The 144,179-nt window shown below is 37.7% G+C and overlaps 1 protein-coding gene across 4 annotated transcripts; it reads right to left on the bottom strand.

The window, feature by feature from the left end:
* Positions 1-29,288: 29,288 nt before the first annotated feature.
* Pik3ca (phosphatidylinositol-4,5-bisphosphate 3-kinase catalytic subunit alpha) lies at positions 29,289-124,606 on the bottom strand. 4 transcript variants are annotated; one of them, XM_090342442.1, is made up of 22 exons: positions 124,518-124,606; positions 116,901-116,970; positions 71,107-71,529; positions 70,345-70,554; positions 67,799-68,049; positions 65,423-65,668; positions 64,602-64,687; positions 59,011-59,116; positions 57,767-57,919; positions 57,544-57,678; positions 53,516-53,640; positions 51,815-51,896; positions 51,345-51,509; positions 48,437-48,540; positions 47,159-47,330; positions 45,015-45,121; positions 44,439-44,560; positions 42,383-42,461; positions 38,624-38,794; positions 37,983-38,100; positions 37,722-37,873; positions 29,289-36,036 (listed from the first exon to the last, which is right to left on the bottom strand). In XM_090342442.1, the coding sequence occupies exons 3-22, from the start codon at positions 71,456-71,458 to the stop codon at positions 35,766-35,768; spliced, it is 3,207 nt and encodes a 1,068-aa protein (XP_090198568.1). In that variant the 5' UTR covers positions 71,459-71,529; positions 116,901-116,970; positions 124,518-124,606; the 3' UTR covers positions 29,289-35,765. The 4 variants fall into 4 exon arrangements, with proteins under 4 accessions (XP_090198568.1, XP_090198572.1, XP_090198569.1 ...); XM_090342450.1 differs by lacking the exon at positions 29,289-36,036 and adding an exon at positions 36,077-36,206; XM_090342446.1 differs by lacking the exon at positions 57,544-57,678.
* Between the last annotated feature and the right edge of the window lie 19,573 nt (positions 124,607-144,179).

Genomic DNA, 144,179 nt, shown 5'->3' with positions numbered 1-144,179 from the left:
GTTTCACCTTGGTCCTTGCTTGGTCTGGATTGGTTATACCCTTTGGTCAGTGGTGCCCAGAGATATGCTGGTTGCTTGCTTTATTTTGCCCAGGTGTCTGGGCTCCTATGATGCTTCATCTTGTAAGCCAGGCTCCTGACCATTTCTATGGTTACAGTCATATGTGTCCTTACATCATTTTTATCTCTCATGTCCACAAGCCTTTAGGTACAAGTTTGTATCGGCAATATATTTTTTAGTTTCATTACTGTATTTCATTTAATTGCTCTGTTCTCATTATTGTAACACTTTTATATCATGTTCATTTAGCATTACACAATATATTCATCATATATAATTCATTATATTTACCAGGCTAATATTTTCTCCCTATAAAGTGCTCACAACAGGAGCCCTTAGAAGCATTTTGTGGGCAATTAGTCTCTCCTCCACACTGGCTGCAAGTACCTGAATGATGTTGCATGAGTTAGGACCAGCAGCAGTATTTGACTCATAAGTCAGCCAGAAGCCTTTGGCAACAGAATCAGCAAGGATCTGGTGCTGGGATTACCAAGCCCCACACCAAAAAACCACACAGCTCTGGAATACTGTACTCAGAGAAACACTTGAGATACTGAGTAGTATTAGGTCTTAGTCTGTGTCTTTGGCACAAGTCATCTTTACGAAATGAACATGACGTTATAGAACCTGATTTTATGATTTAAATCCTCCTTCAAATTTAAGGTTTGATTAAATTAAATTATAAATACATTTGAGAGTAGTTTGAGACTGAAAAACTGCAATGCTTAGCTTGTGTCCTTTGTCTCTATGGTCCAGAAGAATGAGTTCTTAGACAGAGTGGAAGTAAAATGGCAAAGATTTGTGGAAGAAAAACTCAAGTAGAGCTACCTCTAAATGGGAAATATCCCAAAGAAAGGCATCTCCTGGTGTGTATTAATAAGGTGTCATTAGGAAAGAGCTATGTGAGAGCCTGTGGCCCATATCTGTCCCCAGGCCCAATCAGACATTCTGTGCAATCTACATGATCTCTCCATCCCTTTACTTCCTCTGACTAGGCGCTTGTTATGGCACACATCTATGGGATCCAGTCAGCTTTAGTGTATGTATAACTCTTCCATAGGCAATGGGCTATGACTTGATGCCCAGGGGCCTGAATATGCAGCTGCTCAAGACCATGGTGATGTGGTGTCTAGAAACCTGCATATGGGACTGTTCAAGCCAATAGCAATGGATGCAGAATCTCTATGAGAGCAACCTTTGCCTTCGTTTCTTGCCAGGTTGTATTTCTGTGCTTAACTAAAAAAATAATTTATTATCTGGGGTTAGATTATACCTTACAAAGGGAGTGTGTGCTTTCTATGTGTGAAGGGTTTATCCCAGGAATTGCATATAGTAATGTAAACCATGGTTATATATTGAATTCTCCTCTCTGTGAAGGTGTTGAACATAGTACATTACCACTGAGTTACCTTTCCCAGCCCTGTTTCCACACTTAAATCTCAGGACAAGAGGTTAAAGTTGTTAGTCTTTATGTGCATATTAGAAAAATTATTTAGTGAGATGCTGAGATGACTGTCAATTCTGTAAAAGAAATACTCAGATTTAAATAATTGTTTAGGTAGTGGAGCTTTTGTGTCTGTCCCCGATCATTGGGATAGTGGAGAACAGCCCTGAGCTTCAATGGGGCTGAGTTTTTTTAAGGTAAAAACCTGAGGTAGGTGGTCATCACCATATGCAGCCCTAAGTCAGTAATCATGTGCAGGTGGTTAAGTGAGTTAAGCAATTTCACAAAAGCAGAATTTATTACAATTAGTAAACTTATGATTTAAACACCATAAAATCAACATTTCATTATGTCTATCCATAAAAGTAATTGTGAACGAGTAAGTTTGTCAAGTTTTTAATGACAAAACTGACTAGTAACTAAGCCAAAATTCAATTAAGTGTTTGTTTATGTCAAGGTCCTTCAGGTAAACATTTTTTACCTAAAATGCTAAATTTTTACTTTAAAACTAAATTTGGTAAGTCCTTTACCACATAGCTCCTGAAGGGCTACCCCAGCCAAGCCTCTCAGAAACCACAGCAGGGTTTTAATATGTGCTTATTATGTCTTCACTGTATTTCCATATATTTAAGTTGCCTTAAATACAGAACTTCTGTAGCAGTTATAGCCAGTCCCCTGAGGGACAGAAAGGAAGATAGTGGTCTAAATAGCTCTTGACCATCAACCCTCACAGGCTCAAGAGGAGCTGCAACTGCATTCAAATATTCACTATCAAAAACGTAAGGCCTTTTTTAGTTCTAAAATACACAATGGATTTTAAAAAATGGTTAAAAGGGCCAGGAGTTTGGCCTAGCGGTAAAATGCTTGCCTAGCATGCACAAACACCTGGGTTCAATTCTCCAGTACCAGTCAAGTGGTAGAACTCTAGCCTTGAGAAAACCCAAGGACAGCACTCAGGCCCAGAGTTCAGGTAACAGGACTGACCAAAAAAAAAAAAAAATTGGTTAAAAGCTACCTATACCTATTTCAAATGCACCTCCTCATTTTACTGGTGGGAGCATAAAGGGGAAGGTATATTGTTCCAATAATAATTAACTCCCTTCAACAGTCTGCACAGCAGAAAAAAACCTTTTTTTTTTTGTCATGTGGCTTCAACTCTGGGCCTGGGGTGTTGTCCCTAAGCTCTTCAGCTCAAGGCTACTGCTCTATCCCTTGAGCCACAGCCCCACTTCCTGTTTTCTAGTGATTAATTGGAGATAAGAGTCTCATAATGACAAGGGGGAAAAAATAAGATGATTGGGAGGGGGTGGAGGGAGGGAAACAGACAAAAATATGAGAAGGGGTATTAATGTGTGAGGAGTAATGCACCTACTACTTGACGAATGTAACTGTAACATCTATACATTATCCTGACAATTAAAAAAAATCTTAAAAACAAAAAGTCTCTAGTGCTCAGGCTGGCTTTGAACCACTATCTTCATTTCTCATCCAGGATCTCCTGAGTGGCTAGGATTACAGGTGTGAGCCACTTCTTTTAATCTCATTAGCGCTCATTCCCAATTGCCTTGTTCTTTTGATTGCAAGTGTTCCCTCTACAATTAAAATAGACAATGCTGTTGCACATGCTAATACTAAATTGCAAACTTTCCTAAATAAGTGGTAAATTAAACATAGTACAGGAGTTCCTTATAATCCACATGGACAAGCCATTGTGGAGTGCAGCAACCTTACACTCAAGTCCCAATTAAATTAACCAAGAGTGGATAGGTATAGGTCATTGGACCTGAAAAGAACAAATAGCAATGACATTATATACCCTTAATTTTAAAAAATCAAAAATTTCCATCCAATACTTCAGCAGCAGATAAACATTGGAAGGACTGTAAAAATTGTAGCCTTCACATTACCTTATATGGCGAAAGGATGACGCTGATAATAATGGAAACACAGCACTGTCTAGGTACAGGCTTGTGCGCCCACAGGTTCTGCAGATGTCTGGCTACCAGTCCAGAAACTAAAATCCAGAATTGAAGCGAAGATCACCTAACACTGAGGAACCCTTGGAGGAATCCTTCAAGAGAATGAGGATAGCGTAAATCCCAAACCAGTTTAACAACCATTTCCACCGAGGAACAAATGAAAAAGCTTTCTCAAGAAGCTGAGAAATCCTTAAAGGACAATGGACAGGAAATTATCTGATTTGGTATAATTAAACTTATGGCCTCCCCTGAGAAAGAAGGAATATACAATTGTTCCAAAATACAAAAGGGCTACCCACAAGAAAGTGTTCTTATAGGAAAAAAAGTCACCATACCTTTGGCCCTTGAATAAGAACTTACCAGTTTTTTAAGCTTGTGGCTTCAACTGGTTTTTAATACCATGAATAAAAATTCCTTTTGTATCAAGGAAGGCACTTCTGTGCAAAATCTCCTAGCACAAAATTTAGTAGGACTTGCTCTCAGTTTAAAAGGGTAAAAAAATATATAACTCAGAGAAAGGGTATCAATGTATGTGAAGTAATGCATCTTCTATTTGGCGAATATAATGTAACCCTTCTATTAATTACAATAAAAATATATGAAAAAAATAAAAACATATATATAACTCAGGATGAAATTAATCAGGAAGATGAGATCTTAGAGAATGAATTAACTTTGGACCTGGAGTTTATAGTCTCATGAGAGCTTATATTTCATCTGTGTAGATGATCTTAGTAACTGCTCACCTGTAAGGAGATGCTTTTTGTTTAAAGGAAAATGACTTGGCATTGGCTGGTCTTTCTTTTGTGTAGAAAATGCATACTGTATGCTCAAGAAAAATTATTCAGGACTCTGTTATGTTGGGAGAATGGTGTCTCTCTTTAATTAGTTTTACCCACTAGAATAAAGGATGTATAAAATGCGATCTCCCCTAAAATTGTAATGATAACTTAATGCTGTTAAATACTGCTGCTGATGTGCTTGTAGCTGCAGCTTTTATTCTGTCCATGTTTGGACTTGTAGTAGGTGTCCAGAAAGAACTTATCAGGCTGGTGTGTGTGTGTGTGTGTGTGTGTGTGTGTGTGTGTGTGTGTGTGTGTGTGTGTGTGTCTGTGTGTCTGTGTGAGACACAGCTCCAGGCTACTGCCCTAAACCAGCTCAAGGCTACGGCCCTACTCTTGAGCCAAGCCACACTTCCCATTTTCTAGAGGTTAATTGGTGGTAAGAGTCTTGGGTCCTTTTGTGCCTAGGCTGGCTTTGAACCTTGATCCTCAGATTTCAGCCTCTTGAGTAGCTAGGATTATAGACATGAACCCCGTTCCCGCACTTGGACACTTTGCTCAAGGCTAGCACTTTGCCACTTGAGCCAAAGGACCACTTCCAGCTTTTTCTGAGTATATGGTAGTGAGGAATTGAACCCATGGCTTTGTGCATGCTAGGCGAGTACTCTACCACTATGCTATGCTACCAGCCCTGGCTTGTATTTTTAACAAGGTCACAAATGTCACAGCTATAATTTTGGAAGAAAAAGAATCAGAAAATAAAGGAGTTAAGAATAGAAATTCATTGTCAGGAGAATATAGCCAAGTGGTAAAGTGCTTGCTTAGCATGCACAAAGCACTGGGTTTGATTCCTCGGTATCACATACATACTAAATGCCAGAAGTGGTGCTGTGGCTCAAGTAGCAGAGTGCTAACTTTGAGCAAAAAGTGTCTAAGGACAGTGAAAAGGCCCTGCGTTCAAGTTCCAGGACTGGCAAAAAAGAAAAAAAAAAAGAACAAGAATTCTACAAAATCAAGCTGCCATTGATTACTTGCTGTTAAAGAAATCATTTAGGATATGAACAGTTGGAAGCATTGTGCTGCTTTAATATAACTGATAATTCTCAAAAGATTCAGAACCAGATAGAGCATCTCAAAAAGGAGTTGAGCAAGTTAAAATTCAGTGATAACAGGGCTCTTAGAATAGTTTTCCAGATTTTTGCATTTTCTAGGATCAGTAGTTTCCAGTCTAGGGATTGTTCTGCTAGCTCCCTGCCTATTTCAGTGTTTATCTTCTAGCCTACAGTGAATGCTGGCTCAACCAAAAATGAAAATTATACTTTTTTTTTGTCAGTTGTGGGGCTTGAACTCTAGGCCTGAGTGCTGTCCCTCAGTTCTTCAGCTAAAAGCTATCGCTCTACCACGTTAAGCTACAGCCCAACTTCCAGTTTTCTGGTGGTTAATTGGAGGTAAGAATCTCACGGATTTTCCTGCCTGTACTGACTTTGAACCACAATCCTCAGATCTCAGCTTCCTAGGATTCAGGTGTGAGCCACTAGCACCTGGCATATGCTTTCTAAAATATTATTAAAGAGGGAGTTGTGAGAGCCCCAAAAGCCAAATTGTGAGACAGGAAAAGATAGATAGTTTGGAATGCCCCTCCACATGAGCTCTCAGAATGATGTGAGTTTTCTGAAATGGTCAATCAGTCCTGGTTTGACAGAAATTCAGATTTCTGTCCTGTGTGAAGGTTAATTTGACCTGGGTGCTTGGAGATAGACAGAAACCTATGCAAATTGTAAGTAATTTATTGCTTACTTCTACTTCCTAAGATAAGGAAGTCATTTATCACTTAAATAAGATTGTATTACATGATTAGTGCTGGTGACTTCAAGGATATTAAGATTACATCCATGATGGTGCTTGTGATTTCTTTCTTTTCCTTCCTTCCTTCCTTCCTTCCTTCCTTCCTTCCTGTCCTGGGGTTTGAACTCAGCCTGGGCATTGTTGTTGCACTCTTCAGCTCAAGGCTACTGTGCTACCCTTGAGCCAATCCCCACTTCCCATTTTCTAGAAGTTAATTGGAGATAAGAATCTTAGGTCCTTTTGTGCCCAGGCTAGCTTTGAATCTTGATCCTCAGATCTCAGCCTCCTGAGTAGCTAGAATTATTGGCGTGAGCTATTGTGCCTGGCTAGTGCTTGTGATTTCAAGAATATTGATACCTTACTTTCTGCACATATGCCCTGGTACCTTACTCAATAAATAACTTGTAATAAGAACCTTGGTCACCTGAAGCTGGTGGAAGGCCACAGGTTCCTCTGGTATCCCTAACCTCAATTCCATGGTCTGGTCTCTGTTACTGTCTTTTCCCTGATTGTAGTGGATTGTGACATATGTGAAATAACCAACAAAATTACACAGAAGGCAAATATCTCCACTTGCTATTATCCCCAATCTATATGCACCATAAAATTGGGCTAAAATTTGAATTGGTAAAACAATTAGAATAGGCACTCTTTAACTGATTCCAATTATGCAGAAAACAGCAGTAGGCAGTCTACTACTAGGCCAAAGTCTTGTCCAATAAAGATGTTTTAGAACAATGAAGGGACTAGATCAAAATAGAATCTCTCCATACCACTATAATGAAAACTTGAAAGATGTGAGGAAATGCTGAAAGTTATATATGAAACAAACCAGTCACTAACAGAAAGGCGATTAGAATACTAATAGATTTCTCAATAGAAGAGGGCTGGGAATTTTGATATAGTCCAAGCACTGAAAATGAACAAATGGAACCTTTGATACACAGTGTAGCTTTCATGTACATAGCTGGAGGACAAATGAAAACATTCCATGATTAAAAAAAAAGTCAAAACTTTATCTAGCACAGAAGAGACTCAAGCAAATCCAGCTCATAGAAGAGGAAGATTAAGACAAACCTGAAAGAGGTAAGAAAATGATTTTCTCAAAAGGAAGAAATAACAATAGAAAAAGTAGGCTATGAAACAACACTAAAAGGGATCACAGATAGTATACTAGACACAGACCAACATAAGAAATTTGCTGGGTTATTCATAATTACAAACCTAATCAAGAAATGTAGCTCAAGGGTCGGGAGCATGGCCTAGTAGTAGAGTGCTTGCCTAGCATTCATGAAGCCCTGGATTAAATTCCTTGGTACCACATAAACAGAAAAAGCCAGAAATGATTTTGTGGCTCCAGTGGTAGAGAATGCTTAAGGACTGCCCCAGCCCTGAGTTTTGCCCCATGACTGGCAAACAAACAAACAAAAATGTAGCTTGAGTATATAGCAGGCAAAGGGAACCAGTCAAAGCCAAACAACAATCAATGAACATCAAAACTTATATCTTAAAAAGGTAAGGAAAAGCAGTTAAGCCCTCCCCCCCCCAAGCCTATGGAACAAGGTTCTCAGCAGCAGGGACATCCCCAGATCAGCATAGAAGTCAGGCTTGGTGTGGGGCACCACTTGCTGCAGCCTGCTGCTGGGCATGGATTTCCACTTGGTACAAATCTCTGGTGCAGCTTGCTGCTCAGCACAGATCACTTGGCATACACATACACACATAGAGGATAGGATAAAGTAAGGAAGGAGACTATTCCAACATCAAGCACTATGACTCATATGCTCATGACCTCCAGATTACCAGTGAGAAGGGCAGGGGTAGAACAGAACCCCAAACTCAGAATCAGACAAAAGACATAGGAAAGCAGATGAGTGAGAAGAAACAAGGCACAACATTCTGAAACCAGAACTCAAAAACTCATTAGTCTCAGCCCATACACTCAAGAGATAATTCAGCCTTTAACTAACTGGGTTAGAAATTGAGGCTTGGGCAGATCGGTGGAAGATGGTGACTGTTCAGGGTAAGTCTTTCTGAGCTCTCGCCAAGATACCAGTTCTAGCATTGGAATGGAAAGTTCATACCCAGGGATCGATTCTAAGTAAGCTTTAACACCACAGAGATCTCAGTCAGAGAGGAAAAAATCAGGCAGCCAGCTCAAGAAGAAAGTGTGGAGTGGCGCCAGCCGCTCCCCAAACAAGTGGCTGTGGAGACAGGCCTCCCTCTGGAACCTGAGTGGACAGTGCTTCTCGGCAGTGCAGACCTACTGGCTACAGGTAGAGCCTGACTGAGCCGAGAGCCATCACCCAGCTGTGGCATGGACCTGCCAGCTTCACGGAACCAGAAAACCCAGCAATTTGAGTACCTCTTTGGAGACGTTTCCACTTCTGCTCCCAGAACAGAACTGGGAAGGAATCCCCTCCCTCACCAGCCGACAGCAGCGCTATATTGACTGTTGGCAAAGATCCTGCCATACCAATGGAAGCCTGAGAAGTGGTGCTGGCAGTGCCATCCTTCAAAAGGGCAAAGGTTTTTCCCAGAATCAGCTTAGGCGGATGTCCTGCTTCCCTGTGTGCTAGTGGAAGTTCCTCCTCCTGGGCAGGGCCGTTCTCCTGGTAAACAAAGCTGGTGACCAGTCTACCAGCTTTTTCTGCCCAATCAAATAGACAAATCGGAAAAACTGCAAAGCCAAATCACAGGAGGAAATGACTTCTTTTTTTTCACATATTTTTTATTGTAATTAATAGAAGGGTTACATTATATTCACCAGATAGAAGGTGCATTACTTCACATACATTAATACCTTTTCTCATGTCTTGGTCCCCATTTCCCTCCCCCGACAACCCCGCCACTCATGTTGTTTTTCCCCCTTCCCTATCCAATTTCAAATAACCAATCAAGCATATATACAATTTGTCAGATAACAAGGTGAAATACTGCAACAATATTAGATAACCAAGGGACAACAAAAGAGATGAGAGATAACATAGTACATTAAGGACAACAATCACTCAACATATGGCTTTTGTTTTTATATCCTGGAGGTCCTTTCATTTAGCATCAAACTATTTGGCCTTGTGTATCTAGGTTTTGTTCTACTGTAAATCTCTGCTAGGAGAGCCCAAGGTTTCTACTGATTATGACAAATGAGGGAAACCATTGAGCCTATGTTCCTTTGAGTCTGGCTTACTTCACTTAATATATTTTCTAAGTCTTTCCATCTCCTTACAAATGGGGCAATGTTGTTCTGACAGCAGCATAGAATTCCATTGTGTATAAATACATCTTGTTGATCCACTCATCAACTGAGGGACCATCTGGGTTGGTTCCATATCTTTGCTATGGTAAATAGTGCTGCAGCGAACATCATTGTGCTAGTAGATTTCATATGTCCTTGTTTCTGGACGATTGGGTAAATGCCAAGTAGTGGAATTGTTGGGTCATAGGGGAGTTCTATGTTTAGACTTTTGAGGAACTGCCATACTGCTTTCCATAGTGATTGAATGAGTTTTCACTCCCCCGACAATGTAATAGTAATGATCCCTCCTGGCCACATCCCCTCCAGTATCTGTTGTTATTAGATTTCTTGATCCTGGCCATTCTAACTGGAGTAAGATCGAATCTTAGAGTTGTTTTGATTTGCATTTCTTTTATGGCCACCATTTCTTCATGTGTCTATAGGCCATTTTTATTTCTTCTTCAGAGAAGACTCTCTTTTAAGTTTTGGCCCATCTTTTAATGGGATGGTTGTTTCTTTGGAGATTAGTTTTGGAGTGATTCAATTTTTTGAGCTGTTGATATATTTTAGATAGGAGGCCTTTGTCTGTTGTCTGGTTACTGAAGATCTTCTCCTACTCTGTAGGCTTTCTAGTTAATTTTCTAGCTATGTCCTTTGCCATACAGAAGCTCTGCAGTTTAATGCAGTCCCACTTATCCAGACTTTCTCTGATTTGTTTTATTTTTTGGTCCTTATTAAGAAAGTTCTGACCTGTGCCAAGGAGACCTAGTGTATCTCCTATTCCTTGTAAAGTTTTCAGTGTATCAGCTTTTACTTCGAGGTCTTTTATCCATTTGGAGTTAATTCTAGTACAGGGTGACAAAGAAGGATCCAAATTTAGTGAGAAAAAGACTTCTTAAAGTGTTTGGATCCCGAATTTAGTGGAGACACGGCTCCCCCCCCCCAAAAAAAAAGCAAACTGAAGAAAACCTTTTTTTTTCTTTTTCTAACCATAAATTTTTCAAATTTTACCACTTCTTTTCATTTCCATTTTTACTTGTTCTTATTTTTTGTGCCATTTTACCTCCATCCTCTATTTTCCCCTCTTTTTCTTTTTCTAATACTATTTTTTCTTTCCTTTTTTTCTCTTTCCTTCTGTCATTGTCATTCCTAGAAACATAGTGACAGCATTGTGTACAGACTGGTTACAAATTATGTTTTTTATTGATATAGTCCCCTGCATTTTAATCTGTTGGTTCTTAACCTTAGTATTTCTTGTTTAAGAACTCACAATTGTGTGGGTTCCCCCCCCTTTTAAAAATTTCTATCATTGATCTCTCCTATATGTACTTTCCTCTTTTCTTTATATATTCTTCTTATTCCTCTTATTTTTTAAAAGTTTTATCTTATATTTTCTGAATTTTGTATTCTATTATTTTACCTTTCTATCACCTTAGGTCAGTTATCCTCACTCTATCCCTTTCCTTCATTACTATATTATTCTTACACTCCTACAATACTATTTTCTTACCTCCCCTCTTGTCTTTCATACTATTTTTCTATCTCTGGTCCTTTGTTCATTCTTCAATTTTTATAATGCATAAATGCATAGATCTACAATTGTTGTTGATCAAAACTGTATATATATATATATATATATATATATGCATGTGTGTGTGTATTCAATTATACTGTAGGTCCAGAGTGACTTGAATATCATAGAGATTGGTGGGTTTTTTGGTCCAAAAACTGTGTTCAATGGTGGTGTTAGATTTGTCTGTAAGTGCATGAAAGGAGAGAGAGTGATAATATCAGTCTAAAATTCTGAATTTCTATTACCTGGCTAGCTAAAGAGCTCTAGGTTCGTTATATCTTAAAATTGTGATCTTGGGCATTATTAGTCTTGCTCCCATTTTCAAATGGGCAGAAAACGGAACTCAAGAAAAATGGCAAATCAAGGAACAGCATCTCACACCCAATATAAACAGGAAATAGAGTAGTCAATGTCAAACCTAGAAGAAAGCTCTCTAAGTGCTATACAAATGCAGTTGGTAAACATGATTAATGAAAAGTTTGAAAACATACAGAAAGAGATATGTGAACAAGAGGAAGTCATATGTAAATGTGAGGAAGCCATAATTACGTCAACATGAGAAAAACCGTAAAGAAGGATACATGAGAATGTGAGGAAGCCAAAAAGGAAGCCATAAAGAAGAATGGATATACTTGAATGTAAGGAAGCCATAAAGGAGACCATAAAGAAGGATATAGGTGAACATGAGGAAGCCAGCCAAAGAAAAATGGATGAATTCATAGAATCCACAAACAAAAAGCTGACTGAACTCGAATAAATGTCTAATGATAGTAAAGTTGCTCAGCTAAAGGACTTCAAAGAAACCACTCAAATCGAAATCAGAGAGGTTAAGAAGTCCATACATGATCTAAAACAAGAGACGCAAGGCATCAAAAATGACCAACTGGAAGGAAAGGAGATGAAGAACAAAGTAGAAAGAATTGATAGCAGGCTAGACAATGCAGAAGAGAATCTCCAGGGTCCAAGATAATCTAGATATTATATAGAAAGACCAGAAAAATGAGTCAAATCAAATTTAGGAAATATAAGAGATCACTTCAGGAGCTCCAAGATACAATTGGGAAGCCTGATTTAAGGCTAATGGTTATCGAGTAGGGCCTGGAGAAAGAGGTCAATGGAATTAGAAATACACTTCAGGGAATCACCTCTAAGAACTTCCCAAATATCCAGAAGGGCAGGCCCATCCAGATACAAGAAGCTTTGAGAACCCCAAACAGACCTGAACAGAAAAGGACATCCCACTGCCACATAATAATCCATACAGGATCAATAGAAACCAAGGAAAGGATCCTAAAAGCAGCCAGGGAGAAGGGAACAATCCCCTACAAAGGAAAAACCAATCAGAATAACCACAGATTTCTCAGCAGGGACCATGCAAGCAAGAAAAGCTACGAAGGAGGTATGTCATAGCCTAAAGACAAATACCTACCAATCAAGAATACCCAGCTAAGCTCTCATTCATAACCGAGGGAACAATAAAAAACTTCCATTCTAAGGAAAAGTTGCGACATTACATAGTGACTAAATCAGCATTACAGAAAATTGTTAAAGATGTTTTCTACATATTGAAAACCAATACAAACGTGGTACAGATAAAGAAATGGCACTTAAAAATCATATCAGCTAATTACCGCAAGAACTGACAAGCCACAGGCCCAAACAAAATTAAAAAAATATGTCAGGAAGTAGTAAATATTTTTCAATCCTAACTCTCAATATCAATGGACTCGACTCTCCAATTAAACTGCATAGATTATCTAGTTGGATCAAAAAGCAGAATCTATTGTTCTGCTGTCTTTAAGAGACACATCTTGGGGCCGGGAGTTTGGCTTAGTGGTTAAGGTGCTTGCCTAGCATGCATGAGGACCCGGGTTCGATTCCTTGGTACCACATATATAGAAAAAAGCCGGAAGTGGTGCTGAGGCTCAAGTGGTAGAGCTCTAGCCTTGAGAAAGTCCAAGGACAGTGCTCAGGCCCTGAGCTCAAGCCCAGGACTGGCAAAAAAAAAAAAAAAAAAAAAAAAGAGAAAGATCTTGCCCCCCCAAAACAAACATTTTGAAAGTGAGAGTTTGAAATAAAATCTATCAAGCTAACGGCCCCGATAAACAGGCTGGAGTTGCCATCCTCATATCAGGTAAAATAAACTTCAAGCTAAAATTAGTGAGAAGAGACAAAGAAGGTTATTTCAAACTAATAAAGGGATCTCTCCTCCAGGAGGATATAACCTTCCTAAATATCTACACACCTAATCCTGGAGCACTGAACTTCATTAAGCAATCTTTACTTTCACGTAAAACCACACATAGATCCAAACACAGTGATTGCTGGTGACTTTAATACATCACTCTTACCTATGGACAGATCAACCACGCAAAAACCCAACAGAGAAACCTAAGAATTGAACACTTGTATAGACCAACTAGATCTAACAGACATCTACAGATTATTCCACCCAGCCACATCAGAATATACGTTTTTTTAGCAGCACATGGAACATTTTCCAAACTAGACCACATTTTAGGGCATAAAACAAACCTGTGCAGAAACACTACAGTTATTTCCTGCATTTTCTCAGACCACAAGGGCATCAAATTGGAACTGAACACCAATCTCCAGCAACGAAAACCCTGTAACTCGTGGAGATTGAACAACACATTGTTGAATCACCAATGGGTCATTGAGGAGATCAGAACAGAAATTCAACAGTTTATGAAATTTAACAAAAAGGAGCACACAAAATACCAGCTCTTTGGGACATAGCAAAGGCAATACTCAGGGGAAAATTTATAGCTCTGAGTGCTTACATTAACAAATTGGAAAAATTGCAAACCAACAATTTAATAGTACACCTTAAACTCTTGGAAAAAGAGCAACAAACCACCCCCAATCCCAGTAGAAGAAAGCAAATTATTAAAATCAAAGCAGAATTAAATGAATTGTAGTCCAAAAAACCTATAGAAAGAATCAACAAAACAAGGATTTGGTTCTTTGAAAAAATTAACAAAATTGACAGACTCTTAGCAAATCTTACCATAAAAGAAGGGAATACCCCCAAGTAAACAAAATCACGGATAAGAATGGAAATATCATGACAGAAATTACCAAGATCCAGAGCATCATAAAGGAATACTTTTCATACCTTTATTCTAACAAATTTGAGAATCTAGAAGAGATGGATGAATTTCTAGCCAATATTAACATACCCACACTGAACCAAGAAGACCTAATCCAACTAAACAGACCTATTTCAAGAACTGAAATAGAAATGGCAATAAGAGACCTCCCATCCAAGAAAAGCCCAGGGCCATATGGATTCACAGCTGAATTCTATAAGGTCTTCGAAGCAGAGCTCACACCAATACTCCTGATGATCTTCAATGATATTGAAGGCTAAGGCTCTTTGTCAAACTCATTCTATGAAGCCAGCACAACCCTCATCCCAAAACCAGACATAAACTCCTCAAAGAAAGAGAACTATAGACCCATTTCTTTGATGAATATTGATGTAAAATTTCTCAACAAAATACTGGCCAACCGTCTTCAACAACTCATCAAAAAAATCATACACTATGATCAAACAGGATTCATCACAGGGATGCAAAGCTGGTTCAACATATGCAAATCAATTAATATAATTCAACACATCAACAGGAGCAAGGACAAAAATCACATGATTGTCTCAATAGATGCAGAAAAGGCATTTGACAAGATCCAACACCGCTTTATGCTAAAAGCTCTGGAGAAACTAGGAATCCATGGAACATTCCTCAGTATAATAAAGGCTGTGTATGACAAACCCACAGCTAGCATTATACTTAATGGTGAAAATCTAAACCCATTTCCTCTAAAATTAGGAATGAGACAATGATGCCCACTCTCTCCACTCCTCTTTAACATAGTAATAGAATTCCTAGCCAGAGCAATAAGGCAAGAAGCAAGCATAAAGAGGATCCAAACAGGAAAAGAGGAAGTGAAACTTTCCCTCTTTGCAGATGCCATGATTCTGTATTTAAAGAACCTTTTAGACTCTACTCCCAAGTTGTTTGAGCTGATTTGAAACTTTGGGAAGGTAGCAGGGTATAAAATTAACCCTCAAAAATCAAGTGCCTTCCTATATGCCAACAATGAGATGATCGAGGCAGCAGTCAGGAAAGTTACTCCTTTTGCTACAGCCTCTAAGAAAATAAAGTACGTAGGAATTAACTAAGAATGTAAAGGACAAAGTAACTCCTTTTGCTACAGACTCAAAGAAAATAAAGTACCTTGGAATTAACTAAGAATGTAAAGGACATTTTTGATGAAAACTTTAAAAACCTGAAAAAAGAAATTAAAGCAGAACTGAGGAAATGGAAAACCTCCCATACTCCTGGATTGGAAGAATTAACATCATGAAAATGGCCAATCTTGCCAAGGGCTCTCTACAAATTCAATGCAATACCCACCAATATCCCAATATCATTCTTTAAAGAAATAGAAGAGGCAATTCAAATTTTCATATGGAATAGTAAAAGACTCTGTATAGTGAAAATAATTCTTTGCAGAAAGAACAGTGCAGGAGGAATTTTAATACCAAACTTTAGACTCTAAGAGGAATAGTAACCAAACCAGCTTGGTTACTAAACCCTCTAACACAACGATGTTTATTGCAGCACTATTTACCATAGCAAAAATATGGAATCAACCTAGATGCCCCTCAGTAGATGATTGGATCAACATGATATGGTATTTATACACAATGGAATTCTATGCTGCCATCAGAAAGAACGACATCGCCCCATTTGTAAGGAAATGGACAGACTTGGAAAAAATCATATTCAGTGAAGTAAGCCAGACCCAATGGAACATAGGCTCAATGGTTTCCCTCATTTGTCATATTTAGTATAAACCTTGTACTCTCCTAGCAGAGGTTTACAATAGGCAAAACCTAGATACATAAGGCCATAAAGGATGAGGCTAAATGAAAGGACCTCCAGGATATGGAAAGAAGAACCATATAATGTGTGATTGTTGTTCTTAATGTACTATGTTATTTCTCATCTCTTTTGTTGTCCCTTGATTATCTCATATTGTTACAGTATTTTACCTTGTTATCTGGCATATTGTATATATGTTTGTTTGTTTATTTTTAACAGGATAGGGAAGGATGGAAATCACGATTAGGGGAGAGGGTGGGAGGAGGAAAAAAGGGACAAAAACATGAAAAAGGGTTTGTGAAGTAATGCACCTTCTGTCTGGCGAGTATGATGTAACCCTTCTATTAATTACAATAAAAATATATTTTTTAAAAAATTGGTGCTTGGGGGAGCCTGGGATAAGGGCAAAATATTGTGGAGATCATAATAACAATAATTCAGAAGCTACACCATTTTCAAGTTGCACTGGCAACTGAGCATTTAGCCTCCTTGATGGCCCAGAACACTGAGTGAGGATAAAGCTTCCAGCTGAGCTCCATACGAGTATGGACAGGAACTGAAATCATCAAGAGCCTATATCGGCAGGGACTAAATGGTATTTGCCAATCCAAGGCTATATGCCCATCTTTGAGCTCAGCCCTCAATGTTGTCTGAGGGGCCATGTTCCAGCAGGGCTCCAGCCAGGGACAGGGACCATATGGTGCTCTAAACTGGAGAACAGCCCCCAACTCAGCTGACAGTGTGGAGTGAAAGGCCCTCCCTCAGTGTAGCTTCTTACAAACAGTGACAGGAAAGGAAAGGCTCTATTTTCAGATTTTTTTTCAGTTTTACTCATTTATTATTTTATTCTTTTGTAGTGATGGGACTCAAACCTTAGGCTGTATACAAGCTAAGCAAGTGCTCTACCACTGAACTATACCCCAGACTCAATACTCTGCTTTTAAAATGCTTATAGTTGATTTAAATATTTAAAAACAGATTGAATTGCATTCTGCTCCTTGAATGTCAGCTTGAAAAATCTATGCTATTTTCAGGTTTTAAACACTGACCTAAGCACATGGAGAGCTAAGAGAAGCACAAGCCTTCAATCTTCAGCTTACACTAACACATTTAGGGACAGAAGCAAAAGGGTAGCACCTAAATGTAAAGACATGCTCAACTTAGAACAGGGAACCAAAGGTCTACCTCTAACAGCCCTAACCCTAACCCTAACAGCTCTAAAGCTCTAACAGACCTAAGGGCCCTACTTCTAAATACACTTGATGCTAATTACCAAAACCCTAACCCTAACAACCCTATTAAAAGGCCTAACAACCCTTTTCCTAACAAGTCAAACAGCCCTGCCATAACAATCCTAAACATACTAATACCTGAAGCTAATATAGCAAACCCTGACCTTAATGACACTAAAATACCTAACAATCTAACCCTAACCCTCACAACTCTAACAATTCTAACAGCCCTAACTGACATAACCTTAATGAAACCTGACTCTTAATACCAAATGACTGACCATAACAACCCTAACAGGCCTAACAAACCTAATCCTAACAACTCTAAGAATCCTAACTGCCTTCACAACCATAATGCAAACCATCACAACCTTAACAGTGTTAACAGTTCAAATCATATTAGCACTAATAACACCTGACACTAATAAAAGAAATCCTAATCCTATCAACCCTAACAGTCCCAACAAATCTAACCCTAATCCCAGCACCCCTAACAACACCAGCAATCATAACAAACCTAATTCTAACAACCCTAAATGTCCTAATTGCCCCAACCCTAATAACAATTGACACAAATAAACCAACCATAACCCTAACAACCACAACAGTCTAACCACCCTAATTCAACTAAGTGCCCTAAAAATCCTAACCCTAACAACCCTAAGCCATAACTCCCCTAACTCCTCTAACCCTAATAACACCTGAAACAAAGTAAATCCTAATCTTATCAACCCTAACAACCCAAACAAATTTAATGCCTAACGCTCAGAACTCTAACAGTCCAAATAGTCCTAACTCTAACATCTGATAGTAATAAACCAAACCCTAATCCTTACAACCTTAACAGTCCTAACAACCCTAACACAAATCCTAAAAACCCTAATAGTTTTAATTGCCAAAACAATCCCAACTTAATACTAAAAACCCTAATAACCTTAATTGCCCTAACAAATCTAACCTTAACCCTAACAAACCAAACAGCCTTAAGAGTCCTAACAGCCCTATCACTAATAACACCTGAGGCTAATAAATCTACAACACTGACAACCATAACAGGTCTAACAACCTTAATTCAAACAACCCTAACTGCCTTAACAAACCCAATCCTAATAACACTTGAAGATAATACAGCAAACCTTGACTCTAACAACACTGAAATCCCTTACAACCTAAACCCTCACAACCTTAACAGTCCTAAGAGCCTTCACAGCCCTAACCTAAATAAAATCTTAGCGCAATAAACCGAACAGTAACCCTAACAACCTTAATAGTCCTAACAAACCTAACCTTAATCTTAACAATCCTAAAAGCCTTAATTGCCATAAAAACTCTTAACAGCAAAACAACCTTAATAACAAAATACCCTATAACAAAATGAAGTTAATAACAGAACCCCTAACCCTAACAACTGTAAGAGGTATAACAATCCTAATCCTAACAATCCTAACAGCTCTAATTGCCCTAACGACCGTAAGCCTAATAATACTTAAAGCCAATAAAGCAAACACTAACCTTAATAAATCTAAAACCCCAACAATCTAACCCTAATCCTGACAACCTTAACAGTCCTAAAAGCCCTAACCATAAAAACACGACACTAATAAACCAAACTAACTCTAACAATGCTAACAGTGCTAACAACCCTAACCCTAATCCTAACAACCTCAATTGCATTAACTGATTAACAACTCTAAACATAACAATAACAAGTCTAACAATTCTAATCATAAACACCCTAATAGCCCTAAATGCCCTAACAACTGTAAACCTAATAACACCTGAAGCTAATGAAGTAAACCCTAACCTAAATAACCCCAATAGCCCTAACAACCCTAACCCTCAAAATCCTATCATTCCTAGTAGCTCTTACTATTCTAACTCTACAAACACCTGACACTAATAAATAAAACCCTAACAACCTTATCAGTCCTAAAAACTTTAATCCTAATCTTAACAATGCTAATAGCCTTAATTATCATAACAACCCCAACTCTAATCCTAACAACTCTAACAGCCCTAATATTCCTAACTCTAATAACACCTGATGCTAATTACTAAAACCCTAACCCTAACAACACTAACAGGTCTAACAACCCTAATCCTAATAATAACTGATGTTAATGAAGCAAACCCTGATCCTAATAACCCCCAAAGTCCTAACAATCCTAACCCTATCCCTAACAACTGTAGGAGTCCTGACATCCCCGTCTTAACCATAAATAAACCTGAAACTAATAAACCAGTCCTTAACCCTAATAACCCTAAAGACCTAACTAACAACACTAACTGAAATCCTAACAACCCTAGTAGCCTTAATTGCTGTAACAACTCTAACCCTAACTACCCTCCTAACTCTAACAGTCCTAATAGTCCTAACTGCCCTAACTCTAATAACACTTGACACTCATAAACCAAACCCTAACCTAACAATCCTAATTCTAATCCTTAACCTAACAATCCTAATTCTAATCCTAACAGCCATAACAGTCCTAACAGTTCAAACAGCCCTAACCCTGTTATCAAAACCCTAACAGTCACAACCCTAACAGTTCTAACAAACCTAACCCTAACCCAAACCCAACCAAAACCCTAGTCTGAACTTGAACCCTAATCTGAATCAAAACCTATCTGAACCCGTACCCACACCCTAACCATAACCTGAAACCAACCCTGAACCACAACCTGAACCATAGCCCTAAACTTAACCCTAAACTGAACCCTAACCTGAACCTAAGCATAATCCGAACCCCAACCTAACACCCTAACCTGAACCCTAAAACTAACCCGAACCCAAAACCTAACACAAAACCGAAACTGAACAGGAACCTAAACCATAGCCTTAAACCTAAATCTAACTCAAACTCTAACCCTAACCCTAATTCGAACCCTAATCCTAACACTATCGGTAATGCTAACTCTAACCTGATACCAAATCCCAACCACAACCCTAGCCCCAAACCTAACCCTAACAGAAAACCTTCCCCTAACTCTGACCCGAACCCAACCTGAAAACCACCAGAACAATAACCCTAAACCAACCCTAACCAGAACCCAAACACTAATCCTAAACCTAACTCTAAACAGAACCCGAACATTAAACCTAAACATAACCCAAAACCCAACCCCAACCCAAACCTGAATCATAGCCCTAATCCTAAGCCTATGTCTAACCGGAATCCGTACCTAAACCCTAACCCTAAACCAAACATGAACCCTATCCAGAAACCAAACCTGCACCCTAACCCCAACTGGAATCCTAACCTGAACACAAAGCCTAAGCCTAAACTGAACCCTAACCGAACCTGAACCCTAACCAAAATCCTTACCAAAAACCTAACACTCTAATTCAAACCAGAACCCCAACCCTAACTCTAAACTGGATCCTAAAACTTACCCAAACCCAAACCCACACCCCAGCCCCAATCCTAACCCAAACCCTAACCCAAACCCTAACCTGAACAGAAATGAACACGAATTATAACCTTAAACCTATCCCTAATCCTAAACAGAACCCTAACTGTAAGCCTAATCTGAACTGTAACCCTAACTTTAACCCGAAACCGAACCTGAAACCAAGCCATAACCCTAACTCCAAACTAATGCTAAACGGATCCTTAGCCCTAACTCTAACCAGAACCTGAAACCTAACCCTAACTGTAAACCGAACCCGAACCCAAACTGAACCCTATCCCTAATTAGAACCCGAACCCTACCCATGGTGGTAAATCCAACAATAAACCTAAAGGGAACACAAACCTAACATGAACCTGAACCTACACCCTAACTCGACCCTAACACTAACCCCAACCCAAATCTCAACCTGAACCTGAACAATAAACTTATACCTAACCCTAACTCTTAACACTGAATCTGCCACTAACACTAACCCGAACCCTAACCTTAACCCAAACCTGAACCCTAACACTAACCCTAACTGAAATCCGAACCGTACCCAAACAATAACCCTAAACCTAATCCTAGCCCTAACCCAAACAATAACCTTAACTGAATCCAAACCCTGAAACTAACCCCAATCCTAGCTCTAACCTAAACCCGAATCCAAAACCTAACTCTAACCTGAACCCAAATCCACACCCACATCCAAACCCTAACACTAACACTAACCTAACACTAAACAGAACCTGTACCCAAACCCTAACCTGAAACCAAAACTGAACCCAAACCCTAATCCTAAACTGAACCCAAACCTAAACCCTAACCCTACCATGAAACTGAACCCTAAACCTAACACTATACCTAACCCGAACCCTAAACTGAAATCGAATCAGAACTGCAACCTTAACCATAGCCCTAACCCAAACCAAACCTGAACCCTAACCCTAAAACAAACCCTTACCCGAAACCAAGCCCTAACACCAACCAGAACCCAAGCTGCACCCGAACTGGACCCTAACCTGAAACTAACACTAACAATAACCCTAACTTTAATCTGAAACTGAACCTGAACCCCAAACCTAACCTTAACCGGAAACTGAACCCTAGCTCTAAACCTAAACATAACCTGAACCCAAACGCAAACCCTAACCCTATCCTGAACCGGAACCCTAACCCTAAACCAAACCTTACCCTAACCATAACACTAACCCTAATCCAAACCCTAAATCCATCCAGAACATGAACACTATCCCTACCCTGAACCCTAATTGGAAACCGAACCTGAACCTGAACCTAACCCTAACCCTAATGCTAAACTGAACCCTACCCGAAACCTGAAACAAAAATCTAACCCTAACCCTACCCCAACCCAAATCCGAACCCCAAACCTAACCATGACTCTAACCTGAACCCAAATCTGAACCCTAACCCTAATCCTCAAACTAACACTAACCTGAACCCATACCAGAACCCTAAACCGATTCTCTGATACCTAACCTAACCCTAACCTGAACCCAAAACCTAACCCAAATCGGAACCAGAAATCTAACACTAACCCTAAATCTAACACAAACCCTAACCTGAATCCGAAAGCGAACCCTATCCCGAACACAAACCCTAACCCTAACTTGAACCCTAACCCAAACTCCAAACCTAACACTAAACTGAACCCTTGCCCAAACAGTAAAGCTAATCCTAACCCTATTCCGAAACCAAACATGTAACTGCAACATGATCCATAGCCCGAAACACAACCCTAACTACAACCCGACCTCCAACCCTAACACTAGCACTAATCCTAACCCCAACCCTAACCCTAAACCAAGCCCTAACCCTAACAATAATGCTAACCTGAACCAGACCTGAACCCTAAACGTAACCTTAACCAGAACCGGAATCCGAAACCAAAGACTAACTGGAACCCAAACCCAAAGCCAACCTCTAACCCTCAACCTAACCCTAACCCTAATCCTAACGAGAAACCAAACCCGAACCCTACACCTAACTCAAAATCGAACCCAAACCTGACCCCTAACCCTAACCCTAATCGAACCCAAATCCTAACCCTAATCGTAACCACAATCATATACTGAACCCTAACCCTACCTGGCCCCCAAACATAACCTTAACCCGAACCCAAAACTGAAACCAAACCGGAACCTGAAACGTAGCCCTAAACTTATCTGTAACCCAAACTTGAACCCTAACCTAGCCAGAACCTGAACCCAAGACCTAATGCTAACCAACACAATATCTCGAACCTGAACCCTAAATCAAAACCTAACCCTAACACAAATTCGAGCCTTAAACCTAACCTGCACCTGAACCCAAGACCCAACGTGAACCTTCATATATTTCGAATCCGAATCCTAACCCTAACACTCCTAACCCTCACCCTAACCTGAATCTGAACCCTAACCCTAAATTGAACCCTACCCCAAACCCAACCCGAACCGAACCCTAACCCTAAATCGAACACTAACCACAACCTGAACCCTAAGTAGACTTCTAACTGTAACCGTAACCGTAATCCTAACCCTAACCCAAACTTGAACCTGAACCCAAATCCCAAACCTAACCTGAAAACTAACACTAGCCCCAACCCTAATGCCAGCCCTAACCCAACCCTAACCTGAACCCAAAACTTAACCCTTACTCTAACCTGAACCCAAACCCTAACTCTAAATCTAACCCTAACCCTAATCCTAAACCTAATCCTAGCCCTAAACCTAACCTTAATGCTGAACCTAAACCTAACCTGAACACAAACCCGAATCCTAAACCTAACTCAAACTATACCCGTAACCTTTACCCTAACCTGAACCCTAAACTTAAACCTAACCAAACCTAATTCTAATCGGATCCCTAAACCTAACCTGAACCCTAACCCAAACCTAACCTGAACCCGAACCCTAACACTAACCCTATCCCACACTATATTCCAAACCCTAACTATAACTCAAACCCTAACCCTAACCAGAACCTAACCTGAACACCAGCCCTAAACCCAAACCTAACTCTACCCTAAACCTAATCAGAACTCTAACAAGAACCATAACCCCAACCCGAACTCATACCCGAACCTGAACCTAACCCTGAAGCGAACCCAAACCCCTACACTAACCCTAAAACTAAACTTAATCTGAACCCAAACCTGAACCCTAACCCTATCCTTAAATCTATCACGAACATAAACACCAACCCTATCCTGAATCCTAGCTGGAACCCAAACTCGAGCCCTAATCTTAACATTAAACCTAACTCTAATCCGAACCCTAAACCTATCCTGAACCCGAAACCTAACCTAATCCTAAACCGACACGAACCCAAACCCTAACCCAAACCTGAACCTTAAACCTAACCCAAATACCCCAACGTGAACCAGATCCGAACCATAACCCTTAACTGAACCCTAACCTGAAACCAAACCCGCATCCTAAACCGAACTCAAATCTGAACCCTAACCCGAAGACAAACCCTGACTAACTTGAACGCTAACCCGAAGCATAATTCTACCCCAAACCCTAACCCTAACAGTAAACCGGAAACTGAATTTGAACCGCAAATTGAACTATATCCCTAACTCTAACCCTAAACTGAACCCTTACCCTAACCCTAACTAGAAGCCACTCCTGAACCCTAATCCTAAACCGAACTTGATCCCTAACCCAAAACCAAACCCGAACCGTATGGCTAACCCAACCCTAACCCAAATCTGAACACTAACTCTAACGTAAACTCAAACACTAAAACAAAAACCAAATCTAACCTGTACCCAAACCCAAACCCTAACCATACCACTAAACATAACCATAATCTGAACCCAAAACCTAACTCAGGCTCTAGCCCTAACTCTAACCCTAAACCTAACCTTAATCTGAAACCAACCCCAAGCCCTAACGCTAACCTGGACTGGTACTTGACCCCTAACTCTTACCCAAGCTAAACCCTAAAGAGAAAGACAAGCAAGGCCTTCTGAAGGCAAGGCAAGGCGGGGCGGGGCGGGGCAGGGCGAGGGCGAGGGCGAGGGCGAGGCGAGGCAAGGCACCCAATAGTGCCAAGGAAAGGCCCCCTGGAAGGCAAGGCAAGGCAAGCCCCCTAAAGGGTAGGAAAGGCAAGGCAAGGCAAGAAAAGGTCCTCTAAAGCCAAGGTAATGCAAGGCAAGTCCTGGCAAGTCAAGTCAAGTCAAGGCAAGGCAATGCTCCCCCTAGAGGCAAGGCAAATCAAGGCAACGCAAGGCGCCCCCTAGCTGCAAGGCAACGAAAGGCTAAGCACCCGTAGGGGCAAGGCGATGCAATGCAAGGCCGGCGCCCACTAGCAAGGCCTGGCAAGTCAAGTCAAGGCAGGGCAGGGCAAGGCAAGGCCCCATAAAGGCAAGGCAAGGAAAGGAATGGCGAGGCAAGGCAAAGACAGGGCTTGTAAGGCAAGACAAGGCAAGGCAAGGCAAGGCAAGGCCAGGCCCCGTAAGGTAAGGCAAGGCAAGACAAGGCCCCTAAAAGGCAAGGCGAGGCAAGACCAGTCGCCCCCTAGTGGCAAGGCAAGGCAAGTCAGGGCTAGCCAAGGCCAGGCAAGGCGCCCCCTAGCTGCAAGGCTACTCAAGGCTATGGAAACCCTAGCGGCAAGGCAATGCAAGGCCTGTGCCCCTAGTGCAAGGCAAGGCAAGAGAAGGGAAGGCCCTGTAAGGCAAGGCCCCATAAGGTAAGGCAAGGCAAGGCAAGGGGCCCTAAAGGAAGGCAGTGCAAGGCAAGTCAAGTCAAAGTAGACTCCCTAATAGACAAGGCAAGGCATTCAAGGCAAGGCAAGTCATGGCAGGACAAGGCCCCCTAAAGCCAAGTTAAGGCAAGGCAAAGCAAAGCATAGCAAGGCAAGGAAGGCCCCCCAAAGACAATGCCAAGCAAGTCACGGCAAGGAAAGGCAAGGCAAGGCCTCCTAAAGACAAGGGATGACAAGGCAAGCAAGGGCCCTAAATGAAAGGCAAGGCAAGACAAGGCAAGGAGTCCTAAAGGCAAGGCAAGGCAAGGCAAGACAAGGTCCCTTAAAGCCAAAGTAATGCAAGGCAAGGCTTGGCAAGTCAAGTCAAGGCCAGGCAAGGCAAGGCCAGGCGTTGTAAGGCAAGGCAAGGCAAGGCAATAACACAGCCCCCTAACAGCAAGAAAAGGCGAGGCAAGTAAAGTCAAGGCAAGGCAAGGAATGGCAAGACAAGGAAGGCAAGGCAAAGCAAAGTAAGGACAGGCTCCGTAAAGCGAGGCAAGGGAAGGCCCCCTAAAGGCAAGGCAAGGCAAGGCAATGCAAGGCTCCCCCTAGCGGCAAGGCAAGGCAAGGCAAAGCAATGCAAGGCAAGGAAAGACAAGGCAAGCAAGGCCTCCTAAAGGCAATGCAACTCAAGGCAAGGCAAGGCAAGGTAATCAATACAAGGCAAGGCAAGTGAAGGCAAGGCCACCTAAAGGCAAGGCAAGGCAATGTAAGCAAGGCAAGGCAAGGCAAGGCAAGACAATGCCCTCTAAGCCAAGGTACGGCCTGGCAAGTCAAGTCAAGTCAAGGCAAGGAATGGCAAGGCAAGGCCCTCTAAAGGCAAGGCAAGGCAATGCAAGCAAGGCCCCCTATAGTAAGGCAAGGCAAATAACGGCAAGGCCCTCTAAAGGCAAAGCAAGGCATGGTGCCCCCTAGCGGCATGGCAAGGGATGACAAGGGAAAGCAAGTGACCCCCTAGCGGCAAGGCAAGGCAATGAAAGGCTCCCCCCAGCGGCAAGGCAAGGCAATGCAAGGCAAGGGAAGGCAAGGGGTCCTCTAGCGTCAAGGCAAGGGAAGGCAAGGCAAGGCAGGGTCCCCTAACTGCTAGGGGTCGGCTTGCCTTGCCTTGCTTGCCTTACTGCAAGGGGGCGCCTTACCTTGCCTACGCTTACCTTGCTGGCCTTGCATACACTTGACTTGCATTGTCTAGCCTACACTTGCATTGCCTTGCCTATCCTTGTCTACCCTTGCCTTGCCTATCCTTGCCTACGTATGCCTTTCCTTTCCTTGCATGGCCTTTACTTGCCTTGGCTTGCTTTACCTTGACTTGCCTACCCTTAACTTGCCTACCCTTGTCTACCTTGCCTTGCTTACCCTTGTCTACCCTTGCCTTGTGAATCAGGGCCTTTCCTACCTGTGCCTACCCTTGCCTTGCCTATTCTTGCTTACCGTTGCCTTGGCTACCATTGCCCTGCCTACCCTTGCCCTGCATTGTCTACCCTTGCCTTGCCTTCCCTTGCCACTAGGGGGGTGTTGCCTTGCCTTGCCTACCCTTGCCTTGCCTTGCCATGCTTTGACTACCCTTACCTTGCCTTGCCTTGCTGGCCTTGTCTACCCTTGCTTTGCCTTGCCTACACTTGCCTACCCTTGCCTTGTCTTGCATATCCTTCATCCCGAAAGATCTGGAAAGAGAGAAACACTACACATCTCATTAAAAGGTGAAATTAATACTCTGAGAACTGATGTCAACAAAATACTTGGAAGCTTAAAAGGCTCAATTTCTCTGTTGCAAACCACAGTTAAACACATGGGCAATAGAATAGGTGAAATATAAAATAGAGTATCAAGAGTTGAGAATAAAGCACACGAATTAGCAAAAAAAAATCAAAGCACATGAATTAGTAAAAAAAACAAAAACAAAAATCAAATGTAAGGAAGAAACAGAATATAACAAAGCAAAGTTCAAGAACTGGCAGATTCAGCCAAAACATCAAATCCACACATGGCCAGGACAGACAAGGGACAACAATTTGAAACTAAAGGCACTGAAGACCTATTTAAGAAAATACTAAAAGAAAAAACTTCCCCAATCATAAGAGAGGCTCTTAACTCATCTGACAGAGGCATGCAGAGCTCCTAGTAGGCAGGATCCAAGAAGAAATATTTGTAGACACTCATAGAGAAAACTATTGAATTAGAAAACAAGGAATTCACCTTAAATGCAGTGAAATCAAAGAAGGAACTATAGTACAATGGAAAGATCAGAATTAACACAATCATTGCAGATCTCTTCAAACAAACTCTTAATGAAAGGAGAATCTGGAATGGTATAATTCAAGTCCTGGAGGTCAACAACTGTCAACCCAAACTGGTGTACCCAGTGAACTATCATACACAAAGGCAAAACTGAAATCTTCAATGACAAAAAATTAAAGGAATTCATGAACCTAAAGTTTCATTGCAAAAAATAATAAAGGGAAACATAAAATCTGAAGAAAACAAAGTCAAGGAAACACATTAGAGAAGAATTTCTAGAACACTAGTTAAAACAAGAGGAGGAAACAAGAAAACTACAGGGAAACAAGAAAATGGCAGGAAATGTGACTTGTCTCTCCACAATAACCTTAAACATTAATGGACTCAATAGAGCAGCAGATGGATCAAAAATAAAAATCAACCACTTGTTTTCTCCAAGAAATCCATCTCACAGTCACTCCTAGACATCTATCTAGATTATGAGACAGGATATTATAATGACACAATGTTCACTGCCACAGTATTTATAATAGCCAAGATATGGTAACATTAGAGGTACCATGATGAGTGGATGCAAATAATGTACTTATATACAATGGAATTTTACAAGCCATGAGAAAGAATAAAATTACATTAACTAGTTAGAAATGAAGGGAACTAGAATAAATCATGTTGAGACAAGCAATGCATTTTTTTCTCTACAAAAAGGCTCTCTTTATATTTACATTATATATTGAAATGAACTCCAAGATATGAAAACAAGATCTTTTTAGAAATTTTTTGATTGTCTTCTTTATGTATGGGTTGTGTGTGTGTGTGTGTGTGTGTGTGTGTATATATTTATATTTATATTTGGAAGGTAAGGGAAGGACACAGAACTCGAGGGGAAAAAGGTGAAAAAGGGCAGCAGAGGAGCTCATTGTGTGCATGGCCGGAGATGGGAGGGAGGGACTGGGAGAAAGGGAGGAAGATACTACAAAGAAATGTACTCATTGCATGACTAATGTAATTGTAATCCCTCTGTACATCACCTTTATAGCAATAAATAATACAGAAAGTAGAGGGTATTGAAAAAGCAGGCCCTCAACCCCCTCTATGTTGGCTAAACGTGATACGTTTTAGACACAGAACATACTGTTTAAAGGCTGTGGGAGAAAAGTTGGGACAAAGGGTGAACAAATGCAGCAGTAATACTAGACACTATGATGGAAATGAACTAAACAACTTGGGAATGAAGGAGATCGGGAAGGGAAAAACTGGGAGAAAATGAGAGGGTGACAATGTTAGAAAGAATTCATTATCTGACTCATATAACTGTAACCCCTCTGTATATCACCTTTATAATTTAAAAAAGGTTGTAGAAACTTTGTGTACCAACATTTTCCCTGTCATGAATACATGTATGTAACTTTACATCCTTCTGCAAATGGAGATTTTTTGTAATCTTAAGGGCATGTCTATTCTTACTAAATTTTTGACTTTCACATAATACACAATTCTCGTTTTTTTCCCCCTCTTAACAAATACTGTTAACTTGAAATGCTAAGGTATCTTGTTTTAATTTCTGCAGTTTTTTATTCAGAATGGTGACCTGGATTATATTGATGGTCCTAACATTGTTAGATTCTGGTCTTCAACTAAATAGGGGGAAAAAAAGCTTGTATATCTATACAAATACCAACATACATCCTTGTATGTACATGTCTATTTAAAAGATAATTATAGAATTGTTTTAAAGTCAACATATTTAATGTTCATTACTTTATGAGGGCAGAAAAGCTGGCTTTTAATGTAGTTTTGGGGTTTCCATCAAGTATTTGTAGTCACTATTGAAAAGCATTCAAATCAAAATTAAGTTTTTATTATTAACAACACTCATTGGCTTTCCAAAGCTAATGGCCAAATATTGTCATAATCCTGTTTACATACTATAAGGATTGTTTGTACACAAGTCCACGTTACTTGCTGTTTAATCAGCAGTGTGATATTACAGACTGCAAAGGTATAAAAAAGCAGACAAAGACATTTCTGATACAAACAGTAAGTGCAGTCACAGGCCAATTTTTTGCTAGGAAGAGCAAGACTGGGAAGGTCATTCAGTGATATTTTATTATCCTATATGCTTAGTATAATAACACATGCATATTGCTGTGCTGAGTACTTTTTGGACCATCATAAAAGAATATTCAAATTATTTTTTTCTCTTAACTAGTGCATTTTAACTCAGGATTTCAAGTCATTGCATGAACTTAAGTAGCCTTGCTACAACTAACGGGGCTAAAAAGAATTGGTTACTCCTCCTTGCAGAAGTCTCCAATGTGAAGTTGAAACTTCCATATTTTGTGTCTGTAGTCTTCTTTTGGGAATGCTGCATTCTCCTAAATATCAAAGTGCCATTATGTTAAAAATGGATACATCTATGACATACAAACCCTTAGCCTAATTGTGATTAAGTTCTAAATACTAAGTCCCAGAGATTGTAAATAGATTCCCTCCTTGAAAAAAAATGGATACATTATTTTAGTTCTCATTTAACCAAATCAAGTGTAAAGAATGAATCACACTGAAATCACTACAATTAAAACTTGGGTTCTTGGAACTGCGGATGGTACATACCTGGAAATGCAGCACTTGAGTGGTGCAGGCAAGGGGATCTTGAGTTTGAGGTCACAATGGGCTGGCTACAAAGACTTTATTTTTTGTGCTAGTACTTGGGCTTGAAGTCAGAGCTCAGCCTCCTTTCTTGCTAGGGTTACAAGCATGATCCACTGGTGCTTGGCAAAAATTGTTTTTCCACTGGCTTATAATGTATACAAGCAGATTTTATTTTCATGCCTTTTGTTTTAATGATGCAAGACTTTAAAGAAAATACTGGACTAGAGTTTAAATTGTTTCTCAGCCATTTGGACATTATACTGCAAAGAGGTTCAGGGTACTAGGTTCTTTAGTTGGCATTACAAAACCATTCTGTTCCTTTACCTTCACTTGGTAGTGCATTTGTTGTGTTTTGTAGATATTTCTATTTGCACACACACAGCTAGTCCTGGTCAAGGCATCTTTTATAGAAGGTGTAATCAAATATCAAAGTAAAATTCAGAATAGATTAGAATTTATTAAGTACCCCCTCCCAAGTTAAACTTACGAAATCAAGTGTTTCACTGGGTTAATGTTAATACTCCCTTTTAATAAATGCAGTGCTTCTGCTTGATTTTAGACATGTTTATATTTAAATCATGCTAATTAACAAAGTTTCAAGTGTGAGCCATAGTATATATTCTAACTTAATTTTTATACAACTATATGGAAGAGTTTTACTGGAGGAAGTAGTAACATTAACCACTGAATACTTAAGATACTAGTTTTTACCACTAGTGGTAAACTTTGTCTATTCTTCTTACTGGCAAGTAAAGTTTCAAATCATTTTGTAAGCTATGTATACTTATCTGCAATCTCATTTAATCTATCTCTAATATACTTTTGTGGTATACTATATATGTATATATATGTTAGGTAGTCTTATTTTTATTTGCCTTCTAGAAGGCATACAAAGGAATGATATCTTCGGGCTTTCCTATTAAAAGTATCTTTAATAAATTTCCTAGATATAACACAAACTTCTAAATGTGATCATTACCTTTGGATTTCATAAAGAAAAGTTCCTTATCATGTTTATGTTTGTAAGAGCAGTTCAGAGAACTCAGTGTTTATCAGAATTTGAGAAATGTTTTTGGCTCAGAAATCCTGGTTCTGTTTTGTTTACTGGTGCCTCATGAGTGTAATCCTAGTTACTCAGGAGGCTAAGATCCAAGGCCCACAGTTCTAAGCTAGCCTAGGAAGTAAAGTTCATGAGACCCTTATCTCCAATTAACCACTAAAAAGTTGGAAGTGGAGTTGTAGCTTTTGTGGCACACAAAAGCTCAGTAAAAGTGCCCAAGTCCCAAGTTCAAGCCCCAGGACCAGCAATAACTAAACTAAACTAAAAATAAAAATAAAGACATGTTATCTTTAACTTTACATATCCATATTTCTGTAACACGAGAGACTGAAGTACAGTATTGTGACAATATTTTTCTTCCCCTATTTACCCTCTGAGGTAGAGTTACCAATGCTATTTTATTAGGATCACAGCTTTGTTAAGATAAATCTCGTAATTTTGCAGAGAATGAAAATAACTTTCAGGAAAAAAGAAAAGAAACTTCCCAGGCCATAGCATAACTGTGTGTGTGTGTGTGTGTGTGTGTGTGTGTGTGTGTGTGTGTGTACATACAATATATATATATACACACATACACATACATATATGTGTATATATACACACGCACATATGTATATATATATACATATATAAATAATTTGAATGCAATACTTAAAAGGGTTTTGTGTTGCACTTTAAAAACAGCCCAGATGTAGCACTGTAATCACACAATATTTGAGGATACTGTTAAGGCTGAATGTTATGGTTTAACCTTCACAATCCTATCCTTGATTAAGACCTAATTCCTTCAATGTATGTGTACTTTCACAATCTGCAGTTTTCTGAAAGATGATTTGTCCCATCTGAGCAGGTTGGATATAGTGAAGTTCATTCACACTATTCCACTTCATTCTAACCCCTCCCTTCACATTCCTCTCTTTTCAAAAACATTGGAAGCATAAATGTTTTTTTCAATGGTGGAAGCACCACAATTTATGATACCTCATGCTATCTTTGAATATTTTAGTGATGTCTTTGCTATCAAAATGTTTCTTAAGGTGGCCTCTGAATATTTGGATACAGCCCAGTATGTAGTTTGTGCAGGTACAGAAAAGAAGAACTTAACAATATTCAGAAAAAGTTAACATATTGTTGAAAATTAAATTACTTCAAAAAAGTTGGCAAGCATGGGCTTACTGATCAAATTAAACAGATATTTGGAAATATACAGATATTCACAATCGTTATCTAAAGAACAAATCCAAGTTTATGCTCTGTGAGATTTCCATGGAACCTTTAAATAGGCATTTAACAACTTTTTTTTTCCAATAATGTCAAGTCACTTTGTTTTTTTATGGGAAAAGAACACAAATGGACTGGTTTATCTGTGTAAAAAGCACCAATCCATTTAAAATAAAATCCAAGAGGGTATACAGAGTCTAATCAAATCATCATTTTCCTCATTGATAAGAACTACACTTTACACAAAATACTTTATCAGCAGCTGTTTTCATCAAAAAAAAACCAAGTCATAATTTCACAGTTGAAAAAGTTACACATTAAAATATTTTACAGTTCATTATATATTCACTAGGTTCCCATTTCCTAATAGACTTATAAAGCAGACTAGAAAGGAACACCTCAAAGTTGATTATTCATACACTAACTTTTACAGAGAACACTAAGAACCACAAAAGCTTAGGTTCTATCAGAAAATAGCAACCAAATTCCATTCTTTTAAAAAATCCAATTAGAAACATTTAAAAAAGATTCAAAAATGAGATTAACATGCTTCAAATTAAGAGCAGTCTAAAAATCTTCAAAAGAAATGTTTGTATAGCTGAGAATATCATAAAAAGTTAAAGCATGAATTTCAGTTGATTATCTTTTGCTAATATATTTAGGGTTTTTTTTTTCTTTAGACTTTGTTCCCCTCTTCCAAATAATCATTGAATAAATTATTTCTCAAGTTATTTAATGAAACTATGTAGTCTAAGTCAGTTACACTGGATTTAATGACAATAATGGTTAGCTACAGGAACTGACCAATCCTTGGGTACTAATTTCTGGTATTTAAGTACCTAGAAGCAGCTATATTATTGCTCACTTCAAACAGATGTTAGTCACCCCATGTAGATTTCAATTCAATTTTTGGTCTTTGCCTTTATGAACACTAGCTGTCCTTCCTTTCTTAGACTAGCCTAGATTCTTTGTACAATTTATCTACAGTGCTCCAAATACAGTTAACTTGGTGATAATATTGTGAAAATAAATGTAAATCATGAAGTAAGCTACACAGCTTGTATGTTTTAAATTGGGAGTTCAGGAAAGGAGACAATCATCTGAGCTAATGTGGAAAAACATGCAAAAGAGGTGTAATTTTGTGTAAGGAGTCTCAAGGCTTATTTTTAGTTTTTATTTTTTGGCACTTAGGCAAAACAGTTCTCCGTTAATTCTTCACTTTTCACCCTCAAAGTTGCAAATTTGTACCTTTCACTGAATTTTCCTATAATCAGTCCTTGATATAGAAAAGACTGGGATATTCATATGAACAAGTTGCATGTATATTAACATAAAATGTTAATTGAAAAGCTTAAATAAGTTATGAAATCTACATCTGCAGAAGAATCTAATCTACTGGGTTTCCCGCTTAAAACAGAGTTAAAATTCTGCTTTACTATTCCAAGACAGTTTACAGAAATAAGTTCACCTAATATTCAATTTATATATTTTGGCAATATTATATACATGCTTTAGTGAAGTACCTACATTTTCAGTAATTATGCCCTTTGAGGGTTCTAAAGTAGCTTGCTATTGTTTGTATTAGAGTCCCTTGTTCACTATTCAAGACTTCTACTGTAGTTATCTGATTTCATAGATGAGTACTTTAAAAAAGTGATGACTTTTTTAAACTAGTGTATATAATGTACACTCTTTATAAAGTTGTTCTCCAATAATATGTCTAATCTAGAAAACTGTTAGTAAATTATTGCACTTTTATTTCTTGGTGTGGCAACTGTACATTTGCTAAAGCTATTTTTTTAGGACATGAATCATTTCACATAGTGAGTAAAATTTCATTCTACGATGAAGACTAGAATCAACTACTATATTTTGGGTGAAATGTTTTTCAAAATGTTTGAGAATGTATCCTGTGCTCAAATGGAATTTTAATGAAGCTGGACTGAGACCTGACCACTTGGAAATGGAAAAGGATCTTAAAAGAGTTGGATGTTCTACTTTTATTATTGGGATACAGATAACTAGCTTTAAAAGGTAAAAAAAAAAGTTCATGATTTCTATTCACCCATATTGTGAAGTATTCATGGGCATCATATCTCACCTGAGGGTGAGTAAGTAAGCAGAATGGTAGTCTAAATTATGTTAATTTTAGTAACTAATTTCATACAATTACCATTCTCAACTATAAAAGAATAAGGGACACATGTAAAAACAAAGAAAAAAAGTAAGGAGGGGAAGTTCAATCTGCTTCCTCAAGTAATTATATAGTAGATACTGGCACAAATAAGATAGTGAGCCTCATCTATAGACAAAGAAAAAAGCTAACAATGCTCCAACCAACAATAAAAATTTGGGGTGCAAAACAATGCGGGACTATGGGACAGATTATGTAAATAAAGAATATATATTAATAAGTTTCTATAATATAAATAGCCTTTAATAAAAAAAATAATCTTTTTAATAACATTAATACTTCTATTTTCTGGAAAACATGCATGAAAAATGTATTCAGTTTAATTGGAGAAGAAAAATCAACTTAAGATGAATACTGTACAATTCTAGAGCAAAAACTATTCTTTTCTATGATTACTTTAGTTTGTGGGAGCCCAGAATTTTCTAAGAAAGGAAGAGTCATATCCTTGTAAATACTATTCAGAAAAAAAAAAAGAAAAATCCAACAAAAACCAACTTATGTCAGGTCTCATTTGTTACGGCTTCCAAACCCTGTAGATAAAGACCACAAATCTTCAAAATTGACTGGTTAAAAAGTCTCTGGTGAAATCTCAAAATTCCCTTCCACCCCAAGCATTGTTTCTTCATTTATCAAGGAGACCAAGAAAAGAAAAAAACAAACAAAAACCTACTTCAAATTGTAAATTTGAGAAGCAATGGGAAAATATGAAATTTTCATTATTTTCTAATCTCATGTAATTTCATGTAATTTAACATGAACTTCAGTTTTCTTTGAACTAACATAGTAACAGCATTTGCTGGGTCTACATTTTAAAATACAGAACATTTACAAGACAAACAGAATGTCATTCTTTTCCCTCTCCATCATTTGTACATATTTTGGGAATTTTTGTTTCATTTTTTAAAAAAAGATACAATCTTCAAAGTTTACCTTTTTTGGACTTAAGGCATAATATGAAATTGCGCATTTTTCTAAAGCTTAATTTTGAAATGAACTAGTTTAGTGCTATCAAACCCTGTTTGCATTTACATTATTTAAATTATGTAGTATTTTCTGTTCTTTCTGTGAATTCTAATGTTCTTCAAGGATTGTGCAATTCTTATACAGTCAGTCTTTGCCTGCTGACTGCTATTTACAGTGCAGTGTAGAATCCAGACATTGGGCTTTCAGTTTCTCAGTTACCATTTCAGTTCAATGCATGTTGTTTAATTGTGTGAAAGATCCAATCCATTTTTGTTGTCCAGCCACCATGATGTGCATCATTCATTTGTTTCATGAAATATTCCAAAGCCTCTTGCTCAGTTTTATCTAAGGCTAAGGTCTTTCGAATATATGCAATGTCATCAAAAGATTGTAGTTCTGGCATTCCAGAGCCAAGCATCATTGAGAAAAGATTTATGAAGAGATTAGCATGCTGCCGAATAGCTAGATAAGCCTTGTAGCACATCTCCTGAAACCTGCAAGTTATAAAAACATTTGGTCAGTACAGAGCAAATGGTATTAATATCTTCAAGTCTCTACACAAATATCCCATAATTAAAGGAGCTTATTTGGAAAGAAGTATAAAAAGTAATATACCTCCCTCTCCTTGCTCTTCTTGCCAGCATTTTCTATTTCCTTTACCCTACTAAAATGTAAGCTCCATAAGAATAAAAAATTTGCTTATTGCTTTATTACAAACACACAGAGCAATGTAAGACACCCAAAATTTAGAATTTATTATGTGTATGAATTAGTCTATAGTAAAATATGGAGTTATGCTAGGTCAGTACACTTTCGGATAAATCAATTTTATAAAACTGCTTTAGGTTTAAGACAGACTAATGACAAAAAATTATGAATAAACATAGAAATATATTTGACTTTCATCAAGTTATAACATTAAACATGGCTTTTGTTTGGTTTGTGCCAGTACTTAGGCTTAATCTCAGGGTGGAGAACTGTGTGTGCCTTACCTTTTTTTGTTCAAAGTTTGGTTTGGCTGGCTTTTAATCTAGATCCTTGGATTACAGCATCCTGAGCAGCTAGGACTGCAGGAGTGAGCCACTGCTGCCTGGCTCCTTAGTACAAGTTTCAACCATTTTACATTACTCGCAGTTTGGAGGACAAGGAATTTAATTACTTAAACAGCAGCAAATAAAACTTTTCTGTGATAAATTGTGGGGCATGTCACATTAGGAAAACGGGCTCACTTCCTGGTCTTAATGTCCTACCCGCCTGTCACCTCGTTGGGAGGTTTGGCTGTGGTTTGTGATGTCAAATAAGACTACCTCGAACCCTGGGATTGGCTCTGCCGCCCACTCGGACAGCATCTACCTCCCCCTGCCCTGCCCACCTCTATGCTGATAGACTCCTGCATCCTATTTTAGCCCTTTGTACTTTCCCAATAAACGAGTGTCTGCTATGACAGTCTCCCTGGCGTGTCTGTCTGTCCTCCGGTAAGGGAGGGCTGGGTGTGGGCTGCCAGTGGGACCTAACCTTTCTCAGCCTAGTCTTAGTCGGGGCTTGTTCTCCTAAGAAGGACTAAAAACCCCGACAATAAATTTTAAGAATTTCTTTATTTTTAGATTATAATTGTCTCAATAAATGAAATCAATCTTCATTCCTATTCTTTTTTTGTTTGTGGGTTTGTTTCATAGGCTGTAGGGTTTGAATTCTGGGTCTGTGTGCTCTTCAGCTCAAGGTTAATGCTCTACTAGTTCAGCTATAATGCCACAGTCTGGTTTTCTGGTGGTTAGTTGGAGGTAAGAATCTCATGGACTTTCTTGCCTGGGCTGGCTTTGAACCATTATCCTCAGATCTCATCCTCCTGAGTAGCTAGGATTACAGGAGTAAGCCACCAGTACCCATTAAGAATTTGTTTTTAATTTTATGTTCTTGATTTCTTTTTGTCAGTGTTAGGGCTTGAACTCTGGACCTGGGTGCTGTTTCTAAGCTTCTTTTGCTCAAGAGGAGCACTCTACCACTTGAGCCACAGCACCATTTCTGGCTTTTTTTGAGTAGTTCATTAGAGAAAAGAGTCTTAAGGAGTTTCCTGCCTGGGCTGACCTTGAACCCTGATCCTCAGATCTCAGTCTCCTGAGTAGGATTGCAGGTGTGAGCCCTGGTGTCCAGCTTTATGTTCTTGATTTCTTAAGCTTACCTCTCAAATTCTCTGGTCTTTGTGCATTCTTGGGCTCCTTTACTAATCACTATCAAGAAATCTTGTGTCAAAACAAATGGTACACGCTCTCGCTTATAACCAAATTTTTTCTTCTTGTGATCCAAAAAGTGTCCAAAATCTATATGAAATAGCTTTCAAAAATAAGAAATCATGTTATATATTTTGACATATGGAAACACAGAATATCTAAAATCCATACATTTAAAGCACTATAAAACTTTTAAGAGGAAGAGGCATTACTTGTCCATCATCTTTCACCATAATGTTACTATTGTGGCGATCACCAATTCCCAGGATGAAAGTAGCAACACAATATCCAGCACATGAACGTGTAAACAAGTCAATGGCTGCATCATATCTAAAAATAAATAAATAAATAATTAAATAAACACCTCATAAAGAGTGTAGAAATACAAAGTGATCTAGGCCAGAATATGGCTGAAGTTCCTCAGTGACATGAGGATAAGTAATTATACTTGAAGAATTTTGAAATTCTGAAGTTTTTGAGGGTTTCTAAGAAAATTCTATAAATTCTTTGACCAAAAACAATTCTGATAATAATGAAAATACATATAGAAAAATACATAGAATTAAAGTCTGCTTTTTCTCCTAATCATTTTTTGTTAACATAGACTTCTAAAGTAAATATTGAATGTACAATTGTCTTTAAAGTCATGAGAACACTTGCTATATATACAAGGTGAATGCACAAGATTTATCAAAATATAAGCAATTCTGACCTCAAAACATCTTAAAAGTTGAGCATATTTTTTCTGAAATAAATTTAGTTGTTGTGTGTGTTCTAGCTCAGAGGAATATATACATACTCAACCACTAACAGACTCACATAACAAAAACTTGGATATAAGAAGCAAACTCACATTTCTCCTTTGTTTTTATCTTTGAGCCACTGATGTAGTGTGTGGCTGTTGAACTGCAGGGCACCTTTAAGGCCACCTTTGCACTGAATTTGCATGATGGTATGAGAATTTCTCACCACTTCAATAAGGCCCACACAGTCACCAATTGACAGACAACCATATGGTAACATTCTGAAAAAGGAGCAATACAATTTACAATTAAAACCTTGAATTTTAAAGGTGAAAATATTTTCTTTTCTTTTCTTTTATTGTTGGGGTAATATATACTGGGGGGTAGAAAATATTTTCATAGGCCAAAATATAAGTTTTCTATTTATCAATTCAATTTGTCAGTTGTGGGGTTTGAATTCAGGGCCCAAGCTATTTTACTCAAGGTTAGCATTCGACCACCACTTTGAGCCACAGTGCCACTTCCCATTTTCTGGTTATTAATTGGAGATAAAAATCTGACGAACCTTTCCCTCCACCTCCCCCCTCACTCTTCCTTCCCAGCTAGCTTTGAACCTGGATCCTCAGATCTTAGCCACTAGCTAGTTGGATTTGCATAAATGTTCCTGAAAGCAATCTATCCATAATGTTAAATGAAATACATGAAGAAAATCTCACCTCATACGGCTAGGTGTTTAAAAAAATGTGTATCATAATGGCCTTTCCAGATAATTATAAACATTTTTCTTTAATAATATTACTTGACAGGAGATAATTATTCAAGTTGCCATATGAAATGTGAAAGCATGTCAATAAACTTTTCACACTGTTAAATTCAAACTGAATTCCTCGTTTTGCCTTTGAGAAGTTTACCTGCACAGGCTTTTATGAGATATTGCCTTGATTACTTAAAAGAGTAACTGAGTTGCTTAAATCTTCTAAATGTTGACACTTAAAAAGATTATCTACATTAAAAAACCCCTCCAACTCTTAATATTACTATTAATCTCATCAGAAAAGTCCTTAAGCTTGAGAACACAATTAAGTTCAGTGATGGATATAAGGTTTTCAGAATTTTAATTTTACTTATTAGAAGCATGGCTCAAAAGGCAGAGCTGTTGCCTAGCAAGTACGAGGCCTCCAGTTTATAGCCCAGTAATTGCCAAAATTTGTACTAATTTTTCCTCAGAATCTCAAATTTTATTGTTGATAACAAACTGTCACTGTTTGATTTTAAAGACAACCATATATTATTCATTTTTAAGAAAATCTGGCAAATACTCATGTCTGAAAAATCACAGCTTGCCTATTAGGTTTTTGCTTTGAGTAGGCAGGCCTTAACCTACTGGGCATTGGAGTTAGAAATGTTCACTATTCCCTGTGGTTGATTATAGACTTTGGATGTGCTTGTGTTTTAATAAAAATGGTACTTCATGCAAAAAGAAGCTATTTCTGCCTACAAGTAAACCATACGTTTTTCTCTTGAAATAACCATTATTTGAGGGGCATTAAGTACTTCAGCTAACTTCCTGTTTAATCAGAGTGATGAATGGGGGGGGTTAAGCATTAGGGGCTCACATCATTACCTAACTATTGAGATCTGAGGTTCACCCTTTCTAGCCAGCCCAGGCAGGAATGTTTGTGAGACTCTTATCTACAATTAATTATCAAAAGTGGAGCAGTGGCTAAAGTGGTAAAGTGCCCAGGTACTGAGTTCAAGTTCAAGGACTGGTACTTAAAAAAAAATTTACAAAAAAAGACTATTATTATATAAGAGGCCAGGGTGAGCCATGATTATTTAAATTGGCACATTAAATGCTCAAAGTATAGTTTTCCTTCAACTAGTTTTCATAATCAACTTTCCAGTCCTTCTATTTTTCCTTTTCTCCTTAAGTTCCTTTTATATTTTCCCACATTAATTCTCTGTGGCCTATTTTTAACTTTTTATTAAGTTTATAGATGTTTTCAGTCCTTGTTTTCTAAAATTATTGAAGTACTTATCAAATTGTGCGTGGATATTTCCTTTCTTTGACTATTAATGCTATAAAATCCCTCTCGGCCCTGATAAATACACCAATTTCTTAGGGTTGTACTCTAGCTCATTCTGTCTTTTAAAATTTATTTATTTTTATTTTATTGTCATTGAGCAGGCAGGAAGGATGAATACTTCATTTGAATATTTATAACATCATTTAAGGGCCTAGATTTACAGAATTTTGCTATGGAAAAAGTTCCTGGATTTTTAAATTTTGTGCTTCATGGGCTGTTGTCTTCACAGAATAAGACCCAATGACTGTGTCTGATATAGAGTGGGCAGGCTGAACATGACCTACTCCTGAAAAGTTAAATTGTCTTATAATTCTTGGTATACAAAAATGAGAATTATAATAAACCTAACTCTAATTCTATTTTTCCAAGTATAAAAATGTCATTATTTTTATGTTAATATAATTTTATTTAAAATCAAACTTAAAAAGTTTAAACTTACACAAAAATTATTTAGAAACATCTCTTAATATTTCCAATGAACTGAATTTAACCTTAGATGCCTTCTGTAGAGCTACTAATTTACAATTAAGTATTGTAAGAAACGGGGTTATTTAAATCATTGTTTCTAGTTCTGAAATCTCCTTTATACTCTATTTCTCCGGGAATGAGAGTGGCTATCTCATGACAAAAAGTAAACATAATTCAAAGGCCATTAATTAATATCTTTGGAAAGTATCAGAGAATAACAAGTGGTAATAATTTGAAGTGGATCACTTAATTTTTTATCTTAGCAGATGTGTCTATTTTATCACAAAAGAATACTCACTAATAGTAACTGTATGTGTATATATATATGCATGTTACATATGTAATATATGCATTTGTGTATGTATATATACAACTCAATTTATAAGAGGCATATAAATAAGTCTTTGTCTTGTATAATTTGTTATTTCTACATAAACTACCTTGTTGCTATAAACTGACTTGAGTCATGCCCACCTACAGTCAAACGTACATTATAAAAGTGGCTTTTACTGAGATATGTTTTGAATTTGCAAAGATAGAAGTCAGTGGGAAAAAACCTATTAGAAGCAATAACAATTAGAACATGAGGCATTTTACAAAACTTGGTGATACTTCTGATAACTAAAAAAATGGACAAGACTGGAGGAATAAAGCTAGTTGATTCCATAAATTTTGCTTACCAAAAAAAGCTTTAACCTAGAAAAGTGCTATCATAAAACTTCCTTTTTTATTTTTTAAGATTAACACTGATTTTTACATCATATTTCAAAATGTCATGTTTAACAAACAAGTATTCAAGAAGGGAATTTCTATATACAATCACTGGCACATAGATTTTAGAACATAATTAAAATTAAGCTGAGGGATTTGTATGTCATAGATACATATTAATCGATGTAATAAAACATTATGTCTATAGAGTATAAAACTTACTTTTAAACTTTGTCTATTTTTTTTTTTTGAGACAGGATCTTTCTGTATAGCCTCAATTCATGGTGTCCCTTGCTTTAGCCTTCTGAATATAGAGACTGTAATGATGGAATAAAAAAAATGGGCCTTCTCTATCTTCTAAGTCCTATTCCTAATGAAATTTTGGGGTACTTAGCAGAGGTAGCTCTTCTTATTTAGTTAAAATCATACTAACTAGTCTAAGACAAGTAAGTAGGCAATTCCAAGTATCACAGTGTAATCAACTCCTGCTTATTTACTTCTCCATATAATTCTTTACATATCTCAAAATGCTCTGTAATTGATATTTAATAGTAATTTATTTATGAAAATATCTTTCAAAGTACAGGTTATTTTATTACTTACCTAAGATCAAGACCCTGATTTTGCCAAATATTTTCCATAATGCGAATAATCTGAAGTGTTAGCATATCTTGTCGTAAATCTAAAATTCAATAATGTGTACAAAATAAATGATTACTTTTACAACCAGTTGTTTAAACTCTGTCCAGTTAGAGTATAAGCTGCAAGAAGGGTAGAGAATATATTTCTTAACTGCTAGAATCCCAGGGCTAAACAGTATTTATGGAATGAATGAATGCTGATATTACCCACAGAAATCATAATTAAGTAAATAATAGAAAGTACTTTGAGTACTTCTTATTCTAAATAGGTTGAACAAATTCCCCTCAACCAGAGAATTAATGCAGGTTGATCCTAAGCTCAGACAAACACCAACATTTTTATTTATTTAGCTTTTTAATTTTTTAAAAATAACTATTGTATTTTATTGTTGGGGTGATGTACACAGGAGTTACGTTCATCAGGTAGTAGGTATATTACTTCCTGAACATTAATACTTCTTCCAGGCTTTTCTCTCAATTCTCATCCCCTCCACCCTGTCACAATCATCTTGTTTTTCCCTTTTTTTCCATATTTCAAATAAACAAATAGATGTATAGATAAAACACCAGGTACCAAAGTCATACACAGTAACAACATGAGATAAACCACAAGGAGAAAAAGAAAAAAACAAACAGAAAAGAAGTAACCTTCACATAGTACATTAAGAACAACAATCACAAAGTTAAACCTCTTGTTTCCATATTTTAGAATTCATTTCACTTAGCCTAATCCTATATGGCCATATGAGGACTGCTTTCAGATAACATTTATTATATAAGAGAATTGTTACTGAAATGAGTATCAAGATAATTTTCATGATCTTTGAACTCTTCATCCCCCTTTAACTGTGCCACCATATCTGTCATCCAAAGCTTCTACATTTTTCTGTGATTTAATCATCAATTGCATTTCAAGTTTCACATTTTTTTTCTTTTCTTTTCTTTTTTTTTTTGCCAGTCCTGGGCTTGAGCTCAGGGCCTGAGCACTGTCCTTGGACTTTCTCAAGGCTAGAGCTCTACCACTTGAGCCTCAGCACCACTTCCGGCTTTTTTCTATGTATGTGGTACCGAGGAATCGAACCCGGGTCTTCATGCATGCTAGGCAAGCACTTTAACCACTAGGCCAAACTCCCGGCCCCAAGTTTCACATTTTCTTTTTCTTTTATTATTTTTTGCCAGTCCTGGGACTTGAACTCAGGGCCTGAGCACTATCCTTGGGCTTTCTCAAGGCTAGAGCTCTACCAAGTGAGCCACAGCACCATTTTTTCTATGTATGTGGTACCAAGGAATTGAACTTTGTGCATGCAGGCAGGCACTCTACCACTAGGACAAACTCCAGCTCCCAGTTTCACATTTTTGAGACTCTCATGCACATATACACATATATATATGCATATATATTTAAATGCTTGTTTTTTTTTTCTTTGCCAATTTATCATAAGTCAACTTTAATTTGCAGACATCTAAGTAACAAGGGTAAAGTTTTACTATCCTACAATGGCTAGTTACCGAAAAGAAGTACTGGGTTTAGGACTGTAGGGATCAATCTCCAGGTGATCTCAGTAGTTCTTAAGATTCCTGACAAGGAAAACCCACCTTTAAGAGGATAAGAAAAACTGAGGAAAAGCCTCAGTATGTATTTTCTATTTTCCTAGTAGCCTCAGTTAAGAAATTATAATTGCACACACAAAGTAGTGTATTTCAAAGTTGTGAATTTCTTGACTTCCTTCATATGTACATTGCAAAGTTGAAGACACCCCCTTAGGGGTGAGGATGAGGGAAACTGATGGAGGAGATGAGTAAAATCAGGCACATTGTATACATACATGAGTATGTCAAAATGAAACAGCTAACTGGAACTAATAAAATACAGGAAAAACAGTACTTGTTTAATAGTCTAGATTTTGTCACATGTGCAATCCTCAAATAGTTTTCAATTGTTTTCAGGGTACTTGAATATCTTGTTTATAAAAATAAAGCAAAATTCATGCATCATAAGCTTAAAATATTTTCCTTACCATCTCCATTTTTAAAGATGATCTCATTGTTTTGAAAGAGTAACTCTGACATGATATCTGGATTCTCCCAGTTCAACCACAGTGGCCTTTTTGCAGAGGACATAATTCGACACTCTTCAAGCCTTTAAAACCGTTAAAAACCTTTACTAAACATTTTACCCTAGTTATACTTTTTAGTCTCAAATTTATTTTAAAATATGTATAAGTTTTTGCAAGTTTTACAAAAATACTTAACTTCCTCATTTTTATGTATATTACTTTCTAAAAATATTAATGCTAGAAATGCATATGTAACTATGAATTTCAACACATCATTAGTTTTACAGACATATTCCCTTTCTTACATAGAATACCAGATATTTTGTCCATAGGTTTCAAACTGTATTACTTAAGTAGTAAAAGCCAATTGTAGATCAGACTGACAACTTTACTATTTCTGTTTTGCAAGGTAGAAGAATGGAAGAAGGAAGCATGTATAATTAAGCATTCTAATTACATATGGTACATTTTGACTTTATCAAGACTCTGCCCAGAAAATGTACTTATATTACTAAAATTACTAAGTAAGAACTTTACCTGAGGTTTCCTAGTTGATGAGCAGGATTTAGTGGAGATAGAAAGCCCTGCAGAGCATCCATGAAATCTGGTTGCCTCATTTGTTCAACTAAAAACTTCATCTGTACCTGATTTTTTAAAAAATAAAATCATGATCAAAATTCCTTAAATTTCATGAATACACACATTAAGAATTCAGATTTGAATTCATACCCTCAACTGGTTGCATTCTAGTGAAGTGAATAGGGTTTCTATGACACAAAATAGTATGTTTAGGAGAGAGGCAAGCACTTACTACCCTCCTGTGGAAAGATGAGTTCTGCTGGTGACAGAGGTAAAGGCAATTGGTTAAGCATGACCTGTAGCTTAATTACTAGTTTCTGTAAATCAAGTTACAGTAGAATTTAGCCATGCCTATTTTTCACCTATTGACTGCTTTCATATTGGAATAGCAGAATAATGAATTTCATGTATTACTAATTTAACCATTGTTAAATTAGTTTCAACAACTGTGAGAGGAAAACATAAGTACAAAATAAATGTCTTTATTACATATGCATACCTAATACTTTTTAAATATTTCACAATAATTGTGAAATTATAATTTGTTTCTGCTTGGTACTAATTCTACAATAAAAAACAACTTGCTTTTTCCACTCTCTCTACTAATCGAGAGCTTTCCTACTATAATTTTATAAACCCAATTCAATCACATAGTACATACCATTTAACTAAGAGAATGACTTTCCCTAAGTTAACACAGAAATTTTTAAGTTATTTTTTTCCTTTCGGTAATATTAATAAAGATGTCTCAGGAAATCCATTCAGCCACACTAATTTGTATTTTCTGCCATTTGATAATTCCCCATTTCATTAGAAATGAGGATCCTATTTTTCACTGTAGGAAAGAACTGGTAGTAATAACAGGTCATAAAAACCTTTGTGGGGCTAGTAGCTGGTGGCTCATGCTTGTAGTCCCAGCAATGCAGGAGGCTGAGATCTGAGGATACTGTTCAAAACCTGACCAGGCAGCGAAGTCTTGAGACTCTGATCTCCAATTAACCACCAGAAACAGGAAGTGAGTGGCACTGTGACTCAAAGTGGCACAGCACCAGCTCTTAAGCAAAAAGAGCTCACGGAGAGTACCCAGGCCTTGAGTTCAAGCCGCATGACTAACAAAAAAACCAGAACAACAAAAAAATACTTCCCATTTCATATAAATTAATTACACTAAGCTACACTGAAAATTAATGTAGAATATCTTATTGAATGACTATGAATTTATTTAAACTTAAAAATGTAAAAACTCACTTCATTCCACACACTTTCAGAGATACCCCTTAATAATAAATTTACTTACCACTGTATAAACAAAGGAAAGTAAGTACATATAAATATTAAGCATTTCTCTTAATTTAATTATAGACTACGGTAGGCATTTTATATGGTTTGTATAATTTAGTTTTTACAACCTCATGATGAAAACATCAATCACATTTTGCAGTGAGGAACGTTAACCTTAAGGGCCTAAACAATGCTTCTAACATAAATCCACATTATTTACATAAGTGTTTTTTTGGCACTGGAACTTGGATCCAAATCTTAAGCTGCTGAATTGGAAGGATCAGGATGTATATATCCACTAGACTTCTATTCAACTCTTGTCACACTATAGGAAGTGTTTTAGATACAGACCATATTCTTTTAGTGTTTGCATAATCCTAAGAACCTTAAGGCTTGAATACATAATCTACAAATTAAATAGTATTGAAAATGTTAATGTGGTATCTACATGTAGATAAATATATATTGGCCTTTCAGAACTGTCACAGAAATACTTTTCACAGAGCTAATGTTTGTCCTAAATTTCAGGACCCTAGAAGAGAGCTTGATATAATTACTGATGTGAATCTTTCCTAAGTGCATATTTTTTGTTTCCAGTTATATTATTTTAAAAACTGTATTATTTTAAAAATTGTACATAAAGTATTGTACAATTTACACTGTGTTCATCTTGTGTATGGTTATTCCATAATGCTTTTTAAACCTGTAACATTCACTATGGCTAAATAAGATCTTTAAAATGTAAATATTCTGCTAATAAAATATTTTAATGAAATTTTCTTTAAAATAAAAGTTTCAAAAACAACTAAAGAATTACATACCTTTTGTGTTTCATCCTTCTTCTCCTGTTTGAGAATGTCAGTTAAGTTAATGAGTTTTTCCATAGCTTCGACCTGCCTATTCAGGTGCTTCAAATACATCCCACAGGCACGACAATAGGATTCCAAAAGTAAGCCAAACCTCTGACTAACTGTTTTGTTGTGCATTTCAGATCTAAAACAATAGAGTAAGGTTAAGAGTTTCAAGTAGTTTATGAATATTAAAATGTATTAAATAACTAGGGTTTGTTTTCTTATTTTCTCAACACAAAACAGAAAATGAGTGAACAAAGAACTCAGCAAATATATGATTTCTCTGCCTCATATATTCACATTTCTCTATACAGTTTCTAAATTTATTTTAAACCTGCTAGGTCCTATTTCTTATTTGTGTGTGTGTGTGTGGGGGGAGGCCATGGAGCTTGAACTTGGCCTGGGCACTGTCCCTGAGCTCTTCAGCTCAAGGCTACCACCCTACTTCTGTACCTGGGCATTGTCCCTGAGCTCTTCAGCTCAAGACTACCACTCTACCCTTAAGTCAAGCCCCACTTCCTGTTTTCTAGAGGTTGACTGGAGGTAAGAGTTTCAAGTCCTTTTGTGCTGGGGCTGGCTTTGAACCTTGATCCTCAGATCTCAGGTTCCTGAGTAGCTAGGATTACAGACATGAACCGCCACACCTGGCTATTTCTTAATTTTTAGCATTAAGAAAATGTTACACATAAATGCTTTTCTAAATTTATTAACAAGTATATGGTTTAGGATCTCTTACATAAAATGCCAGAAGACATATCAAATTCTGAAGCATCTTAATTAGCTGGTCTAGTAAGAAGATTTTGCTAGTATTATCCAAAGGGAAGATTTTTCATTTATTCTGGGCTATTATGTACGCACAGTGGCTCATGCCTATAATCCTAGTTACTCAGGAGGCTGAGCCAGCTTAGGCGCTAAAGTCCATAGACTCTTACCTTCAATCAACCACTAGAAAACCAGAAGTGGTACTCTGGCTCGAGAGTACGGCTGTAGCCTTGAGCTGAAGAGCTCAGGGATAATGCCTAGAGCCACATGGGCCGGAGCGGGGTGGGGGTGGAGGGGATGCAGCTTTCTTCATGTATAAAATGAGGCTCTGACTTTCACTGTTTACTTAATTTTAAAGAAAGAAAGTTTAAGAGCTCATCAGTAGCACAGTATGGAAAATCATTTCAGTCAAACAAAAACAGAGTACATAAATAACTCAGCTTTATGCGTATATTAAGAATTTGGTGGGGAAATAATTTGACTTACTTTAAATGCCAAAAGAAGAAGTGTCCAATCCTTTGATTTGTCAATGCTTTCTTGAGCAAAAATCTTACAAGCAGATTGTCCAAATATTGTTCATATTTTAGAACCTAGATAATTAAAAGGAATAAAAACAAATGAAAATAAACAGATGAAACAAAAAGATACCTACACTCAAAAAGTTTACAAATGAGAAAAAGACAAAGAAGCACGAGATTACAAAATAATAGGAAACATAAAAGAAGTCTAAGAGGAGAGCTATACTGTAAAAATAAGCCCATTTAAACCAAGGTATATTGTCTTTCTGTGGTTAGTAAAACTTTAAAAATGTAGTCATCAGCTGACTTCCTGTTGTGAGAGGTGTGGGGGTAGGGGGCAGGCTACTGGACTGGCGATTGTCTGGGCGGCCTGGGACAGCCCTGCAGCAGTTGACCCTTTGCCTGTGGGGATGGGAGTTATTGAGGAGGCCATCATGGCCGTGTCAGAGAGCCAGCTCAAAGAAAATGGTGTCCAAGTACAAATACAGAGACCTAACTGTACAAGAGACTGTCAATGTTATTACTCTATACAAAGATCTCAAACCTGTGTTGGATTCATATGTTTTTTTTAATATATTTTTTATTGTAATTAATAGAAGGGTTACATGATATTTGCCAGATAAATGGTGCCTTAATTCCCACACATTGATACCCTTTCACATGTCATGGTCCCCATTTCCCTTCCCCCCTCCCCCACCCCTCATCTTGTTTTCCCCTGTTCCCTATCCAATTTCAGATAACCAAATACAAATATATCCGATATATCAGGTAACAAAGTGAGATAGTGTAACAATATGAGATAACCAAGGGACAATTCATATGTTTTTAATGATGGCAGTTCCAGAGAACTAATGAACCTCACTGGAACAATTCCTGAGTCTTACAGAGGTAATACATATAATATCCCAATATGCCTATGGCTGCTGGACACATATCCATATAATCCCCCTATCTGTTTCGTTAAGCCTACTAGTTCAATGACTATTAAAACAGGAAAACATGTTGATGCAAATGGAAAAAATATATCTTCCTTATCTACATGAATGGAAACATCCACAGTCAGATTGTTGGGGCTTATTCAGGTCATGATTGTGGTATTGGAGAGGAACCTCCAGTCTTCTCTCGTCCTATTTCAGCATCCTATCCACCATACCAGGCTACAGAGCCACCAAATACCCAGGCTGGCCTTGAACTCATCATGTAGCTGAGCCCAGCCTCAACACTTGTAATCCTTCTGTCTCTGTGTGTACTGGGTATTAGAGGCATTATTTAAGTTTTAAGATAAATTGTGTGAGCTTTCATTTTCTTCTGATAAATCATCCTATCCATCCCTTTTTAATCTTTCTTGAAGAGCATCTTGATAAAAGCAGAATGGGACTCTAACATAACACTTCAAACCTACTTCTTTCCTTCTCTACCTTCCCCCCCAAAAAATATAGTCATCAAATCAAAACAAAAATGTAATATACTCTAAAATTTTAATAAGACTTTCCTTACAATTAATTAGCTTAACTGATTACAAAGATTCTTTTCAAAATTTTATTTCAAAATTCTAGTCAAGGAATGTTTTGTAAACAAGGCATGATTATATGTCAGAATTTATGACAAGCCAGGCATGGTGGTATGTGCTGGTATTCCCTGCTAATCTGGAGGCTGAGGCAGAAGGATCACTTGAGTCCATAAGTGATCCAGACTAGCCTGGGCAGCATACTCAAAAATCTCAAAAAATTATAATGTCGAAGCCAGGAGTTTGGTCTAGTGGTAGAGTGCTTGCCTAGCATGCAAAAAGACCAGGGTTCCATTCCTCAGTACCACAGACACAGAACATGCTGGAAGTGATGCTTGGCTCAAGTGGTAGAGCTCTAGTCTTGAGAAAGCCCAAGGACAGTGTTCAGGCCCTGAGTTTAAGCCCCAGGACTGGCAAAAAAATATATATATATATTTGCATATATATACATATTTGCATATATATACACACAAAAACAATTATCTATCTTTAGGATAGGGATAAGAGGGGGATAATGAGAAAGAATGAGGGGGTAATATTGACCAAGAAGCACTGTACTCTTAACATGGCACTTAGAATTGTAACCCTTTTAGAGAGGAAAAACCCCTTAAGAAGAAAAACCTAGGGGCGGGGAGTCTGGCCTAGTGGTTAAAGTGCTTGCCTAGCATGCACGAAGACCCAGGTTCGATTCCTCGGTACCACATACACAGAAAAAAGCTGGAAGTGGTGCTGAAGCTCAAGTGGTAGAGCTCTAGCCTTGAGAAAGTCCAAGGACAGTGCTCAGGCCCTGAGCTCAAGCCCAGGACTGGCAAAAAAAAAAAAAAGAAAAACCCAGGCCAGGTGCTGTGGCTCACATCTGTAATCCTACCTATTTAGGAGGGTGGCTCACACCTGTAATCCTAGCTATTCAGGAGGCTGAGATTTGAGGATCTCGATTCAAAGCCAGCCTGGGCACTAAAGAACATGAGACTCTTATCTTCAATTAATCACTAGAAAATAGCAAGTGGGGTTGTGGCTCCATGGGTTAGGACAGGAGCCTTGAGCTGAAGACCCCAGGGACAATGCCCAGGCCCAGAGTTCAAGAAGAAGATGAAACACCTATTTCCTGGTACTTATTTGTGGGGCTTGAACCTAGTCTTTCTGAAGAATTATACTACTTGAGTTCTCTATAAGGGAAAAAGAACAACAACAACAAAATCCCTCAAATGAATCAGGGTTCATTTCTGCATTTCAAGAATTCAAGAAAAAAATCTTGAGAAGTTAAGAAAAAGATGACAAAATTTACAATATAAAAGTAGTTATAACTAGTTAGTTTATTAAGCTTTGAAAGTTGCATGGACTTGGGATAAAGCATTACTTATTATCTTACCTGCACTAGCTGAATTAAGTACTGAGAAAGTTTATCATCTGTTAAATATTTTTCTAAGCACCGAACAGCAAAAGCTCGAACCATAGGATCTGGATAATTACAGTCCAAAAGCTCCATAGCCTGTTCTGGTTTGATTGGAGGCCAATCTTTTACTAAGCAGTACATCTGTGTTTGGAGAAAAATAATAAATTATAATTAAAATTAAGGATAGTTGTAAATAAACTTTAAAACATTGTCTTAGCTGCCAATTTTAAAATTGCCTTAAAAAACAAACTTAAATTTTGCTGAAAGTGTCAATTCCTATTAGTTTTAACTGTGAAGATGATTTGGATGATATTTTTCTCCATGTATTACCATAATTAATAATCTATTTCATCTCTTAAAATTATGCACATTTTCTGAGAGAAAATAATTTAGATGCCGTATCAATGTATAAAACAGTTGTTTCATAAACACAAACATGAACTTACCTGGGCTACTTCATCTCTAGAATTCCATTTAACTGACAGAAGCAATTTGGGTAGAATTTCAGGAATGGTTACACAATAGTGTCTGTTAGAAAAGACAAACCACAATTTTAAAGAAGTTTTTCTATGCTATGTGTAAGGTTCAGGTGTCTAATTCTTTACTCAATCTTAAAAAAGTTCTAAACATTTTGTTACTATTAACCTCTCTTCAAATTCAAGGAAATTACTGCCTATACCAGTATATATAATCTGCATATTTACTTAGTCAAAAATGGCAAGAAAAAAAATCAAAATTGAGGTTAAGTATTTAATAAGTTTAATTTTCACATATGTTTAAGAAAAATTGTGAATACATATTACACAACTTTTTAGACTAACCATTTTGTACCATCTTACAGAGTTTGGAACAGAGTCACCATTTTTAACTGCTAAGGTTCCTGGACAAAAATGTTTTTTTAATTGACTATCTGCAGAAATGCATAGCAACTGTTTTAAGTGTACCAGTAACATTAGTAAGAGCCAGGATCATCTCTGCCTAATCTGAAAATAAATTATGGTATTATTTTAAGTAATTGTAAGAAAAGACTAAAATAAAAAATAGATGCTCAAAATTTGTTATTTGGACCAATTATAACACAACGGGTCTAGAATTTTAAATTTTTTCCTTGAATGTAAAGTTAAACTCTTAGAGAGTTAAAAAAGCAAACCACCACCACCAACCACAACAACAAAAAACAGCCAGCTGGGCATGTTGGTAAATTTCTGTAATCAGAGGTATTTAGTATCTCAAAGAGAATTTAGCATCACCAGAACTGTTTTTTGAGGCCAGTTCAGGCAAAAATTAGCAGAACTCTTATCTCAAAAACAAGCTAGACAAGACCTTTCATCTTTTAGTTCTAGCTATCTGGAAGGTAAAAATTGGACAACAGAGTTTGCAAGACAGTCCCAGGCAAACTTAGGGCAAGATACTATCTGAAAAACAAACTAAAAGTAAAAGGACTTGGGAGCTGCTCAAGTTTTTGCCTATCAAGTGTGAGTTTTACTGCTTGTACCAAAAGAAGATCACAGGGACTACAGAACACAATTCAGTAGAAAAATAAGTACTGAGCACACCTAAAACTTAAGTTTGATTTCTAAAAGCTTTCAATGTGCAATGGATAAATATAGCATGTTTGTCTGGAAATGTAACTATATTTATCTATTTATCCATCTATAATTTATACCCAGATAGACAGATATAGATATGTGTATGTGTGTGTGTGTGTGTGTGTAGAGACAGAGAAAACCAAACATGTGTGTACATGTGTGTGTGTGTGCGCATGCGCATGTGTGCTGGTACTAGGACTTGAGCTCAAGGGCTGGGACTCTACCCCTGAGCTTTTTTGCTCAAAGCAAACATTTCATTCCTTGAGACACAGCATCTCACTTCTTGCTTTTTAGTGGTTAATTGGAGATGAGTCTCATAGAATTTCGGCTTTAAACCCAGATCTTCCAATCTACTAGCTACTAAGCATCCTGGAAAGCTAGAATTGTAGGTAGGTATGAACCACCAGTGCCTGACAATATCTGCATTCTATAAAAGTCAAGGTTAGTAAGGGAAAACATAAAAATTACACTTAATTCCTAGGAATGGTAAAGATATGGTAACATTAACTACAGTCATTCTCTTCTGTAATAAAGGAGAATCACCATTTTAACACTCACCTATGGCTCCAAAGGAAATCTTTCTCTTGCTCAGTGATTTCAGATAATGGATCCCGTGTACAAATTGCTCGGAGTTGTTCTTTATCATTCTCTCTTAATTCATTATCTCTAGCTAATCTGTTACTCTACAAAACAAAGTATTATTTTTCTACGGTTTTCTTTTGCCCCTTAAAATCTTAAGTGATCTACTAAGCACAGAAAATTAATTTCTATAAATGTTACATTTAAAGTTCACAGAAGAATTGGTCTAAGATATGGTAGTTGTGGAACAAATTTAGTCACTTTCTTGGTTAGAAGAACAATTACCAGAGTTAAGTAGGTAGATTATCAGATTAGAACTCTGGAGTCAGTGGTGAATTACTACTACTTACTCCTTTCTCTTATGTGGTCTCTTCCTAGTATATTATTAAATAATCTGTTAGTTTCTGCATAAACAAACTCTTATATTCCTTTCTAAACACATCCTTGTAATTGGTGCAAAGCTCTTAAAATTAAAAAGCAAAGAGAAGAGAAAACAAGAGACAAAACATTGTATATTAAATGTTGGGGAACTAAAAAGAAAACAAAATAACTTTTTAGGTAATTCCATGTAATGTGCTTGTTCCCTGAAAATGTCCATGTACTAACTGGACAACGAGCAGTCATGATATAAATACCAACATATTATGAAATGTATATTGTTTTGCCATTTCTAATGATACAAATGAAAAAGAGACCTTCATGATAGATGGTTTTCATATACTCACATATCTTTAATTTATTTAATGTGAAGAAATATGGTCTCCACATTTTCAGTGTACATTGTACTTATAGTGCATTTGTAAAATGTGCACTTTGTGTGTTGTCTTGTATTTCTCTTTTTTGGGGGGTGGGGTGGGGACTATAATAGTAATGACCCTATATTCACCAAACTTCAATTCTAGTGGAAATCAAATGAAAAGCCAAGATAAATAAATTTTCTTTGGGCAGAAAGAAGTCTGTAAACCCCAATCCTTTATAAAGAAGGGAAAAGGGACATGAGAAGTAGAGTTCACAAATATAAAATTGGCAGGTTAGGTTGAAATTATTTTTAAAGAGAAACATTTAAAGAGAAATATTATCCTTTAAGATAAATGTCATGATTCAATTTATGTTTTATAAAGATCATTCTGCTCTATGGGAAGAGAGAGATCAGTCAAGAATAGTCCAAGCATGAAATAATAAATACCTAACACTTGCATTACCAGGAAAAGAAGTCATCTAGGTCCAAGGAACTTGAACTACTTCTATATTATTTATTTTTCTGTCTACTTTAATATAAAATAATTCACGAAAGACTAGTAATAAACATGGTAACAATTTTAGATATTTTCATGAAAAATTAAAAATAACATTTTTCCCTATTTTCCTCATTATACATCTTTTTTTTTTTTTTTTTTTGGCCAGTACTGGGCTTGAACTCAGGACCTTGGCACTCTCCTTGGGCTTTCTGAAGGCTAGTGTTCACTTGAGCCACAGTACCACTTCCAGCTTTTTTCTGTGTATGTGGTACCAAGGACTTGAACCTAGGTCTTCGGGCACGCTAGGCAAGTACTCTACCACTAGACCAAACTCCCAGCCCTGAAATACATTTTTTGATAAATTGTAAATTATACTGTCAAAATGCAACACATTTCAAAACTGATGGATTTCATTTGGTGATTAGTTTTCCTAAATAATTGTAAAACATTTCCATCTTTTTTTTTTTTTTTTGGTAATGAGGTTTGCACTCTTGGCCTGGTGCTGTCCCTGAGAATTTCAGCTCAAGGCTGGCACTGTGCCACTTGAACCACAGCACCATTTCCAGCTTTATCTATATATGTGGTACCAAAGAATCAAACCCAGGGCTTTGTGCATGCTAGGCAGGCACTCTACCACTAGGCCTAACTCCTGTCCCAACATTTCCACCTTTATGTTTGTAAATATGTCACAATGACCAAGAAGTTTATAGATTTCTGCATCACTCATCCTTTCGATAACCTTTGAATAAATACTATCAAAAATTTCCACTTTTATTCATGATGTAAGACTGAATGAGGTGTATTTTAAAGTAATGAAACAACTAATTTGGTAGTGCAAATTTCAAAGCAGAACATTATTTAGATTGTGGCATAGTTCTTATTGTTTTTAGCCAAGCTTAAAATGAAAACTGGAAAGATCTTAAAAGTTTACATTCAGAATAGCTAGTGTAAAACCAAAGTTGGGGTTAAGAAAGGAATAGTCGCTGAAGAGAATAAAAGCCATTGAAGAAGTCAAGATCTTTCCACTGGGACAACGTGAAAGATACCTTGCTCATACACATCTCAGTAATCAGTAGAATGCCGCAATCACATGCTGATGAAAGAAGTTTGTGTTTTGAGAAAAGAGGACGGCTAGCATGGTACTACCTTCTTTCCCTATGCTCAGTCATACATACTCAGAGGCTGATGCTACTACAATTGTTCAGAGGTGTCTAGCTACTGTTCCAGCTAGCCGCAGACCTTAGCATTGTCTGCACTGTGCTATTTTTGCAGGCATGAAGAATATTTAGAAGTTTTTGTCTCAAGGAGGCTTCCACAGAAATATCAAAGGAAAGCCTGAAAAGACAATCATCATTGGAAGTGCAGCAATTGTTCATAATATAAGTGATTTTGCCCCCCTCTATCTCCAAGGAATCTTAAGAAATAACTAAAAGTATCTTTACTTGACACACTGGTATAATAGTGGTTGTGTAGCCCAAATATGTTTCTAAACATCCCTCAATCTATAGGACAGAACCTACAACAAAAATTTATTTCATCTAGAATACAGTGCAAATGTTAAGAAATACTGTCTAGACTTCAATTACCTGTCTGACTACAATGATTTATCCAGTAGCTGAAAAATATCTGCTCTTCAACTTATAGGTAGAAAACAAAAAAAATCTGTACAATGAAAGCCTCATAAACCACAAACAAAGGAACTCTACAAAGAGTGTGTTTACAGACTTTTTATTCTGCTAGAGAGATGTCTCACGATACAAGATGATGAAATAAGAAAACTGAAGGATTATGGGTTAGTGATGTTTTACTTCACAATCATATTATCCCAAGCCATCTTCTAAACATCTGTATTATATTAGTCTTCTTTAGTATGTTTAGAGTAATGAATAAGGAAGGGTGAAAATATATGATACATGTATTTTTTTCATGGGCATATGTATGTATATATGATTCCAATACATATTTCAGATTTATAAAAGTTTCCAATGAATACTAATGGTAACTAGAAATGAACAGTAACTCTTATTCTATTATAAAAATAATTTTTCTTACTTTCATTTCATAAAGTGAAATTTTAATACAAAATTCAAATAATAAAGTACCAATTATTATATTTATAACTGATCAAAAAGGAAACATCATGTACACTATATGTATACAGGAAAGACATTATTTACTTTATGAAACCAACTGGTACACGTCTTAACTGTGAATAGAACTAGGAAGTAATTAAAGCTCCTAACTGTCGTATTCCAGGCTGCTATTACTGTGGCTGGGAACTGAAATATTTTGGGACTTCTTGGTCCTACTTCCAGGCTAAAGCAAAAGTGATACATTTTGAAAGTGAGAGAGATACTAATTTAACAACAATAAAAAAATCCTCTTACCAACTGATAATTTTGTCATGATTTATAATCTTACATTTTTACATCAATTTTATATCTGTCATTATTAATAATGATATTAACAATGAAATTCAATGTCTGTATTTAATCAAAATTTAATCAAGTGACCTCTGTAGTTGATTACTTAATGCTTATCCAGGAGTTCTCTATATATTTGACATTCAATAAAGAGATGTTGATGAAGACAATTGAAGGGATTTTCATAAATGAAGAAGAAATGGAACTGTAAGAAAAATACTGGTATACTGAAAATCTCATTATACTGCAGTAGTGTCTAGGCTATTGTAAGTACATGAAATCTTTTCTATACAGGGTTATGTGCCCATGTCTACAGATACTTAAGAGGCTAAGTGATTTGCCTTACCAGGCCTGCATGGGAGTAACTAAACCCTGCTTCTCGAGACACAGACCAATTGGCATGCTCTTCAATCACTGACATATCTGGAAACTTCACCACACTGCTGAACCAATCAAACTCCAACTCCAAGCATGGAGTTTCCTAAGAGATGGAAGAAAGGTTATTATACATATATTATGCTTCACTACCATAAAATAGACTTTATATAATTTATAATAAAAAAACTTACTTTATTTGGATTTGACCCAGTAACACCAATAGGGTTCAGTAAATCTTCTAATCCATGAGGCACTGGCCAAAGATTCAAAGCCATTTTTCCAGATACAAGGGTGTCAGTGTAATCAAACAAATTTATATTTCCCCAGGCCAATGGACAGTGCTCCTTAAAAAACAAAGAAAAATTTCATTATTCTACAGATTAAATTATAGAATGTATTTCAAAGCATTTTCCTATGCCAGACACCAAAGGCTTACTTCAATAATTTAGAGGTTGAGATTTGAGAATCAAAGTTCAAAGCTAGCTCAGGAAGACAAATCCTCAAAGGTTTTATCTTGACTTAGCCAACAGAACATTAGAACTGGAGATATGGCTCAAATGCCAGGAATGAAAAAGTCTGAGACTCTCAAATAAATAGCAAGAAGAGTAAGAATCATAGTTTTCCCCTAGAATTTTTACAACTGTTCCCATGATCATAAAAATATAAAACTCTACCAAAAATCATGTCTGCTTTCAAAATTTAAGTACTTTTTATTTCTCTTTTTGGGAAATTACATGCCGCTTTAATGATAAATAAGAAGTGGTAATCAAGAGGAACAACACATATTGGAGAAAGTCAGTTATGCAGTCACTTCTTTCTATGTAATAAATTATGCAAATATGAACCATGAACATATTCATCAAAAAGTAATTTCAGAAGCTTTATTAAAGTATTCTCCCATAACCTATCTATTTTTTTAAAAAAATATTAGGTTGGTGCCAACAGGGCAAAAAAGTCCTCAGGACTCCATCTTTAATAACCAGCATAAAGTGAGAAAATAAGCATAACTGAAGTGGTAGAGAGCAACCAACCAGGCAGGCAGGCAACAAAGGAAAGAAAAAGCCAATACCACATTTCTCGATTGTGAAATCCTACTACTCAGGAGGTTGAGATCTGAGGATGGTGGCTCAAAACTAGCCCAGACAAGAAAGTCCATGGGACTTATCTCCAACTAATCACTAAGAAGTCAGATATGGAGCTGTGACAGGAGTGGTAAAGCATTAAACTTGAGCAAAAAAGATAAGGGGCAGTGCCCAGGTCCTGAGTGCTCAGTGCCCAAGCCCCCAAAACACCACAAAACAAACAAAGGTTTAAAATAGATTTGATCTGTTTTTAAATAAAGAAAAAATAACACTGCCTTTGTGAGACGATTCTAGTCAGAGATATAATTAGAAGATCTTAGAAGAAAAGATAAATTCCTCCTGAAATACTTTACCTCTTTAGCACCCTTTCGGCCTTTAACAGAGCAAATAGAAAGGCAAAGTCGAGCAGCACGAGGAAGATCAGGAATGTATATATCATAATTCAGCCATTCATTCCACCTATGCAAAATTTTAGCAAAAAACAAAAGCTTTATCCAAAGCTTATAACTGATCTTACAAATGACAGCCCACCAAGTGATACATCAAAACAGGCACATTACAAGACCGTCTCAAAGTGGCCAAGAATGTGCAAAGTTAATTTAGAATTATTTTGAAAACAGAAAATGGCATTAAAATCTCATGAGAAAGCACTATATGTGAATATGGTTGGAAATATAAAAAAGGCAAAGTGATGATACATACAGGAAATCTCATATGCTAAGATTGGGACATAATTTATTGCAACAAATCTGGAAAGCATAATCCACTAAAAGAGAACATATATACACTCTATGATTCAGCTCTACAAAGAATAGAAAATCATATAAATGTCTATAAAAATGTTAAGAGAAGAATTATTTAATATATCAAAAGGGCAAAGACTCCAAAAACAGTCTAAATCATGATATGATGAAGGACAATTGTAAAGCAATGAAAACAAACGTTACTAAGCTGAACAAAATCCTATAAACATGATATGAGCAAAAGAAGCTAGGCACAAAAGAATGCCTACTCTTTTGACACCTTACATAAAATCCAAAAGTAAGAAAAAAAATCCAAAAATAAGAAAAAACCTTGTATAAATCAGGATAATGGTTAAGTTTAAGGGGGAGATTGGGAATGGGCATGAGGAAGGACTTTGAATACTGGTAAACGGTCTTTTTTTTTTTTTTTTTTTTTTTTTTTTTTTTAACAGTATAGTGATTCCATGGATTCCATGGTTGCACTTTGTAATAAGTCAATGAACTATTAATGAGGTTTATATGAATGTGTTATATTTTACTAAAAATACTTTTCTTTTAAAAACTCAAATAGAAAAGGAGATAACTGAGAAATTTGTAAAATTCTAATTACATTTAGTAGCATTTTATACTGATGCAGCATTACTGAAAATATCTAAGTCACTATGCAGATAAAATGCAGGATAAAAAAGAATCAGACTTTGAAAATAATAGCCACTACCTAAGAGATAACAAGAATAAGAAATTATGACAGAATGTAGCAAAATAAAAATCCTACAAAATTTTGTAACAAATATCCTTTTACTGGATGTTACATATAAAATTCTGTTTATATCTGACAGGTAAACATGTAAAGAAAAGAAACTATGTACAAAATCTTTTTAAAAAAATGATGGACTCATTTTGTAGTTCAGGCTTGCCTCAAGCTCACAGTTTGGTCTCCTGTACCTAGGGCTACAAGTATATAAGCCATCATTCCCAACTAGATTGTTTAAAAATAAGTAAACAGGGCTGGGAGTTTGGCCTTGTGGTTAAAGTGCTTGCCTAGCATGCATGAAGACCCGGGTTCAATTCCTCGGTACCACATTTATAGAAAAAAGCCGGAAGTGGTGCTGAGGCTCAAGTGGTAGAGCTCTAGCCTTGAGAAAGTCCAAGGACGGTGCTCAGGCCCTGAGCTCAAGCCCAGGACTGGCAAAAAAAAAAAAAAAAAAAAGTAAATAAAACTAAATAAACCACTCCTAACAAATCATAAGAAAAAAGACAAATGGATTTACCCATTTATGGATAAAGAACATGAACCATTAGGCCTGGAATTTTGCTTCCATAATTTCACTAAATATACGAACCTTTTTTGCCCCATCTGTCAAGTGCTACTAATTTTACTGCTATTGTAAAAAAAGTTAATTCTATTTTTAAGGTTAAATAACACTGGTCATTATTATCTCAAAATATTATTTTCCTGTTCCTCCTAAAATCACTATTTTCCAACCTGTGACAGACATGGAAGTATGAGTTTGGGAAAGAAACTTGTATTCACAAAAGATTTCCCAGCATAATTTCTAATTTAAATGATGTATTTTTGTTCTTAATTTTTGGTCAGTCAGAAAACTTCCAGTTTTCTAGTGGTTAATTAGAGATAAGAGTCTCAAGATCTTTAGTGCCTGGTCTGGCTTTGAACTGCAATCCTCAGATCTCGGCCTCCTGAGCAGCTAGGATTGCAGGCATGAGCCATTGCGCCTGGGTAAATGATATACTTTTTGACTAGTAGTGGCTCATGCACAGAGATGAACTACCTTTCTTTATTCTGGTAGACAAGGATACCATCTCCTTTAATTTTTCCTAGAGGTTAGAAAAATGGCTAACTGAAGCATCTTAATTAAATCAGAATTTATACTTGAACCTCCATTCTAAATTCAGCATGAAATCAACTTCCTGCAGTATTTACTAAGCTGCATTGTCATTCTATTAAAACAACACCCAATATTAGTATCAATTTAAATTCTCTTAAAATATCACACCTATGTTATGTAGGAGCAGATTCTTTCTTCTTTTCTTTTTTTTGGTGGGACATAGGGCTTGAACTCAGCCTGCAGTGCTGTCCCTGAGCTCTTCAGCTCAAGGCTACCACTGTATCCCTGGGCCTGGGCCTGGACATTGTACCTGTGCTCTTCAGCTCAAGGCTACTGCCCTACCCTGAGACAAGCCCCACTTCATGTTTTCTTAGGGTTAACTGGAGATAAGAGTCTTAAGTCCTTTTGCGCCTGGGCTGGTTTTGAACCTTAATCCTCAGATATCAGCCTCCTGAGTAGCTAGGATTACAGGCGCAAGCCAGGAGCCCAGCCTGGCTCAGGAGTAGATTCTTATTTCCAAGTAATTCCATAGAAATAGAAGGGCTGTAAGCTTTTGAATTATCCTTCATTACATCTGAGCAATAATAATTTTTACAGATTAATAAAATGCCTTCTTTCCCTACAGAATTGCCTATTCACAAAGAATGGTCACCTGAATCCTATAAATATCCACTCCTGGGAATAATTTCAACAAATCTGCATTAGAGAAGGTTGGCTATGGAATCATTTACTAACTCTTATTGTTTCACATATATAAGAACAAAGATAAGAAAATAACATGTTGGATTTTTATTTTTTTTTATTTTTTATTTATTTTTTTTTACATGTTGGATTTTTAAAATCTAATGTGGGACATCATAACAACAAAATCATCTATTGTCTTGTTTGAAACAATGGACAGAAATAATAAAAAGGATACTTTGGTTAAGATTTTAGACAAAATCAAAAAGTGATTTTTGTGACCGATGTCATTTGTTCTATATGTAAGTGTGTAGTAAATGCACTGCATTTTTAGAAGTGGTGGTAAACATTGGTGTTCACCGCAGCATTATTTACCATACCGAAGATATGGAACCAACCCAGATGCCCCTCAGTAGATGACTGGATCAAGAAGATGTGGCACTTATAAACAATAGAATTCTATGCTGCTATCAGAAAGAATGACATTGCCCCATTTATAAGGAAATGGAAAGACTTAGAAAAAATCATACTAAGTGAAGTAAGCCAGACCCAAAGGAACATAGGCTCAATGGTTTTCCTCATTTGTAACAATTAGTACACATCTAGGACTCTCCTAGCAGAGGATTACAATAGCTCAAAACCTAGGTACATAAGGTCTAGGATGAGATTAAATGAAAGGAACTCTAGGATTTGGAAACTAGAGCTTTATCTTGTGTGATTGTTGTTCTTAATGTCCTATGATATTTCTCTTCTCTTTTGGTGCCTTTTGGTTAATCTCATATTGTTACTGTATCTGACTTCGTTACACAGTATATTGTATATATGTTTGTTTATTCAAAATAGGAAAGGGAAGGGGCAAAACAAGATGACTGGGAAGGGATGGGTGAGGGAAATGGGGACAAAAATATGAGAAGGGGTATCAATATGTGAGAAGTAATGCAACCTACTACCTGATGAATCCAACTGCAACCCCTTTATACATTATCCCATCCAAAAAAAAAAAGACAGGTCTGGAACATTGGTCTTTCTCAGTTTCAAACAAAGAGGAAGTTGAACCAGGTGCAATGGTCAAGCCTGTAATCTTAGCTATTCAACAGACTGAGTTCTGAGGATCATGGTTCAAAGAAGGAGCAAGCATTAAAGTTTGTGGGACTCTCATCCCCTACTGACCACTAAAAAGCCAGAAGCAAAATTGTGGCTCAAAGGGTAGAGCACCAATTTTGAGCAAAAAACCTCAGGGACAGTGCTAAGACCAGAGTTCAAGCCCCAGGACTAGCACAAAAACAACAAACAAATAAGGATATTACAAGGTCCATGGATGTCCCTTGGTACACGGAGAAGAGAGACAGGAGTAGATTGCACACTTAGCTGTGTGATTCTGAGTGAGGCACTTAACTGTCCTGTGCTTCAGCCAGCTCACTCGGGCAATCAGAACTAGAGCCAAATTATCTTCCCACCTAAGAATTCTTTGATTAAAATTTTAAGTGATCTGGGTATACTTATGAATAAATATGAGCATCAACATGAAAGTAGAACATATTGTGTATCTGTGTTATAATTCCCTGAAGCAATTTGTAAATTGTATGTCTTGCATGATGCAATGATGAATGTTTGATTTTTCACCTTGTATGCTTTTCAGTTCTTCTGCAAGAAGTGTAATTAATTTTATACATGGAAAGGCCTTTTTCTTAAAAAAAAATTGTTGTGCTGTGCAAGGTTAAAATGTGATAACTTACCCTAAGATACTCCCTTACCCCAATAAGAATGGCCAAGATTTTGAACTCAGACAATGACAGATGCTGGTGGGATTGTGCAGAAAAAGGAACCCCACTACACTGCTGGTGGGATTGCAAGCAAGTTCAGCCACTCTGGAAAGCAGTGTGGAGGTTTCTTAAAGAATTGAAAATAGATCTTCCCTTACGATCCCGCCATACCACTTCTGGGCATCTATCCTGAACATCATAACCCAGGATATGAAAAGGACACCTGCTCAGCTATGTTCATCTCTGCACTATTCACAATAGCCAGGTGATGGAAACAATCCAGATGCCCTACTGCAGATTAATCGATACAGAAAATGTGGTGTACAATGGAATTCTACATAGCCAACAGACAAGATAAAATAATGGCATTTGCAGGGAAGTGGATGAATCTAGAGAGAATCATGTTGAGTGAGACAAGTCAAGACCAAAGGAACAAAAGGCACATGGTATCCTTAACATGTGGCTATTAGATCCAAACAGTATAAGAGTGATGACTCAATACTTGTGCACCCATGCTATGGACATGGTACTAGAAATATAAACACAACTACATAGACATAAAAATTTATGACTCTATAGACATAATGTTTTATTACATAGATTAATATATATCTATCATATACAAACCCTTAGCCTAATTTTAATTATGTTCTAAAATCTAAATGCCAGTGATTGTATATAGAGATACCCTTCTTGAATATTTGTTTGTTAAATACGTCACTTGAAATATGATGTAAAATCAATGTTAATAAATTCTTTAATAAAAAACAATGCGATAACTTGTGGTAAACACAAATTAAGTCTATGAATACAGATGATGGCACTTGCAAGAACAAAAATAACAAAAAAAACCCCAGTGTCGATAAATACTAACAAGACCTTTAGATACATGTACCACATACTGCCTTACCTGGGATTGGAACAAGGTACTCTTTGAGTGTTCACATTGTCACACAAGGGTTCTCCTCCATGGTAGATACCTGTCCGAACATAGATCTAAAATAAGATAAGACAAGGGGAAGGAAGAAGGGAAAAGGGAAAGAAGGAGAGAGGGAAGGAAAGGAAGAAAATAGAAGGGAAGGGAAAGAGAAAGGGATGTGGATAAAAGAAAAAAGCATGTGTATAAAAATAACAATACATTTTTTTCATATTCACACACACATAAAATACAAACACACATACAATAACAGAACTCAGTATGAAACATAGAGAACCAATAAATTTCTTTTTATTCTTTACACATGTACATGTAAATTTAAAACTGATACAGATACCTCAGGAAAATTTGCTACTGCCTTTGGAATAATGATGGAGATATCTGACTACTAAAAAATTTAAACAGGCTCACAATCCCTAAGCCAGGTATGTAATTCAGAATTACCCTACCAGTAAAACATTAAGAAGCTAACAGTACAGTAATACCATAACAATATTAATAGTCCTGTAAAAAGTCATGTAAATTTAAATTAAGCAGGATTCAAAAATTACAAAAAGGCTCAAATTAAGTCAGATCAGCCTTTTGTTACCAGAAGTTTTATAAAACTTTTGATTTTCAGAGCCCAGAAGCATCAATATTAAAATTGCAGAACAAAAGCGTAAGGTAATGTGTACCACAAGTAACATAGCTGTACTTCATTAAAATCTTTTCAAGTCAACTGAAAAGATACAAGTCAACATATTATAACAGCTCATTACGTTTCATAAAAAATAAGCACAAGTATTTTACCTTACCTTATCAATGTCTCGAATATTTACATTTACATAAGTTGCACAAAGAATTTTTATTCTGAGTGCACTGTTTATAACCCAGAGAGATTTTGTAGATGTTTCTCCATTCATATATGGTGTAGCTGTGGAGATGCGTCTAGAATAAGACGGCATTGTAAAACAGTCCATTGGCAGCTGAGAGTAAAGGCTTTCTTTAGCCATCAGCATCAAATTAGGCATCCTCCCAAGCATTATACAACTTCTTATGTACTGTAAAATATTAAGAAAGGTAGCAAGAAACCATTTCTTGTAAGTTTGTGTTTTTTCTTTAAGGGCAATATATAGAAGTGTCATGAGAATTTACCTATTAACCAAATTAATATTAAATTACTAAAATTATTACAAATTAATCACATATAACTTTGAAAGTCATACCTTTTAGATCATTTTTCTGTACTTACTTGTAAATATTTAACTAATACTTGAGAACGAGATTACAGTATACAACAAGAATTATTGATGAACTGGGCGTGGTGGCTTATGTCTGCAATCCTAACTACTCAGGAGGCTGAGATCTGAGGACTGTTGTTCACAGCCAACCTGGGCACTAAAGTCCATGAGACTCTTAACCCCAATTAACTACTAGAAAACTCGAAGTGACTCTGTGGCTCAAGGAGTAGATAGCCTTGAGCTAAAGAGCTCAGGAACACTGCCCAGGCCCAGAGTTCTAGCCCCATGATGGACAAATAAAAGAAAGGAAAAGAAATATTGATGAATATAAGTTATAATAAGGCAAACTTTTGGCCTTATCTAAAAATACGAATGGTAAGAATCAGAGGATCCTCATGGCAGGAAAGCAATACATTTTAATACCGCCCCCCTGTTTTTTTTTTTTTTTTGCCAGTCCTGGGGCTTGAACTCAGGCCCTGATCACTGTCCTTGGGCTTTATTCAAGGCTAGCACTCTACCACTTGAGCCATAGCACCACTTCCAGCTTCTCTATGTATGGGGTACCAAGGAACTGAACCCAATTTTCATGCATATTAGCTAGGCAAGTACATTACATAGACTAGGCCAAACTCCTGGCTCCAACCTGTTTCATCAGAATGATGCTTCATTTTAAGGTTTCTGCCCAAACAATTTCTAGAAACATTTTAAAATTAAGAATAAAATAAAATCTCTTAATGAGAATCACAAAATTATAAACATTTTTAAATACTAAAATGTATTGATCCAAATTTTGAAATGATAGTTCAAATAGAGGGTTTAAAAAATATAAATCTTATGGTATACATATTATAATGGTTTATTTTCTTACCTGTAAACTCTACTACATTATAATCAATCTGAGAGCCAGGACCACATCTAACCTGGTACTACAAATTGCAATTTGGTATGTGTTTGTTGTAGTTGCTTCACATGCATATTTACTTATTGAGTGGAAAAAGTGTGTGAGAGTATTAATAATAGTATATGTTTAAAAAAACAAATATTCTTTTTGACAGGGATAGATGGGGAGGTGTGGTTGACAATATAATATAGTCAAAACTGACACTGATCCATCAAGACACACTGTACTCATAAACTGCTTTGTTGAACCTTTGTACAACTAATGACAATAAAAATATTTTTGAAAAATAAAAAACATACACTTTGAAATACCTATATTAATTCTATTCCTATGTCTTTTATTTGTTTATGGTGCCGTTACTAGAGCCTGGACCCATTTTAGCCCCTCCAGGATGGTGCTCTACCACTTGAGCCACACTTCTATTTCATTTTTTGGCTGATTAGAGATAAGTATCTCATGGACTTTCCTGCCATGACAGGCCTTGAAGGAAACCTTAGATCTCAGTCTCCTGAACAGCTAGTATCCTAGAATAATCCACCAGCACCTAGCCTCATATCATGTCTTGAGAGGATATAAAAATCACAAAATACTCTATATTTACATCAATATAACTGTGCAATATATGGAACCTCCATAGTAAGATTGTTGAAACTGGCAAAATTTATACAACATGAAATTATTACAGCATGAAAATAAACTTAAAAATATTTTTCCAGCATAAATTACTTAATGTTTTTTAAAGTTGTCTTAAAAATACAGGTAACAGTTCATGTTTAGTATTTTGGGGGAGGGGAAAAGGATAATGAGAAGACACACACACACACACACACACACACACACACACACACACAGAGGCAGACAGGATAACGAAATCCACCAAACCCTATAAAAAGGCCACAGGGTGGAGAAATAAGAACATGGGGAAAAAAGGGTATTTATTCAAAGTTCTTTGTTTACTTGTTTGGAAATACCACAATGAAACTCTTTCATACTACAAATATATGCTAATTCAAAAAATAAAATAAATGTACTTGAAATATATTACTCACCTTATACTGACTCAGTGGGTATTTTTCTAGGAAGTATTCATCACATCCACACACTTTTAAAATATACTTGCCCTGATATTCTAAAACACAGAGTTTTAGTTGTTCTGAGGACAGCAACATACTTCGAGTTTTTTTCCTGATTGCTTCAGCAATCACTTGTTCTGGTACACAGTCATGATTAATTTTCAGAGTATACTTCTGCTTGTCATTATTTGGAGAAACTATTACCCAAATCACTACTATTATTTGTCCTGCAACAGAAAAATATTAGATGTAATCATGTGTATTGCATTCCTCAAAAGACAATTTTCAGGATGTATGTACTACCCACTACTCTAACCATAATTATAAATGACTTATAATCAAGCTAAATAAATATAAGTATTTAATGGCTGGTAGAGTAAGAAAAATTTCATAAATGATAGGATTAAGATCAAGTAAGCCAGACCTCTCCTGAACACAATGTAAAATGACAAGATTCCCCTGAAACGAATAGTTTACAGTCTAATTTTTTCTTTCTTTCTTTCTTTCTTTTTTTTTTTTTTTTTTGACCAGTCCTGGTAACTCAGGGCCTGGGCATTATCCTTGGGCTTTCTCAAGGCTAGAACTATTCTTCTTGAGCCACAGCACCACTTCTGGCTTTTTCTGTATATGTGGTATTGAGGAATCGATATATATGGTAGGAAAGTACTCTACCAGTAGGCCATGCTCCCAGGCCCTGCAGTCTAATTTTTTTTTAATTTTTTTATATGTTATAAATTTTTCATACCAAGTAAAGTGAAAAGAATATTCCATTTAAAAATATTTCCTAAAATTATCTTTAAATCTTATATTACATTAAACTTTTAAATAAGATAAGTGAACAATGTTTTAGATGATTATAACAGAATTATGGATTTAATAATTTGAGATATAATTTCCAATTGAAAGCTTCCCTATGTCATATTGAAAAAATATAAGCTATCTGCTAGTAATTCTTTTTTTTTTTTTTGTCAGTCCTGGGGCTTGAATTCAGGGGCTGCACACAGCCCTTGGACACGTTTTTTTTTTTGTGCTCAAGTGCTCTGCTACTTGCACCACAGTGCCACTTCTGGCTTTTTCTGTGTATGTGGTACCAAGGAATCAAACCCAGGGCTTCGTGCATGCTAGGCGAGTACTATAGCACTAGGCCAAACTCCTGGCCCAGTAGTCCACATTTATAATCATACCTACTTTGGATGCTGAGATCAGTAGGATTTCAGTTTGATGTCAGTATCATCTTAACAAAGTTCATCTCTTAGGAAAGTCTTAAAGACTCCATCTCAAATGATTGGTATAAACCTCTCCTCCTCCCAATATGGGACACTGAGCAGGAAAGGGATTATATGGTTCTAGGCCAATCTACGCAAGAAAGTCTTCTAGACTCCACATCAGAAAAAGTTACATGTGATGTGGTGGTATATGACTGTTATCCAGTTATGATATGACATCAAAATAGGAAGGGTGCAGTCAGAGATGTACCCCAGGCTACAAGACTTTATCACAAATACAAACAGTAGAAAAAGTATTTGGAGGTTACTCAGCAGTAAGGCACTTCAGTTCAAACCCCATATAATACAAATCCCAATACTTCAAAACAATAAGCAAACTAGAAAAGTATAGATAGGTTCTGATGTAATGAGACTTATTTACAGGTCAAAAGTTTCATACTTTTCATCTTATTCTAGATATATTGGTACAGTAAAAGTCACATATTCTTCTAATGTCACTCAGTATGATAAGACTTACATATTGCATTTAAGAAAGTTTATGCAGGGGGCTGGGAGTTTGGCCTAGTGGGAGAGTGCTTGCCTAGCATGCATGAAGACCCGGATTTGATTCCTCGGTATCCCCACATACATAGCAAAAAGCTGGAAGTGGTGCTGAGGCTCAAGTGGTAGAGTGCTAGCCTTGAGAAAGTCCAAGGACAGTGCTCAAGCCCTGAGCTCAAGCCCAGAACTGGCAAAAAAAAAAAAAAAAAAGTTTATGCAGGACCAGGAGTGAGGCCTAGTGGTAGAGTATTTGTCTAACATTCATGAAACAGATTCAATTACTTGATACCATAGAAACAGCAAAAGCTGGAAGTGGTGCTATGGCCAAATTGGTAGAGTGCTAGTGTTGAGAAAGCTCAAGGACAGTACCCATACTCTGAGTTGAGTTCAAGCCCTAGGGCTGTCAAAAAAAAAAAAGAAAGAAAGAAAAGAAGGAAAGTTTATGTGTAAATAACAAGAATGCATAACGCTCTTCCAAAATTTTATAAAATGTTTCTAATCATACTTTACATACTTAAATCTTTGTCGTTTTGGGGAATCAAACCTTGGGCCTGGCACATGACAGTTGATCACTGAGCTCCACTCGAAAGACCTCAGTTTTATTCACAAAAAAGACAATGAGTTCTAGTTCTGTTAGAATCCAAAGACAAATTTCAAACTTAAAAATCTTGGTTTCTTTAGACAAAATTTCAGTCAGGGATCAGCATTATATGCAGACAATTCACCCACTCATAATAAGAATAAGAATTTTCTTACCTTTATCTAATTTATTATATATGTGCTTTGGCAATTCTGGAGAAGATTCCACATTTGGAGGATAAACGTACATTGCTCTACTGTGAGGTGAATTCAGATCTCTGAGATCCACAGCTTCTTTACAAACATTTAGAATGTTTCTTCGAAAGTCCTGTACTTCTGGATCTTTAACCATATCAAATTCACATACTGGCATGCCGATAACAAAACCTTAAAAAGTATTGCATGAAGAACAGAACATGTTATTAAGACCATGGTACTGATATGTTTCTTTACAACCACAAAAGTATACAGATTTGCGAGGCTGGGAGTTTGGTCTAGTGGTAGAGTGCTTGACTAGTATGCACAAAGATCTGGGTTTGATTCCTTGGTACCACATATATAGAAAAAGCTGGAAGTGGTACTGTGGCTCAAGTGGTAAAGTTCTAGCCTTGAGAAAGCCCAAGGACAGTGCTCAGGCCCTGAGCTCAGGCCCAGGACTGGCCAAAAAAAAAACCCCCACAAAAAACAAAAAAAAACCTGTGATGTAACAAATCAAATCCCTACAAATCATATTTTCCCAATAATATTTATAGAATATCAAAATGTGAAACAGTCATGCACAGTTCAGTCAAAATACTTTAAATTTATTTTTTTGTTGAGAAAGTTACTTAAAGTATGGGTCCAAACAAACTGTTTTAGTAAACAACAGGCAAGACTTCAAATTATTTGCATTTTAGAATGGAATGAGATCATTTAATTTAGCTGAAAATTATATCATACCAATTTCTCGATTGAGGATCTTTTCTTCACGATTGCCTACTGGTTCGATTACTTTTAAAAAGGGTTGAAAAAGCCGAAGGTCACAAAGTCTTCTTGTTTCATCAAAAAATTCTTCCCTTTCTGCTTCTTGAGTAACACTTACAAAAATGTAAGAAGATTCATCTTGAAGAAGTTGATGAAGAGGGTATTTTCTTGCTTCCTTAAATAGTTCATGCTTTATAGTTACTAATGTAGCCTCACGGAGGCATTCTAAAGTCACTATCATTCCATTTGGTAGTAAACATTCTACTAGAATTCTTGGGGGCATCAAATGGATGCCCCACAGTTCACCTGATGATGGTCGGGGCGGCATTGTTCTGATTTTTTACAAGGTTTACATATGAACTACTTTAATGAACTGTATGGCTATTCCAAAGCCGTAACCTAAAAGCAAATAAAAACATCTGTTAAGAGAGAAGCAAATACAAAAAAAAAAATCACTCTGCTAAATGCAAAAGATCATTTGATGAACTGAATTTATGCAACTTTTAAGTAATGATAATTCCTCTTCAATACTTTGATATAAATTAGGGTATAAAGAATCAATCTCAGCTCACAATTTCAGTGGCTCATGTCTGTAATCCTAGCTGAGATCTGTGAGGCAGAAAACTTCACTAGACTTCCATTCCAAAAACACACTGAAGGCTTGAATCAAGTTATAAAGTGCTAACTTAGCAAGCATGAAGCTTGGAGTTCAAACTCCAGTATCACGAAAACAAAAACTTCAGCACAGGTTGTAAATAATACATATATATAATCGATGTTAATATATCATTTAATAAACATCTGAATAGACATGAAGATACAAGAAAAATAAAAAGGTTAACCCCAAAACTCAACACCTATCACATTCATCTTGTCTACTATTTTACAGAACAACAGAATTTAGGCTAGAAAAAACTCTCTAAGGCATAGGGCAACTAATCTTAATTTAAAGCTACCTAAGTCAGATCGGGAAAACATATCTTTTTCCTGTTTCACCTTTTAACATCAAACTGCAATCATCAGATTAAATGACTTAGTCTTCCTTTTAAGACTGATCTTTTTTTAAAATAGCTATAAGCAAGTAAAATTGATTCTTATACAGATTTAGAATAATGCATATATTTGCTCAAATAGCATTTTCAAACAATATTGGGGGATTTTTTTGCTAGTCATGGGGCTTGAACTCAGGGCCTGGGTACTGTCCTTGGACACTTTTTGCTCAAGGCTAGCACTTTGCCACTTGAACCACAGGTCCACATCTTGCTTTTTCTGAGTATGTGGTACCGAGGAATCAAATCCAAGGCTTCATGCATACCAGATAAGAACTCTACCACCAGGCTATGCTCCTGGACCCAATATGGGGGGATTTTTAAAGGACACTGTTAAAATCTACAAAATACAAGTTTATCTCTTACTGATTATATTTTCTTTTTTTCAGTAAGCTAAACTGCAAAGTAATGTGAAACTCACCAAAAGATAACAAACTAGAAAAGAAAGTTAAGCTAAAAAACTGAACAAAAAGGCCACATAAGTTACTGTTTGTTTATTCTATCACACATAACTTACTATGTTTGTTTATTCTATCATGTATTATAGATAACTATACTTGTTTATCATGTATTATAAATAATAACACACACTATAAAAGTACAAGGGCACTGTCTCTAGACCTTTGTTGGGCACTGGGTATATAGTGAATGATATGATGGACAGGGATTGGTTTTAAGATAGACAAGAAGTGAAATCCCCTACAAATACTTCCAATAAAGTAGGGAAATGTAGAAGAGTGAATTTTTAGGTTCATTTGACACCAAAACTGAACTGAAAGCATGTAAGCCATTTAACAAGATATAAAAAGAGCGAAGACTCTGAATCAGTAATAGTTAACCAACAAAGCTCAGAACCTAATAGATTCACTATCAAATGTCATCAGACCCTCAAAGATGGACTAACATACCCAAATATTTTTATGAATTAGAAAAGGAAAGAATGCAACTGAACTAATTTTATTTTTATTAAGATAAAACTAGTATTTATACTCATAGCTAGATATGGAAAGAGAATTACAGAACAAGCCCTTTGACAAACACGTAAAATTTGTAAATGAAGTATCTGTAAATCAGTATACATTAAGAAAACAGCCGGTCTGGCTTGGTGGCTCACTCCTGTAATTCTAGCTACTCGGGAGGCTGATATGTGAGGCACAAAAGGACCTGAGACTCTTATCTCCAATTAACCTCTAGAAAATGGGAAGTGGGGCTTAGCTCAAAGGTAGGGCAGTAGCCTTGAGCTGAAGAGCAGGGACAGTGCCCAGGCCCAGAGGTAAGGGAGTAGCCTTGAGCTGAAGAGCTCAAGGACAGTGCCCAGGGTGAGTTCAAGCCCCATGACCCGCCCCCCCCGCCCCAAAAAAGAAAAAAGCAGCCAAGCACAGTGGCTCACACCTGTATACTAACTACTCAGTAGGCTGAGATCTAAGAATTGTGGTTCAGAGCCAGCCAGGGCACTAAAGACTTTGAGGCCAGACTCTTATCTCCAGTTAACCACTAGAAACCGAGAAGTGGTGTAGTGGCTCAAGGAGTTGTGTGGTAGTCTTGAGCTGAAGAGCTCAGGGACAAGCCCAGGACCAGAGTCCAAGACCCATCACCAAAAACAAACAAGCAAACAAAAAAGCCTACAAAATTCAACATCTTTATATTATCATTGGTCTAAAGAAAGTAAAAAGAAATATACCTTAACACAATCAAGGCTACACATGGCAAATATATAGTGAACGTTATCCTAAATTGGCAAAATTATTTTCTTTGAAGTCTGTAGTGACACAAAGGTGACCAGTCTTCCCTTGAATCCTTAAATAAGGACAAGAGAGTACTGAGATTCCTAGCTAGATAAATAAGCAAGAGAAAGGAATCAAAGAGAATCAAATAAGAAAGGGGTTAAATTACCCTGTTGGAAGATGATTTTATATTTTAAAGACCCTAACAATTATACCCCAAACCTTCAAGATCCAATAAACCTTAAGGAACATATGAGGATATAAAATTCAACATGTAAAATTCAGTATTTTTTCAGAAACCAACAATGAGCATGCAGTAGTCTCAGAAATGGAAATACCAAGGTATAAACTTAATTAGGGAGGGAAAGAAAGAACTCTACAATGAAAACTATGAGACAGTGGAGAAAGAAACTGAAAGAGAACCAGAAGATACAGAATTTAATTCTCAATTCTCATGCAGAATTGAAATAAAATGATATGACAATGGCTATACTATAAAATCAATCTATAGTTTCAATGCAATGGCGATTAAAGAACTAATGTCATTCTTTGCGTAAAAAGAAAAAAAACCAATCCAAAATTCCATGTGAAAACATAAAAGATGGGGCTGGGAGTGTAACCTAGGGACAGAGTGCTTGCCTAGCATGCATGAAGCCTTGGGTTGGATTCCTCAGTACCACATACATATAAAAAGCCAGAAGTGGCACCGTGTCTCAATAGGCATAGCCTTAGCCTTGAGCAAAATGTGTGCAAGGACATTGCCCAGGCCCTGAGTTGAAGCCCCAGGACTGGGGAAAAAACAAACCAACAGACCACTTATAGAGGGATCAGTGGAAGATGGCACCTGTTCAGAGTGAGTCTTTCTGAGATCTCGGCAAAATACCAGTTCTAGCATCGAAGTGGAAAGTTTATGCCTAAAGATCAATTCTAAGTAAGCGTTAGCACCAGAGAGATCTCAGTCAGAGAGGAAAAAGGCAGCTAGCCAGCTCAAGAAAACTTGTAGCCCCACACTACTGGCAGGCACGGCAAAACCTAGATATTTAAGGCCATGTAGGATGAGGCTAAATGAAAGGACCTCCAGGATATGGAAACAAGAGCTACATAATGTGTGATTGTTGTTCTTCATGTACTATGCTATTTCTCATCTCTTTTGTTGTCCCTTGGTTATTCTCATATTGTTATAATATCTTACCTTGTTACCTGGTATATTGCATATGTTTGTTTATTTGAAATAGGATAGGGAAGGGGGGAAAACTAGATGAGAGGAGGGGGTTGGGGGTGGGGAATGGGGCCAAAAAACATGAGAAAGGGTATCAATGTTTGTGAAGTAATGCGAATATAATGTAGCCTTTCTATTAATTACATTTAAAAAAATGAAAATAAAAGACCACTAATAGCTAATATAATTCTAACTAAAAAGAGAAATGCTGGAGGACTGCAAATAAGAAAAGGATCATGATAGTCGCATATAAACACAAAGACCAATGTAACAAAATAGAAGACTTAAAAATAATACCCCACAACTATAAGCCATTTAACCTGTGCCACATGGTGCAAAAATATACAAAAAAGAAAAATTAACTTCTTCAACACATAGTATGGGGCAAAACTGACCATCTACATGTATAAAACTGAAAGTTAATCTCTATATTTCACCCTATAGAAAAATCAACTCCAAATGGTTCAACCTTCTTTTTCTGTTGTTCTTCTGTCAGTCATGGAACTTGAACTCTGGGCCTGGGTGCTGTCCTAGGATCCTCAGATCTCAGGCTCCTTGTGTAGCTAGGATTGCAGGAGTGTGCCACCACCCAGTTCAAATCGATCAACATTCTTAATGCAAGATAAAAAACAAATGGAAACTCAGAGATAAATATATTTAAAAAAAAACAACTCTGGAAGATACATGAATACATCTCTCCACATTATCTCTCAATATATCTCCGGGAAATAGAAGACAAAAAAGCTTCGTGAAATTAAGCTCAAAAACATCAGAGAGGATGGCGGCAGGCTCACAGGTAAATGCCCAACCTCTGTCAGACCAAATAGACATTTAAGGTCTAAGGACACACGTTTGAACAAGAATCTTACTCCATCAGAACTCTAAACGGATTAACTCTTATTCTGACAAAGAACTAACTCCCTGGACAGACAAAAGAAAAGAAAAAGACCAAAAGCGTGTGGACGCCGGCTCTGCAGTTAACAGCCCCGTAGTCAGGAACTCGCTACAGGCCCTTGCTACCCCAAGAAAAATGGTGAGGCCCAACAAGCTGCTCCTGCCACCTTCGGGTCCCACACAGCCCTGGTTGGTGTGTGGTTGTGCCCACTGAGACCACAGAATCCCCACAGCAGCGGCCACCCCCTCGCTTCCCAAGCCCTTCCCATACCTGCCAACACCACAAGCAACCCGGTCCCACACCAACCTACCAGACAGACAGATATTCTGGGACTCAAGGTGACCCAGTGGAGTCGGAGACACCCCCCCTCCTCCCCGACACCTCCAGCTCTCCACACCGCTGTGGCGCAGACATCATCCTCAGCACCTCCCCTCACCAGCCTCCACCAAAGGGCACTGAACACCCCACCGCCTTTGGAAGGTGGACTCTACCAAGCAAACAGAACCCCAACTGAGTGCTTCTATGCACATACCAGCCAAGAAGATGCCTGCCCTGGGACTCAGGAATCTAGAAGAGCACCAGCTTCAGATCTCCCGAGTAATCCATTCGAGATACATTCCCCGGACAGCAAGAGCTCTAAGAGTGCAACCCAAATTCCATGGTCCAGAGCTCCCACCAAGTGGGAAAAGAGCATCCCTAAGGGGAACACAGGTTCAAACTCCTAGACCTTCCATAGCCTGGAAAATTCCAGGGTCCCAACTCCACCCCTGGGCAAGGAAACTACAAATCCCAACTCTCCAAATCTCCCACCACCAGGCCTAAGGGCACTGTGCTGTCCTAACAGGGTTACAGCAGCCCAGGATCAGGAGTGTGCCTCACCTGCCGGCCCATCCCTAGGCCATGAAGATTTCTACCTGCTAGCTCTGCACCAGCACACCACTCATACCACAAGGAAACAGAGGCTCCATCAAGAGACTGGATACTAGACACGGCGAGATCCAACAAGCCCCAAGTAACCTGAAGAATTTCTTTTTTCTAATTATATTGGTATAAATTTTTGCTACTTTTTTCATTATTTCCATTTTGATTCTTCCTGATTTTATTTCCACTTTACTACTTCATCATGGTTCCGTTCAATTCTAGAAACATAGCTGAAAGTGACAAGCAGGCATTCTTCACCATCATGTACATAATTAACTCAGACAATTCTTTTGATTCCCCAGTCCCACATATTTTAATATTTGTGTTTTCAATTTTAGTATTACTTCTTTAGATTTGCATAATTTTAAGGTTTTTTTATTGATATATTTTTCCATTTTTTGGTTATTATTCATTTTTTTCTCTTAATGAGTTTAGGCCTTAGTCACCATCCCTCTTCTCCTTTCCTTCCCTACATTCCTCTTTTCTCTTATTTTCTAGTCTTACCTTTCATTCCTACCTATTTCTGGGATCCCTGCTCCTTACTGGAGTTCCTTAGTTGTTGACTTAAAATTGTTTGATGTTGAACCAGATTGTATCTGTATTCCCCGAGGTATCCTATCGGTCTAGACTGATTTAGTCTCAAAGGGATCAGGTTATTTTTGCTTTAAAACTGTGTTCAGGGGCCAGGAGTTTGGCCTAGTGGTAGAGTGCTTGCCTAGCATGCACGAAGACCCGGGTTTGATTCCTCAGTACCACATACATAGAAAAAAGCTGGAAGCTGTGCTAAGGCTCAAGTGGCAGAGCTCTGGCCTTGGGAAAGCGCAAGGACAGTGCCCAGGCCCTGAGCTCAAGCCTGGGACTGGCAAAAACAAAAAATAAAACTAAAAGCCCTGTATTCGCTGGTGGTATTGGATCCGTTTTTTTTCCCCAATTTTTAAAATTTTATTCTATTAAAGAATTATTAGTATACTAATTAATAGTTCACAATCTACCTCCAAGCCTAATTTTCACCTGTGTATTTCTTTTTGTTTCTGTTTTTCAATCCACCAAAGGAATCAGACTATGAAAGTACCTATCATGATTGTGAATCTGTGATGTTTGTGGGTAGTTCTTATCTTTTTTTTTTTTTTTTTGCCAGTCCTGGGCTTGAGCTCAGGGCCTGAGCACTGTCCTTGGACTTTCTCAAGGCTAGAGCTCTACCACTTGAGCCTCAGCACCACTTCTGGCTTTTTTCTATGTATGTGGTACTGAGGAATTGAACCCAGGTCTTCATGCATGCTAGACAAGCACTTTAACCACTAGGCCAAACTTCCGGCCCCAGGTAGTTCTTATTTTAAAATTGTTATCTGGCATGGTATTAGCCTTGTTCTCACTTCCAAATGGGAGGAACAAGCCATAGAAGCTCAAGAAAAATGTCAAGTCAAAGAATCGCATCTCCCATTCAAAATAAACAGGCAACAGAACAGTAAATGACAAACCTAGATGAGAGTCCTCAAAATGCTCTACAAATGCTACTGGTAAACATGATCAATGAAAAAAATGGAAAACATGAGTAAGGCTATACATAAGGCTAATCAAAGATTAATAGAAGAATTCAATAGAAGTATAGCCACTCATCTGAAGGATTTGAGAGTACTCAAAACCAAATCTCAAGGAAGTTATAAAACAAGAGATGCAAGCCATTAAATATAACCAAGTAGGAGGAAAGGAAATTAAAAAAAAAAACAAAGTAAAAGTATTGAGAGCAAGGTAGATGATGCAGATTTTATCTCCAGAATTGAAGATAGTCTAGATTATGAAGATCAGAAAATTATTCAAAACAAATACTGGCCATTCGATTTCAACAACTCTTCAAAAAATTATACATGATGATCAAACACAATTCATCTCAGGCATGCAAAGCTGGTTCAATCTATGCAAGTCAATTAATTTAATTCACATCACCTGGAGTAAGGAGAAGAACCACATGATCATGCCAATAGATGCAGAAAACAAAAGCATTGGATAAAATCCAACTTCCTTTATTATGCAAGTTCTGGAGAACCTAGGAATCCATGGAACATTCCTCAATATAATAAAGGCTATGTATGAGAAACCTTCAGCTAGCACTGTACTTCATGGGGAAAGGTGAAAGCCATTTCCTCTAAGTCAGGAATTAGACAAGGATGTCCATTCTCTCTACTTTTCAATATAGTATTAGAATTCCTAACTAGAGCAATAAGACGAGAAGCAAACATAAAGGGGATCCAAAACAAAAAGGGAAAGAGGAAGTGTAACTTTCCCTCTCTGCAGAGATGATTCTGTATTTAAAGAACCCTATAGACTCCACTCCCAAGTTGCTTGAACTGATATGAAACTTTGGCAAAGTAGCAGGGTATAAAATTAACCCTCAAAAAATCAAGAGGTTCAAAGCAGAAGATGGCACTGAGACAATAGGGACACTGCCTAGCTCTCTCTCACAAAAAGAGAGAACCACAAGTCAATTACCTTAAGAAATCCATAACAACAAACTCAAGAAGCAACGGAGAAGAACTCAAACCGGAAAATAAATCCAGATAAAGCTTACATCCAACTTTCTCAAAGAATTCGGGATGCGAGGACCCCTCCCCCACCCCTCACCACCGGCTGTATTATAATGGGAAGAAAATTCGAATTACAGCAGATCTCTCCATGCAAACCCCAAATTCAAGAAAAGCTTGGAAAAACATCATTGATGTCCTGAAGACCAACAACTGCCAACCCAGACTGATATATCCAGCAAAACTAGCATTTACATTTGAGGGAGAAACAAGAATATTTCACTCCAAAGAGAAGCTTTATCAATATGTGCACACTAAACCAGCATTACAAAGAAAACTAATTAATCGAGAACAAATTGTAGAACATCAAGAACCCCCATCAAGAAGCAAACATCTATAACTCACTAAACACAAAAGGGGAAAAGAGAGAAGTAAAAATAAATAACGACAATGGACACTGACCACTTCTCCATAATCTCCCTAAATGTGAACGGGCTGAACAATCCAATCAAAAGACACAGAGCAGCAGACTGGATTAAGAAATACCACCCATCCGTATGTTGCCTCCAAGAGACCCACCTCACTGCTAAAGACAGAAACAAATTCCAAGTGAAAGGATGGAAACGAATTTTCCACTCTAATGCCCCATGCAAAAAAGCAGGAGTAGCAATCTTAATCTGACAAAATAAACTTCTCAGTAAAATCAGTACATAAAGATAGAGTCGGCCATTACATATTAGTAAAGGGTACAATCCATGCCCATAATATTACAGTTATAAACATCTACTCCCCCAACATGGGAGCACCCAAATTCATCAAACAAACTCTTTTAGAACTACAGAACAAGATAGACTCCAACACAATCATTGTTGGTGACCTCAATACTCCACTCTCAACAAATGACAGGTCAACTCAACAAAAGTTAAGCAAAGACACCATCGACTTAAATGACACCATAGCCCAGCTGGGCTTAACAGATATACACAGAGTCTTCCACCCAACAGCGAAACGTTTTACATTTTTCTCAGCAGCACATGGAACACACTCCAAAACAGATCATATAATAGTTCATACAGAAAACTTAAGCAGATACAAGGGGTCTGATATAAACCCATGCATCCTATCAGACCACAGTGGAGTCAGACTAATTCTGAACAATGTGGTCAAAGTCAAGAAACATTCAATCACATGGAAACTGAACAACATACTTCTGAATAACTCCTGGGTAACAGATCAGATCAGAAATGAAATTAAAAACTTCCTTGAATGTAATGACAATCAAGAAACATCACAAAGGAACTTATGGGACACAGTAAAGGCAGTTCTAAGAGGCAAATTTATTGCACTAGGAGCGCATCTTAAAAAGACAGAAGAAGAGCAGGTAAATAACCTTAAAAAAAACCTGAAACACCTAGAGGAGCAAGAAAAAGTTAATTCTAAAACAGCTAGAAGGACAGAAATAACAAAAATAAAATCAGAAATTTCAGAGATTGAAATAAGATCTACTATACACAAAACTGATAAATCAAAAAGTTGGTTCTTTGAAAGAGTCAACAAAATAGACAGACCCTTGGCAAGATTAATCAAAAAAAGGAAAGGGGAGACTCAAAGAAACAAGATTAGAGACCCCACAGGAACAATCACAACTGATTCTCAAGAAATCCAGTCCATAATGAATAGGTACTACCAGGGCCTATATTCAAAGAAACAAGAAAATCTAGTGGAAATGGATGATTTCTTAAATAAATATAGGCTACCCACACTGAACAACGATGAGGTAAACAAATTGAACAGACCAATTTCTTACAATGAAACTGTGGAAGCAATCAGGGAAATGCCAACCAAAAAAAGCCCAGGTCCAGATGGATTCACTGTGGAATTCTACAAGACGTTTAAAGATGAAATAACACCTATACTCTTGAAACTCTTCTGAGAAATAGAAAAAGAAGGAGCAATACCAAACTCATTTTATGAAGCTAATATTACTCTCATCCCCAAACCAGGGAAAGACCCAACAAAAAAAGAAAACTACAGACCTATCTCTCTAATGAACACAGACGCAAAACTCCTCAATACAATATTAGCCAACAGAATCCAGAAATAAATTTCAAAAATCATACACTATGATCAAGTGGGCTTCATCCCACAAATGCAAGGCTGGTTTAACAATTGCAAATCAATCAATGTAATACATCATATCAATAGAGTTAAGGATAAGAATCATATGATAATTTCTCTGGACACAGAGAAGGCATTTGAGAAAATACAACATCCATTCATGTTGAAAGCACTAGAAAAAAATAGGAATAAGAGGTACATTCCTCAAAATAGTGAAAGCCATATATGAAAAACCTACAGCCAGTATTACACTAAATGGTGAAAGACTGGAACCACTCACCTTAAAATCAGGAACTAGACAGGGATGCCCACTCTCTCCACTTCTCTTCAATATAGTACTGGAACCCTTAGCCAGAGCAATAAGGCAGGAAAAGGACATTAAAGGGATCCACATAGGGAAAGAAGAAATTAAACTATCCTTATTCGCAGACGACATGATCCTCTACATGAGTGACCCAACAAACTCCACTCCCAAACTTCTAGAATTAATAAACCACTTTAGCAAAGTGGCAGGATACAAAATCAATCTTCAGAAGTCAGTAGCCTTCTTGTACACCAACAATACACAAACAGAAGGCCAAATCAAGAAAATGATCCCATTCACAATAGCCCCCAAAAGAATAAAATACTTAGGAATATACTTAACCAAAGATGTACAGGAATTATTCAATGAAAACTATAAAAGCCTAATGAAAGAAATTAAAGAGGACACTAGGAAATGGAAAGATATCCCATGCTCATCGATAGGAAGAACCAACATAGTGAAAATGACAATACTGCCAAAATTGATATACAAATTCAATGCAATCCCCATCAAAATCCCAAAGACATTCTTTACGGAAACTGAAGATATAATCCAAAGATTCATATGGAACAAGAAAAGACCTAAAATAGCCAAAACAATTCTAGGCAAAAAGAGCAATGCTGGTGGTATCACAATACCAGACTTCAAACTCTACTATAGAGCCATAACAACAAAAACTGCTTGGTACTGGCACAAAAACAGACCAGAAGACCAGTGGAACAGAATAGAAGACCCAGAAATAGAACCACATACCTATAGGCAACTTGTATTTGACAAAGGAGCCAAAGATATACAGTGAAACAAACACAGCCTATTCAATTATTGGTGCTGGCAAAACTGGGCAGCCACATGCAGAAAACTAAAAATTGACCCTAGCCTTTCGCCGTGCACAAGCCTTAACTCAAAGTGGATCAAAGGCCTCGTCAGACCGGATACCGTGAAACTGCTACATGATAAAATAGGAGAGACACTGGAACTCATAGGCACAGGCAACAGATTCCTGAACAGAATCCCAGGGTCACAACAGATTGGAGAGAGACTTGATAAATGGGACTACCTAAAAATAAAAAGTTTCTGTACGGATAAAAACATAGTTGCAAAAGTAGAGAGACAGTCAACCAACAGGGAAAAGATATTCACCAACAATACATCTGACAAATGCTTAATAGCTAGTATCTACAGGGAACTCAAGAAACTAATCCCCCGAAAACCCAATAAACCATTCACTAAATGGGCAAGAGAAACCTATTAGAAGAAGAGATTAAAATGGCAGAAAAACATATGAGAAAATGTTCATCATCTATGGTCATAAAGGAAATGCAAATAAAAACAACCCTAAGATACCACCTTACCCCAACAAGAATGGCCAAGATTTTGAACTCAGACAATGACAGTTGCTGGCGGGGTTGTGGAAAAAAAGGAACCCTACTACACTGCTGTGGGAATGTAGACTAGTTCAGCCACTCTGGAAAGCAGTGTGGAGTTTCCTTAAAGAACTGAAAATAGACCTTCCTATGATCCCGCCATACCACTTCTGGGCATCTATCCTGAATCGCATGACCCAGGATATTATTCACCTGCTCAGCTATGTTCATCTCTGCACTATTCACAATAGGCAGGTGATGGAAACAATCCAGATGCCCTACTGCAGATGAATGGGTACAGAAAATGTGGTATATATACACAATGGAATTCTACATAGCCAACAGACAAGATAAAATAATGGCATTTGCAGGGAAAGTGGATGAATCTAGAGTGAACCATGTTGAGTGAGACAAGTCAAGACCTAAGGAACAAAAGGCGCATGGTATCCTTAATATGTGGCTATTAAATTCAAAGAGTACAAAAGAGCGAGGACTCAATAACCAACTTACACTTTTTTATGCGATGCACCTGTACAACTACTGTGCTACATTCAAACATGCAATATACAAAGCTTTTTGTGATAATGAGCAGTGAAAAAGATGGTTCTTCTAATAAAGACAAGCAACCCCAGGTTAGACGTACTTAAAAATTTTTTTCCTACTGCCTTATTTCCTAGACGTCAATCTTGATGGAGGCCAAAGGCCAGAGGCCAGACTACAAGATCTCTGTAGTATTTCTTTAGTAAAAGGCGAAAGATTTATAAGATCTGAAGAGAAACCGGAGTATTCTCTGTAGCATTTCTTTACATTACTTATGTCTAATCAATATCAACATGTATACAACATTTTATAATACTCTATAACTAAAGGCCAACAGACCACATAATAGTGTAAGAGGTTCTGCCATATGACTGTAAGAGCATGAGATATGACAGTAACCTTGATAACTAGTTTGTTTACTCATTCTTGTCATAAAATTACTCATCAAGATAAATTGTACTTAAAAATGCTTCATTAAATAACACCTTCTTTGTACAATTACATATCTATATATTTATATATATATATATTGTCCCTGAACTTCTTTTGCTCAAGGCTACCATTCTACCACTTGAGCCACAGTGCCATTTCCGGATTTTTCTGTTTATGTGGTACTGAGGAATCAAATCCAGGGATTCATGCATGCTGGGTGAGTACTCTACTGCTAAGCCACATTCTCACCCCCACATAAAGATAATTTTTTTTTTGCCAGTCCGGGGACTTGAACTCAGGGCTTGGACACTTCCTTGAACATTTTCTGCTCAAGGGTAGCACTCTGCCACTTGAGCCACAGTGCTACTTCTGGCTTTTTCTGGCTTTTGTATGTGGTTCCGGGGAATGGAACCCAGGGCTTTGTGCATGCTAGGCGAGCATACTACCTCCAGGCCACGCTCCCAGCCCCTGATTTTTTAAATTTACTTACTAGAGGCTCATGCCTGTAATCCTAGGTACTCAGAAGGCTGAGATCTGAAGATCACAGTTCAAAGTCAACACAGGCAGGGAGACTATAATCTCCAATTAACCATGAGAAAACCAAAAGTGGCTCAAAGTGGTAGAGTGCTAGCCTTGAGCAAAAGAGCTCAGGAACAGTGCTCAGGCCTGAGTTCAAGCCCCACAACCACCACCAACAAAAATTATTAGTATAAGCTACTATGTTTAAGCACAGTACTAAAAATTTTCTTGAAAAGGAAGAACTGGAATTTATTTATCTGTAAGAGTTGGATCTTTATTAGCAGTTCAAGTAGATAGTGCTACTTAAAATGAGCAACCATTTTTATGGACAAAATAAATATCAGCGATAAAGAGTAGGAAAAAAGAGTCTAAAACTCTCTATTGTCTCTTGGATTTTATAGAAGGTCTGTTAATTCATTAGGCAATCTAATTATTTTGAACATCAAATGTTTATTCTTTCACTCCATGACATCTTGAAACCTTATTTTTTAATCCCTGAATTGAAAGTGTTGCTCTATTTCTGTATTTCATAATTTAAGGAATCTGTGTCCAAAATATATTACCCACAGGTCAAATGCATCTTGCCATTGTTTTTGTAAATAAAATTATGTTATCATATATAAACAGTATATTTTCATACATAAACATTGTATTTCCAATACAATAGTAGAGTTGAGCTGATGTTACAAAGACCATATAGACCTTCATCTTTGCTAGCCTCAGAAAAGGTATGAGAATTATTTGATATCAACTGGAAAACTTAATTTGCCTCCTTGTCTCCATCTCTCCTATTCCATCCTTCCTCTCTTAAAAGAGCTGAATATTGAACCCAGGTCCATGGAGATGCAGACAAAAAGTCTAACACTGAGTTAAATCCCTAGCGTTTTTCTTTTTCTTCTTTTGGACAATGTCTCACTATGTAATCTAGGCTCATTTTAATTTTTTTGTTGTTACCACCCCAGTCCTGGAGCGTGAACTCTGTGCCGGGGCACTGTCCCTGAGTTTGTTTGCACAAGACTTAAGGCACAGCTCCATTTCTGCTTTTGATGCTTACGTGGAGGTAAGAGTCTCACAGTGTTTCTTGTCAAGTCTGAGTTTGAGTGGCAATGCACAGATTTCAGCCTCCAAATTATCTAGGAATACAGGCATGAGCCACTGGTACCTGAACTTTTGATCCTACTACCTCTGATGCTTGACTTCCTGGATTACTTATCTGTGTTATTCATACCTAGTGCCAGTTGAAGAATTTTCTAAATATACAAGGGTTATGGTATCATATTCAACTCTATCCCTATAACCACATTCTACACTTTAAACTTAAAGTGGAACAAGAAAATGAAACAAAGAAAACAGACATTAATTTTAAGCCAGCAAATGAAAATTTTCAATGAAGTATCTCAAAAACTCATTCATTAGATAATTTCAAATACCATATCTGATTTGGAACATTTTTAAATACTTCTAAAGCTACTCCTAGAATTAATCACTCTTCGTCACTTCTCCTTCCTTCTATCATTCTGCTTTTTCTATGCCCTCTTCTACCTTGACAGCCATTAGAATTTTTCCTACATCTCTATACCTTCAATTACTTCAACTATAACTTAAGCAAGATATCCTACTTCTCTCCTTTACCATCACCTGATGTGCTCTTTTGGTAATATTGATATCAAAAATTACAATCACAATCTAGTATAATATTACCAACACACAGAAAACTATCATTTGGATGCAGACTAGAAATCTACATGAGCACAGAGTAAAATAGCATTAGTCAGGGCCGGGAGTCTGGCCTACTGGTAAGAATGCTAGCCTTGAGAAAGCCCAAGGACAGTGTGCAGGCCATGAGTTCAAGCCCCAGAAGTGGGGAAAAAAAATAAACACCATCAGTCTTTCTGTCCTTAGAAGTATATTATACTCAAATATATCAATATCAGATTTGTATAAAAATGAGAGCTATTTTGAAACCATGTATCTGAAACTTTAGGAATACATGGACACTAACTCAACTGGTAGCTTAATCCCCTCAAATAACTTACTAAAAGAAGCAGCTTGTGTTTTCTAGAACCCAGGCTTCACACATAAAAAAGCTTCTTAAATAATTCTGAATAATTTTAATAGATTTTTACAAATACTTGTTTCAGATTTTTAAAGAATGTTTTCCACATTATCAACAGGAAAACGCTAGTATTCATTCAGCTTTACAACTTGGCTACCTCTTTACATACTTAATAAAATACTAAAAACTTTCCTATTATTACTTTTCTTTTTTTGTCAATCATGGGGCTTGGACTCTGGGCCTGGGCGCTGTCCCTGAGCTCTTCAGCCTTACCCCTGGAGCCACAGCACCACTTCCCAGTGCCCAGCTAGCTTTGAATCGTAATCCTCAGATCTCAGCCTTCTGAGTAGCTACAATTACAGGCATGAGCCACTGCGCCAGGCTCCTATTCTTTTTATTAGAAAACATCTTTCGTTTGGCTTAGAACAGAAGAACAAAAAAAACCATAACTTTTTCTTACGAAAGTGATTAAAATCTGGGTTTAATGAAGAAATGGGCTGATTAAATATTTCTAGCTAGTAATTCCTTTTTATTAATGTTACCATAGCCTCTTACAGATACTCCATGTAGCTAAACATACATACTTTATTAAAATTATCTGCACCCATGTTTGACATTTCCAGATGAAATAGGGTAGGAGCCATAAACTTACAGAGTGGAAAACTAAAACTACATCATTGATTTTATTCCACAAAAAAATGTATCAAGGACAAAGAAAGAGACAACTTGACAATAAAAGGAAAAGAAAGAAATGGGTGAAGACACCTTACAAAGGAAAATCAAAAGGACTCAGAGAACAAAACAGATTTGCAGAATCAGAAGCAAAATTTTTAAACAAATTTCACAGTAGAGATTTGTGGGAAGCAAGTGTCCCTCAGAACAATTTTCTGAGTACCAGCCAGGGCCTCTAAAGTTGACTAGTATTGTTGGAAAAAGTCCAAAGGAACAGCTGCAACATATATGAGCTCTGGAAAGATGCACTTTATCCATTCCTTCCAAAGTCTTGTCCTGCACTGACCTTTACAAGCTAACCATGAAAAAACAGCCTTAACTTATACATTTCTCTAATATGAAGTTCATAGGTAGGCTTAGAGAGGGTCTGTGATAATTATTTTAATTACAAGACTTAGGTTAGTTGAATAGTATTTATAGCAATATAGACCTTTCCTTATTAATTAAGTTGGGTTAAAAATTTGAGGGTGAACAGGAGAGTCAAATAAAGAGAAACTGCTGAATTACGGTTTAATAAATACTTAATTGTAAATTATTAGGGAGATCATAAACTAAAGTCATAACAAATCTTGAAAATGCTGTCATTAATTTTCTCAATTTGCTCTTTAAAATTTCAAGATTTATAAGCTGAGTGTATAGGCCAATAGCCCAATGGCAGAACACTTGGCTAACATTCATAAAAGTATTTGAATCAATCTCACACAGGAAAAAAAAACAACTTTAAAAATCAAATTTCCTAGACATGAGAATATACTTTAATAAAAGGCAAAAGATTTATATGATCTGAAGAGAAATCAGAGTATAAGAGAATACCTTTTAAAAAGATTAGTCTCAAAAGCTTAGAGATAAGACTACAAAAAGGCAAATATTATACAATATAATAAATATGAGGTATTTCATAGCATCATATAATTTAATTAAACACAAATAGCTTCAAAATAATAAGACTTTCCTAGTAAATACCTTTTTTCTCATTTGCCTACGATACTCAAGACAGATTATTATAATTTAAAATAAAACAAAGAGCAGATGAACAGAAACAAATGACAAGTCAGCCAAGTCTAGTAATTTCACTTACGGTTTCAGAACAGGGTAACAATATTTGGTAAATTATGATTTCAAAATGCAAAAATAAAAAAATAAACTTCAAATATAAAAAATTGATTTTCTAGCAAAATATTTTTATTTGATTTGATTCTATTTTATTAACTGGCCAATCTTTTGAGTAATAGTGTATGCTATAAGGTCAATGTGTAGGAGCAGAATGCATTCTCTCACTCAAGAAAAAGCAAAAATCTAACCACTGATTTTGCATGGATATATTGTGGAGAGTTTTCAGTGCCTGCATGCATTAAAAGAGTCTAAATCTAGTCTGCTCCAATAACTAAAAAGCAAACCTGATTTGGGGGTACTAAAAATGTAACAATCATCTACTGGCATCCAGATATGTTTCATAGAAAGTCTCTTTGTTTGGGGCTATTATTTCCATTTTTAACTAATTAAACATTCCAAAGTTAACACTTATCTGTATTATAATCAAGAAAGTCAAAGTGACCTGGGAGAGAATCAAGAACTAGTCACAGTCACAAAGCTCTATCACAGGCTACTGTTTCTATTTCTGGGGCTAAATATCATAGAATTGTAGCTGTGGTTTCTGTATATTATGACTATATAACACCCAGGCACAAATAATGAATGCACATTCATATCACATTAACTGATGGCTACAAAGACAATATTTTCAAAATTTAACAGCAAGGTCTCATCTGTACTGCTTAGATCACAGTTGTTATTTCTGCTAATACTGACAGAATAAGAAGCAAGTATAAATAAACTCCATCAATTTGTCTTGTGGAGGAAAAGAACCTGCTAGCAAGTGAAACAAAATAATTAGCCTGGCTGGATACAAGTGGTTCACGCCCATAATTCTAGCTATTTAGAAGGTAAAGATCTGAAGATTGCAGTTCAAAGCCAGCCTCAGCACAAAAGTCCATGAGACTCCTATCTCCAATTAAACACCAGAAAACGGGAAGTGGTGTTGTGGCCCGAAGTGATGAGTCCTAGACTTGAGGCTAAAGAGCTCAGGGACAGTACCCAGACCAGAGTTCAAGCCCCAGGATCAACAATAACAACAACATCCATAAAATGATTATATAAAGCACTTTTTAACTCTATCAATTTTATATAGTGCTACTTTCTTTGATACTGAAGGGACTGTTTGAAGCCAACCCAGAAAAAAAAATGGGTGATTCTATATCTCAATAGTGGTACATACTTATGGTCCCACTTATGCAGGGAGCCATTGGTAGGATAATTGTGATATGAAGAGGCCACAGAAAAACTACTTAACACCACACTTGAAAAATAACTAGAATAAAGAAAGGGCAGCATGTGTGGCTCAAGCAATACCACACCTATCAAGGATGCTCAAGATCCTGGGTTCAAAGTAGCACACAAAAAGAATACTATTTACAAAGCAGAAAATAGAGTATATGAAATGTCATAGATGGGTTTTGAAATTTTAGATAGCATGACCCTGGGCAAGGTCACAAGACACCATTCAAGAAAATAACTAATTCAAAAAAAGGCTGGAAGAATGACTCAAGTGGGAGCATGCTTGCTAAGCAAGCACCAGGTCCTGAGTTCCAAATCGGAGCATCACAAAAAAAAAAAAGGAAGGAAGGATGGACACCAAGTGATCAGAAAGTATACTTCATTTTTATGTGATCAACTGACCACCCAAAGCCACAGTTAAACAAGAATTATTTCTAATAATTTAGTATGTTAAAGTACTTCCTTATAAAATTTAGTAACTTTAATTGAGGTGATAAAGCGATTATCTCAACAACTGTTTCATATATTATGATTCATTAGTTAACCTTTTTGACTTATATTACTTTAGGGAAAACTGGCTTCTTTTACTTTTTTCCAATCAAGAATGTTCAGCATTCCTTAGTAATTTTTCTATTACCTAAAAACATTCCCTCTAGAATTCCTATCTTTTTACCTGCATTCAGTTTACAACTGTTTCTAAAGTTGGCATGAAACTGGTGTTTGGAAACCTCAGTCTTATATACTGGCTTATAATGGCTCATTCCACTGAACTTATATGGTTCATTCTGCCTCAACTATACATAAGAAATATATGGTTTCATTCTAGGAATCTGGAATTTAAGTTTATGTAAGGTAGTGTTGTGATTAGCCCATAGTACAATATATGGAAACTAAATCTCTAGTGAACTTCGCCTGTTTAAATGGCTCTACTTGAGAAGAACACTAAAACGCTTGTACCTACTCCCTCTTTCAGTTTGATAACTGCGTTGTATCCTGCTGTAACAAGTCATTAAGCCATAATTATGCTGTATCTGAGCTGTATGAATAATTCTAGCAAGCTATCAAATCTGTGGTGTTGGAAATACCCCAACATATACAGTACATCTTATGTTTAACTACATAAAAAATAGTTCTCAGGTCAGGAGTTTGGCCTAGTGGTAAGACTGCTTGCAATTCCTCAGTACCACATACATACAAAAAGCCAGAAGTGGTGCTGTGGCTGAAGTGGTAGAGCTCTAGCCTTGAGAAAGGACAGTGTTCAGGCCCTGAGCTCAAGCCCCAGGATTGGCGGACACACGCACACATGCGCACACACGCATGTGCACACGCACGCATGCACGCACACACGCACACACGCACACACACATACACATTCTCCAAAGGCCTTATAATTTTGCATTTTTACCAGTAGATCAGAGTTCCAGTTGAGCTATATGTTCACACCTGTTAAGTGGTATCAGTGTTTTTTTACTTTAGCTTTCCTACTGGATATTTCATTGTCATAGTTTACTACGTTTTTGTTTTATCGGTGTTGATGCTGTGAATTAAAGGGCCTTACACAAGAGCATACTTTTCTATTCAGGTACATTTCTAGGACTTACTTTGCATTTATTAATGACTAATGATGTGATAAATCTTTTCTTGTGCTTATTATTGATTTGCATTTCTCCTGTGAAAAATCTGAGCTGTCTTCATAGCTTTACATTATATAATCCACATTTTTCTTTTACTGTTGTAGTGATGAGGATGGGCAAAACATGCTAGATAAATGCTTTATATTGAGTTACTGCCCTATTTCTTGTAGTTCATTTCTAATTGATTTCAAAAATTCTGAAAATATTCTGTACATTTGTTACTTATAAGTACTGACAATCACTCTTCCCAATCTATGGCATTTCATTTTCTTGGTGTCTTTTAATGAACAAAAACTATTAATTTCGATTAAATGTCATTTACCAAATTTTCTTTCATGATTTCACATGAAGATATTCTCAGAATATCTTCCTTCTGTCTTATAGTGTGAGTGGTTAGAGTCCTGTTTCATTTCTCGATTCCAATTGTAATTTTCTGTCTTTTACCATCTATTGGGTTTATTTATAGGTTCAGAAGCACATTCTAATTATTACAAATGAATCTATGCAACCTATCTTTCTTTAATATCTTTCTTTAATACAACTTTTCCAAATCTTTCCATGAAGTTTATCAAAACGAACTCTAAGAAATGGAGACAAGAGGTTTAATTTTTTTGTTGTTGCAGGTCCTTTTTTTTCTGTATTTTTCCCCCTTTTGTTGCTGTTTTTTATTTCTACACCTTTTGTCTTTTGTCTGTAAGTTTATCTAACTTGGGGGGGGAGGGAAGCATGGAAATAGTGGACAAAATTCAGCAGTAATATTCACTAGATACTAGGTTGGAAATGAACTATATAACTTGTTTGGGGGAGGATTGTAGGGAGAGAAAAAGGTGGGAGAAAATGAGGGAGGGGGCGACACTGTTTAGAAAGAAACATATTCAATGCCTGATTTATGTAACTGAAACCTCTCTGTACATAGCCTTTGCAATAATTTTTTAATTGCCTTCTCATTAATTTAAAAGTATCAGCCACAAGTTCTGTAATCCCATCATTGGAAACTAAACAAGAGAACTGTAAACTCAAGGTCAGTCTGAACTACACAATGAGTTCCAGTCCCAGGATGGTGCGCACACATGCGCGCGCGCGCGCGCGCGCGCGACGCACACACACACACACACACACACACACACACACACACACACACACCATGAAAACACCAATGGTACAGCCATTTTATTCTGAAACATGTACATAAAAACAATGGCACAGCCCCATTTCTATCTAATGTACTAAGCAAAGTAAAATAAACCTGTAGAAACCCATCATTGAAAAGATAACTCTTTTAGTCTGTTGATGGGTAGATAACTTGACAATATAATTCAAATTTAAACACATATATTCTTAGACTAGGCAGTCCCAGTATTAGAAATTTATTCTATAGTCATATTTGTAAAAATATACTAAAATGTAGGCTACAGAACAGTCACTGAAGCAGTATTTTACAAATAAAAATCAGAAACATCCAACATATTAAACAAGGGAATGTCTCATAAATCATAAAAAGGCATTTAATGGCACACTATATTGCTATGAAATGATACAGAACTGTACCATGTACTGATGTAACACTATTTCCAAAATAAAGAAACAGAAGAAGTGCATGGCAAATGGATTTGTAAAGACTTCTGTGCCAACAGTCACTCCTAAAAAGAGAATTAGAAAACACCTCCCTTAATGAAGCCGGAAAACTATCTGAAATATATGGAAATTGAGAGGGGAAGTAGAGAATGAAAAATGACTTGGTAGAAATTAGTAAAACTAAATTTAAAGGCCTACAAATAACAAACATCTCAGTTTTCATGGACCTTCAACATGCTCAGGACTGTGTGATTCCTGAAACTATTACAATTCCAAGTCAAGTCTATTTAGTATGTTCAAGGACTTCTCAATTCTACCAAAACCATAAGGCATGATTTCTTCACAAACTAAACTCTAGAAGCTTTGGTCTTCAAAAGGTACAGAATTAAATACATATTGCCAATTGTGGTGGTGCTTGATTGTTATCTGGCATGTCAGTCTAAGCTACATGGGGAGACCCTGTTAAAGCAGGTATGTTAAAGCAGGTACAAGTTGTTGCTAAAATCAGATGATGTAAAAGTCAATGGGATCCCAAAGTCCCTTACTTCAGGATAACTTTTTTTTTTAATTTTTTATTGTAATTAATAAAAGGGTTACATGATATTTGCCTGATAGAAGGTGCATTAATTCACATACATTGATACCCTTTCACATGTCTTGGAACCCATTACCCTCTCCCCCCAGGATAACTCTTAAAATACGCATCCTTACAGAGGAAATGTTAAGATTAATCTCAACTATCAATTTGCAAACTCCATCTGCTATCACTGTCCATAAGCATTTTCATCCTTCCAAAGGGCTTCTAGGCTTTCAGCCTCAGATTGGAACCACATCATTGGTTCCCCTTCCCCTGCTTTGTTCAGAAGTTTTCAGTTTCTTGTACAACTGAGTTCACTGGCTGTTCAGTGCGAGGCAGCCATTGTCTCTGATATAATCCAGTGTGGTAAGTCCCCCTTTATAATTAATTAATACTATTATTCTACAGATACTATTAATACAAATTTGGAAACCAAGAATGGTTCTAATAAACAGAATTTTTAAAATGGATTTCCTGGTTTTTGTGGTTTTATGAGCCTGCACTCTATTATGATTAGATATAAAGTTGCTAAGAAGTCTCTCTTGATAGAGCATTCACAATCTATGGCATAAACAATTTAAAGAAATCTATAAGTAACTAGGTATTAGTGGTTTAAACCTGTAATTACAACTAATCAAAAGGCTGCAACCTGGAAGACTGTGGTTCAAAGGCAGTCTTGGTAGAAAAGTCTGTGAAATTCCATCTCCAATTAACAAGAACAATGCTGGACTAAAAGTATGGCTCAGACTGTAGAATGCTAGCTGTAAGCAAAAATGTACAAAGGATGAATTGGGAGGGAGAGAAAGAATCCAAAAAGAATATTAGTGAGAAGCAAGAAATTTAGTGACACTATACATGATATTAGTTTACTGCTATTGAAGGGATTTAAAAGCTCAGAAGGACTTGAAAGCTGGAATGAACTTACTTTGTAAAATCCACACTTAAGAGGTTGAGAAAAGCTGATCTCCATCAACACTTTAGAGAACAGATATATAAGGGGAGCAACAACATCCTTCAAGAACTCTGTCACTGCTCCTTTCTATATGCCCAGCTCTTACATTGGGAGCTATAGTTACTTAGGTAGGTATAATGGGATCCTGGAACAGCAGAAGCCATATAGCAGCACACAACCACTGAAGGCAAAGTGGATATACTTATCACAATGGACATGCATCTGAATGGTATGAGTCATACAGATGTATAGTATTAACTAATCATGGTGTTACCAGCAATAAAATAGCTAAGAAGCCTCCTTAATTAATTCAGTTTTCCTTCTGAGATAGAACAAGGCCAAGAATAGTCTGGCGTGGAACTCAAAATCCTCCTGCCTCAGCCTGGGTATGAGAATTACAAGCATACACCACCATACCCAGCTTTTGGTTACAGGATTTTTACCAGGTAGTCCAAGCTGACCTCACACTAATGATCCTCTTGAGTGTTAGGATTTTGTGGGTACATCATCACATCTAGATTATTTCTTACTCTGTGTAAGAATAATTCCAATACTTGAAAGACCCTCCCCCTGAAAAGATAAACAAATTAAAAGCAAATCATATACTTAGCAGCTTAGCATTAGTAATGCCATTTTGCAAGGCCTAAACTAAGAAATAAAAGTGTAGTCTTAGGATAAAAATAGGGGGGGCAATAAGAGGAACAATGTATGGGCCAACATCTGACCCGGGTCCAGGAAACAAGAGGAACAGATGTTTGGTAAAAAGAGTGGAGTGACACCAGGGCGGCAGTTGGGCCAGGCCTGTGGTTAGAGAAATGTGTTAAAATAGAAAGTCGCCAGTATATCAATAAGAGGAACTTGATAAACCAATCAGAACCCTGTAACTATGCTGCCTCTGCTTCTGTAAGCCTGCTTCAGCTGTCTATAAAAATATACCCCTCTCCCCAGCCTGGCGCGCAAAGTCTTCTAGGAGACTTTGCTGCCCGGGCGCCCGATACCCTAAATAAAAAACCTCTTGCTGCTTGCATCCGATTGAGTGGTCTCGCTGTTCCTTGGGGAAGGCCTCCCACTTGAGTGACCTCCTCTTAGGAGGGTGGTCTTTCATTTGGTGCGTTGGCCGGGAAAGGAGACCTCTACCCAGGGACCACCGACCCACCTCCGGGAGGTAAGCTGGCCAGCGATTTCTATGTTGTAACGTGTTCTGTGTTCTCTGTTGAATGCGCCTGCGTCTGTAGCCCGGCCGCCGTGGCAATCTGTATTTTGCGGTCTTGGGGAGGAGCTGACGGGCTCAGACTCCCAGCCGTAGCCCCTGGGAGACGTCCCAGGGGTGAGAGAGACTCGAAAGGGTCTCCGTCTGTTTGGTGGGACGCTTGGTGTCCCTTCTGAAGTGAGTACCCCGCTCACGGTCTGTAGGGGAGGAGGATTGGCCATCCTCAGACTCCCATCTGGAAATTTACTTTCGGTTTGATACCGAATCGCGCTGCGATAAGAATTTGTTGTTTGTTGTTTTTGTGGCTGTCTTGTGTTGTCCATTTGGTTTTTGATTGATTGAAGTTTTTATTGGATATAGGGAGTGGTTATCAGCTTAATGTCTGGAGTTAGATTTCTGACTCGTCCAATTTCCCCTTTTGGAGCCGTGCCTCAACCTGAAGACTCTATAGTCCAGTTGTTGAGAGAAACATCTGGACCTCCCCCAAGCTTTAGCTCACTTTCACTTTTAGAAAAAAGCCGTGTTGTTAAGCTTTTTATTTTCTGTGTATTTTTGGTGTTCGTGCTAATAGTGTTAGGACTGGAACTGACTGCTAACATGGGACAGACAGTGACTACCCCCTTAAGTTTGACCTTGCAGCACTGGAAGGAGGTTCGAGCAGCCGCCCACAACCTGTCAGTGGAAATACACAAGAATAAGTGGATCACTTACTGCTCCTCTGAATGGCCAATGTTTAGGGAGGGGTGGCCCCCCGGGGGTAGTTTTTACCCCTCGGTGATCCAGCAGGTAAAATCTAAAATCTTGGATCCTGGTCATGGGCACCCGGACCAGGTGGCCTATATCTTCACCTGGGAGTCGCTTGCCCTTGATCCCCCTACCTGGGTTAGGCCGTTCCTTCCCCCCGAAGCTCCTCTCCAGGCTACTGCACCTCCAGCCCTTACTTCTTCTCCGAGAACTTCATCCCTCTACCCGGCTCTCGTTCCTCCCCAGAAACAAGTCAAAACCCGAGTTAAAACCGAAACCACCCCCGCCGTTCTTCCACCCGACGATAACCTGATTGACCTTTTTCAGGAGGATCCTCCACCATATCCCCGGAATGGAGGTGCTGAAGCTGAAGCAGCAGCAGCACCTCCGCCGAATCCCCCTCCGGCCCCAATCCCACCTCCGGGGCCACCCCCACCATCCCCGATGGTCGCTCGCCTCAGACGACGCGAGCCTCCAGCAGCTGATTCCACCTCACAAGCCTTCCCCCTTAGGATCGGGACGGACGGTAGATGGCAGTATTGGCCTTTTTCAGCTTCAGACTTGTACAACTGGAAAAATAATAACCCTTCCTTTTCAAAGGACCCCTCAAAACTTACTGCCTTAATTGAGTCTATCTTAGTGACCCATCAGCCCACCTGGGATGATTGCCAGCAGCTCTTACAGACCCTCTTAAACTCGGAAGAGCGTCAGCGGGTTCTGCTGGAAGCTCGGAAAAATGTCAGGGGAGCTGATGGACACCTGACCCAGCTGCCCAATGAAATTGATGCCGCCTTTCCTTTGGAGAGGCCCGCATGGGACTACACTACGGTGGAAGGGTGCCACCGGAGGAAAAAGCTATCGATGGACCACCGAACGGAGAGTGCATCTGGCTACTGGTAAAGTGACTCACTCCTTTTTGCATGTGCCTGATTGTCCTTACCCATTATTAGGCCGGGACTTGCTACAAAAGTTGAAAGCTCAGATCTATTTTGAGGAAACAGAGGTCCGAGTGATGGGACCCAAAGGGCAGCCCCTACATGTAATGGCTTTAAATATAGAAGAAGAATATCGATTGTATGAAAAACCTTCAGAGACTGCAGATCTAAAAAGCTGGCTTGAGGAATTTCCTGAATCGTGGGCAGAGACAGGGGGCCTAGGATTGGCAGTGCAGCAAGCCCCCTTAGTCATTACCCTCAAAGCCACAGCAAGCCCTGTTCCCATCAAACAGTATCCTATGTCAAAGGAAGCACAGGAGGGTATAGGACCCCACATCAGACGGCTGATCGATCAAGGGGTCCTAATCCCCTGTCAGTCTCCATGGAACACCCCCCTCCTGCCTGTGAAGAAACCCGGGACTGGGGATTATAGGCCAGTACAAGACTTGAGGGAGGTAAACAGGCGTGTGGAGGACATCCACCCTACAGTACCTAACCCTTATAATTTGTTGAGCTCCTTGACACCAGCTCATAAATGGTATACTGTGCTGGACCTGAAAGATGCCTTCTTTTGCTTAAGACTACATCCCAGTAGTCAGCCAATTTTTGCTTTTGAATGGAAAGACCCTGAACTAGGATTATCAGGGCAGTTAACTTGGACTAGACTCCCCCAGGGGTTTAAAAACAGCCCCACCCTTTTCGATGAAGCCCTACACCGGGATCTAGCTGATTTCCGGATTCAGAACCCATCCCTAACACTGCTTCAATATGTAGATGATCTTCTCCTAGCAGCCCCAACTTACCAGCAATGCGAACTAGGAACAAAGGACTTGCTTCAAACTTTAGGCTTGCTGGGATATCGGGCCTCAGCTAAAAAGGCACAAATATGCCAGGAACAGGTTACCTACTTGGGCTACCTTATCAGGAATGGGCAGAGATGGCTAACAGAAGCCAGAAAAGAGACAGTCCTCCGAATGCCAGCTCCCAAAACCCAGAGGCAGCTGAGAGAATTCCTGGGGACTGCTGGATTCTGTAGATTGTGGATTCCTGGGTTTGCTGAGATGGCGGCCCCACTATATCCCCTTACCAAACAAGGGACTAACTATACTTGGGGAGAAGAACATCAGAAAGCCTTCCAGGAAATTAAAAAGGCCCTCCTATCAGCACCAGCCCTTGGGTTACCAGACCTAACTAAACCTTTTGATTTGTTTGTGGACGAAAAGTCTGGATATGCCAAAGGGGTCCTCACCCAAAAACTTGGACCCTGGCGACGCCCAGTGGCATACCTGTCAAAGAAATTGGATCCAGTAGCAGCAGGATGGCCGCCTTGTCTTCGAATGGTAGCAGCCATCGCAGTGCTCACCAAGGATGCTGGTAAATTGACCATGGGGCAGCCATTGACTTTACTGGCTCCTCATGCTGTGGAGGCAATAATCAGACAGCCTCCGGACCGATGGCTGTCTAATACCCGGATGACTCATTATCAGGCCATGTTACTGGACACTGATAAAATCCATTTTGGCCCAGTAGTCACTCTTAACCCTGCTACCCTACTCCCAGTCTCAGAGGGGACGGAGGAACCTCATGATTGTCTAGAGATTCTTGCAGAAGTGCATGGAACCAGACCAGATCTCACCGATGTTCCACTCCCTGATGCGGACTGTACCTGGTACACGGACGGGAGTAGCTTCCTACAGGATGGACAACGGAAAGCAGGGGCCGCGGTGACTACAGAGAAGGAGGTAATATGGGCAGAACCCCTTCCACCAGGGACCTCAGCGCAACGGGCAGAACTCGTGGCCCTGACCCAAGCTCTTCTAATGGCCAAAGGAAAGAAAGTCAACATCTACACAGACAGCAGGTATGCTTTTGCCACTGCCCATATACATGGGGAAATATATCGTAGGAGAGGGCTTTTAACTTCGGAAGGTAAAGAAGTTAAAAATAAAAAAGAAATTCTGGCCCTACTGTCAGCTTTATTCTGGCCAGCCAAGCTCAGCATTATGCATTGCCCTGGCCACCAAAAAGGAGACCACCCCGTGGCCATGGGAAATAGACTGGCCGACGAGACTGCACGCACGGTGGCAGCACGCTCAGTGGCACCACAGCCCATGCCTGATGTCACAGCAGCCTTACCTATGGAAGCACCTAATAGGTCGTCCTTCTGGTACGGGCCAAAGGACCAAGACCTGTTAAAAACCCTGGGAGCCACCTTTGACCAGAAAACCGGAGATTGGCTAAAAGAAGGAAAGACTGTACTGCCTACCCCAATAGCATACCAGATAATAGACAGAATCCACAAAATAACTCACCTCAGTCCTAAAAAGCTTAAGGACTTGTTGGACAGAGATGAACAGTTCTTTTATTTCCCCAATAAAAAGCAAATACTTCAGAAGGTTGCAGATTCCTGCCAGGTCTGTGCTCAGGTCAACGCAGGAAAACACAGTGCATCCAAAGGGACCCGAGAAAGAGGACACCGACCAGGAGTCCATTGGGAAATTGACTTTACTGAAATCAAGCCCGGAATGTATGGATACAAGTATCTATTGGTATTTGTGGACACTTTTTCGGGATGGGTGGAGGCTTTTCCCACCAGGAAAGAAACTGCTAAAGTGGTCTCCAAGAAACTTCTGGAAGAGATTTTTCCTCGATATGGCATGCCCAAGGTAATCGGGACTGATAATGGGCCCGCTTTTGTCTCTCAGGTAAGTCAGATGGTGGCCAGATTATTGGGGATTGATTGGAAATTGCATTGTGCCTATAGACCCCAAAGTTCAGGACAGGTAGAGAGGATGAACAGGACCTTAAAGGAGACTTTAACCAAATTAACGCTTGCAACTGGCTCTAGGGATTGGGTACTCCTCCTCCCTTTGGCCTTATATAGGGCCAGGAATACTCCAGGACCCCATCAGTTGACTCCCTTTGAAATCCTGTATGGGGCTCCCCCACCTGCTGTCAGCTTTTTAGATCCTAACATTGCCAGTTTTGCTAACAGTCAAACTCTCCAAGCCCACCTGCAGGCTCTTCAGCTGGTCCAGAAAGAGGTCTGGAGACCTCTGGCGGCAGCCTACAAAGAACAACAGGACCGGCCTGTGGTGCCTCACAAGTTTCAGATTGGTGACTCTGTTTGGGTCCGCCGACACCAAACCAAGAACCTTGAACCCAGGTGGAAGGGACCCTATACTGTCCTGCTGACCACTCCCACCGCTCTCAAGGTAGACGGGATCGCTGCCTGGATCCACGCCTCCCACGTCAAACCGGCAACGCCCGCGGAGACCGGGACCGGACAGCGGACATGGCGAGTCCAGCGAACTCAAAATCCCCTCAAGATAAGACTCATAACAAATTCTCAATAATGGTTCTTATATATCTCAATGTCCTTTGTTGTCAAGGAGACTCTCCCCACCAGGTTAAGGCGTTAACCTGGCAGGTTCTGTCTGCTAATGCGGAGGTAGTATGGGAAACCACCAAAAATACCGTCCCCGATACCTGGTGGCCCATGCTTACCCCAGATTTCTGTCAACTAGCAGCCGGAACTGACCCTAACTGGGGAGTAGGGAATGTGGAGTTACAAGACCTCTATAAGAGCACCCACCCGGGGATAGTTGATACAGCAGGGTGCCGCACTCCATATGCAAGATGCAAGTTTGCTCATTATGATTTCTATGTCTGCCCCCGGGAAGATAGGTCCAGACTCAAGTCAGAACGGTGTGGGGGACCAGGGGAATTCTATTGTGCAAAGTGGGGCTGTGAGACTACTGGGACAGTCAATTGGAAATTACCGGGAGATGTAATAGAGGTCAACAGAAAATTTAGAAAAGAGACTGGCACAGGCAAACCAACTACAGATTGCTTGAGGGGTCAAAGTAGATTCTACTACGGACTCTCTTTACCCCTAAACATAACCTTTACAGAGAAAGGAAAAAAATTGGGATATAGAAAGTGGATCCGGGGGCGCACTTGGGGCTTTAGACTACAGGTTACTGGACATCACCCCGGAGTAATCTTTCAGATTAAACTAAAAATCCAGGCAGTTCCGAGTGGGGTTGTAGGTTTAGGCCCTATGCCTGTTAAAAGGATTGGAAAAATAAAGACTACACCTAAAATGCCTACCCTCCCTCCGACAACCACCACCCCGCCATTAACCACACCAACCCTGGCTCCCATTCAGCCAACCACATCAACCCCAACAGTAATTAAACATAACTTAGCCATACGGAGTGCTCAAATTCCAGGAAATATTGAACTATTGCAAGGGCTGATTAATGGGACCTACTTATTCCTAAATGCCACCAACCCCAATTTAACCCAAGAGTGTTGGTTATGCCTGGCACCCCAGCCCCCTTACTATGAAGGAGTTGCAATTAAAAGAAATTTCAGTACTTTCACAACACCTCCTCCTCAATGCAGGGCCTTTTCCCAGCACAAGCTGACCCTTTCTGAGGTCACAGGACAAGGAGTGTGTGTGGGAACAGTACCTCAGGCTTATCAGAAACTGTGTACTCAGACTGTCAAAGTGCCAACTGGGTCCTATTTTTTAGTTCCTCCTGATAATACCCTGTGGGCTTGTAGCACCGGACTGACCCCCTGTGTGTCATCTAAAATTCTAGATCGCACTTCAGACTTTTGTGTAATTATAGAATTATGGCCTAAAATAACCTATTACAATCCAGATTACATGTATAATTATTATGAGAAAAATACCCGAGTACGTCGGGAACCTATATCTTTGACTATGGCAATAATATTGGGAGGAATAACTATGGGCGGAATAGCCTCTGGAATTGGAACTGGGACATCCGCCCTTTTAGCTAGCAAAGAAATTAAAGCACTGCAAAGTGCAATGCATTCGGACATCCATGCTTTAGAAGAATCAGTCAGTGCCTTGGAAAAGTCCTTAACCTCCCTGTCTGAAGTTGTGTTGCAAAATAGAAGGGGGTTGGATGTATTGTTTTTAAAAGAAGGGGGACTGTGTGCGGCCCTTAAAGAGGAATGTTGCTTCTATGCAGACCATACTGGAGTAGTAAGAGACAACATGGCCAAACTAAGGGAGAGACTCAAACAGAGACAGCAAATGTTTAATTCACAACAAGGATGGTTTGAAGGATGGTTTAATAAATCACCATGGCTTGTCACTCTGCTTTCCAGTATTATGGGCCCGTTAGCCATTATTTTTCTAATTCTATTATTTGGTCCCTGTATACTAAACCGGGTACTGCAATTTGTCAAGGACCGGGTGGCAGTAGTCCAAGCCCTGGTATTAACGCAGCAATATAACCAGGTGCCTCAGGAAGACTGTCTTTAAAATAAAAGATTTTATTTAGGTACAAGAAAGAGGGGGGAATGAAAGACCCTCCCCCTGAAAAGATAAACAAATTAAAAGCAAATCATATACTTAGCAGCTTAGCATTAGTAATGCCATTTTGCAAGGCCTAAACTAAGAAATAAAAGTGTAGTCTTAGGATAAAAATAGGGGGGGGCAATAAGAGGAACAATGTATGGGCCAACATCTGACCCGGGTCCAGGAAACAAGAGGAACAGATGTTTGGTAAAAAGAGTGGAGTGACACCAGGGCGGCAGTTGGGCCAGGCCTGTGGTTAGAGAAATGTGTTAAAATAGAAAGTCGCCAGTATATCAATAAGAGGAACTTGATAAACCAATCAGAACCCTGTAACTATGCTGCCTCTGCTTCTGTAAGCCTGCTTCAGCTGTCTATAAAAATATACCCCTCTCCCCAGCCTGGCGCGCAAAGTCTTCTAGGAGACTTTGCTGCCCGGGCGCCCGATACCCTAAATAAAAAACCTCTTGCTGCTTGCATCCGATTGAGTGGTCTCGCTGTTCCTTGGGGAAGGCCTCCCACTTGAGTGACCTCCTCTTAGGAGGGTGGTCTTTCATACTAATGGATGGAAGATTTTTGAATCTTTTTTTTTTTTTGGTCAGTTGTGGGGCTTGACCTCTGGACCTGGGCACTGGGCACTGTCCCTGAGCTCTTCAGGTTCAAGATTATCACCCTACTCCTTGAGCCACAGTGCCACTTCCGGTTTTCTAGTGGTTAACTGGAGATAGGAGTCTCACAGACTTTAGTGCCCGGACTGGCTTTGAACCATTATCCTCAGATCTCTGCCTTCTGAGTAGCTAGGATTACAGTCGTGAGCCACCACACCTGGCTAGATTTTCAAATCTTAATATCAACCAGCACATGCAATCCTCATTTTTTCCCCTGAGTTCTAGGCCAAAAAAAAAAAAAGAGTATCTTAAATTTTGTTTCATGAGTCGTGACAAATATATGTAGTTGTCAAAACATATCAAGTTTTAAACTACTTCCAACTGGACACTGGAGGTTCATATCTGTAATCTAGCAACTGGGAGGGTGAGACATGAGGATTGTGGTTCAAAGCCAGTCTGGGCAGAAAAAAAGTCCTGGGTAAGACCCATACCTCCAATTATCCACTCAAAAACTGGAAGTAAAGCTGTGGCTCAAAGTGATAAGAGTGCTAGACTTGAGCAGAAAGAGACACAGGGACAGTACCCAGGTTCTGAATTCCAGCCCTATGACCAAAAGAAAAAAAAAAAGAATGTTTGATACTAACAGGCCATCCATTTAATTTTAGTACAACATATCCACTCTGTATAACCTTCTCTTCTCCTGCATTATTGGAATGGCTAGGACTCCAAGGATAATTCTGAATATGGTAAGAACAAATATCCTTGCGGTTTTCTTAATGTTAAATGGGAAAACATGCGACCAATTGACAACGAAGTATGTTAGTAATTTTTTCAGCTATCCAGTCTCTGGGTGAAAAAGTTTACCTTTAATTAGATGGTTAATTTAAACATCTAATAAATATTATCAAATGTGTCTGTATATATGAATACAATATTTTTAATATGGTTTTCCAACATGCATGGTTTACTAAACAAGACTTCTGAAAGTTAAATTTTCATGAATAGGGTGAATCTCACATGGTCATGCCATATTTTCTTTTCAAAAACATCATATTCCTAAACATCCTAATATATTAGAATTGTGTGTGTGTGTGTGTGTGTGTGTGTGTGTGTGTGTGTGTGTGTGTGTGTGTGTGAGTCAGTGTTTATAAGAAAATTTGGCTGCTAGATATGCTGTGATGCCTTTATTTCATCTTTGGAATCTGGCAATACAACTCAAAAATGAAATGCAACAGACTTCTTCCTCCTATATTTTCTTAAAACTTTTGAGAGTGATTCACATTTTTTTTCCTTCTTTCAATATTTGACAGAATAATCAGCTATGTCACTAGGACCTTATGACTAATTTTGATTATCAACTTGATGGTATTGACAGATGCTGAGTATTTTCATGCCAAGGAGATTAGTAAGGAATATTTTTGAAAATGTTCATCCTTTTCCAAGAGGATTAACTGCCACTACCTCTGTAGCTGATACCACTATTAATTCTGAATTTCAGATTTAACTTTTTCTACTTGCCTGTATGATTACTTAGACATCTGTCAATTTTCACATCTGGGAATTCAGTTTATGTTACTGTATTAATATTTGTGTAAGGAGGAATACTGTTCCTGGGGCTTTTACTCAGAGTATGAGTGCTGTTCCTGAGCTTTTTTGTTCAGGGCTAATGTTCTATCACTTGACCTATAACTCCACTTCTGGCTATTTTTTTTTCCTGCTGCAAATGGAAATAAAGAGTCTCATGGACTTTCCTGCATGTGTTGGCTTCAAACCAAAATCCTTAGATAGCAGCTTCCTAAGTAGCTATGATTACTGGTGTGAGCCACCTGCAACTGGATATTATTGATTCTTACTTTGGTAATTCTAGAACATACTTCTATTATTTCTATAATTCCTATATGTATGTTCTGTTCCCATTATTCCTCCTATAATTAATGATATTAATGATATTAGCTATACTTCAAACAGAAGTGGATGCAGGAAGTAAAAGTTGTTAATAATTTTCAATTTTTTTCTTATTATACTCTTACCTAACTGTAGTAATTTGTATACTAACACTCTCTAACCTAAGTGTAGCAATCTGTATACCAGGAAATGGGTAGGGTGGGAGCATTGAGCTGAAGAGCTCAGGGACAGCGCCTAGGCCCACCTAAAAACAAAACAAAAAAAAGGGTCTTTCATATCAGGCCTGGTTGAATCTTATGGTTTATAACATGTATTAATATTTTGAGGAATACTGTTTTGTTTTTCTTTTTTCTTTACCAGTCCTGGGGCTTGAACTCAGGGCCTGGGCACTGTCCTTGAGCTTTCTCAAGGCTAGTGCTCTACCATTTGAGCCACGGCACCACTACCAGCTTTTTCTGTATATATGGTACCAAGGACTCGAACCAAGGGCTTCATTCATGCTAAGCAAGCACTCTTCCACTAGGCCCCACACCTGGCCCTCAGGAATACTTTTAATCTTTTACAAAGACAATAACATATCAAGTCAATTAACTAATAATATGCTTTAAGACTGGCTTATGGGTTTGAGGGGGTTGGAATGTGTATTGTTTATATTAGCTTCTAAAATAGTACAAAGAGTTTCATAATAACTTTTACTATATTAAATGTTTGAAAGAAAATAATGAGAACAGGTTAGCTTTAATAAATCTTAAAGCCAACGTATTTTTGCAAATGATAGAGTATTGATCCTTGAAGCACCACAGTAGATAATGAAGAAAAAAACCAAATGTTTATGAGTTAACACAAAAGTTTAAGAAATAAAACATACCAGGCTGGGGATTTGGTCTATTGGTAGTGTTGTACGCCTGGCAGGTTTGAATCCTCAATACCATATACACAGAAAAAGCCAGAAGTAGTGCTATGGCTCAAGTGGTAGAGCGCTAGCCTTGAAAAAGCCCCAAAGCAGTATTCAGGCCTTGAGTTCAAGCTCCAGGACTGGCAAAAAAAAAAAAAAAAAAAAAAAGAGAGACCACATTTTTGGAGAGGAAGACAGCAATTCTCGGGAAGATGAAGTTTACCTTTAATACAATCACAATAAAGTATCAATGATATGTATATATGTAAGCTGCATGTGTAGAACTAATTAGGCTCTCTCTAATGTTTCTAGTGTTGAAAAATCTGCAAAAAAAATTCCCGGAAAAGTTAGGGGAAATGAGAGAAAATAACATAACTCTCCTAGTATTAAAACATATGAACAAACTACTAGTTAGGAACAATGGCAAGATATGTTTACAAAGGGTCAGGTCAAGCTGAGTGGTTACATACTCCTATAGACCCAGGTAGTGGGTGGATGAAAATGGAAGATTACCTCAGACCTTAAGTTTGAGATTAGTCAGGATAATATGGTGCAAACTTTGTCTCAAGACCAAAAAAAAAAGAGGCATTTCAATATACTAGAAGAAAAATTTCACAAGTGAACATATGTATTATACTATATGATAAAGGCTACTTAGATCTCTTACTGAGAAAACAGTGTAGGTTACTAATTTACACTTTATAATAAACTAAATCTTACTTAAAATTTTTTTAAGTATCAAAAATAAAATAATAAAGCCAAGGACCAGTAGCTCACACTTGTCTGAGGTACTCAGAAGGCTGAGATCTGAGGATTGCAGTTCGAAGCCAATCTGGGTAGGAAATCTCTGAAACAAACTACTCAGAGAAAAAGAGAAAGTTTGAAGTGGCACTGTGACTCAAATAGGTAGTCTTGAGTGCAAAGAAGCTCAGGAACAGCACCTACGTCTTGAGTTCAAGCCCTAGGACAGGTTAAAAAATAAGTACTACATGAAAATATGACTTTTTCTTTTTACTATTTATGAAGTTATCTGTAAGTAAGAGTGAAAAAAAGACAAATAAGTGAAAATAAGTAGGAAATAAGTATTGCTGCATGTAGAGGGTAAATCTCAAAGGACAAAACAAAATTATAAACTAGTAAAAACTCATTATTATTAATAAAGGGGAAAATCCCTTAATTAATAAAGGGATTAATAAAGGGACTTTCCCTTTATTAATAGAAGTCTACAGATAGTAATGGTGTGATGTGAAATACACAAAAGAATATATATCATGAATTTACAGAAAAAGTAAAATAAATGGCCAATTGAATAAAAGTTCCCATGTTGATTCAAAATAAAATATGAATTAAATGATACTTCATTTCACCTATTAGATTTACAACATTAAGAGGAAAAAAAATATGAGAACTTTGCTAGACACAGGTAATAAAATGAAAAAGGGGGCCGAGAGTTTGGCCTCATGGTAGAATGCATGCATAAAAACCTGCGTTTAATTCCTCAGTACCACATACATAGAAAAAAGCCAGAAATGATGCTGTGGCTCAAGTGGTAGAATTCTAGCCCTGAGAAAGCCCAAGGATAGTGCTCAGACCGAGTTAAAGGCCCAGGACTGACAAAAAAATAAACAAAGAAAGAAAGAAAGAAAGGATGAAACAAAGAGAAAAAGCTGTAATGAATCAAAAAAGTGCCACAATCGAATATTTGTTATTCCTAAAGTTCTGAAATGAGGTAAATGGAAAAAAGGAATATTAAAGAAACAAAAAAAAATCTGTGAGCTAGAGAGAGATATTTGGATTAAGGACATCACTTAAAGTGACTGGGAGTGTGGCTCAGTGGTAGAGTGCTGGCCATTCCTTAGTACCACACACAGAAAAAGCCACAAGTGGTACTGTGGCTGAAGTGGAAGAGCATTAGCCTTGAGCAAAAGAAACTAAGGGACTGTGTTCAGCCCGAGTTCAAGCCCCAGGACTGGCAAAAAAAAAAACCCCAAAAACAAATAATAATAATAATAAAAAAAAAAACCAAAACAAAAACCAGAAAGGAAAGAAAGAAAACAACAGAACTTCACTAAGTAGAATAGAAAAAGGAAAAGGAAAGAAGGACCAATCCATACTAGATAATACATGGTAAACAAAGAGCCTAAGAGAGTATATAGATAATCAAGAAAGGAATAAATTATCTAACTGTGAATACTATATTCATTTTAATAATAACTATGGAGTAATAAACATCTGCTAAGGAAAAAAATCAGCTAGGAATTTTAAACCTAGCTTAAAAACTAAGTAAATAAATAAACTTTCCAAACTGGTTCTCAGACTTTTTTGTTGGCCCCAACTAATCCCATGGCAGTGCGCTGAATTAATATTATACTTAACTGAAGAAGTAGATTGCACAGAGACTGGTAGAATGGACACCATAGTCAGCTCATACAAATGAATAATTTCTCAAAAGCAAGAAAGAACTAGTTTTATATCAGTCAGAAAAAGTATTAGGACCAAATTGGAAAATGAAATCTGTATGGTCAAAGTAAAGAGTGATCAAGAAAAAGAGCACAAAAGAGATACAGCAGCTGGGAGTTTGGCCTAGTGGTAGAGTGCTTGCCTAGCATGCACGAAGACCCGGGTTTGATTCCTTGGTACCACATAAATAGAAAAAAGCTGGAAGTGGTGCTGAGGCTCAAATGGTAGAGTTCTAGCCTTGAGAAAGTCCAAGGACAAGATGACTCTAACTTTCTCATATGTTTCTTTAAAAAAGAACAGTTGCTATTAAATATTTCATTGGTAACATCTTCAGTATATTAGAATATTACTCATTGATTTCCATCAACACCTTTAAGAATAAAGTCTATAGGAAGGCTAAAACATATCTAAACTTTGGAAACTGAACTTTCAAAATCATATATATATATGTATTTATATATCCATACCAAGCACTAGTAGCTCATGCCTGCAATCCTAGCTACTCAGGAGGGTACTAGTAGCCCATGCCTATAATCCTAGCTACTGAGGAGGGTACTAGTAGCCCACGCCTGTAATCCTAGCTACTCAGGAGGGTAACTAGTGGCTCATGCCTGTAATCCTACCTGCTTAGGAGGGCTGAGATCTGAGGGTCATAGTTCAAAGGCAGCCCTGGCATGAAAACCTGTGAGACTCTTATCTCCAATTAACCATCAAAATAAAAGGAAATGGTGCTGTGGTTCAAGTGGTAGAGAAGTAGACTGGAGCTGAAGAGCTCAGGGATTGTGTCCAGGCCCAGAATTCAAGACCCAAAACTGACCAAGCAAAAACAAAACAAAACAAAACCAAAAAACATATTTGCATAAAAAAGAACATTTGCATATATATAGCTTTTATTCTTAATTACAACCCAATAAAAATGTTGCCCATATAAATATTAGTTCAGATTCATTCAACACTATTTATAGACATTCCAGAAGGTATGATGCTTCTGCAAAGGAAAAAATACAGTACATACACAAGTGAAGAAAATAAAAGTGAAAGAAAATATGCCTTGTTTGAGGCTACCACTGGCAGCCTTTTTTGATATATTCTGTTTATTTTATTTTATTTTTTTGCCAGTCCTAGGCCTTGAACTCAAGGCCTGGGCACTGTCCTTGGGCTTTCTCAAGGCTAAAGCACCATTTCTGGCTTTTTTTCTATGTATGTGGTAACAAGGAATTGAACCTGGGTCTTCATGCATGCTGGGCAAGCACTCTACCACTAGGCTAAATATATATATATAATATATATGTTATATATATTATATTTATATAATATATATTATATATATCTATTTGGAAGGCAAAAGGATAGAATATTTTGCTGAGGAATCAAACCAAAGCCTTATTATACATGCTTACATTTCTAATAGTTATATTCTTCCATAACCCCCTTTTACTTGACATATTCCTCCTTTTTTCTGTATATATTTTGGATTCTTTCTTTGTAAGTTTCACTTACATAGTACATATAATTGTATTTTTTACTTCAAAAATATTTTCTTAAATTACTATGAGTATTTCATTAAAAACACTTTTATAACTATTTCAATAGAAGATGTAATAGATTACTTGTTAGTTACACTGTTCTAAATTGTTATATATAATGCTGAAAACAGAATTACTGGGTCAAAAACTACATTAATTTCAAAAGACTTAAAATGTCCACTTGCTTTTCAAAAGCAGCCAATGGAATTAAAAGAGCAAGAACATTTATAGTATCAATCCAGAAAAAGCATAATGGGTTTTTATTGTTTGTTTTGCTTTGTTTTGTTTTGTTTTCCCAGTCCTGGGGGCTTGAACTCAGGGCCTAAGCACTGTCCTTGGGCTTTCCTCAAGGCTAGCACTCTACCACTTGAGCCACAGCATCACTTCCAGCTTTTTCTGTGTATGTGGTACCAAGGAATCAAACCTAGGACTTCATGCATGCTAGACAAGCACTTTATCACTAGGCCAGTTTTTTTTTTTTTTAACTCAAAAAGTTAAATTATAACACCACATCTTAAAATTCTATTTCTTCAATAACTTATTAGGGGGAAAAAACATAGCCTATGTGCTTTTATCTCTGGTTTAGTAGAAGAACGTTCTCAGACTCTTTGATCATTCAACAAAAGGGACTTTATGCTTCTGAAAATATTTTAAAATTAAAAAATATTTTACAATTGCATGAATCAGGTAATGAACCTTGTTTATTTATTTATTTTGTCAGTCCTGGGCTTGGGTTCAGGGCCTGAGCACTGTCCTTGGGCTTTCTCAAGGCTAGAGCTCTACCACTTGAGCCACAGCACCACCTCTGGCTTTTTTTTCTAGAATGTGGTACCGAGGAATCAATGCATGCTGGGTCTTAATGCATGCTAGGCAAGCATTCTACCACTAGGCCAAACTACTGGCCATTGTGTACCCAATGCTATGGACATGGTATTGGAAGTATAAACACAACTACATAGACATAAAAATCTATGACACTACAGACATAATGTTTTATTACATAGATTAATATGTATCTATGACACAAACCTTCAGCCTAATTTTAATTATGTTCTAAAATCTAAGTGCCAGTGATTGTATATAGAGATTCCCTTCTTGAATACTTTTGGTTAAATACGTCATTTGAAATATGATGTAAAAAATCAATGTTAATAAATTCTTTAATATAAAAAAAATTTAAATTCAGCAGGGCATGGTGGCTCATACCTGTAATCCTAGCTACTCAGGAGGATGAGATCTGAAAATCACAGTTCAAAGCCATCCTGGGCACTAAAAAGTCTATGAGACTCTTTTCTCCAATTAATCATCAGAAAACCAGAATTGGTGCTGTGGTTCAAAGGGTTGGGTGGTAGCCTTGAGCTGAAGAGCTCAGGGACAACGCTCAGGCCCAAAGTTCAAGATCCACAGCCTACCAGAAAAAAACAATTAAAAATGCAAAATATTTAAAAATCAAACTCGGGGACAGCACCCAGGCTCAGTACAAACACCTGATACATCTTTTGCAGAATTCTAGTTCTGGCCTGTAAAGTCTTTTAATTTGTTCCTGTGTTAGGGAAGGGCTAGAGAAAAAATTAAGTGTCCAATGTTTTCAGAGTCATATATAATAAATCTCTATTCTTAAGTCTTTCTAATTCTTTTTTATTTTTTCATTTTTCTTTAATTTTTTGATAGCACTGAGATTTGAATTTATGTTCCAGTCCTTTTTGTTTTATTTACTTTTTCCACCAAGTTTTGAACTTTTGCCTGGGATCGCACCCACTGCACTGATCCTATTTCCCTCCATACAACTGGGATTACAAGGAGACACACACTTAGACATTAGGTCTAATGTCTAACAAGTGCTTTCCTAAGGATTCTCAAATACATCTTTTTCTGTTTACTTCTATTCACTTGATCATTTTTAGTGTTTGATTTTGCAAACTTTATTATTTTTTGATCAACCATACTATCCATTTTTATGCAACGGTTTACTCTCATTTTATAGTACACTTTAAAAGTTAGCTCTCATTCATACGTCTTCATTTAAAATGGTCTCACGTTTATTCCATTACAGTCCCTCAAAAAAAACACAATTACCTGAATTTCTGATACATTGTTCTGGTTTTGTTTTTTTTTGTTTGTTTGTTTTTTTGCCGGTCCTGGACTTGAACTAAGGATCTGAGCACTGTCCTTGACTTTCTCAAGGCTAGAGCTCTACCACTTGAGCCTCAGTACCACTTTCAGCTTTTTTCTATGTATGTGGTACTGAGGAATCAAACCCGGGTCTTCATGCATGCTAGGCAAGCACTCTACCACTAGGCCAAACACCCGGCCCCTTGTTTTTTATTTTTGATTTTTTTTTTGCCAGCCCTGGGGCTTGAAATCTGGGCCTGCAGGTGATCCCTGGTCTTTAGTATTCAAGGCAAGCAGTCCACCACTTGAACCACAGTTCCACTTTTGGCTTATTGATGGTTAACTGGTGATAAGAGTCTCACAAACTTTTCTTCCTGGGCTGACTTCAATTCACCATCCTCAGATCTCAGCCTTTGAGTAGCTTAGATTATATGAGGAGCCACTAGCACCCAGCTCTTCAGATATATTTCTTAAAAGAGAATTAGGTTATACATGTAAAAAAAAAACTGAGACTTTTAATTATCATTCACACGCATGATATTTGTTCCTCCCTCTTACATATCTCAATAAAGACATTCGTGTTTTCTTCACAAAGACTCACATTTTTCATTAATACATAGAAAAATTTTTTCTCATAAATTAATTTCCTCTTGTTATAGGTCAGTAACCAACTGGTATTGCTGCTAATAAGGAGAACTACTGATTGTGAAATTCTTATATGTAGTTACTGTATTCTTATTCATTCCAATAATTGCTGTGATGACTGTTGGTTTCACATTGTTGTGATAATCATACGACAACAAGGCAATGTGTATGCCTGTAAAACCTGCTTCCTAGGATGCATAGGTAGAACAAAGTTAAGGTCATTCCTGGGCAAAAAAACCCATAAAAATGCTATTTTTAAATTAGGTACACAATCAACTCACACATGTTCTCTAGAGCACTGTGGTTCAAGACCAGCAAAAACATGAATGTGAGACCCCATCTCAATAAACAGTCAGAAGTGATGGTGAATGGCTATCAGCCTAGTTACATAGGAGACATAAATAGGAAAATTGTGATCCAAGCTAGTTACAGCATATATGTAAAGGCTTATCTGAAAAATAACAAAGGCAGAAAGGGTTGGGGACATGGCTCAAACAGTATAATAACTGTGCAGGATATGCAAGGTTCCTGAGTTCAAACTCATGGTCAGTAATTGAAAGTCTAGAGTCATGATGTCTTTTTCACCTGTGGATAGCAGCCCCACAAGAGACTACATTTTGTAATTAGATATACATTAAAAGTATTTGAAAGTATGCTAAATAACCCTTTATATGCAAGTTCAAAAAGAAACTTTTGAACAATTATGCAAAAATTACTGAGACTTTCTACAACATCTCCATTCAAAGTAATCTATGGTGGGGAAGGGAGGTTGTTCTGTTGTTTGTCAGTCATGGGGCACTGTTCCCTGAGCTCTTTTGCTCAAGGCTAGCACTCTACCACTTGGAGACACAGTTCTACTTTCAGCTTTTGAGTGGTTGGAGGTAAGAGTCTCACAGGAACTTTTCTGCCTGAGCTGGCTTAAACCGCAATCCTCATATCTCAGCCTCCTGAGTAGCTAGGATTACAGGCATGAACCACTGGCACCAGGATATATAGCTGGCATTTTGTTGTTGTTGTTTTTTTCCAGTCCTGGGACTTACATTCAGCGTTGGTGCTGTCATTAAGCTTGTTTTGTTCAAGGCTAGCACTCTACCACTTGAGCCAAAGCGTCATTTCAAACTTTTTTGAGTAGTTTACTGGAGATAAAGAGTCTCTTGGACTTTACTGCCCAGGCTGTCTTTGAACTGTGATCCTCAGATCTCAGCCTCCCGAGTAGCTAGGATTACAGATGTGAGCCACTGGAGCCTGGCAATATATAGTTGTTATTGTTGTTTTCTAAGTGTGTGATTTTTTTTTTTTTTAACCAGCCCTGGGGATTAAACTCAGGGTCTGGGAACTGTCCTTAGACACCTTTTGCTCAAGGCTAGCACTCTGCCACTGGAGCCACTTCTAGCTTTTTCAATGTATATGATACCAAGGAATCAAACCCAGAACTCAGGGGTTCATGCATGCTAGTCAAGCAGTCTACCACTAGGCCACACTCCTGACCCAAGTATATAGATTTTATTACTGTCCTGGTTTATGAGAATACAGACTATAAGTTCATCCACTTCAGGACAGTAAATCTGAATAAGCATCAACCATATCCTAGTCAAACTGCTAAAAAAAAAAAAAGCAAAAGTGAACCGTAAGTCAACAGTCTCAATTACATAAAGTACCAACAATAATACTAAAACCAGAAACTTGTACCAGTTTCATCATTTAGTTATTTTAGTGATTAAAGGGAAACAGAGATTAAACTCATGGAAATAATCAAAACACATAGCTGCTTTCACCTTTTTCAAACAAATGATTTGTAAAGTATTCATAATGTCCAGGCAGTGCCTACCGGTAATAAACAAAACATATACAAGGGCAGACACAATGAACAAATAAGTATAAACAGTATTAAATGGACATGAAAACTGTATTAAAGCTATGTCACAAAGGGACATTTAATAATTTTAGTACATGAAAGAAAGGCAGAAAAAGAAAATATCTATTAACTCTAAATGAATACTGCTTCAATGTCAGACAGCTGTTAAGATATCTACTAGGAATTGGAAGATTCTAGGAATAGATAGTAAAAAAAGATCCATAGGAAACTCAGGCTAGATGTAAAGTACATTACAAACAGTGCTGGCACATGGCTCAAGTAGTTAATCCCTGCCTAACAAGAATCTGGGACACTAATTTCAGATCAAAGTATTGCCAAACCATTTAGGTAATATTTTCTATACATTAATTCTATATTTCTATAAAGTTACACATGACAATTTTAATAAGGATTAGTCATAAAATACAATTCAAATTCCTAGAGCAAAAATGAAGTTTAAAGTTTTAATAGAAAAGAAAGCAGTAGAGCCAGCACCATGGCTCATATCTATAATCCTAGCTACTCAAGAGGCTGAGATCTGAGGATTACAGTTCGAAGCCCAGGCAGAAAAGCCTCTAGGAGATGCTTATCTACAATTATCCAGAATTAATCACTCAAAAACCAGAAGTGGAGTACTGTCTTAAAATGCTAACCTTGAGCTGAAAAACTCAGTGACAGCACTCAAGCCCTGAATACGTCTTACAAGTAACCAAAATAAGAAATGAAAAAAAGAAAGCAGTAATATAAAGAACAGACACTTCAGGCTTGTTGGAAAACAACTATACTATTCAGTATCCAAAGATTTGATGCATTATTAAATTTTCAAATAAGATAATTCATTTCACTACAAAATGGTAATGCTCTAAAATAGATGAATTTTACTGGTCTTACTCTCAAAGTGTTTACTGTGAGCTAGGTACTGACTTAAATGCTTTCACATATTATCCTATATTAGTACTATTAATATTATTATTTTATCATTGTGGAGCTTGAACTCAGGGGCTCAGCACTGTTCCTGAGCACTTTTGCTCAGGCTGAACATCTCTTTCAGCCACAGTACCACTTCTAGTTTTTGAGGAGTTAATTGGAGATAAGAGTCTCAGGGGGACTTTTTTGCCTGGGCTGGTTTAGAAGGGGACATTTGCCTGGGTTGATTTTGAAGCACCATCCTAAGAATAACTAGTATTACAGTCATGATCCACCAGTGCCCGGCCCTTATCTGTATTATTATTTATTACTATTTCTCCTTTGTAAATGAAAAAGTTTGTATTACCAAGGGAATATTTAACCTAAAGTGGTTAAATATTTAACCCAGAGTGGTTAAATAAGTGCCCCAAGGTTAGAAAACTAGTAATTTTTTTTTTTTTTGGTGGACTTGGACTCTGGGCCTGAGCACTGTACCTGAGCTCTTCAGCTCAAGGCCATCGCCTTACCTCTTGAGCCACAGTCCCACTTCCCCTTTTCTAGTGATTAATTAGATATAAGACTCTCCCTGTCTCTAGCGCCTGGGTTGTCTTTGAACTGTGATCCTTCAATCTCAGCCTCCTGAATAGCTAGGATTACAGGTATGAGCCACCACAACCAACTAGAAAACTAGTAATCTTAATAGTCTGACCCAGCATATGCTGTTAATTTTTATAATAATTAGGAGAAGAAAATTAGAAGCCCAAGTACACAGGTTATACTTTACAAATTTTCTGTCCTAACCGCATATATTCTTTACAATTGTCAAGTTACTTGCTTCAAATATTTTTGTTTGGGAAAGAAACAATATATTTTGAATGTATATAGATTTTATTACTGTCTTGGTTTATGTTATTTCTACTAAAGAAAAAATGACCAGTCTTCTCCATACTATGAAAATATTAGTAATCAACATCACTCAGTCTTACTACCATTTTATCAAGACAAATTTCAAAACCACTCTGAAAAAAAATCATGTCCAACTTTTAGAACTGGTATACCGATATTACTTTTTTGTAATCATCCATAAATCTATATTTATAGGCCAACAACTGATTTGGCAAAAATACAGATCCAATAATTCCGAAGGTTTTCAAAATATTTCATTACCTGTTTTCTGATCAAGGACACTGATTTTTGTCATCTTTCCATGTATTTGTCTGTGCAACTGAGGAGAGATCTAGGGTGGAAAAAAAGAGGTTTACTAAGCCTCTGAAAATATGTTTCTAAGACTAGCATACATTTTCTGAAAACTGTTTAATGGTTAGGACAACCAAGGTAAACAACAGGGCTAACAAGTAAAGATGATGTCTGGTGCTGTCTATTCATGGTTCTAAAACAGTTCTGCTGGCTTTAATGCACTAAAAATGATTTGATGGCTTCCAATAATGATCACACCTGCAGTAGGCTTGCTTTCCCTAAGTCATTAATAATTTCAGAAAATTAAACCAACAAATAATATTTCACACCATTCTTTTCCAGTGGCTGTTGACTCCTCCAGAATTTTAACAAATGCCTTCAAATATTTGTAATTTTATAATAACATAGATAAATAAAACAGATTTAAAAAAAACTTTTGACTCTGAAAACATAAGAAGATAGATACACTGTCTTCTCTCTAGGGAGTGATTGACTTACTCTTCTCTGAAACCAAAACCAGATTTTACCCAGGAATCACAGAGTTTAGGAATCACAAGGAATCTCAGAAACTTTGGAAGTGAAGAATAAGCACTAAAATGTCATGCTCTCAGTTGGGCATAGGTAGCTCAAGGATGGAATCCTAGCTACTCAGGAGGCTTCGGTATGAACATCACAGTTAGAAGTCATATAGGCAAGAAAGTCTATGAGACTTTTATCTCCAATAAACTAGCAAAAAAAAAAAAAAAGCCAGAAGTGAACTATGGCTCAAGTAGTAAGCACTAGCCTTACACATGAAAGCTCAGGAAGGACTCCCAGGCCAAGAGTTCAAGTCATAGGGCTGGCAAAAAAAATAAAGTCATGCTCTCAAATCAACTGCCAGCTTAAATGTAGAACCAAGACTTTATAATATAATACAATCTTCTTTGTACAATACCACAGCCTTAATCTATTCCTGTCAATCTTTCACACACACACACACATTTCAAATTAGCTAACTTTTCGCTATTCTTACATAATTCAAATCTGTATTCAATACATGATCAACTAAGTCTCATATAGAGCAATTTACTTGACTTTTCATTACTACTTCTTTTTTAAGTGTTGAGCTACTAATAGAAATATCAGAATCATCTGCACTAAAATACTATGCTAGGTGCTAGGAATTCAAGACTAAAGACATCATTTCAGCTGTTCAAACATATATGCCTAGAATTCTCTGTATATTACTGCCTTATATTTCTGTACTTGATGAGATACATTACTACTTCTAACTTCTGGGTTAAGAGTTATAATAGCAGAATGTATGTTTGTATACCTGTTTTCACAACTAAACAGATTTTTTTAAACATCACATTTATTTCAAATAGTATTGCTGCTCGATACAAAGACTTCTACGTTAGAACTATTAAAACTGCAATTGCATCCTAAAAGTTACTAAACTTACTTATAAAAGTATTTTGAGGGGCTCGGGAGTGTGGCCTAGTGGTAAAGTGCTTGTCTAGCATGCATGAAGCCGTGGGTTTGATTCCTTGGTACCACTGGTACCACATACACAGAAAAAGATGGAACTAGTGCTATGGTTCACGTGATAGAACACTTGCCTGGAGAAAGCTCAAGGACAGTGCCCAAGCCCCAAGGACTGGCAAAAAAAAAAAAAAAATTAAGGCACATTGTCAAGCTAACCAAAATAGGACAGGAGACAGGAGTATTTTTTATGTCAACTATAAAAAATTATTCTTACAATAGATATAATAAATACATTTTATCTAAACGAACTTATGCTTAACAGCACATTACAATTGATATTGTATAAATTCAGGAAGTGAGACAAAAAGAGCGTACGCCATTACACTTACAGACACACACGCACACTCAAAATTGTGAGGCGGAAATGAATTTAGTCTCCTAGGATCTAGAGTAGAGCTAAAACATAGAGAAAACTGTTTCATTTCAAGGAATATTAAATTTGAGGGTAAAGATGGCTCTAAAAGTCATCACTTCAAATTTACAAACTTTCACTAGGACAGATGTGGATTGGTAGAGCCTAAAAGCAGAAGGATCACAGTTGGTGAGACCTATCTCAAAAATAACCAGCAAGGGTTCATTTGTTAAACATGTCATTTGAAATATGATGTAAAAATCAATGTTAATAAATTCTTTAATAAAAAAAAATACCCAGCAAGGGCCAGTTGTTCAGCCTAGTCATACAGAGCTTGCATAGAATGCAGGAAGCCCTGGGTTCGATTCCTCAGTACTATATATTCAGAAAAAGCCAGAAGTGGCCCTGTGGCTCCTGTGGCAGAGGGCTAGCCTTGAGCAAAAAGTGTCCAACGACAGTGCCCAGGCCTTGAGTTCAAGACCCAGGACTAGCAAAAAATAAATAATAACCAGTAATAGAAACAAGGTCGCAGGTGTGGCTCAGGTGGGAAAGTGCCAGTCTAGTAAATGGATGATTATGAGTTCAAACCCCAATACCATAAGAAAAAAAGAAACAATACAATTATTTTTTAGAATATTATTTTAAGTTTAAACTTCTTAGTTGAAATAGATGGGGAGAGTAAGAAAGAAAACCCAAAACTTCCTTTACTAGGATGAAGTACATAATTTATGAAAAAAATGACTGTATGACAAGAATTACTACATGATATGTAATGTAATAATACACTTCCCATAATATAAAAAATACAATACTTTCCATATTACAAAAAAATCCCACCCCAAATCACTACATAAAATGAAAAAAGATCCTTAAAACTAAGAAAATGACTAGAGGAATTGCTTAATCAGGAAAACACGCATCCAGAAAGTACCCCAACTTCAAACCCTAGTACTGTCAAAAGAAAAATTAAAAACATGACTCCCAAATAAAGTATTAACAATTTTAATTCCCTAATACATGGAACCACCAATCCCACAATGGAAACTATGCCTATCTTCTGGAATTGTTCCTAAACAGAAGACCAATTTTGCCTGTATTTCAGAACATTTTTATTCAGAACTAATATTCCCTAAATTTTAAAGTTTAATGATTTTACCAGTTTGAATCTTATTTTGTTAATTTGTTAATTACTGCTAATCTGTTCCCTTCTTTTGAATGAAGTCTAACTTACTTTGGATAGGTGCAAAGTCATCAGCTTAAGACAATTTTCTCCCTCTTAGTATATTACTGATTAGGCATTTGCTATTCTACATGGCAGATTCCTCAATAATTAGCTCCTGAGTAAGCAGACCAACACCTGGGTGTTTGACAGTGATATGGGATTCTAAGAAAATGAAACCAAAAGCCACAGTGGTTTTGGTCCCCATTCACACCTGCATAATAGTTAGTAGAGTGGAAAACAGAACTTATGATATAAACTGTGTCCTTTTTTTTTTTTATCTCTAAGTCCACTCAGGAGATCTAACAACTCCTGGGGGGGGGGGGGAGGAAATTAACATTTTTAAGTACCTAACTAAAGAATTCTTTCTGATCTACATTACCTAATTCAACAACTCTCATCAGGAGTGATTACTTCCCCTAATATGTGTTATATCTAAAGTAATTCTGCCAGTTCCTTTTTGAACCAGATTTTGAACACATCCGATTCCAAAGCCAATATTGTTAGTGCTCAGAATTTTAAGACTAGATCAAAGTACAGTGTAGATTATCCAGTAGAATCTGTTTATGTTCCAGAATGAGAACAAACCTTGAAGATACTGAGATGTGCCCAAAGACACAATGTTTCCAGGAAAGTAGAATGGAGACTGGAACTGAAACTGATTTCCAGTTCAGTACTGGGTATTAATAATGGTCCTTATATTTGTGTGTTTATACTGTCTAAAAAAGGGGAGGTTTTATTTTTAGATTTTTTTCTTTAAATTCACTATTTTTTAAGTAGAAACAAAAAGGTTTCTGCTCAAGAAATTACTTGTGACTACAATACATTGCACCCTTTTCATAATTCTCCCTATCTTTCCCAACATCAGCCATTCAATTTTCTTAATTCCATTTTTACACACACACACACACACACACCACACACACACACCACACACACACACACACACATACACGGCTGCATTCTCTCCATTAGTCTACTGCCGCCTGTTGACCTCAAACTTCCAGATACACCACAAAGTCCAGTTTCCTGGTATTTAATTTAAATATCAAATGTACTTGGCAAAAATAAAAACTGGTGCTTATGATTTATTACACATTGTAAGGAAATCTGTATCCATGATATTGATTTATCCTGTCAAGTCCCTATAATATACTAGTTATGACTGGTTATAAAATACAACTATCTAGAAGATAGGAGTCCCTATCTGCAAGGAATTTACATCCTGGAGGATATATAGACAAATAAGCAGGCAATTACAATGGAGCAAGGAAATGCTACAACAGTGGTAGTACAGATGCCATGAGAACAGGAAGCTGGGACACCTGACCCAGAGTGCACTTTTCAAAGGAGGATGGGTAAGTTGAAGCAGCTAAAGAAAGAGAATTGAGTACACAAATGTTTCTGGAAATACAAATACACTTACACATGACATGAGATCAAGGTCAGGGAATCTATGATTCTAGAAAGAAGAAATGAACCTAAGGGGAAAAAAGGTCTTTGAAAGCTAGGGACTTAGTCTTGTCAATTTGAATTATGTGAAATGTAAACAAATAATGTTCTGGACTCCATTACTTACCACTTTAATCAAGACCTCTGGGAATAAAACCTTGGTACTAGGATATTTTTAAGTTCCCTAAGTGATTTATCATGCAACCAGGATGCATGAAAAATCATTTAAGATGTTAAAGGGTATTAAGTATAAACACTGTAAATAAGAGAAAGTTATTTTAAGTAATGCAAACTATTTGGGCACTCTCTTTTCTCTAGTTCTATTTAAACATGGGTTGAGATACAGAATAGCTAGGATAACACCTTGGCAAAAAAATAAAAAAATGTTACTTTTGTCAATGTGTCCACCACCTTTCACCCAATGGAACTCAGAATATCATTTTATAGAAAGAATTCTGCTCTGTCAACAAGACTGTAATAAAATTCTAAAAGTAAACAGCATTCTAAAAGTAAACAGCACTAAGAAAAACTACTTGACAGTACTAATAAAATATAAACCATACTATTCTAAGACTTATGCTTCTAACTTTGAATAATTTTTAAGATCATAAACATTTCTACTAAAAGTCTCATCTTCTATACTACTTAAGAGACACATTTTACTTAAAGACTACCCTCTACTTTGGAATTCAAGTGGTAGAATAAAATAGAGAACGGATCCATTTAATACTATTCTGGCTGCTAAAAAGATCAAATGGGATTAAGTTAGGGAAAATTCCCTTTACATGATAATCACAACTAGTTAAAACTTTAGGAAAAGGCACAAAAAAAGAGTAAGCTACACACAAAGCAAAATATTTTAGAAAAAAGTTGTTATAATCAATTGTGTATTCTAGTTTATTTTTTAGGACTATTTAAAAGAACGATGGTCATGGTTTGGGAGGGAGAGAGTTTGCATTTATGACTGTTCTGTGCAGTCAGGCAGGGCCATTGCTCTCACCTACCCTCCAGAGTATATACACTTTCAAGCAGTAACTTTTAGTCTGAGTATACTATTTGTATTTTCGAATATCTCTTTAATGTTGTACCCAACCCATTTAACTTTAGATAAATAAAATCAATGTCATACAGCTCTAGTAGGTTCATTTTCAATTGACAGGAATAGCTTTCAAACTATCCTAAATGACAAATGTGAACATTTGTTACTTATCTCCCATAAGATGCTACGAATATTTCAATATGTTATCATTTCTTTCAGTCTTTCATCTTGTGATTTTAATAGGAAATCACTCTACTTAAGAAAAGTTGCAGACTGGATTTTACTTTGGCCCACCACCCAGGTCCCAAAACTAGATGAGAGAAAAAATTCACACACACACATACACACACACACACACACACTCACACACACACGGCTGTCTCCAGATAATTCTGGCTGATGACACTGCAGAACAGTTAATCTGATAATTAAAATTTTCAGAACATGTGTTTAGATGATGATCTGTGCTGCCAGACACCAGAATTGAACGCTGGTTAAAAATTTTTAGAACTTGAAGACACACAAACTAAATTCTTGGGCAGCAACTGCTTTGAGAAATTATTAATCAAAACACAAAAACAAGGGCCACGAGTTTGGCCTAGTGGTAGGGAGTACCTAGCATGCACAAGACCAGGGTTCGATAACTCGGTACCACATACATAGAAAAAAAAGCCAGAAGTGGTGCTGAGGTTCAAGTGGTAGAGCTCTAGCCTTGAGAAAGTCCAAGGACAGTGCTCAGGCCCTGAACTCAAGGCCAAGACTGGCAAAAACAAAAAACGGAAACATTTTTATTTATTCAAACTGATGAACGACGAGAAATTTAAGTATTTTTGTGGACACTATTTACAATAAGCAACCCAGCACATAAATTTGGTGCAATGCAAATACCCACATATTCTTGTTTCTAAGGATGGAAACATGCAATCAATATTGCCCAAAGTAGTTCAAAAGTCTCAGAAGAAAACACAGACTTGAGTTATCTGGAATTTGCCTGCCCATCTTTCTCAGGAGTCCTCCAAGGACTTACAAACTATGATCTAAGACATCACATCCACGACGTCGCCCAAACCCATGCCCAGCTGCACAAAGGCGCAGTGGTGGAATGAAGAGTTCACAAAGATGAAATCACAACTCCTAATTCATTAAAGAAGGTGCAAACTGTGGTTCACAAAGACCCTTTGTGCTGTGCTCTCCTCATCCTTTATTTAACTGTGTAAGCACTGCCTATGATTCCTAAGTCTAGACACGCTGAAGACACCATCACTATTTTTTTTTTTTAGCATCCTAAAATAAACTCAAGCCGTGATCAAAACCCACTGGTGTTTACATAGCCCGAGTTTTGGCGCTGTATCCTTCTGGAAAGCCGCTTAGGAACTGAAACCCAGGCACCACATAAAAGAACTTAGTAAAGGTACAAGTCACGTGAGCCAATGTGTCAGGTCTATGAATGAAAGATCCAAACATTCGCCTGTGTGGCTGAACTAAAAACACAATCTCAAAGGGAAGGGTGGGAGGGGAGCCGAGGTTTCCTTTCCTTCAGTACCCCTGCCGGGCGATTTAAACCCAGTTAAGAGACACAGCAGGGCCGCCGGGGTGTCCGGTCTAGGGTCGGGGAGTGACAGCCCCCCGGGGACCGCCCGTCGACGGGCGTGCGGCGCGCGGAGACCCCGCGGCAGGGGCCGGGCGGCGCCCTGGGCGCACTCCTTCATGATCCCCACCACCACCCCCCCAAAAGCCAGAAAGGAAGCAGAACCCAGGAACCAGACAGGCAGCGGCCCGCGAAGCTCTGGGAGAGAGGCAAGGCTTCGCCGCAGTCACCCGGAGAGGCCGAGACGGGCGACCGGGAGGAAGCGGAGTGGCCATTGCAAGGCGAACACCGCCCTAGGCCATCGCGGCGAGACCTCGGGTCCAGAGCCCCCGCCCAGGGGAGGCGGACACGCCCGCATCTCCGGAGCCCATCCGTCCCCAGCCCACCGCACCGGCCCGCGCTTTACTCACAATCGGGGCTCCTCCAGGCTCCGAGGCTCTAACCGCATCGGGTCCCAGCCCCGCGGGCGGCGGCGGCGGCGGCGGCGGCGGCGCCGAGGGAGAGGAGAACGGGCGGCTCGGCCCCCGCCTCCCGGCCCCTCTCCCCCGCCGCTCCGAAGCTGCCCGGCCGGGCCTGAGCCCTGCCTCGCCGGCGGCCCCAGCCCCAGCGGCCGCGGCTGCAGCAGCCCGAGACCTCAGCGGCGGCACCGGAACTGCCGCTTTCTCCTGGCTCTCTAGACTCGCTGGCCCCCGCGCCACACACCCCCGCCCCAGTCTCCTTTCTCTGTCGTCCCTGTTGTTTTTTTTTTTTTCTTTTGTTTCCAGAATAAACTTTATTGGTCTCTTTTTCCGCTCACATCGTGTAAACAAACAAGGAACTCTTCCCCACCCCCTCGACTTCCCCTCCTTCGGCAGAGGAGGGTACGAGCCGAAGTGGAGGCCAGCGTAGGAGTGACCTGGAAGCAGATGTGGGAAGCAGCGGAACTGAAAGGAAGGCGGGGTGGGGGGGGGAGGAAGTGGGCAAATCCGGTAACAGAGCGCCACCGCGCCTGCGCGGCCCTTTTCCGCCCTTAAGTGGGAAGCCTGTTGAGACTGTTTTTCTGAGGTAACGCTAAGGCTGGGTCGTCTGCCCCGGGGGGGTGGGGGGGGGCGGAGGGAGGGAACTGTCGGTTCCGGGTAACTCTACACGCCGCTGGCGGGCCAGCGTGGAAATGTTAGAAAGGAATATTGGGGGCAAATGAGCTTATTCGCTTTTTTGCTCGTAGGGAAAAACCAGGCTGGGTAGGAGCCAGAGAAACCAAAGGGGAGCGGCTTCCACTGTCCGTGGTTCACTCGCGTGGATGGTGGGAGGCCCCTAGGAAGCCTGGCGGCCGGGCCTTGTCACCCATGCTGCGTCCAGTTGGAACCCACCCTGAAGGTTCCACATCCCCCTGCAGTCCTGGGACTGATGCTACCACACCTGCACCACCCACTCCTCTTTATTAAAAAAAAAAAAATTCCCGAAACATCTTGTCCTCAAAGTTGAGACCACAATCTTTTTTTTTTTTTTTTTTTTCCTTGTAAAGCTAAAGTAGAAGGCTTCAGGAAAGCTATTTTGTCTGTAGACCCGAAGTAGTATCTTGATGCTGCATTACCGCAAATCTCTTTTTGCTTCGGGAATGCCTTAGCCGGATCTGTTGACTTTAGGATTGCATTTTTTTAAAAAAATTGTGTGTGGGAGGGGGGGTGAGGGGGTAACTTCACATTCAAGTCGACCAGCATTGATTGTAAGGTCATCGTTTGACTAGTTCTATATTTTCTGTTTATGGTCTTTTCAACCTTAAGTTCTTGTAATCGTCTATTTCGACTCTAAATCTCAATATATATATATATATATATATATATATATATATATTTACTGTTTTCAGACGTTTCAGAACAATTACAACACTTATCTACCTACCTTGAGCCACAGTGCCACTTCCAGATTTCTGGTGGTGAATTTGAGATGGTAGTCTCAGACTTTCCTACCCCAGCTATCTTTTTCCTTAGATCTCACCCTCCTGAGTAACTAGGATAACAGACATGGGCCATCAGGAACTAGCTCTCTTTCTCTTCTTTTTACAATTATTTTATTTGTTCCAGTCCTTTGACTTGAACTCAGGGCATGGGTGTTGTCTCTGAGTGTTTTTGCGCAAGACACACTCTACCACTTGAACCGTGGCTCCACTTCTGGCTTTGGGGGATGGGACTGGGAGCAGGGGTAGTAGTTAATTGCACATAATAGTTTTGAGGACTTCCTTTCCTGGGTGATTTTTGAAGCTGGAGCCTCAGATTTCAGGCTCCTCAACTAAGATTACTGGCATGAGTCACTGGCACCCAACTCAGATTCTTACTAGTCAGATATTATACCTCCCACATCATTCTTTTGTTCTGTTTTTGTTAATATTATCTATACTATAGTAGTTCATTTCTTCAGCCTTTTATTTGAGCTTTTTCCTGGACCTTGTCAGTCCAATCCCTTAAATGAATATTAAAGACACACACACACTTAAAAAAAAAACCCACTTTTTTTCCCCCACCCTGGGATTTGAACTCAGGGCCTGGCCACTATCTCGGAGCTTTGCTCAAGGCTAGCATTTTCCCACTTGAGCCACAGTGCCACTTCTGTTTTTTTCTGTTTATGTGGTACTGAGGACTCAAATCCAGGGCTTCATGCATGCTAGGCAGGCACTCTACCACTAAGCCACATTCCTATTCCTTGAATATAAAGTTTTATGACCAAGTCTTTAATTTTATAGAGCTATTTGTTCTGTAATTTTTTAAAAAATGCTGTTTTTCAGCCATATACAATGTCCTCCCTTCTAAGAAAATAACAAAATATCAGAATTTATTTTTAATATTATTTCATCTGGTTGAGATCTCCTTATCTCATTTTAATGTTATGAGTTATTTCAAATATATGATGGCACATGCTATTCATTTTTGTTTTGCTTTGTATTGTTTTTGACACTAAAACATCTTGGTAGAACCATTTGGCAAGCTTTGTTGTTGAATAACCAAATGTCAGAATTCCCACAAGTGAAGCTTTTGTGTTCATTCATATTTTGAGCTTATCAGGGATTTTTAATGAAGTGAGTCAATATTCTCTTTGGTAGCATCTGCCCCTTTTCTATATTCTATCTCCATCTGTTTTCCATCTTTTAGAAAAATGTTGATAGCATTATTAATTGGTGCTCTTGATTTTCCTTTTTTGTTTTGTAAATTTATCATTTTCAAAAATTTATTAGGATTGGTACAGTGGCTCACCCCTGTGATTCCAACAACTGAAGAGATCAAAAAGGTCATGGTTCCAGCCTAACACCAGACGAAATATTACTGAGACACCCATTAAAAAAAGGGACCTGGGGAGCAGGAGTTTGGGTTAGTGGTAGAGTGCTTGCCTAGCATGCACAAAGACCAGGGTTTGAATCCTCAGTACCACATACACAGAAAAAAAGCCAGAGTAGAGTGCTACCCTTGAGAAATCCCAAGGACAGTGCTCAGGGCTGAGTTCAAGCCCCAGGACTGGCAAAAAGAAAAAGGAAATAAAAAGAAAAGCTGCAAAGAGCTAGCCAGGGGTGGTCAGGATGGTAAAACACTTCTGTAATTCCAGCTAATGCAGGAGATACAGGTAAGAAGCTCTTTCTCAGGTTGGATCTGGGATAAAAGCCTGAAACTCCATCTTAAAAACAAAAAGAAAAAAACTCTAGAAAGGATAGTGGCTTGGTTCAAATAGAAAAGAAGTTAGCTCTCAAAACTTGAATTCAAGTGCTGCCATAAAAGAAAAAAGAATACTCATACTGCTGTTTTTATGTAGCATCTAATAGGAGGGAAAAATTAAAATTTCTTTGTCCAATCTGTTTTTTAATTTTATCATTTTTATTCTAGCCACAAAGGTTTTAACTAAGGGCTTGTACTTTCTAGGCAGGCAGGTATGTTGCCAACTCTGGGTCTGAAGATTGTCCTTGGGATTTCTCAAGGCTAGAGCTCTACCACTTGAGCCACAGCGCTACTTCCAGCTTTTTCTATGTATGTGGTACCAAGGAAATGAACCTGTGTCTTTGTGCATGCTAGGCAAGCACTCTTACCAGTAGGCCAAACAACCCAGTTGCCAACATTTTTGCTTTTGTCATTTTTCAAAAAGTCTTTTGCATTTATGCCTAGGCCAGCTTAGCTTTCTATTCTCCTTTGTAAATTTCCTGAATAGTTGGGATGACAGACTAAGTGTTTTACAGTTTTTTTTTGTTTTTTTTTTTTTTGGTTTTGTGGTGCTTGAATTTTGGGCCTGGGTGCTCTTTAGCTCAGGGATAGCGCTAGCACTTTACCACTTAAGCCACAATGCCACTTCCATGTTTTTTGTTTTAAATGGTTGAGATGATATCTTGCAAGTTTTCACCTAGGCCTTTCTCAAACCACAAATATACTAATTTTAGCCACCCAAGTAGCTAGGTTTAACAGGTATGAGCCACTGCATTTGGTGGTTCGCTTTGTGATGAAACCCTTATTTGTCAGCAGCATTGGGTGCTGTTAGTAGTTACTAGAACTTTTAGGAGATAGAACCTATTGGAAGGAAATTAGGCCATTTAGAGCGCACCCTTGAAGAGGTTATCGGAACCTTAGTGTCTTCTGTTTGCTCCTGGCTTCTGTGAAATGCCCTGCACTTCATCTACCATATACTTGTGCTGACACAGTTCAAAATCATGGCCAAGTTACAATGGACTGCTACCTTTAAAACTGTGAATCAAATTAACCTTTCTCCTTCTAGTAGTTTTTGTCTAGTGAGAGAATACTAAATAACATAACATCTACACTTGCAGGAATTTATTTATAATTGTATAAATCCATAATACTGAAATCTTCCATTCTTGGAATTCTCTTTTAGTTGTAATGTTTTTTAATATATTCCATTATATTATATTACATCATAATAAGGGTTTTATTATTTTAGAGAAGGTATGTGTCCTACTATCTTGATAGTTTTTTTAGTCATTTCCATTGTGTAGAGAACAAATTCTATTACATTTTGTAATTGTCAAGAATAAAGCCATTGATTTGTATGTTTATCTAGTACTTTCTATCCTTAATAAATTCCTGTTGTTTTGGAGTTAATTGATGTTACATGAAATATTTGTAACCTGCAAATATGTATATTATATAGTACTGTTATAAAGTTAAAGCTATTTCTCTTAGCTTGGTACATATTCTTACATATAATTTTATTTTCTGACAACAGTTAATATATGAGGTTCTTTTTATGTTTCATTGTCCAAGTAAATATTAGAAGTTTCTCTTGAGATCAAGGGATTAAGACATTCAATGGACAAGTAAGTTTGAATGGAGAATTATATTCTGGTCTTACATCAGAACATTAAACTTTTACCTAATGAAATCATGTAAATGACTTAGACTATAAAGAAAATAATAATAATGTAATATTTCTTGGATGACCGTTTCTTCAGAGTGTAAGTTTTGCTAAATCTTCACAGATTTTTAGATGGATGAGACCATCAATTCTTTTTGATTCATATCTGCCAGTTATTAGATATAGAAAAAGGATAAGTAAGTTTGAAAAATATTACTTTCATGTATTTTTTTATCTTAAAATAGTTGTGCAGAGGAATTTCCATGTAACAAAGCAGTTTATTAATACTGTATATCTTGATCAATGTCACCCCTTTCACATTTTTACCCATCCCTCCCTTCTGCACTCTAGCACAGTGTCAGGTACTTTGTTGTACCTAAAAGTTATTTACTGAATGAATGAACGTATGAGTGAGCAAATTCAGCTTTCTAAGCCATCTACCTTCCTGCCTCTAGGCATAACATTCTGAGTCCAGTTACATAGGTAATCTTTTGTAAAAGAAAATTCTCTGAATACTTCATAATTTCCCTCAAAACTCATATTAACATTTACCAAATTTCAGTGTCCAAAATTTCCTTACTCTTGAGGCTACTTTGTTGCAATTTAAGTCATATTCTCTCCTGTAATGAGGAAAGAATAAAAAACTAGTTACCATTCTATCTATAAATGTTCCATTTCATAAATTGCAAAATTTAGTTCAATGTTTCATTAAAAATTCTCTCCTAGGGGTCAGGAGTTTGGCCTAGTGGTATGAGTGTTTGCCTGCATGGACAAAGACCTGGGTTCGATTCCCTGGTACCACATATACTGAAAAAAGCTGGAAATGGTGCTAGCTCTAGCCTTGAGAAAGCCCAAGGGCAGTGCTCAGGCCCTGAGTTCAAAGCCCAAGACTGGCAAAAAAAAAAAATTCTTTCCTAGAGCACTGGTGGCTCAGACATATAATCCTAGCTACTCAGGAAGCTGAGATTTGAAAATCTTGGTTCAAAACACCATTTCAGGCAGGAAAAACCTGAAGACTTTTGTGTGTGTATCTGGGTCATAGGGCTTATGGGACTTGAACTTGGCCTGGGCACTATCCCTGAGCTCTTTAGCTCAAGGCTGCTGCCCTACCCTTGATCCAAGCCCCACTTCCCGTTTTCTAGAGGTTAATTGGAGATAAGAGATGCAGGTCCTTTTGTGCCTGGGCTGGCTTTGAACCTTGATCCTCACATCTCAACCTCCTGAGTAGCTAGGATTACAGCGCTTGAAGAGGAACAGTGATTCAAGTAGTTGATTACTAGCCTTCAGTAATAGCTCAGGAATAGCACGCAGAACTCAAGCTCCAGAACTGACGAGAAAAAAAAATACCTTCTATCTGTATTATGAGTTCATAAAGATAATTCTGACACCCAATGGGGAAGAAAAAAATAGATTTAGTTATTAGAAAAGATGAGAAAATCATATCTAATGATTTTAGATGAAGTAATAGTTAAGTATAAAGATGTTTCTATCACACAACTCTACTCTTTGCACCAATGATTGAAGTGTGTGTGCAATCATTTAAAATACCTGGGACACTTAATAAAATGTAGAAAATGTACTGTATTCATTTTATATTATGAATAGTTGGTTACTGGGAACTTATAATACAAACAAACACAGTAACTCTATAACAAGAATTTTCCAGGTAAATGGCTATTCTTCTGTAGTCAGAACCTCATTTAAATTATGTAGACAATGTTTACCTTAAGCCATCTGTATTATGATTATTTTATTTCTGATTCTTCTAGTATTTTTTTTTATTTCATATTTTAGAAGCTGCGAGTTTGGCCTAGTGGTAGAGTGCTTGCCTAGCATGCAAAAAGACCTGGGTTCGATTCCTTGGTACCACATACATTGAAAAAGCCAGAAATGGTGATGTGGCTCAAGTTGTAGAGCGCTAGCCTTGAGAAAACCCACAGATAGTGCTCAGGCCCTGAGTTCAAACTCCTGGACTGGCAAAAAAAAAAAAATCCCATATTTTAAGTGCTGCATTTTTCAGTCTACAATCAGCCAACTGTGTACATGGAAAAACCTGTCAGATGATTTATCTCATATTGTTTTATCACACAGGTCAGTATTCTCCGATTGAGAAACATGCAGTTGTATCATTGTTACTCAAAGACCTAACTTTATGTATTTCCTGTTTCCTGAATGTCATGCCTTTTCCTTTCTTTCATTGCTTCCTCATTTAAAAGAAGCTCACATTCTCTTGAATATCCTAAGAAATGGAGACCATAACAATTTTATTTCCTTCTGCAGTGTTGGAGGTTGAAGGAAGGGCCTGGTGTGTGATAGACAAGGGATACAGACCCTACTATAAGAGACATAAATTTTTGAGACCCTCTGTATATCCATTTTTTTGTTTGGTTCTTACATATGATTAATAATGTCTTAGACAAATGCATGTTTCTGTAATAACAATAACAACAAAATACTGTATACCTGAAACAACTAGAAAACTGAAGTCCAAGATCAAAATACCAATTCAATAAGTATCTGGTAAACATTTTCTTGGATTATAGACCAAGACTTTTTGCCACACGGAAATGGAAGAGAATGAGGGAGGGAGAGAAGGAAGAAGAGAGAGAGGAGAGAGAGAGAGAGAGAGAGAGAGAGAGAGAGAGAGAGAGAGAGAGAGAGAGAGAGAGAGAGAGAGAGAGAGAGAGAGAGAGAGAGGAGAAACAAGAGAACTAACAAGTTTTCTGATTCTTTAAATCTAGATGTCTCCTAAAGACCTTCATCCTCAAATAACCTCACATTGGTTTAGGAGTGGACTATGGTGAATAATTAACTTGATGAGAGATTATGGTAGAAATTATATTCTCACATTGAATGGTAGTGGTTCAAGCATATAATTCCAACTACTTGGGGTACCAAAATAGAAAGATCACTTGAACCCACATGTTTAAGTCCAGTTAGGAAAGAGGAAGGACAGAAAGCATTTTCTTTAAATTTTGAAGGTTTGTATTTTGATTTTCGGGGTTTTTTTTTTGCCAGGCCCTTGAATTGGAGCTCACGACCTAGGCACTGTCCTTGAACACTTTTTCTCAAGGTAGCACTCTGCCACTTTGAACCACAGCACCACTGCTGGCTTTTTCTGAGTATGTGGTGCTGAGGAATCAAACACGGTGCTTCATGTGTGCCAAGCAAGCACTTTACTACTAGGCTATGCTCCTGGCAAGATTTTTTTGTTTAGATGTAATGTGTTAAGAAATCTCATGCAATTCTTGTCCTGGTCCTTTGTACATGACTTGTATTTCCATTCAGGAATCTTTTAAGATCTCTCCTTTATTTTGGTTTAGGTCATTATACATGCACTATGCTTAGTAGGAGGGAACCATTTTTTGAGATGGAGTTTTGTGTCTTTTGGTTCTGAGAAATTTTTTTCAATGATTCTCAACTCTCTCAGTTTCTTTGTTCTCTTCAGAAATTCCAATTTGTTGTTGAGTTTAAGCTTCTTAGCATTTTTTCCATATGAATCATCTCCAACTTTATTGATAACTTTGCCTTCTAATATGGCCATTAAATTTTGTTTTGATGGTTAGTTGATCATGTTTATAATTTCCTAGAGCAGTTATTTGTCTTTGTGGCAATTTAATACATTTCCACAATTTTTTGAAATTCCTTTTTGTTTGGGGTTTTGTTTTGTTTTAAAAATAGTACCTAAAATTGTCCATGATGGAACACATTTGTAATCCCAGTACTCAAGAGAGGCAGCAGAATTTCATTTGAATGCTAATCTGACCTACACAGAGTTTGAACTGCCCCAGAACAACTCCTCCCCTTCTTTCCTCTTCACCTGCGTGAAACCAGTGATCAACTGTCAATCTCCTGAATGTGAGTCAGCAAAGGATCCCAGGGTCTGATATTACTTCCTCATCTACCGAGGTCATTTCCGGAACCAGGCCTCCCTGGGACCATGAGCAGTTCCCGAGGCTCTGAGATTACTTCTTCTTCCACTGTGGTCCCACCTTTCCCTATATAATCTGGCTCTGCCTTTCTTTTTCTCCTTTTCCTTCCTTTCTGTCTCTGTGCACCTCCATCTTGTGCAGGCTTACAGTTTGCTCTTCCTCCAATAAATTCTTTTCTGCCTGAACCATGTGGTGGCTTCCTTTCTGGCAAGCCTTACACCCTGCAATACCTTGCCTCAAAACAAACAAAAAGGAACCTGCTTTTATGACTATGAGCTGTGATAGCCTTCCCCCTTCCCAGCTATGATATGAAGCAAAACAAGCTAAAGGTATATCTCAAATGGTACAGCACCTGCCTGGCAAGCATGAAGCCTTGAATACAAACCTTAACACTGTCACACAGAAAACCTATGATAGTTATTGAGAAATTCTGTAATGTTGGGAGCTTATCCTTGGAAAGTATTAAGACAGTTTCTGTGGGACCTGTGAGTTGTTATACTCAAAGGACCTTCACAAATAATAAACCTGGCTATTCTGAAGCTTTGTTGGCTCCTTACAGGAAGTCCTCAATGGAGCCATATCAATCTGGCAGTATTCCTTTGAACCTCTGAACTAAATAAACTTTTCATTGTAAATATCTATAACAATGCATATACAACACAATATTTAATATGAAATCTAGCCTGGAATGATGGCTTTATGCTAAATAATAATAGTTTCTCTGCTTTATGGAGCTATTTCTCTCTTTGAGATAAAATGATGGATGGTATCCTTATGTGTTCAATTTAATCTCAATATATTGCCACCATTTTTGTTATACTTATTTTGCAGGTAAAGAATTTAATTTTTGGAAAGGTTAAGTTGTGGCTTTATTGAGTATCTGGTCTTCAGTAACTAGATACTGTCAAAAGCTTCTTCATTACCAAAATAAATTTCCAACATCTATTCCCATCCCTGATTCAAAATTTCAGTTACCCAGAGAAGCTAGCTATTGAGGCTTTTGATCTGATTTAACCTAGGTCTAATTCCTACCCTACTAGATGAATTAACAAAAAAGAATAGGAAAGAGTCAATATAAAGAATCAAGAATCATCCTATACTTGGTGTACTGGGGTAGAAATAATGTTAAAAAACAAATCAAAAGTCAAAGTACACTAAAAGGCAACAACAGTGTAGAGCAAGAAGGTAGAATATGACTTTCTTACACAGGCTCCAAGAATAAGAATGAGCATATGAACTACAAGAAAAGACTAGGACAGCTGAAACTCATAGTAAGACAGAAAGCTAACAGAGAAAACTGGGAAAGTGCATCTCCAGCTTCATAGTCCCTGGTGTGCAAGGAAGACTACAGGGTAAGTCCAGATGACCTCTATGACACCTAAAAAGTGATCAGCATCCATGGACTGCTTGCTCATAGGCTGTTGCTAGACAAGCTTTGGGACTGAGCCATAACTGGGAAAGTGGAAAATCAGAAAACTGGAGGGTTTTCAGGACTTCTGGACTATCCAGTCACCAGAGGCTGCCAGTAGAGGGAGCTGAGATGGCAAATGCAGTGTTGTCTATGAGTGGGGAGAGAACAGAATCATTAGAGGCAGTTGGGACCCTGAAGCAGCTATTCATGGTTCTGCTATCCCCTGGCTAAGAGAAAAATTTCACCTTAGCTAAGCACAGGTTTCAACAAACTTCTGGGCCTGTATTCTGAGAAGTATACATAGAACAAGAGCTCATGGAACAGAAAAAATATAGGAATGAATAAACTGTACTCAATAAGTTGATTACAGCTTAGCAAGTATGTAAAAACACCAGAATGGCAGTAAATGTGATACACTTTTCAACAGAAAGTTGAATGTTAATGGTCTTAACTCTGTATACCTAATTCTTGTTGGCACCATATATCTATTGTAAGCTACAAATATAGAAAACAAGTCCCTAGATCCCATCTAAAGAATCAGTAAATTTGATGTCTGAAGTTTTCAGCAACTAAGATTTAATAGAAAAATAAAGGAAGATTGAGTGGGGTTTTAGGCAGAAAGGCAAGCCCAATTAAATGCTGAAAAAAGAAGGCTAAATACTGCATCTAGACAGGAAATGTCCTGTAAAGGAGAGCCTTCTTGAGAAACTAAGCAGGAGGTCGATACTGGCAATGTAGAGAGGAAACTAAATCTGGGTGCTGGGGCACTGAAAAATTGAGTGTCTTGTGAAGGGGCCATAATATCCAGGGCCATGCCATCTTTGCTGCAAGGGCAAACATTGGAGAAAAGACTCTCCCTCTCGAAGGGGAGAGTAATAAAATGACATTTCTTATGACTGAAGATACCTGGGGATTCCTACTACTTGAGTCTAAGCTCGACAATCCAAATATTCTGTGAGAAGCCCATGGTGTGTCTAAAAGTGGCTGGAAGTTAGTTAAATTTTAATAGATAACAGGGCTCAATTTTGTGCCTTAACTGATTCCTGGATCTTTTCTCAGCAGAACTACATAATCACTGGTCTTCATGGAGACCCAAAGATCAAAAGATTCACTCCTCCATTGTTGCAGCTTTTAGTTCTTCTGAAGCTGACTTCAGAGGGTGAAACACTAGAGAACCTGAAATTCCGCAATAAGAAAAGAAAGGACTAGCCTACTGGCTACACTTGCCTAGTATGCACGAAGCCCTGGGTTCGATTCCACATACACAGAAAAACCTGGAAGTGGCTCTGTGGCTCACATGGAAGAGAACTAGCCTTGAGAAAAGCCAAGGATGATGCCCAGTTCAAGCCCCAGGTCTGGGTTCCCATCTAAATCACTCAATCCAAAATATTTTAAATATATTTCATAATCTCTTATTATCACCTACTTGACAATAACAATAAAAGCTATAAATGATAACAGTGATCTACTATCTGAGGAGAGTGATTAGACTTGGCAGCTGGATTAGGATAAATTCATTTAAATTGGGATGTGAAGGAATGCTCACCTCCTTGGTTTTGAAGAATCATGCAGGATTTAAAGATTGGTCATATAGACAATGCTTTATAGATGTTTCTGCAACAAGTCTCAGAAATCTGAGACCATTCTGTTGCAAATAGTATCTATCCTTCTAATACACTGGAGTGAGAATTGTAAGATTGTTGGTAAGAAATGTTGTATATGTAACAGAATCTGGGTACTGGTAAATCCTAGCTATGAGGCTGAGATCTGAGTATTAATTTCAAAGCCTACCTAAGCAGAAAACCTCTTGGCACCCTTATCTCCAGTTAACCATAAAAGGCTGGAAGTTGAGCTGTGGTTCAATGACAAGAACATGAAAAAAGCTCAGGGACAGCACCCATGCTCAGTTCAAGACCCAATACTTTAACAACAACAACAAAAACAACAACAAAAAATAGATATAACACAGTAGAGCTCCTAAAGAGAAATGAAAATATATGAATCAGTTTGAAAGCCTAGAAGTTCTATTGACTTGGGCTGTTTGTTATAGCTTGCTATATCTATCATTGTTATCAATCCACTGCAATCTGGAGAGCAAGTATTGCCAGTAAACTATCTTGTTAGTGTTATATAGAAAACACCTTTTAAGCAATTTTCACAACTTTCTCTTTAATTTTTCTGTAAGTAGAATAACTTTATCTTCTAACCCTGATCATCTTCTGATTGCAAAATCCTATCAACTAAATTTCCTGACAACTGAATTTTGTATGTCATTTCCTAAATTAAAGAAAATAACTTTTGGTTCTCCTTTGCCAGGTAGGCTGACAGTGCATTCTCAGTATAAGCTGCTATAGAAAAAAAAAGACTATCAGCCATCTCACCCTTTGTTTTTTTTGTTGGTACTTTGTCTTTTTCTGCTAATACTGGGGCTTGAACTCTAGGCCTTGGCACTGCCCTTGAGCTCAAGTCAAATGCTCTACCACTTGAGTGACAGCTCAATTTCTGGGTTTTTCTAATAAGAAGTTTTGAACTGGGATTCTTAGATCTCAGGCTCCTGAGTAGCTAGGATTAGGAGTGTGAGCCACTGGACCAGTCCTTCTCACCTTTTTTTACATGAAAAGGTACCAAAGTCTTTTATGGAGGAAAAGAGGGAGGATAGGTAGAACATAGAGACAGGTAAATTATAATATTTTTAATAAATATCAAATGAGCTAGACTTAGCTATTGAAACCTGTATGTGGTTGAGGAAAGGCATTTAAGCTCCTCATTTATCATATGTTCAGTTGTTAAGTTGAAAGAATAGAAGACAAAGCAAGAGACTACTATCATCTGCCTTCTCTTTTGAAATGATAAAAACCTGAGAAATCTTCATGAATTGGTGGACACAGAAAGAATGAAATGATGGTCTCATAAAAGCAAACCCTGATGGTTGACTCAGTTTTGGGTGGGCCTCGCCCATGTTCTATCCCCAAAACTACTGTCTTGGTTAGGAGTTGTTACACTGACATAAATTCTCACAGCTCATAAATTATAAAAACTTAGATTAAAAACTTCTACTTTTCTTCTTTAACTTCCCTTTCCTTCATAGGATTGTTTTTGCTACATAGGGTCTTTTATTATTCCATATGAATTTTTGGATTGCTTCTATTTCATTAAAGAATGACATTGGGATATTGATGGGTATTGCATCGAATTTGTAGATAGCCTTAGGCAGGATTGCCATTTTCATGATGTTAATTCTCCCAGTCCAGGAGCATGGGAGGTTTTTCCACTTCCTTAGTTCTGCTTTAATTTCCTTTTTCAGATTTTTAAAGTTTTCATCATAGAGACCCTTTCCTTCCCGTAACTAAAATTCATAAATATTTCATTTTTTGAGGCTATTTTTCAATTATCTTTAAGTAGTTACAAAAAGGAGGTTCCATTCAAATACCATTTTAGGAGTAAAATACATCTTAATCAATGTCATCCCTTTCTAATGATTTTAAAAAACACCATAGCAGAACAGGGAGTTTGGCCTAGTGGTAGAGTGTTTGCCTAGCATGCACGAAGACCTGGATTCGATTCATCAGTACCACATACATAGGAAAAGCCAGAAGTGGTGCTGTGGCTCGAGTGGTAGAGCTCTAGTCTTGAGAAAGTCCAAGGACAGTGCTCAGGCCCTGGGTTCAGAAGTAACCAAAAAGAAAATATGTACTATCTAAATCCATAGCTTCTTAAAATTTTATATTTGTATATAATCTCAAATATTACCTAAACCAAAACATTGATTATGCAAATATGAAAGCCGTTGCCTAAACTTAAGTGTTTTATTGAAATCCATTAAGTTGCCTAAACCTATTAAGTGACTTATCCAAAGAATATGAACATCAAGATCAGGACAATTATCCAGGTTGTCTGATTCATAATCCAATTATTTCTTTCAATAATAAATTTTGTCACTCTAGTAGTGAAAAACTGAAGCAGCTGGCATTTCACAGAACAACCTGTATTAGGGACCCGGCCTCTTTGACTTGATATGTTTGTCCTGCAGTAGACCTTAGTTCACTCTTATCAGTAAGCTCAAGGCTATTAAAATTAAGAATCAAAAGATGAAACTGAGATTCAGTCTTTACTGATGCTGACAGTCATGAGCTTTAAAGATTGGAAACAATGGACACCTGTAAGAAATAAAGGTACAAGGAAACAAATGAAAGTCCAGTTAGCCTATGAGAAAAAAATAAGAACTTAGAGAACAACAAAGATTCCGGGTAGCATCTGAGTCCTAGGTTCCAGATTTCCAGTTACCTCTGCATAGTTTAGCTACTAGGCATCTCCAAGATTCTTCCATTTTTTGCTCCAATAAATTTGAATGTGTCTCAGTTACACATATTTAATATCTAAAAGATGTTATAGAAACAATATAAATTCCCAAAGTATAGACAAATCAGCCTCTGTGTTAGGTTCAGAAATGTATTTTCTTAACATAGAAAGCTCAAATTCTTAACATAGGAAGTTCTTCAGTTGTTTCTCAGATTAGGGAACACATTCAGATACAACCTGTTCTAAATCAGAAGTTGAAGGGTATGAATTCAAATGTACAATTTTCAATTAGTTTTATTAACTTCAATGTGGTCTATGTTTCAGTCCCTAAAATGTCCTATCAAATATTAACATCACCTGGGAGCTTATTCAAAGTGCAGAATCGTGATTCATCCTGACTTCAGACCTATTGAGACATTATCTGATTTTTAGAAAAGTCATGAAAACAATGGTTTGAAAATTAGAATTAAACTGGTTAACTTTGAATCGCAATATCAAGGCCCAGGAGTTTAGCCTAGTGATAGAGTGCTTGCCTATCATGCACAAAGACCCAGGTTTAATTCCTTGGTACCATATACATAGAAAAGCCAGAAGTGGTGCTGTGGCTCAAGTGGTAGAGCTCTGGCCATGAGAAAACCCAAGGACAGTGCCCAGGCACTGAGTTCAAGCTCTAGGAATAGCAAAAAAAAAAATCTGAATTGCAATATCACATTTCAGAAACATTCATCCTTAAAATGAACAAAATAATTCCTGCCTCACTGGCATTTTTGTAAGAATTATATAAACTTGGGTATGAAAACTACCATTACAGTGTCTGATATTAGGTTTTTAATAAAAGTTAATGTCTTTCCCTTTCAATATCACGTAAATATATCATTATTCCCATTGCCAGACAATATTCATACAAAATAGTATTTTACATGCTTTATCATATTGAATGATTTTGCTAACTTTCTATATGCCAGCAGTATTTTTTAGAAGAGATTTCATGTGCAAAAGCTAAAAAGTCTATATTTTCTACTTTATTAGTGGCACTAATGTAACAAATACTGTACCTATGCTGAAGAAAATACAAAATCTTAAGGACAGACATTAAAGTCTTGAATCACTGTAGATTATTAGGAAAGAGAAAGCAATAAGTAAAAATCCTTATGGAATTTCTCATGGGTAACTTGAGAGTGATTTTCAAATTAATGGGGATAAACAGTAAATACTAGGTGATGAAAAAAATCAAAACCCAGTAAGAGATGAAAATTTTTACATTTAGCATCACTTAATGAGTTCGAGGAGTTATATAGAGAAAAGGGGAACAGAGGGACAGGGAGAGAGAAAGGACTTTTATTATTTAGCGCTACGTAACAATTACCTCCAAATTTAGCAACTTCAAAAACATTCACTATTTTGCATCATCTCTAGGAGCAGGAGCTCAAGAATGAGTGTTTGTAACTCCAGTTCCCTCATGAGACTGTAGACCTGTTAACTGGGGCTGCAGTTTGAGTGGGGCTGGGGATTAGGGATTAGATGAGTTCTAAAGTCCCTCACATGGTAGGAGAAGGCCTCACTTTCATGTCTTGAGTGTCCTCCATAACGCAGTTTGAACAGGACAAGGTTTCAGAAAGATCAACCTCTTAGTCTAGTCTGCAGAAGTAGCTCTTGTTATAGGTTTACATTCTTACTCTTAGCAGTGAAAGCTTCTAAGAACAAATAACGAAGTACCTTTTTATTCCTCTTAGATGCATTTGTGTTTAACTAAACTCAGAAAAGTAAACAAGTCTCAGAATTAACACAGAGCAAGATGATTTCCTCCCAATATAGTTTAACATGGGAATAGAGAATTACATGGATTCATCTCAGATCTTTGTGAGAAACTACAGGGTCCTGGGCATAGATAAACCCAGGAGGGACTGGTAACTTTGACCATGGGATTAGGATAGACTTCACAGGAGAGATGTTATACTAGGCAAACATAAAGAAGAAAGTATTTTTGTAAAAACAAACAAACAAAACCTACTATAAGTAGCCAGGCATGGGTGACTCATGTCTGTAATCCTAACTACTTAGAAAAGTGAGAGTTGAGGCTTGAAACCAGTGTGGGAAGAAACTTATTAATAAATTACAGGCTTATTAATAATAAATTGCATTAATTTATTATTTCCAATTAGCCAACAAAAAGCCAGAAGAGGTGTTGCTCAAACAGTAGAATGCCAGCTTAGATTAAAAAAAAAAAAAAAAACAGCTAAGCAAGCATGGAAGGCCATGAGTTCAAGTACCAATACCAGCCCACAAAATTGTAAAAATCCTATGGTAAATAGTGCTGCAATGAACATCACTGTGCTAGTGGATTTAGTATGCTATTGTTTCTGGACGATTGGGTAAATGCCATGTAGTGGAATTGCTGGGTCATAGAGGAGCTCTATGTTTAGTCTTTTGAGGAACTGCCATACTGCTTTCCATAGTGGTTGAATGAGTTTGCACTCCCACCAACAGTGTAGTAGTGATCCCTCCTGGCCACATCCCCTCCAGCATCTGTTGTTAATAGTTTTCTTGATCCTGGCTATTCTAACTGGAGTGAGGTGGAATCTTAAAGTTGTTTTGATTTGCATTTCTTTTATGACCAGAGATGTTAAGCATTTCTTCATGTGTCTCTCGGCCATTTTTATTTCTTCTTCAGAGAAGACTCTCTTTAAGTCTTTGGCCCATCTTTTAAGGGGATGGTTGTTACTTTGGAGATTAGTTTTGGAGTGATTCAATTTTTTGAGCTGTTGATATATTTTAGATATGAGGCCTTTGTCCGTTGTATGGTTAGTGAAGATCTTCTCCAATTCTATAGGTTTCCTAATTAGTTTACTAGCTATGTCCTTTGCCTTACAGAAGCTCTGCAGTTTAATGCAGTCCCACTTATCCAGCCTTTACTCTGATTTGTTGTGTTTCTTGGCACTATTTACCATAGCAAAGATATGGAACCAACCTAGATGTCCCTCAGTTGATGAGTGGATCAACAAGATGTGGTATTTATACACAATGGAATTCTATGCTGCTGTTAGAAAGAATGACACCGCCCATTTGTAAGGAAATGGAAAGACATAAAAAATCATATTAAGTGAAGTAAGCCAGACTCAAAGGAACAGAGGCCCAATAGTCTCTCTCATTTGTCATAATCAGTAGAAACCTTGGTCTTTCCTAGCAGACATTTACAATAGAAAGAAATCTAGAGACATTAAGCCAAATAGTATGACACTAAATATAAGGACCTCCAGGATAAGGAAACAAAAGCCATATAATGAATGACTGTTGTTCTTAATGTACTATGTTATCTCTCATCTCTTTTGCCATCCCTTGGTTATCTCATATTGTTACAGTGTTTCACATTGTTATCTGATATATTTTATATGTGTTTAATTGGTTATTTGAAATTGGAAGGGGAAGGAAGGAAATCAAGATAAGTGGGGGGAGGGTGGGAGGGAAATGGGGACCATGTTGTGAGAAAGGGTATCAATGTTTGTGAAGTTATGCACCTTCTATCTGGTGAATATAATGTAACCCTTCTATTAATCACAATAAAAAAGAAAAAAATTGTAAAATCCTATCAATCTATCTATCTACCTGTCTATCTCTCTATCTCATCTATCTATATATCTTAAATAAGACAAAAAATGGTAAAACTATTATCAAAAAAATAGGTGTACTCAGACCTCACATCACCAATCCCATGGAGAATCATTATTATTATTATTTTTTTTTTTTGGCAGTCCTGGGCTTGGGATCAGGGCCTGAGCTTTGTTCTTGGGTTTTCTCAAGTCTAGAGCGCTACCACTTGAGCCACAGCACCACTTCTGGCATTTTTTCTATATGGCACTGAGGAATTGAACCCAGGTCTTCATGCATGCTAGGCAAGCACTCTATCACTAGGCCAAACTCCTGGCCCTAAGGAGAATTATTTTTTTTTCCTGTCCTGGGGCTTGAACTCAGGGCCTGAGCATTGTCCTTGGGTTTTCTTGGGGTTAGAGTTCTACCACATGAGCTGCAGCACCACTTCTGTTTTTTTTCTATATATATGGTACCAAGGAATTGAACCTGGGTCTTAGTGCATGCTAGGTTAGCATTCTTACCACTAGGCCAAACTTCCAGACCCAAGAGAATTATTTTTTAACATTAAGTAACAAGTTATATTCTCATGGGTGTTCAGATTATCAGTTAGATTGCTCTTCAAAAGAAAAATAATAGACAAGATTAGAGAAGTCTGAAAAACCCTATAAAATTAAGAACTAAAGGTTACAATTTGTTATTTGTTCCCTAAGTATACTTACTTTATATTTTTCTGCATCTTATGCATTGACATATAGTTGTTTTCTTTCTCTTTCTTGAAAATTCAGTTTTCTAAACTTTAGAAGATTGTATAAGGGGTTACAATTTAATGTGTCTATGTTAAGTATTCAATTTCTATCATCATTCTCCTTCCAGCCTCCTTTCACATTCCCAACTTCCTTTGTCACACATGTGCATTTTGTATTCTTGCTGTATTTGTGCCTTGTTCCCTTTATCAGTTTTATAAAAATTTCTGTACATAATATGACAAGGTGTCTTAATCTGTTTGCTGTTCCTCTAACAGCAGTCCTAAGACTAAACAATTTGTAAAGGAAAACATTTATTTTGCTAATCACTCTGGAAACTGGGAATCTAAGATAAGGATGTTCAATCTGGTGGAAAGGACATGGTACATCATAACATGACAGAATATTTGGGTGTATATGAAAATGAAAGCCTTGCTTTATTTACAACCTTCTCTACTGGTGGCAAATCCAGTCCTGTAAGACTACATTAATCCCTCCTAATAAGCTACATATTTCTTAAAGGTCCCAACTCTCAACACAATGACAATGCAATTTCAATGAGAGTTTTTGAGACAGTAACATTGTAGCACACACATATAGGACAATGCACAAAATATATGTAGCTTGATGAATAAGCTCTCTTTTGACAAATACCGTATAGGTACATATACAGTTGGAAAGAATTCAGAGCTCTATAAATGGTCAATGTATATTAGCTGTCTATGTACTAAGCAGTCATTTATTTACGAAGACATTGATGACTTGTTTTTGCTATTT

The sequence above is a fragment of the Megascapheus bottae genome, chromosome 1, assembly GCF_031878675.1.
Source record: "Megascapheus bottae isolate mThoBot1 chromosome 1, mThoBot2.hap1, whole genome shotgun sequence".
Taxonomy (NCBI): Eukaryota; Metazoa; Chordata; class Mammalia; order Rodentia; family Geomyidae; genus Megascapheus; species Megascapheus bottae.
This window is presented reverse-complemented; position numbering and strand designations above follow the sequence as displayed.

Coding starts and splice junctions, on each gene's coding strand:
- Pik3ca (XM_090342442.1), bottom strand. CDS start 71,458: ATGCCGCCCCGACCATCATCAGGTGAACTGTGGGGCATCCATTTGATG. Junction 65,669..67,798: donor ACCCACTGAGTCAGTATAAG/GTGAGTAATATA, acceptor AATATTTTACAG/TACATAAGAAGTTGTATAAT. Junction 51,897..53,515: donor GATTTCCTTTGGAGCCATAG/GTGAGTGTTAAA, acceptor CTTTTCTAACAG/ACACTATTGTGTAACCATTC.